At 34.1% G+C, this 143,708-nt stretch overlaps 14 protein-coding genes and 1 pseudogene across 21 annotated transcripts; 8 read left to right on the plus strand and 7 right to left on the minus strand.

The window, feature by feature from the left end:
• The first annotated feature begins 4,594 nt into the window (after nt 1–4,594).
• Nucleotides 4,595–7,758, plus strand: LOC107632508 (inositol oxygenase 4-like). The gene is made up of 11 exons (XM_088509296.1): nt 4,595–4,625; nt 4,730–4,844; nt 5,622–5,703; nt 5,809–6,013; nt 6,173–6,232; nt 6,596–6,648; nt 6,904–7,026; nt 7,122–7,191; nt 7,358–7,436; nt 7,541–7,622; nt 7,732–7,758. Exons 1-11 carry the CDS (start codon nt 4,595–4,597, stop codon nt 7,756–7,758), a joined length of 927 nt encoding a protein of 308 aa, XP_088365422.1.
• Nucleotides 7,759–30,205: 22,447 nt separating this feature from the next.
• Nucleotides 30,206–31,395, minus strand: LOC148569816 (uncharacterized; annotated as a pseudogene).
• A 6,132-nt stretch (nt 31,396–37,527) lies between these two features.
• Nucleotides 37,528–39,482, plus strand: LOC107629612 (NADH dehydrogenase [ubiquinone] 1 beta subcomplex subunit 2). 3 transcript variants are annotated; one of them, XM_088508444.1, is made up of 5 exons: nt 37,528–37,659; nt 37,858–37,974; nt 38,062–38,107; nt 38,207–38,263; nt 39,200–39,482. In XM_088508444.1, exons 2-4 carry the CDS (start codon nt 37,871–37,873, stop codon nt 38,261–38,263), a joined length of 207 nt encoding a protein of 68 aa, XP_088364570.1. In that variant the 5' UTR covers nt 37,528–37,659; nt 37,858–37,870; the 3' UTR covers nt 39,200–39,482. The 3 variants fall into 3 exon arrangements, with proteins under 3 accessions (XP_088364570.1, XP_016187920.1, XP_016187921.1); XM_016332434.3 differs by lacking the exon at nt 37,528–37,659 and having other exon boundaries at nt 37,812–37,974; XM_016332435.3 differs by lacking the exon at nt 37,528–37,659 and having other exon boundaries at nt 37,812–37,974; nt 39,203–39,482.
• An 875-nt stretch (nt 39,483–40,357) lies between these two features.
• On the plus strand, nt 40,358–41,407 carry LOC107629610 (thioredoxin-like protein YLS8). Of its 3 annotated transcripts, none has more exons than XM_021118095.2 (3): nt 40,470–40,609; nt 40,732–40,790; nt 40,858–41,407. In XM_021118095.2, the coding sequence occupies exon 3, from the start codon at nt 40,858–40,860 to the stop codon at nt 41,164–41,166; it is 309 nt and encodes a 102-aa protein (XP_020973754.1). In that variant the 5' UTR covers nt 40,470–40,609; nt 40,732–40,790; the 3' UTR covers nt 41,167–41,407. The 3 variants fall into 3 exon arrangements, with proteins under 3 accessions (XP_016187919.1, XP_020973754.1, XP_020973755.1); XM_021118096.2 differs by having other exon boundaries at nt 40,471–40,609; nt 40,776–40,790; XM_016332433.3 differs by lacking the exon at nt 40,732–40,790 and having other exon boundaries at nt 40,358–40,609.
• A 156-nt stretch (nt 41,408–41,563) lies between these two features.
• Nucleotides 41,564–44,605, minus strand: LOC107632507 (NADH dehydrogenase ubiquinone complex I, assembly factor-like protein (DUF185)). The gene is made up of 10 exons (XM_088508445.1): nt 44,219–44,605; nt 44,078–44,139; nt 43,684–43,827; nt 43,319–43,429; nt 42,979–43,183; nt 42,832–42,890; nt 42,614–42,666; nt 42,314–42,536; nt 42,121–42,229; nt 41,564–42,023 (listed from the first exon to the last, which is right to left on the minus strand). The coding sequence occupies exons 1-10, from the start codon at nt 44,451–44,453 to the stop codon at nt 41,761–41,763; spliced, it is 1,464 nt and encodes a 487-aa protein (XP_088364571.1). The 5' UTR covers nt 44,454–44,605; the 3' UTR covers nt 41,564–41,760.
• Nucleotides 44,606–50,148: 5,543 nt separating this feature from the next.
• On the plus strand, nt 50,149–52,114 carry LOC107632506 (protein ELC-like). Its single transcript, XM_088508933.1, has one exon. It carries the CDS (start codon nt 50,349–50,351, stop codon nt 51,612–51,614), a length of 1,266 nt encoding a protein of 421 aa, XP_088365059.1. The 5' UTR covers nt 50,149–50,348; the 3' UTR covers nt 51,615–52,114.
• Nucleotides 52,115–58,915: 6,801 nt separating this feature from the next.
• Nucleotides 58,916–61,432, plus strand: LOC107632505 (lysine-specific demethylase JMJ13-like). The gene is made up of 8 exons (XM_088506656.1): nt 58,916–59,111; nt 59,311–59,467; nt 59,558–59,750; nt 59,823–59,876; nt 59,962–60,041; nt 60,144–60,421; nt 60,716–61,111; nt 61,191–61,432. Exons 1-8 carry the CDS (start codon nt 58,916–58,918, stop codon nt 61,430–61,432), a joined length of 1,596 nt encoding a protein of 531 aa, XP_088362782.1.
• A 553-nt stretch (nt 61,433–61,985) lies between these two features.
• Nucleotides 61,986–65,777, plus strand: LOC107632504 (Pentatricopeptide repeat (PPR) superfamily protein). Its single transcript, XM_016336176.3, has 2 exons — nt 61,986–65,254; nt 65,356–65,777. Exon 1 carries the CDS (start codon nt 62,336–62,338, stop codon nt 65,033–65,035), a length of 2,700 nt encoding a protein of 899 aa, XP_016191662.2. The 5' UTR covers nt 61,986–62,335; the 3' UTR covers nt 65,036–65,254; nt 65,356–65,777.
• A 254-nt stretch (nt 65,778–66,031) lies between these two features.
• LOC107629609 (Peptidyl-tRNA hydrolase II (PTH2) family protein) lies at nt 66,032–69,173 on the minus strand. Its single transcript, XM_016332432.3, has 7 exons — nt 68,727–69,173; nt 68,544–68,602; nt 67,706–67,765; nt 67,561–67,630; nt 67,050–67,119; nt 66,540–66,566; nt 66,032–66,389 (listed from the first exon to the last, which is right to left on the minus strand). The coding sequence occupies exons 1-7, from the start codon at nt 68,931–68,933 to the stop codon at nt 66,340–66,342; spliced, it is 543 nt and encodes a 180-aa protein (XP_016187918.1). The 5' UTR covers nt 68,934–69,173; the 3' UTR covers nt 66,032–66,339.
• A 19,843-nt stretch (nt 69,174–89,016) lies between these two features.
• Nucleotides 89,017–89,915, minus strand: LOC107629608 (peptidyl-prolyl cis-trans isomerase 2). Its single transcript, XM_016332431.3, has one exon. It carries the CDS (start codon nt 89,829–89,831, stop codon nt 89,313–89,315), a length of 519 nt encoding a protein of 172 aa, XP_016187917.1. The 5' UTR covers nt 89,832–89,915; the 3' UTR covers nt 89,017–89,312.
• A 2,362-nt stretch (nt 89,916–92,277) lies between these two features.
• On the minus strand, nt 92,278–109,915 carry LOC107629607 (nucleoporin (DUF3414)). Of its 4 annotated transcripts, none has more exons than XM_016332428.3 (32): nt 109,692–109,915; nt 109,414–109,587; nt 109,090–109,185; nt 107,683–107,752; nt 107,324–107,454; nt 106,885–107,025; nt 106,646–106,803; nt 105,810–105,978; nt 105,613–105,711; nt 105,265–105,342; nt 105,124–105,183; nt 104,861–105,018; nt 104,545–104,746; nt 103,502–103,621; nt 102,470–102,558; nt 101,712–101,816; nt 101,340–101,438; nt 101,039–101,127; nt 100,124–100,272; nt 99,005–99,148; nt 98,804–98,911; nt 98,387–98,497; nt 97,916–98,023; nt 97,693–97,803; nt 97,237–97,412; nt 96,607–97,072; nt 96,171–96,278; nt 95,898–95,956; nt 95,190–95,568; nt 93,095–94,621; nt 92,650–92,854; nt 92,278–92,522 (listed from the first exon to the last, which is right to left on the minus strand). In XM_016332428.3, exons 1-32 carry the CDS (start codon nt 109,797–109,799, stop codon nt 92,422–92,424), a joined length of 5,898 nt encoding a protein of 1,965 aa, XP_016187914.1. In that variant the 5' UTR covers nt 109,800–109,915; the 3' UTR covers nt 92,278–92,421. The 4 variants fall into 4 exon arrangements, with proteins under 4 accessions (XP_016187914.1, XP_020973759.1, XP_088364317.1 ...); XM_021118100.2 differs by having other exon boundaries at nt 107,683–107,777; nt 109,692–109,845; XM_088508191.1 differs by having other exon boundaries at nt 107,679–107,752; nt 109,692–109,839.
• An 8,670-nt stretch (nt 109,916–118,585) lies between these two features.
• Nucleotides 118,586–120,875, minus strand: PRP4 (proline-rich protein 4). Its single transcript, XM_016332426.3, has 2 exons — nt 120,451–120,875; nt 118,586–120,205 (listed from the first exon to the last, which is right to left on the minus strand). The coding sequence occupies exons 1-2, from the start codon at nt 120,617–120,619 to the stop codon at nt 118,905–118,907; spliced, it is 1,470 nt and encodes a 489-aa protein (XP_016187912.1). The 5' UTR covers nt 120,620–120,875; the 3' UTR covers nt 118,586–118,904.
• A 4,044-nt stretch (nt 120,876–124,919) lies between these two features.
• Nucleotides 124,920–128,988, minus strand: LOC107629605 (translocon-associated protein subunit alpha). The gene is made up of 8 exons (XM_016332424.3): nt 128,726–128,988; nt 127,821–127,994; nt 127,663–127,713; nt 127,310–127,398; nt 126,386–126,463; nt 126,079–126,282; nt 125,609–125,680; nt 124,920–125,295 (listed from the first exon to the last, which is right to left on the minus strand). Exons 1-8 carry the CDS (start codon nt 128,793–128,795, stop codon nt 125,245–125,247), a joined length of 789 nt encoding a protein of 262 aa, XP_016187910.1. The 5' UTR covers nt 128,796–128,988; the 3' UTR covers nt 124,920–125,244.
• Nucleotides 128,989–135,633: 6,645 nt separating this feature from the next.
• On the plus strand, nt 135,634–137,148 carry LOC107634182 (F-box/kelch-repeat protein At3g23880-like). The gene has a single exon (XM_088509497.1). The coding sequence runs from the start codon at nt 135,833–135,835 to the stop codon at nt 136,913–136,915; it is 1,083 nt and encodes a 360-aa protein (XP_088365623.1). The 5' UTR covers nt 135,634–135,832; the 3' UTR covers nt 136,916–137,148.
• Nucleotides 137,149–138,165: 1,017 nt separating this feature from the next.
• LOC148569817 (F-box/kelch-repeat protein At3g23880-like) lies at nt 138,166–139,670 on the plus strand. Its single transcript, XM_088509419.1, has one exon. It carries the CDS (start codon nt 138,343–138,345, stop codon nt 139,474–139,476), a length of 1,134 nt encoding a protein of 377 aa, XP_088365545.1. The 5' UTR covers nt 138,166–138,342; the 3' UTR covers nt 139,477–139,670.
• The last annotated feature ends 4,038 nt before the right edge of the window (nt 139,671–143,708 follow it).

Raw genomic sequence — 143,708 nt, forward strand, 5'->3', positions numbered from 1 at the left:
ACTGATGACTCTCAATAGGTTCAAAAAATTAGATGACATTCATTTTATTATGTGCATGTTCTTATGCACTTTTACTAACTATTTTACATGTCTTCACTAATAGGTTTTGCCTTCTCCTGTGCGACCACCAAAACTCCCTCCCAAAAAGAAGTCCTCCAAACAAGAAAAGGCAACTCCAGGAAGCAACAATCAAGCAGCAACCACCCAACCAGCAACCAGTTAACCCGCAACAAATCATCCATCTCATCCTATGCAAGGTGCATCACAGGGGACCGTTACAAGGCTTGCTAACTTCATGAAGTTTGTTTCCAACCTTGGATTCAGACCACCCAAAAACAAAAGATGAAGACTAGGATTATTACGTTTAGGAGAAGATTATTTTATTTATCTATTTTGATGAAGTAGCGTGCTTTCTGAATTTCGAACACAGTGTTGGGGATTTTAGTGTTCAAAACTTGTGTTCTCAATATGTTCAGAACTTTGATATACTTGTTGAATATTGCCCTGACTCTGTAATGCCTATTTTAAATATGTTTTCTGCATTATGAATATATGAATATGGATTATGACTCCCTTGAATTGAGCTGTGACAGATTTTTTTTTCTTGGTCTCTGATATGCAATTAAGATTAATTCCATTAGATGAATCCATTAGTAGTGCAAGAACAATTATTTACATATAACCTCTTGTTTATTCAAATTCCAAATTATTCTTACACAGTCATGTCAAACAGTTTAATCTGCATTTCTTTCAACCAAAAGGACAGGTACAAGTACATGAACAGAACAACATATGCATATCCCATGTCACATTTTTTTTGCTAAATACAATAGACTCTGTTGCCTATCCAACCTTAAGACAAGAACAACAACTGTAATCAGTAGCAGCAGCATACATGTAAACAGCAAAATCCCCCCCCCCCCCATTTTGAGAACTAACTTCAGAATCTAATCTTCATCCTCCATTCTTTGTTGTCATTTGAAGAGCTTGTTCTACCATCACATATTACCGTATCTTCTTCCAGAATTTTATCCACCCACAGAAACAACTCACACCACCTCTTACCTGCAGTTTGCACCCAGGAAAGTGAATCAACCAAGTTTACATCCAGAATTACAGCAAACAACAGCATCAAACACCTACATTGTAGTTTGGGCAACCCACGAACGGTCTCCTTGGATTAGAATCCGTCACTGACCATCACAACACTGGTCTCGACCCGCACCCACACCATTCTGGCAGACGCGCATCTCTGTTTCTATTCATTCTCCTCATGATGCTTCCAAATGATCGTGGGTTGTTGGAGCTCCCAGCTGCGTTGCTCGCGCTAGCCATAACGTGTGAATTTTGAAGATGGAGAAGACACTGTAGAGGAGAGTCACCTCTGGTGCAATGGAGAAGAGAGGAGAAGAGAGTGTGCGATGGAGAAAAGAGGAGAAGAGAGTCAATTGGGGGTTAGGGTTTTTAACCTCAATTTAGGGACCAAATTGAGTCAAAACAGTTTATGTTGCCATGTCAGCTAGCTGTTGTGCTGACAGCGTGTCACCGAGTCCAAGTCAGCTTTTCGATTGCGCCAGCTGGACGAAGTTAGCCGGAAGGACGAGTCTGAGTTCCGGAGTGCAACTTCAGGGATGAATATGAGTAATTTCTAACTTCAGGGATCACTATGAGGCTCGACGGTAACTTTAGGGACCACTTTGAGACTTATCTCAATATTTGGGCCATACCAACTAACAAATATTAGCTATTCAGCTTCTGGTAATAACAATCACCATCGATATATTCAATCTTCTTGGTCTAAGAAATTTTCAAGTCGGTTAAAATATTCACCAGAAAAGATGCTGCTTATTGTTTGCCTTGCTACTTGTTTGGTAAACATTATGGTGCTCGCAATGATGGAAAAATACATTTTCAGAGTTAGGATTTAGTAATTGGAAGAAAGTAAACAATGGACTGAATTACGCATTTGTATGTCACGAGGGTTCTAGTCCTAATAATTCTCCCTATAATTTATGTGTGAAATCTTGTGATGATTTAATGGCTTAATCTAAGCATATAGACAAAGTTCTTGATAGGCATAGTGATGAAACTATTTCAAATAATCGCTTAAGATTGAAGATATCTATTGATGCTATTTGATGGATTACATTTCAAGCATGTGCATTTAGAGGCGGCAATGAAAGTCCTGGATCTTTGAATAGGAAAAATTTTATTGAGTTAATTAAACTTTTAGCTTCGTGTAATCAAAATGTTAATAATGTTATCCTTGAAAATTTTCCTAGAAATGCTCAATATATATCTCCCAGTGTTCAAAAAGATATATTGCATATCTTTGCTAGAAAAGTGCGTGGAACAATTCGAGAAGAAATTGGTAATTCTAAATTTTGTTTAATTATTGATGAAGCAAGAGATTAGTCAAAGCGAGAACAAATGTCTGTGGTTTTAAGATTTGTAGACAAGCATGATTGTGTTAAAGAAAGATTTTTTGATCTTATACATGTTTCTGATACGTGTTCTTTGACATTGAAAACATAAATTTCATCAGTTCTTTTTCATCATAATCTTGATGTTCAAAATCTTTGGGGACAAGGTATGATAGAGCTAGTAATATGCGTGGTGAATGAAATGGATTCCAAGCTCTATTTTTGAAAGATTGCCCATTTTCTTATTACATTCATTGTCTTGCTCATCGATTAGAATTTGCACTTATTTCTGCAGCCAAAGAAGTTTGCTATGTTCATCAATTCTTTTCAAAACTTACACTAATTATGAATATTGTGACTATTTCTCCTAAACGTCATGATCAGTTAAGGGTTGCTCAAGCAAATAATGTTGCAAACTTAATTGCCAATGATCAAATTGTGACAGGTAGTGGACTTAATCAAAGAGTTGAAAATACTAGATAGGAGTCTCATTTGAATTCTGTACGTAGCTTGCTATGCATGTTTGATGCTACTTGTGAAGTTCTTCAAAAAACACTGAAGAAGGCAATTTTTTCACTCGTGGTAATGTTAGTGCTGCTTATGATGCTATCACATCCTTTAAATTTGTCTTTGTTTTGCATTTGATGAGAAATATTTTGGAAGTTGTTAGTCATGATCTTTATCAAGCTTTGCAATGAAAAAATCAAGACATATTGAATGTTTTAACTCTGGTTTTCTACTACCAAGACTTTAATCCAAAGAATGAGAGAATCATGTTGAGAGGCTTTCATAAAAGAAGTTATATTATTTTGTGAGAAACATGAAGTTGAAGTTCCTGATATGAATGCATTGCATATTCCTAGAAGAGGCCAAACTCGCAAAATTGTTAACCAAATTTCAGTGGAGCATCATTACCATGTTAATTTATTTATGGCTGTAATTAATACACAATTGCAAGAGCTTAATGGAAGATTCAATGATAATATGGTAGAATTACTTACTTTAAGTTCAACTTTAGATCCCAGAGATAATTATAAGTTCTTCAGTATCAACAAAGTAGTATGTGAATTAGTAGAACGTTAATGGTTTTATCTGTGACTTCAGTGACCAAGAGAAATTTCACATTAGAATGCAACCTCAACATTATGAACTTGATGTTCCTAATCATGTTGAGTTAACTAACTTGTGCACAATTTCGGAGTTAAGTCAAGGACGATTAACGAAGATGGGAAAGTCTTTAACATATCATTTGACGGATTGTTTGATTAGCTTGGTATTAACTCTCCCTGTTTCAACTGCTATAACTAAGAGATCTTTTTCAGCTATGAATATTGTGAAGAATAGACTCAGAAACAAAATAGAAGATGAATTTCTTACTAATTGTCTTTTGATTTACATTGAGAATAAGATTGCTAAAAGATTTGACACAGATTCTATCATCGATGAATTTTATGATATGAAGAATCGACGTGTATCACTTTGTTAGTAAAAAGTACACATATTTTTCTATACTTTAAATATATATTTTCTATTGGTATATTTTTATAATACATCTTACATTATAATTTATTTGTATATTTTTTTAAATATTATATATATTATGGACCCACATGATAACATTTTTGGATCCGTTCCTGATTGTAAAAAGGTTTTGGGGAGAGTATGAATACATGGTGTATTTAGGAATAAAAATAGGTAACAGTTATTTAAATTTTTTTAAAAAATTAAGTATATTTACTAAAGTTTTATTTTAAATGTTGTCTAAAATATAATTTTAGCTACCTTGCTAATATTTTAATAGCTACATTGCCAATATTTTAATACATATTAAAAGATAAATGTTACTAAATATCTAAAATATAATAGTGGGTGAATTTGGTAAGCATACTGCTGGCATATAGTTGTTGGCATAAATTTAATTAATTGGAAAGTTACTAAGAATGGTATGGTTTTGGTTTATACAGATAATGATAAATCCTCCGAAACGTCATTTTAGTTAAGGATTCCAAGATTTCAAATTTCACGACAAGGACTTGGTGTTGTACTATATAAACTCATTTTGTCCTAAGTTATTGTCACACCCATTTTCACTGGAGTTTCATATCCCTTCTTCCAAGTTTCTAAGCTTCTTTGTCCTGTGCTTCGCTTCTTGCTTATTTGAAATAGAGAAAATGGCCATCCAGGCTGAGCACCATGCCCATGGTTTGATTATGCTTTTCTTCTTCTTTTAAAAAAAAGTATTGGAGCGTTATTTTTTCTTTCTGGGTAGAAAATCCCATATATCTCAATTTGTTTTTTTTTTCTAGGTTCCCAAGCTGAGGAAAAGAAGAATGTGCACACCGAAGAAACCAGTGAGCTTGTGTCGGCAAAGGACAGAATGTTTAAGGCCCCAAAAAGCAATGCATTTGGCCAATCTTTCAGGTTTCAGTTCCCCTTTATTTCAATATTCTCTTTTATTTGATTTTTATTTCTTTGATTTAAAATTTATGATTTTAAGCAGCTAACGCCATATATTTGACATAAATTCACTCATCTAAAAAAATTTAAATTAATATAATAAGACATATAAATAATTATATCTCTAATATAAATTTTGACATATATAAAAGTCTTATTTAAACTTAAAATGTGATTGTGCATAGATATTTTTTTTAAGATTTTTTATCTTAATTTTTTAATAATAAAAATTAAACTCTAACTTTCTTTAGTAATAGAAAAGACATATAAATTGCTACATTTCTTTATCTAATATTTTTAACAATTTAATTTTGTTTTAAATGTTAAATATGCAACTAATTACATATGTCAATATAATTTAAAAATAAAAAACCTAACTTAAACTTAGTTTGCTCTAATTTTACTACATAAAGGGCGAGAAAAATTTTGTATCTTTGTGACCCACGTTCTCTCAATAAAACTGAGATTTCTTTTTTATATTTTTGAAAGAATTTAATTTTGATCACAAAGTAAAAGACTTTTCATATATATACCAAATCATATATCAATAAATATAACAACTTTTTATATCTAATTACTATTTAAATAATAATTTAAAATATTGTGTAAAATAATTTACAAATTCATAACCCTTCATAAAAAGCTTACATATACCATACAATAATACACATACAAATTTGTAAAAATGGCTTCAGATATCGATCAAAGTGAAATCAGTCTTCTAATGAGATTATTTGGCAGGGATTATGATATTGAAAGTGAAAGACAAAAAGGTGTGGAAGAATTCTATAGATTACAACACATTAATCAGACATATGACTTTGTAAGTCAAATTCTTATTTTCTTCAAACATGTTTATATATACTAATACACAATAACATGAAAGCTCAATGCTAATTCATGAAAATTTCATTTGCTAATAATATAGGTAAAGAAAATGAGGGAGCACTATAAGAAATTGGACAAAGCAGAAATGAACATATGGGAATGTTGTGAGCTGCTTAATGAAGTAGTGGATGATAGTGATCCTGATTTGGATGAACCTCAAATTCAACATTTATTACAAACTGCAGAAGCCATTAGAAAAGATTATCCTAACGAAGATTGGTTACATTTGACTGCTCTCATCCATGGTAATTAAATTTGAAATCTTAGATTTTTTTTTTCATTTTCTATTATAAAGGTTAATTAGTTTAATTTTAGTTATTTTTTGTCCTTTTATTTTAAGAAAGTTTTTTCATTATTGATAGATAGTTAATATGAATTGACAAATGAATATTTGTTTATTTCAGATCTCGGAAAGATTCTTCACCTTCCTCAATTCGGTGAACTTCCTCAATGGGCTGTTGTTGGTAAGAACTTTCTTATTCTTTATGATATTTTTTTTTTGAAATGGAATAATCTTTTAAATATTATGTTTTAGAAATAAATTTTAATTACAATATTTAAAATTAATTATCATTTTAAAACCATAATACAAAACCAAATTTTTATTAAGTCATTATGGCTACATTAAGGTTGAGAGAGTGTAAATAATTAATTATAAAAATATTTGTGTTGTAATTATTTTGATTCAATTTACAATATTTTAAATAAGACACATCCCTATATTTTATGTATAATTATTTTATCAATCTTTAAATTCCCAATTAGCTAGTTTTGGCATGTTACTTTAAATTAAAAATTTAACCAAATGATTAAATATATATTTGCAGGAGATACCTTTCCTGTTGGTTGTGCCTTTGATGAAAAAAATGTTCACCACAAGGTAGCCTTCCTCTTCTAACAAAACTGTAAAAATGACCCCTTTTTTTGCATGTCTCTAAAACAATCATGTTAAATTTATATTAAAATTAACAATCAGTATAAAATACATATTAAAATATAAAATACATATTAAAAATAAATTAAATTATACATATATTTATAAATAATATATAATAGTTAATTTTAGTGTATAAATAATATATTTTTATTCTAAAATTATTATCAACCAATAATATAAACTTTTTCTATGCTTCAGTATTTCAAAGAAAACCCAGATAGCAAAAATTCTGCTTATAACACTAAAGATGGAGTCTATAGTAAAGGGTGTGGATTAGACAATGTACTCATGTCATGGGGACATGATGACTATATGTATATGGTGAGTAATTAAATATATAGTTATAATTTATATATAATTTATTTATTATTTTGTTCAAGATATATAATAAATTTATACTTCACTTGAATTTATAGGTAGCAAAGGAAAATGGAACCACTTTACCTTCACCTGGCTTATTCATTATTAGATATCACTCATTTTATCGTAAGTATTTTTATTTACTATGTGCTTTTCCTTTTATGTCATAAGAAGGCATTTTTTGTTGGGCAACAAAAGTTCGTTTTATTTTGTAAACAAAAAAAAAAAATCATAATTATTTTTTAGAATTTTCTTTCAATAACGATGTATTAAGCTTAAAACTCTTTTGCAGCTTTGCATAAGGAGGGAGCATATACTCATCTCATGAGTGAAGAAGATTTTGAGAACTTAAAGTGGCTTCACATTTTCAAGTTAGTCTTTTTTTAATATATATATATATATCAAATAATTTGCACACAGCATTTGGTATTATTACTAATCAATAACATCACCTGTAATTTTATGTATTATGTAGTAAATATGATCTCTATAGCAAAAGCAAAGTTTTGGTGGACGTTAAAAAAGTAAAGCCATACTATCAATCACTTATTGACAAGGTGGGGGCACAAATTTCAGATAGATTATTGCTCATTTTGTTTTATTTTGAATTCCTTTTCTTGTTTCTTAATGTGACGTTCTTACTTTTTTTTTTGAATGCTTTTATAGTATTTTCCAGCAAAGCTGAAGTGGTGAAGAATCAATATAAGTTAATTAATGGATCTACCTCAAGGGCCTGGAGGGAATTGATTAATTTTCCTTGAGAGCAAGTTAAAAAATAGAGACCGATTGGCGATTGCATATATGTGTTGTAATGTATTAATTTCTATAATTACATATATGTGTTGTAAATCACAAACAGATTACTTTATATGAGACTTTTCAGTGATATATATACTCAATAATATGATGTAAACTATTAAAATGAATGAATGATGGATGAACCTGTATATATATGAATTCTTATTCATACATATCAAAATAACAATCAATTAATATAATCAATCAATTAATACAGTAACTACTAGAAAAAATGATTTTTAGTGACTATTTATTTTGTTTTTAGTGATAATTAAAATAGTCATTAATATAATTACTAGCAATTAGAGATTAACCGTCTTATGTTTTGTCACTAAAATATTTTAGTGATAATTATATAATTGCCAATAAAGATCTTTTTAATGGCCGCTAAAAATTATCACTTTTTGTAGCAATTATACAATTGTCAATAAAAAAATTTTTTAATGGCCCCTAAAGTTATAATTTTTTGTGACCATTTTCTCAAAATTTTATATGGCTACTAAAAGTAATTCTAAGATTATAATATTATTCACTTTTAGTTGCTATTATTATTTTCGCTAAAACTTTAACACATTTTTTAATTATATTATACTCATTTTATTAAGACTAACAATATATCTTTTTTTCTAAAATCTCAAATTATTTTTTCAGATAATTATTATTATTTGTAAATAATATAAATATACTAAAATTAATTACTACAAAATAAAATATTTTATTAAACACAATATCAATAACAAGTTTACATATCTAATCTAGGAAGTAGGTTCTAAAATGTAAAAAATTAAAATAGTAACATCCAATAAAATATGTCTTGTGATTAAAAAACTACAATTAAATGTAATTAGGAAAGGATACAAAAATTCAGTAGAAGTGGGACCAAAAATTAAAATATTGTATAATCAAATATAATATTATATATTTAGTAATATATAATCATGATTAATATTTTTTAATTAAAAATACTAATAAGTGCTTGTTATATAAAAAAATTATCTTAATTCTTATAAATTTTATTTTTATTTTGGATTCGATAAAATATAAAAATGGTCTATTTTTTAATTAGTTTATTTTATTGAGTATTATTGTGACAATAAATTATATTTTTATGTTTCATATCATAAAAAAATACTATAAAATAATATAAATAAGTTGTTCTAATAATTTTGTTATATGTAATTAAAATATATTCGTGTATAAAATATAAAAAATATAATCATTTAAATGAATTTACTTAATATGTTAAAATTTTTATATCATGATAAAAATACATAAATTTTAAAATAATTTATTTTTATGTATGTACAATAATATATAAAGATTGTTTTAGTTATTATAAATACTAGAGTATTTTTATATGATAATAGGTGTAAAAATTAAGAGAAAAAATATTAAAAAACAAAAAGTTTAAATTTTAAAATATTTAAAAATTTATTTAATCCAAAATTAATTGACAATAATATTTTTTTCAATTTAAGGATTATTATTTATTTTTGAGTTTAATAATTTTATTATTTATATAAGACAATTATTTACTCTTCTATTTTTAAATAAAAAATAAAATTATATAGTATATAATAACTTTATATACTTAAAATTATTTATTTTTGTTCAAAAAAAAGACGGGGGCAAAGCCTATGCTTGCCCCTCCTTGGATCTGTCCCTGAATGTAATTGCATATAATATTTGAGTTCTAAGTATTAGCATTTACATTGAACATAATTATACATATACTTATTTTACTATTTTATAATGATAATAAAACCTATTACAAAATTTCAGATAAGAATAACCATAGAAAAGCATGTTTTTTTCACTCTTCAAGCTTTCTGTAATACCCTACCACACACAGCTTTACAATTAAATCATAAATTAAAGGTGGCGAGGCATTATGATACCTAAAAGAAAGATACATATATAATATTTGAAGAATAATAATATCATTAGGAGCCTGTGAAAAGTTTTTTAAACAATTGACAGCCGTTAATCACACTCAAATCATGTTAATGCAAGTGAACATCGTATACAAAAGCAAAACAGGTTTACATATATAGGTACGTAAGTTCTGAAATAAGATATTTAATAATTATTAGTTTCGACCCGTGAAGAAAAAGCCGGCTAGAATATTACACCAGAATATTCCTGTTTTTCCAAATAAAAACTTCTAATAGGAATATACAAAAAAGATTTCAAAAGTAGAGAAAACTCTAAATAAATAAAAGTGAACTTCAAAAGAATATCCTTCATTTCGCCAAACAGAATCTCACACACTCAACGAGGTGCGTCACACCCTATATTTGAAAAATAGAAAAACCACGATGGGTGAGAATTCGAAGGTTCCCAGTAGAGTAATAGTTCCAAATAAAGACTATATAAAGAGATATGAACCCACTAGACAATCCTAATTCTCCAACTTCACAGAAGTTCAAGTCCAGGATTTTAGCTAATCCCAACTGGGTCAATTTGCTAAAGTCTCAGCGTTATCAATTACCTCTAACCTCAATCATTTCCAATATAATCTCATCTTTACTCCTAATATCCAATTACTCGGTTCAGTATTCAGTTCGGTAATTTCAATCACAAAAAAAAATCAATACGGAGTTAATTGCTAATTTTAACATACTTTGAACTACCAACGATCTCATTCATTCACATAGTCATAATCACCATTAATTTCAAGTCTCAAGTCTCAATTGTGAAACCATACACAAAAAATAAGAAGTACAAAACAAATACAACTAAAGAGCAATCACAACAAATAGTACATTTAACAGTTAACAGAAATTCAATTGGACAAACCAAAATAGTTATGCACACTCAAACAATAGCAAACAAATGCACATGATATATGCTTGTCCTATTGGCTGTGAGCTCACTTGTCGGTTAAACTGCTTGACTCGACACATCCGGTAGTGAACTCGGACATGATCTCTCGGTTGTGCATCTTCAGAAGGAATATAAACGAATGAGAGTATCTTTTCCCCTTCTCTTGGAGGAATTATGAAGGAGTGTGTCTTTCCACATATGAAAGAATGTGCGTTTTCACCTTGCAACCAGAGAGAAATGTGCTATCAGGGATATAGTGCCCACCACACTTTTGGGATATAGTGCCCGCCACATTCTTGAGATATGGTGTCCTACACACTCTTGGGATATAATTTCCGCCACACTTTTCAATCATAATCACAATCAAAATTGAAACCACCATCCTAACCACAGTTGGAAATTGAACCGAAGAGAATCCTCAACCTTCTATCCAATCCCCGATGCAACAAGGGAGGGAATCCTCAACCTTAAACTTTTTCTTCGCAATAAGAGAGGGAATCCTTCATCCTCAACTTACCACTTTAATTACCACTTTACTTTTTGAATGTCTATCTTGTGAAACTTGCCCTCTATTGTGTTTTTCCAATTTTGGTAAAGTCTTGAAAACCATATAACCTTTTGCATCGAGCCTTCTGGTATCTTCTGCCTTACACCATGCTCTATCCTTATATCTAAATCTTATAGCTATTCAGTATTTTACATATATATATATATATATATATATATATATATGCTAAACTTTCTTACTTATTTAAAAGAATTTAGAAAGCAGAGTACTGATTCTTTGTATTACCTTATGTATTCTTTTATTTTTCGAGGACGAAAAGTTTTATAAGGTGGGTGGAATGTAAGACCCAGAACTTTTAAAAAGTTACTATGAACTAATTTTAAATTATATATATTTGTTTATAGTTTTAAGTTCAAAAATTATTTTATTGAAGATAATTAAAGGTAGTTTTGATTAATTGGATTTGAAATAAATTAAGTTTTTTATCCAAACACTATAATTTTGAATTATCTTCCTATTTACCAATGTTTTGAAAACCGGACCGGACCAGCCGGTTCAACCGGGTTAACCGAAAACCGATCACCTAGCCAGTCCGGTCCACCTACAAAACCGTGCTGCCAAAAACCGGTCAAAAAACTGGCCGAACCGGTGGTTAACTGGCAAACCGGACGAACCGGTCCAGTTTCTTTAAGTACCAGTTTTCCCCCGTCAATGAAAATGGCGTCGTTTGTTTTTTTTTTTTAAATAAAGAAAAAACGCCGAAGAGTGAAGAATGCGTTGCAGCTAAATCCCTAATCACTAATCAATTAAACTCTTCCAAGAAGGCAAGACCACTCCCACTCCCAAAGTCCCAACCCTAAGCTCTTCTAGGCTGGAGCTTCTGTATGCGAAGGAGAACCGACACCGTGAATCGAGGGTCACTGTCGCGGGTAGTCCGTCACCGTCGCTCACCATCGCGGGTCGTCGCCCACCGCTGCGGGTCGTTGCTCACCGCCGCGGGTCGTCGCCCACTGCCGCGGGTCGTCGCTCACGGTTCTATTCTCTATTTCGAGGCTCGAGCTTCTGGCCTTCTGTTCTCTACTTCATCTTGCAGTAAGTTCTGGTTTCTAGCTCTTTCTTCTGTTCTTGGCTTCTTGGTGTTTTCATTTTTTGTTCTGGGCTTTTGATCTTCTGTTCATATTCCTGTAATTTTTTTATTTTGTTTTTGGCTTCTATTCTTCTGTTCATTTTTTGTTCTGGGCTTCTGTTCTTGACTTCTTGTGTTCATATTCTGTTTTTATTCCTGGCTTCTGTTCTTCTTCAATATATCAATTATTATATGATTAATGAAATGTTAAATAAATTTGTTGCATGTTGAATTTGAGAATTAATTTGATGTATGTTGGATTTGAGAATTTTGCTCTGCTCTATTCTTCTATTTCGATCTGTTTTCAATTCTGCTCTGTTCAATTTAGATGGAACAGTCATAAAATGATCAGCAACAATAACATAATACTGTACAAGAAATTTGGATTTTTTATTTGCGTTTTACAGAAATTTTCAATTTGTTTAGTGTGCAATAGCATTGCTATACTTTGTACTAGGGTAGATAATTTTCTATGTCAATTGATAAAGTGTGTGTTCAGGCCCATTGTTGGTCCAAACCCTATAACAGAACTTTGTTATGAATGAATGATCTTGTTTTCAATGGATGCTGATTGTTGCTTGTGTGGTTTGTTTGTTACAGAAAGTACAAAAGGCTCCTTTGCAATCCGATGTTCACTCAAAATTTGCTTGAGTTTTTTATTTATTTTGAATGCTATATAGAATATTTTGGATTCTGGATTCTGGATTCTGTGGTTCTGGATTTTTTTTAATGCTATATTCAAGGTTGTGATTTGTATATTGAATTTTTTTTATAATTTCACTGTATATTTAATTAAACCGGTTTAACCACGGTTCGACCCCGGTCAGACCAATGAACCACTGAACCAATTACTTGACCGGTTCAATGACCGGTCCGGTTCTCAGAACCTTGCTATTTACAATTTAAAGTCTTGGAAATTCAAAAAAAATAATTATATTTGGCTATTTAAATTAGAATTTTATTTAATTTTACAATTATTGAACTATTTTCTATATTTAAATTACAAAATTAGTAGTTGTAAAATAATAAGATTTTTATATGATATTCTTTGTATAAATAAATACTTTAGGTTTTTGTTAATAAAGAAAATTAATTATATTGTATTATGTTTTCAATTAGAGCATTTGATTGAGATTAATTAGTACTTTGATACAACAAATAATATTTTTAACTAGTTTTAAGGATTAAATTAGATTTCAAATTAATTCTCTATAACCCCCTAATTTTTATTAAAATTACCAAGAACACCCTTATACCTAATTTTACCCAAAATAAACCCTACTCTAACCAAATTGAACCCTAACTCCCCTAATTCAAGCAGCAGCCGCAGCCCCCACTATCCTAGACACACACATGCAAAAACAAAATGAAAAGAAACAAAGAAAGAAACGAAAAAAAGGCAGAGGGAAACGGGGAAGGGAGATCCGAGGGAGGAGAGCGCCAATGGAGGAGGGAGGAGCTCGTGCCATCATCGCGGACCACCGCTGCCACTACGTCCTACTTCTTGCGCTGCCACCGTCGTCCAGGAGGCTGCCGCTACTATTCACCGTCAACGTTCGTCCTCACGGTGTTGCCATTGTCCTTGAAGTTCACGAAAAGAGAGACTGACAAAAGAGGGTGGCGCACACAGGAGAGGAAGAAGCTGCCTCTGCGCCGCCGTCGTTGACGAGCTCAGCCACCTCGCTTTTGATGCCACCAAGGGTTAGCTGCTGGTGAGAAGGCACCATCGCGTTAGGGGTTGCCGTCGAGAGGGAAGCCGTCGGGTCGCGCGCGCACGCGCACACGCACACGCACACGCACACGCACACGCACACGCACGCACGCACGCACGCACGCACGCACACACACACACACACACACACACACACACACACACACACAGAGAGAGAGAGAGAGAGAGAGAGAGAGCAGGGAGCAGAGGAGAGAGAGGGGAGACCCGTGCCCAGCCACCGCCACTTTTGCCGCTCGAGACCCGCTGCCGTTGCCGGAAAAATACTACCAGTAAGGTTTTAAGTATTGGGTTTCATTTCTTTTGAGTTTCCGAAAGCGTTACAATCATTGCATGTTAGTTTCAGTTGCTGTCGCCGGCGTCCAGTCGCCACTGCCACTTGCGGTGGTTGCCGGGGTTGCCGCCAAACCGGTTCAGAGACTGTCGCTGCTTCGTTTTGTCATTACAGTAAGTATTTTTGTTTTGGAGACCCCGCGTTAGCATTCTATTAGGTGTATTAAAGTATTTGCGATGTTAATGGTCTTAGGAATTAGAAACCGAGTTTGCATCTAACGTTTGAGGCTGTTATGCTATTGAGAAAGCAAGCGGAGTTGAGGTTTTGGTTGTCGTCGATTTGGGTCGAGACGAAAGTATTTCTGTGAGGTATTTGGGTTATGGTTTTGACTTATCGAGGTAGGGGCCTTTTTAAAAAACTACACTTTATGAATTGGAATTATTATATATGGATATTGATGTGAGAAAATGTATCTTTGAGTGATTGTATAAGTCTTATGTATTATTGGTTGTCTTAGATGAATATGAATGCTTGTTTGGCTGAATTATTGTTCGGTTTTGTGAAATGGACTGTTCTGGAAATGCTTCTTTAAAGTTATTTTGTAAAAGCTTTGAAATCGAGTTTATCCTGTTGAAAATTGATTTGAGTTTGAATTGGTGTTCTTGAAATCTGAAAATGATGCACTTTTGGAAACAACTTGATTTTGAACTGATTTGGTTTTGAACCCGTTGAAGAGGGTTGCGGAATGGTTTGGTTGGGACCCAGAAAGGGTGGCAGAGTCCAAGTTTTAGGGGAGGTCTGCCAAAATTCCTATAAAATCCGAGACTTTATTGAAATATTATTTGGAAAATTATGAGTTAAAGACTTCTAATATTTTACTTGGATTATTTAAGAAAGGGATGACTTATGCTTTTGAAATGAATTATTAAAAAAGGAAACTATGATTTAGTCTTGTTTCTTAAGAAAAGTATTATATCTCCTTTGGGAGCAAGTTATTTAGAAGAAACTTATGTTTTAAGGTTGTTTTAAATGTAAAAAGGGTTTGTCTATGAATTTGACTTGAGGGTTTCAATTAGAGGAGTTTCAATGACTTTGAAAGAACGTGAAAGTTTATTGACAAGTCTAATTTTACAATTTTTTAGGAAAAGTTTAAAGCACTCTTTGAATTCTAAGTTTTTCAAGACTAAAACAATCTTTGAGCAGTTTGAAATGCTTTATATTTAATCATGGGATTGGAGTTGGTTTTGTTTAAGTAAAATAAATAGTTTTGAAAATGTGTTCGGAGTAATTGATTACACAACTCGGTTTGACTTAGATTCTATTTTATTACTCAAATCAGGAATCCAAGGTTTTAAAGATTTTAAACGAATTTGATGAAATAAATTATGTTATTCTCCCCTAAAAACTTGAGACTCTGCTGAGGAACTTTTGTCACCAAATCCTATTTTAGGATGAATGATTTTGAATCTCTCAGAAAAAACTTTTAATTTGGTGTGGTTTTTGAAAAGTTATGGAAAGATGTTGAGAAAGGTGACTTTGTTTTAAAAAAAGAAATTTACATTTGAGGAAAAGTGGCTTGTGAGCCTATAATGATTTGAGAAATGGGGAGTTTAAAGTTAAGTCTGGAAGGAATTGATTTTTGATTTCTGGTGCACGAAATTGTGATCATCAACAATGGCGCCAAAGGACTTGGAGCTCTTAAACGTGAATCACACTTTGTCACAATTCCGCACAACTAACCAGCAAGTGCACTGGGTCGTCCAAGTAATAAACCTTACGCGAGTAAGGGTCGATCCCACGGAGATTGTCGGCTTGAAGCAAGCTATGGTCATCTTGTAAATCTCAGTCAGGCGGATTCAAATGGTTATGGAGGATTGATAATTAAAAGATAAATAAAACATAAAATAAAGATAGAGATACTTGTGTAATTCATTGGTGAGAATTTCAGATAAGCGTATGAAGATGCTTTGTTCCTCCTGAACCTCTGCTTTCCCATTGCCTTCTTCCAATCATTCATACTCCCTTCCATGGCAAGCTTATGTTGGGTTTCGCCGTTGTCAATGGCTACCTCCCATCCTCTCAGTGAAAATATTCCTGATGCTCTGTCACAACATTGGCTAATCAGCTATTGGTTCTCGATCATGTCGGAATAGGATCCATTGATCCTTTTGCGTCTGTCACACGCCCCACACTCGCGAGTTTGAAGCTCGTCACAGTCATCCCATCCCAGATCCTACTCAGAATACCACAGACAAGGTTTAGACTTTTCGGATCTCAAGAATACTGCCAATTGATTCTCGCCTATACCACGAAGACTCTGATTTCATGGAATGGAAAGCTCGGTTGTCAGGTGAGGCAACCATGCGTCATGAACCAGAAGGCTAAGAGATATGCACTCAATCGAAGGTAGAACGGAGGTGGTTGTCAGGCACGTGTTCATAGGTGAGAATGATGATGAGTGTCACGGATCATCACATTCATCAAGTTGAAGAACAAGTGATATCTTAGAGAAGAAGTAGGCGTGAATTGAATAGAAAAACAATAGTACTTGTATTAATTCATGAAGAACAGCAGAGCTCCACACCTTAATCTATGGTGTGTAGAAACTCCACCGTTGAAAATACAAAAGTGATAATGGTGTTCATTGGCTTCGGCCCCAGAGGGGGAACCAGAAGAACCAAGATGAAAATACAATAGCAAAAGGTCCTATTTATAGAAAACTAGTAGCCTAGGGTTACAGAAATAAGTAATTAATGCAGAAATCTTCTTTCGGGCCCACTTGGTGTGTGCTTGGGCTGAGCATTGAAGCTTCCATGTGTAGAGACTTTTCTTGGAGTTAAACGCCAGCTTTTGTGCCAGTTTGGGCGTTTAACTCCAGCTTTTGTGCCAGTTCCGGTGTTAAACGCCAGAATTCTTGAGCTGACTTAGAACGCCTGTTTGGGCCGTCAAATCTCAGGCAAAGTATAAACTATTATATATTACTGGAAAGCCCAGGATGTCTACTTTCCAACGCAATTGAGAGTGCACCAATTGGGCTTCTGTAGCTCCAGAAAATCTACTTCGAGTGCAGGGAGGTCAGAATCCAACAGCATCTGCAGTCCTTTTTCAGCCTTTGAATCAGATTTTTGCTCAGGTCCCTCAATTTCAGCCAGAAAATACCTAAAATCACAGAAAAACACACAAACTCATAGTAAAGTCCAGAATTGTGATTTTTAATTAAAAACTAATAAAAACATAATAAAAATTAACTAAAACTTACTAAAAACATACTAAAAACAATGCCAAAAAGCGTATAAATTATCCGCTCATCAATTTCAAAGTAAAGAGATTTGAGAAAAAGCGATTTATGACTTGAGTGATGACTTTATGAGTTTGATGATGTTGGATGGTAGAAGTGCTATTATGTTATGAGCCGGATGGCAGTACATGATAATGAATTATGGCTGGTTGTGGATTATGCTGAGCCGGCTGGCTGTATTAATATCAAATTATGAGTGAATATGAATATGGATGATTATTGATTTGATAAAGTGATTGTTACACTTCCAATTATCTGAGATACGAGTTTTTTTGGGTGAAAGCAGTGGCTAGCCACCACGTGCTCCGGGTTGAGACCCAATACTCTGCTGACCCTATGTCGTAAGTGTGGCCGGACACTGTGAAAGTTCCGGATGAGCTTGCCCCCGTGGATAAAAACCAGTGTGGGTGTTGTGTGATTATGATTATGATTGTGAATAACTCGAGTTGGGGATGCACGACAGAGGGACAGTCCAATGGTTAGCTACCAGGACTTGTCAGGTTGGCTTTATAACCGACAGATGGGACTCATCAGCCACTAGGATAGGCATTCATCATATGCATCTATGTGACATTGTTTGGGTGTGTATATTGTACTTGGTTTGCCTATGTGATTAATTGTATTTAACTGTTAATTGTTCTACTTGATCTAACTGCTTGATTGTGTTTGAATCTTCTTACTTGTGTTTGTGACTGAAAAATTGGTTGGATTGCAGTGGATTGGCTGTTGTTTGGATTGTTTGGGCCTAGGGCCATGGTTGATTATGAGATGGGCGGAAGGCCGTGTTTGGTTTGTATTTTTTTGGTTTAGGAAAGTATGAAAAACTAAACTGGTTCAGCATAGACTTAATGAACCTATGCTTGGGACAGCTTGGTCCTTCATGATGTCTAGGAGAAACTTTTAAAAAGGTTTTGGGATTTTTGAAGAGTTGACAGTTTTCTCTTTTAAAAAGGATTTCAGATATTTGAATGTATGTTTTTAGTTTTGAAAGGATACATAAGGCGGATATTAATCACTGTACTTTAAAAAGAGTTTTATTTTCACGTATCCTATTATAGTAATTCTCTAACCCTATAGTGAGAACTAGCAAGGACGACGTTCTCACTCTCCTATAGGTCTCTCTTTTCCAGGTTATGGACGACGAGGTTCGGAAGAACTTATATATTCCTCTTCTGTTTAAAAGATGTTTCGTATTTTATTAGTTACTTTTCCCCTTGCCTTTATCTTTACAAGTTTGTTTAAGAGGGATAGGATCTTGATTATGTAATTCTTGTAAAACTAATAATATGTATATATGTATGTATGTATTCTTTGTAAGTATTATAATTTGTATTGAAAGTATGGATGTATGTTTGGAAAAATACGTGTTAAGTTCAAACAGGCTCATATTTTAGTATTAAATATTTTAAGAGTCGTCGTAATATCTGAGCTATCAGAATGGCGCAGTCGAAAGCGTGACATTTTGATAGTTTGGGTGTTACAATAGTGTCGTAGGTGAAAAATGTGAGTCAAAATTATTTCAATTTTCAATAATAAATAACAGCAGAAATTTACTTACTTATTCAAAAGGACCTAAACTCCCAAATTGAAGAGAACAAAAAAGAAGAGAATGAAAATTTAGTTTACAAGATTGAAAATATGTGAGTCAAAATTGTTTCAATTAATATTACACTTTATAAAATAAACTTACACTGTAGTAGTAGACCTCGTAATAACTGCTATATATTTGAGCGAATAGGTGCTATCCCTTTTTAGCCATTATTTTCTAATGTATGCGAGAAAAAAAAGTGTGAAGCTTAACTCACATAGATCATCATAGATGCAAATTCCATAGCTTATTGACACAACCTGGTGGAAAAGAGTAGTAATAAGTTATAACAAGCTAAGAAACATAATGATAATAAATTATAATAGCTAACATAACTAAAGCTATCTTCCATAAACAAAGTTTTTCAATAAACATTTGTATTAAGAAATACCTTGCTTCTGAACTCTGAATCAATAAATCAGTTGAACAAAAACATAGCTTAAAATTATAATTTGCAACTAGCTGAATATAATTTAAATGATTTTGTAAATAAATGACAATAACAACAATAATGGGAATCAGATCAAAAGAATAAGAGGATTGAGATTTGTGCTTACAGAGATCTTCCGGCGTGGAGAACTGGTGGTGATCGGTGGGTTTGTTCTTGGAATTTCTCCTTCTCTTTGCAGTTCTGATTCAATCACTCATGCACACTACGATCAAATTAGAATAATGTTACTTTCTTATGCAGACAATACTTTGGAACAAAATTAAAACGAAATCAAAACAAGCATGAAATGAAAAAGAGACAACCAAAATTGAGAATAATAAAATCCTAGAATTAGATTAAGATTGAGAAAGGTTTGAAGGAGAATAAATCACGATCCAAAGAAAGAGAGATGAAGAGATTATACTGGAGAATAGTTTTTCATTCTTGATTTCAAAGGAAACAGCGATTGTGAGCACCGATTGGAAGAAGAGTATGAGCATGCAATGGCTCGTGAGTCATGAGCAGGGACGGATACATGGGGGAGGGGGCAAGTGGATACCTGGGCCCCTAACTTTTATAAAAAATATTAGTAGTATAATGATTTTTAAAGTTTTTTAAATCCCTAAACACTACATTCTCTTTCTTCATGTTCCTTGTTCCTTTTGACGCTCGGTAGTCTTTTGGAGGCATAGCCACGCCCTCACATCACTGTCAAGTGTCACAAGTTTTCAATCATATCATTATATCAATTAAAGCAAAGGTACTCACTACTCATTCTACTTTTTACTTCTTTTATATAATTGTATAAAATTATTAATTAACAAATCATATTTTTTGACTATAAAATAATACAATTTTATGTTTTTTATGCTCACATAGATAAATTGGCTTATCCATATTTAGGATTTATTCTCTCTCTTTTTTTCGTTTCTTTTTTTTTTAGTGAAATTGATAGTGACTTAGTGAAAAAATATTGTTATTGATGTTTAATTAATAAAAAATATTTAGACTTTGTTTATTCTTGTGAATATATAATTATTTGAATTCTTTTTTTTATCAGGTAAAAAGAAACTAGAACATTTTATGATGAGAAAGCAAAGTAAAATTGATGCAATTTTTAAGAGAAAAAGTTACTAATAATGTTGGAGTTCAAACAAGTCAACCCTCAAATCTTATTTCACAAGAAGTTCAAGTAAGTGAACTCTCTAATCATACTCAAAATACACATCAACATGAAGCCAAAGTTCCAATATTAGAAAGAGATATTGATATCTCTTTACTAGAAAGGGATCCATGAAAGCGACGTCCGATTTGATAGTATAATGTCAATGAACGTGATAATATTTGTAGAGCATATATAATAGTTGGGGAGATAAGCCTCAAAATGGTCCCTGAAGTTATCCTCGAGTCTCATAGTGATCCCTGAAGTTAAAAATTACTCATATTCATCCCTGAAGTTACACTCCGGAACTCAGACTTGTCCTTCGGGTCAATTTCGTCCAGCTGGCACAACCGGAAAGCTGACATGGACTCGTTGGTGACACGCTGTCAGCACAACGGCTAGCTGACGTGGCGACGTAAACTGTTTTGACTCAATTTGGTCTCTAAATTGAGGTTAAAAACCCTAACTCCTAATTGACTCTCTTCTCCATCGCACACTCTCTTCTCCTCTCTTCTCTATCGCACTAGAGGTGACTCTCTTCTATTGCTTCTCTTACAGTGTCTTCTACATCTTCAAAAACCACACGTTATGGCTAGCGCAAACAACGCAGCTGGGAGCTCTAACAACCCACGATCATTTGGACGCATCATGAGGAGAATGAATAGAAACAGAGATGTACGTCTGCCAGAATGGTGTGAGTGCGGGTTGAGACCAGTGTTGTGATGGTCAGCGACGGATTCTAATCCAGGGAGACCGTTCGTGGGTTTCCCAAACTACAATGTAAGTGTTTGATGCTATTGTTTGCTGTAATTCTGGATGTAAACTTGGTTGATTCACTTTCCAGGGTTCATACTGCAGGTAACAGGTGGTGTGGGTTGTTTCTGGGGGTGGATAAAATTCTGGAAGAAGATGCGGTAACATGTGATGGTAGAACAAGCTCTTCAAATGACAACGAAGAATGTGATTATAAGTAAAACAAGCTCTGTTTCATATTAGATATGTAGAGAATCATATGTATGTGATTGCATATGCAATTGTCCCTGTTGAAAATACTAAAAACTGGAGGTGGTTCTTGGAATTACTTCATGAAGACTTGGGAGATTATAAGCAAAACAAGCTCTGTTTTATATCAGATAAGTAGAAGGTACGTTTTAGAAATTTATTTGTTGTTGTATAATTAGTATTGGCTGTTGTGATAATAGAATAAGTGAGAAGATATTCATTACAGAGTAGTTGGATCACTGCTTATATAATGAACTGCTGTGTATATAATGAACTACTGCTTTACTTAGTAGATGGACTAATGCTTGATGAACTGTTGTGTATATAATGAACTGATTTGTATGTAAAGAATAGGGACCATTTTGATGTCACTTATAACACTGAAGGGACCATTCTGATGTCACTTATGTAACTCTAGAGCTGCTAATGAGGATGCTGCTGTTGCTGCAGAGGCTGCTGCTGCCCAACCCCTTGCTGCTAATGGTGGTGAAGCCACCCTTGTCCCACAACCCCCACCGAAATTCAGCTTGAACTCAGTCAACTACCCTTGTCACAAACTGATGACTCTCAATAGGTTCAAAAAATTAGATGACATTCATTTTATTATGTGCATGTTCTTATGCACTTTTACTAACTATTTTACCTGTCTTCACTAATAGGTTTTGCCTTCTCCTGTGAGGCCACCAAAACTCCCTCCCAAAAGGAAGTCCTCCAAACAAGAAAAGGCAACTCCGGGAAGCAACAATCAAGCAGCAACCACCCAACCAGCAACCAATTAACCCGCAACAAATCATCCGTCTCATCCTATGCAAGGTGCATCACAGGGGACCGTTACAAGGCTTGCTAACTTCATGAAGTTTGTTTCCAACCTTGGATTCAGACCACCCAAAAACAAAAGATGAAGACTAGGATTATTACGTTTAGGAGAAGATTATTTTATTTATCTATTTTGATGAAGCAGCGTGCTTTCTGAATTTTGAACACAGTGTTGGGGATTTTAGTGTTCAAAACTTGTGTTCTTAATATGTTGAGAACTTTGATATACTTGTTGAATATTGCCCTGACTCTGTAATGCCTATTTTAAATATGTTTTCTGCATTATGAATATATGAATATGGATTATGATTCCCTTGAATTTAGTTGTGACAGATTTTTTTTTCTTGGTCTCTGATATGCAATTAAGATTAATTCCATTAGATGAATCCATTAGTAGTGCAAGAACAATTATTTACATATAACCTCTTGTTTATTCAAATTCCAAATTATTCTTACACAGTCATGTCAAACAGTATAATCTGCATTTCTTTCAACCAAAAGGACAGGTACAAGTACATAAACAGAACAACATATGCATATCCCATGTCACATTTTTTTTGCAAAATTCAATTGACTCTGTTGCCTATCTAAGCTTAAGACAAGCACAACAACTGTAATCAGTAGCAGCAGCATACATGTAAACAGCAAAATCCCCCTCCCCATTTTGAGAACTCTAACTTCAGAATCTAATCTTCATCCTCCATTCTTTGTTGTCATTTGAAGAGCTTGTTCTACCATCACATATTACCGCATCTTCTTCCAGAATTTTATCCACCCACAGAAACAACTCACACCACCTCTTACCTGTAGTCTGCACCCAGGAAAGTGAATCAACCAACTTTACATCCAGAATTACAGCAAACAACAGTATCAAACACTTACATTGTAGTTTGGGCAACCCACAAACGGTCTCCCTGTATTAGAATCCATCACTGACCATCACAACACTGGTCTCGACCCGCACCCACACCATTCTGGCAGACGCGCATCTCTGTTTCTATTCATTCTCCTCATGATGCTTCCAAATGATCGTGGGTTGTTGGAGCTCCCAGCTGCGTTGCTCGTGCTAGCCATAACGTGTGGATTTTGAAGATGGAGAAGACACTGTAGAGGAGAGTCATCTCTGGTGCGATGGAGAAGAGAGGAGAAGAGAGTGTGCGATGGAAAAAAGAGGAGAAGAGAGTCAATTGGGGGTTAGGGTTTTTAACCTCAATTTAGGGACCAAATTGAGTCAAAACAGTTTACGTTGCCATGTCAGCTAGCTGTTGTGCTGACAGCGTGTCACGAACGAGTCCAAGTCAGCTTTCCGGTTGCGCCAGCTAGACGAAATTGGCCGGAAGGACGAGTCTGAGTTCCGGAGTGCAACTTCAGAGATGAATATGAGTAATTTTTAACTTCAGGGATCACTATGAGGCTCGACGATAACTTTAGGGACCACTTTGAGACTTATCTCGTTGAACAGATTAGAATGATGTATAGTGCATAGTGTTAAATATATATATATATATATATATATATATATATATATATATATACTAATATACTAATAGTAATATAGTAAAGTAATAGTAATAGTTATTTAGGAATAAAGTATATAGTATAGTATGTATACGTATATGTATACGCATATGTAGTATATAGAAAATAAAGAATACTATTCTCTCTCTCTATATATATATATATATATATATATAGAATAGTATATTATAAAAAAGTATATAATGATTATAAAGAATAATGAATATATATATATATATATATATATATATATATATATATATATTATGATATTATAATATAATAATAATAGAATAGTATAGAATGTAGATATGTTGATTTTTTTTTATTTATTAGCTTTGTTGTAATCTAAGTTATAAATAAATCTAAGTTATAAATTATAAATGATCATTTATCAATTATCAATATCAATATCAATTATCAATAAATATCAATCAATGTATCCTCAAGCGACGTAAGCTGAATATATGACGAAATCAGGAACGTACATTATTCACATTATTAAATATATTTCTACAATGATGTATATTAATATTCTTATCCACGCATATAAATTTATGATTATCATCATCGAGATGGTCGAGGCAAAGTTGGGGCGCATGAAACTAATACGATACTAATTTATATAGTACACTGTATGATAATTATAAATAATATAATATATATTAGATACATAAGATATATATATATATATATAAGATATATATATATATATATATATATATATATATATATATATATATATATATATATATATATATATATATAAGAAATTATAAAACACACAGCATAGTTATCCATAAGCCTGACTCGAACTCCAAAGCTTTAAAACGCACTGGACCACAAGTCCGGGGATAAATTAACAAAAGAAAAGAAACAAAACACGATCCACGACATGACAAAACACAAATGAAGAAATAGCGAAGAGTTGAATTTAAACATGAAACTTGGATTAGGCATGAGTAGGAGGATATATATATATAAGAAATTATAAAACACACAGCATAGTTATCCATAAGCCTGACTCAAACTCCAAAGCTTTAAAACGCACTGGACCACAAGTCCGGGGATAAATTAACAAAAGAAAAGAAATAAAACACGATCCACGACATGACAAAACACAAATGAAGAAACAATGAAGAGTTGAATTTAAACATGAAACTTGGATTAGGCATGAGTAGGAGGATCCTTGGTCGCAAGGCAATATCGCAAAAAAAATCTAACGACGAATCCACTCAGAGAAGCTGGCAGCATCTGCAGCTAAAAACATCATTAGAAACTTCTAATGCTTACCTACCCATTGCACCCATTAGTAAAAAAAAAAACCAACATTTGTGGGAGAGAGAAAACCACAACACCATTTGTTAATATTAAAAACTTTGGCCGTTACCTCGTGCAACGGGCGGACTAAGAGATCGCGTCTGCAAACCGAGGTCAACTTGGCCCACCAGACTCGCTTGTGAAGTAGTCGAGGCAAAATAGACAGGACAACAAAGGCTGTTGGTTGAGTTTTGTGGACTGCCGAAGGCGTTGCTAAGAACAGGAGAGGTGGGAGGAGTGTATTCTATGGAAAATGGAGGTATAACGTCGCCGGTGTGGAAGACATCACGAGAAAGGACGTCTGTACAGTGAGGATTAACACTACTAAGTGTTGGAGCAGTGAAGTTGCTTCGAGAATGTGGCCTTGGATACACAATGCGGGATCCGTCAAGGTTCCTTATAGAGATGCATAGAGTGCCATCACCTTCATAGTAGGCGCGCAACCAAGCCCCATGCCTTATGTTGTACGCGGCAACCATGGAACGAAATCCCTCGGAGAAAAAAAGCATTGTTACCAACCTTGTCTAACATGACGCGAAACTCATTCCCATGGTTGTCCTTAAACATCATGAAATCACCGAGTTCATGACGAAAAGCGCGATAAAATGAACCGGGACTGGAAATCAAATATAGACCTTGGCATAATAAGGAAATCAAAATAGCTAAGTATACGTATGTGCATGAAGACCTCTTCAGTTTCTGGCAGTATCTCCATATTTAAATATATAAATAAATATATATTTCTATTATCCAAAACTTTTTAGTTTGTGTATATGGACACAATATATATCTTGTATATAATGTGCTATATACATAGATAAATTTGAATGTAAATGTATGACATGGATTAAAAGAACCGGGAAAAATATGACATGCGGCCATTAAGCCAAAAGGAAAAAAGGATGGAGGTGTGCATGCCATAAAAGATGAGGCTTCAGATGACTATTTTCATATTAGAATTAGAATATATGAAATAGATAGAATATATGAATAAACGGGATCCAATGCAAGCAAGAGAAGCCTATAAAAATCAGGCTTGGGATCACCATTTTCGCTTGAGTCAGCAGATGGCCAAAGGCACATACTTCACAAAAAGATCAACAATATAAAAAGCTATATACGGGCAAGAACCTCCCATATTGGGTTCGTGTGTCAACAGAAAATGCTACAAAAGGAACATATAAGTATGTGTGTCTAAACATAAATAGAAAGCAAGATACATCTTGATCACTCACCCATGGTCCACCAGGCCGTAAATAAACTTTTGAAACATTCCAGATAGTGACCGCATGGCTAATAAAAAACCAAAGTCCGGGGAAACAGCAAAATGGTGGGGAATGGTGGGGGAAGGTGTGGAATGTGGTGCGTTGAGTTACTGATGTAGGGTAGACCGAGATTATATATGTGTATGTGTGTGTGTGTGTGTGTGTGTGTGTGTACGAATGACCTATTCACAGATTTAGATTTATATTTATTTATAATAAAGAGTAAGCGGTGTCTATAAAGATATTAATGTTATATTATTAATAATGATAATAATTATTGTTGTAAATGTAATTGATCAAAGAGAGAGATAAAATAAAAAATAAAAAAACAATAAATGAAGAATACAATAATAATGACAATTATATTATCTAACCACTGAAAAAACCAATTGAGGAAATGGGCTCATAATTATTGTTATTTTTATTGTTATAGCATACAGGGAACCGAGGCCGTGGTGAGGTATATTATTTGGGCCACCCTAGCCCGGATACCAAAGAAGACACTGGTTTAGATAACCTAAATTGACATATTTACAATAAAAAAGTAAGTGGTGCCTGTAAAGATATCAATGTTATATTATTAATAAAAATAATTAATGTTTTGTAATTGTTCAAAAAGTGAGAGATAAAATTAAATATTTTAAAACAATAATTGAATAATACAATAATAATGACAATTATATTATCTAACCACTGAAGAAACCAATTGAGCAGATGGTGTCATAGTTATTGTTATTGTTATAGCATATAGAAAACCGAAGCCGTGGTCAGGTATATTATCTGGGCCACCCTGGCCCGGATACCAAAGAAGAGACTGGATTAGATAGCCTAAAGGATTGACATGAATAAATATTGAACATGTAATAACAAAAATACTTCCCAAGTGACGCGACTAATAGAAATGTGAACACTCTGATTATTTGTATTATTATCAATTGTGTATTGTGTAACTTGAATTAAAAACTGAACTAATTGATAGTATGACCTATTAACCGAATAAAATGACAATGCAAAGTTATTTAGAATTTGACCTAGTGACCAAGCAAAAAAATTAAGCAGATGCTGTTCAAGGGTCCAAGGAACCAAGCGGTGGTCATTAATAAAATTTGGGCCCCGTAAAGCAGAATACACAGAATATCAGCTGATGTGATGATCAGACGGCTTAGTAGATAACCCTGTTCGAATATTTATCATGTAATACAACGATTAATAACCATGGTAATGACGAGAATGTAATATATATAATATAATATATAAATATAATATAATATAATATATAATATATAGTATAATGAAAATAATATAACCCAAAAAAGAGAGGTCAAATTTATAAGAAAAGCAAAACAGAATTCATCTAGGTGGTTCAGAATTAATTACGGAGACTATACGATGCACCTTATACGTGGTCCTGAACGAAAGTGAAAAAAATTGAATAACAAAAAGTTCCCGCCTCTCGAAGAAAGACCGATGAAAATGAATAATAGACAGGTACTCAATAAATGCAACTCATTGGATGAGATCAGTCAGCAAACAAGTATGGTGAAGTCTAATCATAGCAGTGATAATGACTTAGTTTAATTACTCCAAAGTTAAGTATAACTGAAACAAGATAGAGTACCATTAAATGAAATTGACAGTAAATATTGAAGCAAGGATAGAATTTGAAGTTCAATTACTCCAGGTAGGAAAATGTCTTGTCAGCAGAGACTCAAATGGGTTGAACAAGACGAATGAGAAAGAATGGAAAACAGGTAAAAAAATTAATTGCATTGATCCACCAACAATCATGAAATGGAGGGTAAGAAAAGCTGAATCGGCAAGTCCGGGGGATACACGGTAGCTGGAGGGATACATGAGTACCAAGCAAAAAGGAAACTGGCACATTACAGTCAAAAATAAACACGGCGGAAGATTTCAAAAGCGTATATGTATGTGCAATATAAATGCTGGTCTAACAGATAGGCATGGCACTAGATACCAGAAGAATTAATTTGGCAGACAAACATTAGGGGCGCACTATTAAAGGCGTTGCTTGATTGCATCTAATCGGTTGTTTACCAGATTAAAGATAATCACTACACTTGAATAGCAAAAGTTAGGTAGCCAAGGTTAGATTAGGGGGGATAGCAGCATATTAAAAGGCATGGCTTGATAAAATTTAAAAGCTTGTTTACCAATGTAAAGATCATCAGTAATCCTTAATAGCGAAAGTTAGTCACTCAAAATCAGATTAGCAGGGAATAGTTCGAGAATACACTAGAATGTATTCTGGATATAAATAGTATTAACAACAAATATATGGCAAGATTGAGGATGACTATTATTTGAAGGTATTATTACTATTACTATTACTATTATAACAAAAAAGAACAAATGACAAATTACCTGTGCAGGGAAGAGTCCAAAGTCAAACAAAACACTGCCATCAAACTGTATATCCTTGAAATTCCTGAAATGTACCTTGCCGCACAAAAGCTGGAGCTGCAGCGGACCACAGGTAGCTCAAAAGTCAAGGGTGTGGACACCTGAGGTCAAAGAAATTACCCTGATTCAACGAATGGGATCGTCCTGGAAAAGTTGATACAAACCAATTTTACATGCATGAAGTTGGCAGACGCAGATTATGGCACAACACAAAGCGATCATAGCATGATAACCATGTGGGGAGGTTTTATTTGTGAAATCATTGTGATAAACAACCAAAAAGTAAAAAACAAAAGCAGAGATGAATAAGGAATTACTGAGGTAATATGAAAAAGAAAGTGTGTCAGCGATGGTGAGGAGCAAGATCCACAAGAACGGCTAAAAGAAGGACCGACAGAACGATCACAGACACACCTTGATGTGCCCGTTTGAGTGAAGTGAGTGACGACTGCTTCAAGGGTTTGAAGGGGAATGCAGGAGGATAGGGTCACAACATAACAGTGGGCCAATGCTCACCCAATCCATAGTTACAAAGAGAACAGATTGGGCCCATGTCAGGAGAAAAGGCCGGCAATGTTTGAAAATAAAATGATGTATCAATTAATATCTTTGTATTGAAATGGCCAGAACAAAAGGCTAGCCCAAACCAACATTTCCCAGCTACGACTAAAATATGATAAGTTGCGAAGAGAGGAAAATGGTAACCGCAACACAAGATGCCTGGCCAAACCAGCCATTTTGCATTACCAAGAAATCCAGATCTGGCCTCACTAATATACACTACACAATACATTAACTAATAACGACGTAATATACAGCGGCATTTATAAAATATAAATAAAACATTAAACATTCATAGATCAAAAGACATGCAGTTGGAGATCAAAATCATAGCGAACTCATCGGCCCCGGGGGACAGGATGCAATCAAATCGGGGGCCACAATTAAATATTACAAATGGCAAATCACTAAGTTGTTCAGATAGTGTGTACATAAATCTTAACAAAGAAAAGCGCAAAACACAACCAGAAACAACAACACGTTATTCAGAAATCCTCAGACTTCTAGATAAAACCCCATGCACCCCTTGATCGAAACAACTCCAGGACATCTCACGCATCCAACGAACCTGACAACTCCGTCAGTCAGACCAACAGAGCGGAACTGGGCCTCCGATGCGACCGCAACAAGCGATGACTCAAGACCGTCGAAATCACGGATAGCATGGCTGATCCCGAGAAGGTCACAACCAAACTTAACACATGGTGTATCGATCAGGTTAGGATCGCCAATAAAGAGATGCCGACCCCACGCCATTCCGCCAACTTGTCCAAGGTTGATGGTCATCACATGTACTCTGAACCTTAAAGTGGACCGCTCATAGGTAACGAAATCCACATAATCATGGTGGCCAATCAACGTAGGATGATCCACACATGCGCCTGCGCCTATTTCTATCGCATCCCACGCAGACTCCATCGTTGCGTACCGAACCACAGAGACTGGTTTCTTACTAAATCTACCTTCACTATTGACCCAAAAAATACAGCTGTTGGCCACGGCATACCCACTGCTCATTCTATCAATCATTGGCAAGGTCCGCGCAGCGAAACTCTACTGACCCGCACTTGAAAGATACATATGCATGTCGTATCCAGCAGTTGCCAGGTGACGCTTCGTGAGGCTGAGAATCTTATAATCATCAGAACCCACCATGCTGAGAAAGGCATAAGCAGACCATTCATCGCGGTGGTTGAAGTGGTAACCGTCAGACCCCGGATCAGGAATAACAGACCTCCAGGAACCAAACGAGTCCCAAGCGATCAATGAACTCGAACGACCATCTATTGAGTATCTTGCACATACCTTGCCGGTGTCTGTACCCACCATGGAAAACCACGTCCAGGCAAGAGGAGCAGCAACCGGAACGGCAACACAAGTTTCAAAGACGAACATACAAAGTCGCCCACAGTCAGCCTCTTTCAGGGGGTTGTCCAGATGAAGAACCGCCGCCTTCCCCCCCCCCCCTTCGATTTGAAATGAGTCACCATATTATCCGCCCGGTTCAATCTATTGTACCAATCACGCGACATACACCTCCCTCTTCCTATGCTTTTTCCATCGGAACGAAGAAATATCTGCAAAATCAGGTCTGTTGGCAGGGCTGAGATGTTCAAGTTGATTTCATCCCAGTAATGTTTACCGCGGAAGTCATGATCAACCTCTTTGACTGTTGCTCGGGACATTCCAAATCGGTGGTGAGGTTCTATGCTAGCCACGAGGGAGGAAAAATCAATAAAGGTTAACAGCCAATGTAGATAAAAGAACGTTGGAAAATGCTTTGTAAACGAAAGAATGATTTCTTTAGTTGGTGTGATATTCCTACACCGTGAGTGTGGCTCTCCTTAAATACATAAATAAATGCATAAAAAGATAATAGATATATTAATAGACAATAGAAAATAATAGATTAATAAACAATAGAAAAAAAATAAAAATATAAAGACATATATATACAGTACGGGTAGACAGATTAATACATTAAAAGATAATAGATAAAGATATAAAATTATAAAGTTAAAAAGTTATAAACATATAAAGATATATGTAATAGATAATAATATAATATGTAATAGACATGTAATAGTATATATATATATATATATATATATATATATATATATATATATATATATATATATATATATATATATAATGCAAATACACACAGATACATTTACGTTAATAGATTAATGGATTAATTAATCGATATACATTATACGTTAGTATATTATTTTAACTGTGCTTGTTAGTTTGCTCATAAATAAATTGTATAATTTCTTCGGTGCTTACTAATGGCTACCATGAGAGCAAGAATATGGACAAAAATTAAGAAATGGAGTGACATCGTCAATAAATGTCGGCAGCAAAAATAGAAAAATTGTCAACAGTCAAAAGGATAAATTGGTTGGATGGATTAATATAAAATCAGACCGATAAAATACGAGCATTGAAAAAGAGAATTCACGTAGATAACATGAGCGGGGGTTGGAATACGTGGGCGCTCAGGAAACTGGAAATTAGGATATTAACTTAGGATAGTCCACTATTATAAAATACGGATTAGTTCTACAAGAATTTTAATTTGGAGTAAAAACTATGATCCTATGTATTTTGAGTATACATGAAGTATTTTTCAAAAATTTGAGTCTTTTTAATTTTTACTGTCAAAATTTATATGTATAACAATTTCTAATTTATTCTCTATTTTATTTTGATATACTAACTGTATAAATAATTTTGTACAATTATTCAATTAGATTTATAAATTTTGATAACTTTTAAATAATAAATTTAAAATTAAAATTTTTCATGTGAAAATAAATTAATGACTACTTATATAAAATTCTTTTATGTTACATAAATAATAAACTACTAAAATGATACTTGAAAATTTACATTAACAAAAATAATCTTAAAAGATACAAATGATAGATAAACTCATGAAACATTTTAAAAAATGAAAAAAATAACTATATATAATATATATTAAAAAATTTAGATATTATATTTTGATGTAATTTTTTAAGTAAAAATAAAATATTCTTATCTTTAAAGTTTGGTAATTTTATACTAAGTGATTTAAAAAAAATTATAGAATTTAATTTTTTTCTGTATATCTTTTAAATAGTTATTCAAACATCACCATAAAAATTTGAATAAAATACATAAATTCTTTTGCTAAATACAATTTTTTTAACTATTTATAAGAATATAATATTTATTAATTATTTTTATTATATTTTACTATTTTAAAATAATTAAAAATTTGTTTCTCTATCTTTATCTTCAAAAAATATTTTTATCAATAACATAAATTTTACTATTTTTTTAGTACTTTACCATTTTACCCTTATACAAAAATTAAATTATTTGAAAAAACATAAGAAAAAGAAGGGATTTTTTATTAAATAAAATAAAAAAATTTAATAATTTCCTAAACAAGATATTTCAGCTTTATTTTCAGGAATACGATTTTTTTTTTTTGTAATTATGGCAAGTTCGCCGTACTCTCGAACTTTATATAAATTATATAAAGTTCGCCGCACACCCCCCAACTCTATGATAGGTTTTCAAAATAAAAGCATGCATGTTGGTGTGCATATCAGAACAGCACAATTTCGTTGTTCATTTTCTCTACGATGTCAAGGAATCCATTATTATCCATTCATTACGATGGTGAAATAGTGTATGACAAAGATGGTTCAATCGTTTTTAGATCGGGACAACCGATAATTACCTATATGACACCGAAAGTCAACAGTTTAACAGCTTTGAAGAATTTGATATTGTATTCCATCGGGCAACAAGAAGCAAAAAGGGTGAAAAAATTTACTACAGTTATCCGACCGAAATTGATGGCAGTTTATTTTATAAAAGGTGTATTACAATTGTATTGTCTCTGTTGCTATAATATTTATAAGACCATGGTTGTGGAAAATATTTTTATTTTCTTTAATTATGTACCGTTTGCGCGACGACGAGGACGTATAGCTTATAAGGTCGTGGCACAACCGTTGATTAAATATTCATCTGTTAGAACTATTTGTATATCTCGTTGAAGTGGGTGGCCGAGGATCATCTGCAAATACTGTCGATGATAGTCTATTGAGTGGAGCTATTAGACGAACTATCAGAAGGATTATGGTGGATCTAAATATGCCACCTGAGGGTAGTCAGGAGGGGTCTAATGTTGAAGTTTGTAATGTTGACTTAATGGACGACGGTGTTGAAAGTCATGATGGTTCTGTTATCAGAGATCCAATGATGAATCAGTATGAAGTTAACCTCGATGACGAAAACGATGCTGACAAAGAGCCACTTGAAATTCCTGATGATGGTAATGAGGAAGAAGAGATGAACTACTACTGTGACACACAGATTGCTCTGACACAGTCTGCTATTTCTCGACCATATGACCAGTCAGATCATTTACGAGGTTGAATCTCGATACAATGATTTCGGATTGGTCGTTTATCCAGGGAGGCCCTGAAGAGGATCCAAGCAACGAGTTTGAGGTTGGACAACAATTTAAGAACAAAGAAAAAGTCATGTTGGCAGTTAAGCAGTACAGTATCAGGAAGGCTGCGGAATACAAAATAGCAGAGAGTGACCAGTTGAGGTACAATGCACAGTGTATCCAATTTGGACCTGGTTGTAATTGGAGTATACTCATATCATATCGCCGAAAGTAAAAAAAGTGGAAGGTTAGGAGATACATTGGGCCTCATTCTTGCATGCAAACTTTGATGGAACAAGACCATGGTAGGTTGGATTCGAAGGTGATTGCACAACGCATTTTTACGATGGTCAAAGCCGATCCAACAACCAGTATCACAACCACGCCAGTGCATGTAATCTGAGGTTTATTATATAAGAGGTGATTGGACTTTTAGTTTGCATCTGATGGTTGGATTTGGCATATATTCTTTGAGTGTAACTTCTGTTGTGTCCTACCAACAGGGTTTTGCCTTGTACAATGGTTGCATCTTCCAAGAGTAGTTTCTTGATTGAGAAGGATGAGAACAATCACACACTTGGAGGTCGAAAAAGGGACTCTTCAGTTACCTTCAAGATTGAGGCTTTATACTCCCAAGAAATTTTGAATAATGAATTAGAAAGGGTAACACACAAGCACAACCACCAATACTTAGGCCTATCTTGATTTACCTTATTATAATATATATATATATAAATAATCATTTAAACATCATCCAAAATTAGGCTTATTATATATTCATAATTTTTTGTATAACTAAGAGCTCACAACTCTTGCAAGAGGCCTGAACAAGTGTGTCTTTGGCTTTATGACCCACCATTCCTTTGCTTGTTCAGTTGGTCCTTTTTATGACCATAGGTCACCATTTTACAATTATATAAATTATTCCCTTAAACGTTTTGAAATAGATGGAGTCTCATTCTCTTGCTATTGGGATTAACCAGTGGTAAATTTCCTCCTACAGCAACAAGACCTGCCAATCTCTTTTCTCCAACAAGAGAAACTTTAAGATTCATTGAATTGGGTAATATATGTTTTCTTGGTACATCAATTAGATAGTATTTACATTTACATTACACCCTGCCGAGAACTGCCCATAAAATAAAATACTTCTCTCTATTTATATATATACATACTTCATATATTAGTAAATAAATATATATATATATGAATCACTTTTATTAATATATTGAGATAATTATATTGGTAAACTTTAATATTATAGTATTTTATTTATATTTCTTTATTTATTTTCTCTTTTTTATTTATTTATTTCACAATAATATGAAAGATTTTTATATATGTCAGTGTACTTTATTGATACATTAATATGTCAATAATTATCTAATGTCCAAATAATGAATGGCTGTGATATAAATAAAAATTCTTCTTGTGAGGATGGTAACATGTACCCCTGTTGCTCCGTTAACCCAAGGAAGGTTCGAAATGTTGTTTCTGACCTCTGGTGGCATGGTAGTCAGCAGTGACGGATTTAGAAAATTTTGATAGTGGGGGCAAAATATATATAATATAATAAAAATTTTTATAATAAAAATATTACGTGTACATAAAAATCAGTTATCAAATTATTCATTAATCATTATATATTTATATATAAATATATGTATTTTTAATTTGTATTTTTTATTTCAATATGTATACATTATTTTTTATGTACATATAATATGATTAGCCTTTAAAATATATAATTTACAAATTAAAACACTAAAATAGTAATTTAAATGATAACATATAATTTAAAATTTTATTATTTAGGTTTTATATTTTAAAAAAATTGATTAATCTTTTTCTTAATAATACAATGGAAATATCTCTCTTTTTATATAGAATAATGCTACATATTCAAGTTTTTTTTTTGTTAACTAATTCCAACCAAATTAGTCTAAGATAACAAAAATAAGTTATGGCTAGCATTATTCAAAGTCTTATTGTTTAACTTGATTAGACTTAGTTTATAAAAAGATTTGAATGTGTAATTACTCTTACACACACGTATACTTATTTAGAAATTTACTTCTTATACAATTAGAAGTCAAATTTTATTAAAAAATTCATAGTTGAAAAAGTTCTTTCAATTAATGCAATTGTTACAGGAAAAAATTAAAATTAATATAAAAAAAAAATAAATAATACTCTTTTCGAGTCGAATTATAAGAAAAAACACAAATTTCATTTAAATTGAAAATTGATCATTCTAACGATATCTAATATAAAAGTCTTAAATTGACTATGAAGTATCAAAAATTGAATAAAAATTTATTGTGGGGTTAAATTCAATAATTTAGTGGGAATAAATAAATTTTATTATCATATACTACTCAAAAAAATTTCAAATTATAGTGGGGCGCTTACCCCACACTTATACATGTGCATCCGTCGTCCCTGAGTGACACTACTCACCCAACAAATCTTGGCCACAATTATGCTCATTCAGGTGGAATGCACTTTCATGCTTGCTAATTATCTTCCATGGCCAAAACCAAAATCATAACAAACCTGGAATACCCAAAACCCAAAACTAAAAGCTCTCTTTGTCTATGTTTCTTTGGAAGTAGTGCTTCAACATCAATAGGGTCAACCAACAACACAGGATCTCGTCAACAAAAAAGTTGGTTCCCATGGCAGAGGATTTTTCTGATATTACCCTTAAATCAAATATATTAACTTGAGCCAAAAGGAAGGTGAATGTTGATTAACTAACCCATTCCTTTGATGATCTACAAAATCTTAGACTTGATAGTCTCCTGAATTCCCTCTTCTTCGAGGAAATTCTCAACGTTTTTTTCCTCAGACGGATCCCTATATGATAAGTGTACAAAAAAAATAAGTTACACCCCAAATTAGTAACTTTTAGTCGAACACCTTAATCATCGACAAATTTTAATCATTAAACCAGTCCGTAGCCTTTTTGTTTTGTTAGATAAAGCAATCCTCTTGTCAAATTTTAGTAAAATGTTAAACAAATCAGTCTCTATGTTATTTAATAAAAACACAACATACCCTAAAAATTTTTAAAATTCTGATATTAGACACTGATTTGGTGATTAAAATTTATTGAAGACTACAGGAATAAAAATTTCTTAGCAACTGATTTATGGTATTATCTGAAAAAAAAGGAAAATATGACAGAATTGAAGCACGGAGAAATACAGAGAAATAGTAATTGGATAAAATTAGCCTAGAAATTATGCAAAACCAGTATATGGATTATTGGGCATTGATTTCAACAATAAAAAAACAACTGAACAAAAACAAAACAGAATATTCATTCTATATAATACTTGCTAAATTAAAAAGTTCAAATTGCGATACATGTAACTCTCACCCTCTTGTCACCTGATCATCGTGTTCATCATCGCCGGCGCAACCTCCACCTCCTCGGCTCCTCCCATCGTTCCCGTCTTTGAAGCTCTTCCCTCGCCGTCCTGAGGTACGGTTTTTTTTTTTGAACAAAATCCTGAGGTACGGTTTGAATGGGCCATTTATTAAATAGAGGCCCAAATTATATGGGCCGGGTTGGATAGGGAGGGTGTTTGTGGTAGCGGGTCGGATCTGATTTGATTACTGGTCGTGTGTGACTGTGAGATACCACTCTGTACTGAATCATTCCGATTTTCCCAATTCGCAGATCGAAGTCGAAAATGGGGGGAGGCCACGGCGAGGGCACAACCTACAAAGGCATAACCATACACCAACCTAAGCGGTGGCACACCGTCGCCGGCAAGGGTCTCTGCGCTGTTATGTGGTTAGTTTCGCTCGTTCTTTTTCTCCGTTTCGATCTGCACTCGCTACTGATCCATATTCACCATGTCTCGGGTTGTGTGTTCTTCAGGTTTTGGGTGTTTTACAGAGCAAAGCAAGATGGTCCTGTAGTGTTGGTAAAATATTCAATTCTAACCTCTCTCAAGCTTTCTTTATTTCCATTTCTATCAAATTAATCAACCCAATTATTAATTTTTGTGTGCGTTTTTTTCTAGGGTTGGAGGCATCCTTGGGAGGGCCACGATGATCATGGCCATGGTGGTGGACACTAGGTATGATCTTCAATTTCCTCATCATTTTAGTGTTGGAGACTTGAGTTAATGAAATGTGTTATTATCTTCATATTGTATTTAAGTTTTGTGCACACCCTACTTGTTATAGTAGAAAAAATGACTATTGTCCACATTCAACGTGTCAATGCTCATCCAAAAACACAGATATGTTTCAATGATGGTCTGTAAGTACATCAAAGTTAAACTTATTGGTTATTGCAATAAAATCCCGGCATTCTACACCCAATGTGTCTATTCTGTTGCTGGCATGTGCTATGTGGTTGCAATATTTTTGTAGTTGATGGTTATTTTGTTGTCCGAGATCATTGTTGTTACTTATTAATCAACTTATCAATAGTTAATAGATCATTATAGACATCTATGTGTTACAAACATTAGAAATCAAAGTCCGAAAACAGAAAAAAGGGAACCATATAATCAAATCTGATGATACATTGATTTTTTTTACCACCATTATGTTTATGGAAAAAGATTGGGAAGCAACTTTTTATGCCAACATTTTTCTTTCCCTTTAAATTTATCTTCTACACTTCGTTGGCTGAAAAAAGTAGGTTTCCTAGCAAAAGTATACATTTTTTATGATTGTTATTTTTTAGTGGTGACACCATGAGATATAACTGATTCTCGTTTAGCTGTGGGAGTGCAAAGATTATGCGGTTTTCCTTCAAAAGTTTCTTTCTATTTTTTATGATATACCTGGTCAGATTGGTTGTTGGTTTGTTCCTAGTTTGTATATAAGAGATATATGGTATATACAATATACAACTTAGTGTTTGGCAAACATTTTGACAATTGATTGAGATCTAAAATTTCATCTAAATCTAGAAAGTCCATAGATACACAAACAGGGAGAAAAAAAATTTCAGAGGATAATTTACATAGTGATGTCTAACATGTATGCATTTGATTTTGCAGCAGACATCAGCTCAGAAAAGGGGAACAACAAATCTTGAAGAGTCTGTGTTTGCCGTTAGTTTCAAATGTTTACCTTATGGCATCAAATAAATTTAGCAGTAAAAGAAGAGATTTATTTTGCATAATTTCATGAACAATAATATTGTACTTTCAGAACCATACCCTGTCAACTTTGGTGATAGTTATGATTGTTTGGATAAATGTTTCATGTCTTTTGGCTTTGGGAGTAATTTATGTTATAGACTCAATATTTGTGTATCTAATTGAGAACTTTGGTGTAACGGTGTTGTTGACAATCCTTTTCTTAATCCTTGCCTATAATTTGTTCCACCAATAACGATATTAAATTACTCCCAAAGTAAAGTAAAACATTATGATATATGGTTTATGATTTTATCTGAAGTATGGATTATCTCACAAAACCATGTATACAATAGAATTGTGTTAGGTATGCTCTCTCTCTCCACACACACACACTGACACACACACACATATATATATATATATATTCTTTTTCTTCCTAGTCTTTTAAAGTTGGTGCAACTAAAAAAGAGTATACATAACATTATTGTGATAGGATATTTTGTAATGTATGTTGGTTGAACTCTGAAAAATACATGGATTTTATTGAATGAAAAGGAAAATCCTTTTCATTTGTCACCACTTTGAACTATTAAACCCATTACCTTTCTCCAAAATTTATATGTGGGAGTCAGTTAATGCATGAAATAAATCTTTCATTTTAATATGGAATATCATATTTGAATTGAATTCTGACAATTAACTTATGAAATTATATCTATTCTTATGAAAGTATAGAATTTATAAATACTTGTATAATTTTAAAACAAATTTTATGCATATTCTAAAACTTATTTTACAATGGTTTTTTAGGATAGAATTTTCTAAAATAAACATAGTTGTGAAATTCGGAATTAATAACTAATTTCTAAAACGTTTAATTGTTCAGTTTTGTGGGCGTTCTGATAATTTTATAATTGAAATAAATTTTATTTCTTTAAAGAATCCTTTTAAAAAATAGAAGATAATTTTAGAAGGAAAAAAAGAAGTGTGTTTTTGGAGAAGGTCAATACGGCTGCGTTTTGAGGACGCTGAGAATATGCAATATAACGAACTTTTGTGAAGCGCGCTTCTAGACACTTCTGTTTTCTGTTTGGTCTCTTCTTATATACGCGAGTCGCCGTTATATCTCTATAGAGATATAGAGAAGAAGAAGAAGAAGAAGAAGAAGGATTGCGATTTGGGAGAGAAGTGAAGAGAGAAGAAAGAATGTCGTACTTGCTGCCGCACTTGCACTCCGGTTGGGCGGTGGATCAGGCCATTCTCTCCGAGGAAGAACGCGTTGTGGTCATCCGCTTCGGCCATGACTGGGACGACACCTGCATGCAGGTTCGTAACCCTATCCCTACTCTCTCATTTTCATTCATGCTCGAGCGATTCATTCATTTATCTCTATAATTATATACTCCTATTTGCAATTTTATCTCTTGCCTTCTTGTATTGTTTTGAAGGATTCATCTAATCTAATCTCAAATTGTTTGTTGCTGATGGGAAGCTCTTAAATTAAGAGGTAGATCACACTGCTTACCCTTTCATTTCATCTATTACTATGCGATTAACGCCTTCTGAAAATTCAGATGGATGAAGTGCTGGCGGCGGTTGCGGAGACCATAAAGAGTTTTGCGGTGATATACCTGGTGGACATCACGGAGGTGCCGGATTTCAACACCATGTACGAGCTCTACGATCCATGCACAGTCATGTTCTTCTTCAGGAACAAGCACATCATGATCGATCTTGGCACCGGTAACAACAATAAGATCAATTGGGCACTCAAGGACAAGCAGGAGTTCATTGACATCGTTGAGACTGTGTACAGGGGTGCCAGGAAGGGACGTGGTCTTGTTATTTCTCCTAAGGATTACTCCACCAAGTACCGCTACTGATTGCTACTTGTTCTTCTCTTTGATTTCATGCGCTTGAAAAATCTTCATTCAAAGTTATTGTAAACCCTAAACTCATTAGCCTTGTAGTTTGATTAGCTGAGTAGAAAACTAGAAATTGATCCTGCGGCCTCGGCCGTTGTCTGAGCCCTATTCTAATGGTTGATTGTCAGTGAGACATGTACTTTATTCACGGATTCTGATGTTAAACATATCAAGTGAGTTCTTATGAACTCTTTCTTCACTCTTGTTAATAATAATCTTCCAAGCTTTGCCTCATGCACCCTTTATATTTTAAACTTGCTAAATAAGTAAATATACAATTTTACACCATAAACAATATACTTCTATTAATATTCATAGATGTGCTTTATTTGAAAATAAGTTCAACAGAAGACTATTTTTCCACCATTTGGTCATTTAGGGGGTTAAGATCATGCATTTTTTATAAGAATGAAGTTGTCATAGGTTAGTGGAGAGAGATTAATTGTTATTTTCCCTTATTACGATGAGAGAGTTATACAACATGAAACTCTTACAATAAAATATAAACCAAAAAAGCTCTAAAACTACTCTTACGTTGGCTTTATTTATATTTTATTGGAAAGGAACTGGAGCACCCTGTTTCTTGTTCACTATTGCCATTGCCTTGTAGCGGGTACCCATGCCAATTGGAACACAATCATCTGAACCTTCCCAAAAGGGTGCTTCACCATCACCTACAAGGCGCCAATAACCTGTCCTCAAAGATTCAGCCTGCTCCTCTGTGCAGTTCTGAAGCAGTGCTTCAACACGGAAATTTATTCCAAGGTTTCCAAGAAACTGAGATTGAGTAATTGGCCCGTGTACAGACACCTCTCCTGCATTCATATATTATTAAATTAGTTGGAAACTGAGATTTAGTTTTTGAGCAAATGTAAGCACTCCTCCTAGAATCGCGAGGAAATGCAAAAACACCTGAAGCTTCCTCCGCAGAATGTCTGATTGATGCAAAATCAACATAGGCACTAAGATCAGCAGATCCAGGATTATCTAGTATGTCGACAAACTGGTGTTTCCGAATCGCCTGCATAAATTCATAATCCATTGAACAATGGATTCACCAAACACATCAATTAAAGAGTACTTCTAATTAGGGAGAGAGATTAACCTGGAGACTGTCTGAGATGACTCCGTCCAAGCCATAGTCAATGATCAAAGCGCCACCGCCATCCGAACTTATCCTATTGACAATGGTCTCAGTTAACTCCATAGCTTTGGGGCAAACTTCAATTTGATTAAGTTTTGATATCTCCTCAGTTGTTGCCCACTTGCACCGCTTCAATAGATACAGAGCAGCAGGTGTAGGCTGTGGAGATAGAACAAAACGAAACCTGTCCATAAAATGTAAAAAGGTATCAATTTGTCTAAACCAAGCATAGACAAAATTAGATTAAACTGAAACACTCACGATGAATCTTCAGCGACGTCGACCATTTTCTCACACCAGCCACGAGATGCTCTCTGTTCATAGAAAAGAAAATCACACTATAGAAATATGATGCCGATAAAATGGAAAGCAGAAAGGTTGAAATAATGTGAAAATGACAGATAGCCAAAACACAGTGGAAGATAAATTGAAGAGGTCCTTGGTTTGAATTCATCTAAGCAACACAAGCATTCTATTACCTGAAATTGATGGATAGGTAGGGCATCAAAGAACTCGTGTGCAATGATAATTGTTGGCACTGCCAATCAAAGGAAGAACATGGTCATGACATTCTTTGAATATAGTATAACAATACAATATCTATGTTATTGCACAACATAACATACATCCTGAAGGAACCTCTTCCAGCAAGGTATGCCATGAAACAGGAGTACCAGCCAATGAGCTGATGGTTCTTTTAACAGTATCTTGGGCTTCATTTTCTTCATCAACACATTTCAACTTTTGGTGCTGAAGTTTCTGTAGTGCTGGACTACATTCCACCAGGTGTACATTCAATGACTTCGTGAAATTCTTAAATTTTGAAGCACCCTATAGAATGTTGAAACTTTGCTAATGACAATGATATCTTGTCTTTAAATGCACAATTAACAGTATAACCAAAAGATCCAGAAACTTGAATAGAGGTTCCAATGTAAAGCATATCAACAATGTGTGGTCTCATACCCGAAGAAGATCAGCCATAAGAGTTCCTCGACCTGGACCAAGTTCAATCAGATTTACTCTTTCAGGTTGCCCCATTTGCTCCCATAGACACATCACCCAGACACCAACCATCTGATTTTTACATAAACAAGATCAAAATAATCAAATTCGAGACTTCACCTAAACCCTGGAGGTTAGATAAACATTAATCATAAAACTCAACTCATAAGCTCATAAAAGTTTAGTCTCAAGATGGTAAAGTTAGCTTCTGGACCCAAATTTGCACCCTTGAACAGGACATTAGAATCCATCAACCAAGCTCCGTGAAAGATGGAAAACACAATAGAACTTGAGTTCATGGCTCATAAAAGAAAAATTGAACTTACCTCACCAAACATCTGGCTTACTTCAGGAGAGGTGATAAAATCACCTTCTGCTCCAAACACATCTCGGTTGATATAGTAGCCAGCTTTAGGATTCGTCAGAACTTCTGACATGTACTCACCTACTGAGATTGGGCCTCCACGAAACTGGAAATTCAACAATAATAAGCACCAAGCGACAAGCATTTATTAAAGCTGAATATTTCAATACTACCATAAGGGTTTAAAAGGGGGAAAATAGCTTCTTCTTCTTCTTTTTTAAATATGATATAAAATTGAATTCAAAACTATTAGTTATAGATGATCAAGTTCAATGATAGGATATAAAGTTTACAACTTTTAACATACTACAATGATAGAATCCAATTCAAGCAAGGAAGGGACGAAAAAGGTGAACCTTGATGATCCCTTTGAGGTGCTTGACGAGGTCAGGATCCGAATTGGGCGTGTGGGAATGGTCTGAGAGAAGCAATAAGAGTGAGTGGTAGAAAAAGAAGGAGCAAAAGAAGAAAGGAATGGAGTTTGAGGAGAATAATACCAGGTGGGTTGTAAAGGGAAGAGCGGTCGATGGAGATTGAAGAGGGTGCAGAATGAGAATCAGAAGAAGAGCTCTTTGTTGGGTCGTCCACGTTTTCGACGAAATGAGTGTGAGGAGAAGAAGAGGATGTGGCGGAGAAGAAGGAGAAGGGAGAAGAAAGCATGGAGCGTTTTGGCGATGGCAAGTAAGCATTGTTGGCTATGTAACTGCGATGGCGGAGAAGTTTTCTCAGCATTTTCGGTGCTCGTTTCTCTCTTCCCTTGGTCACAGTAACTTTGCTCAATGCTCAAGCCTCTTGGGTCTTTGCCTTGTTGCACAGAATTGAAGCTTTCTCGATAATCTAATAAAACCAAGGTTGCCAGAAGCGAACCAGTTAATAAATCGATTGAGTAACTGGTCATGGTTTAATGGTTTAAGTGTTTAACCATAATCAAGCTGTAATGGTTTAATTAAATATAAAATAAAATTAGAAAAAAATATAAATAGGTCTTGACTTTTTGTTCTACAGACATTTTTGTTCCTAAGCATTTGAAAATACTTTTAAATTCCCGACCTTTACAAATCTTGGACGGATGAGTTCCTCCGTCGAACTGCCTCTGCCAGACCCGCCGAAGAAGTCTGATGTGGCTCCCGTGCGGATGACTTGGTATGACTGGTTGACACTTGGACTGCTGACTGGAAAGTTACATTCCAAAATTAGACAAATAAGTCCCTGCACCACTAAACTACGTCGTTTTGCTTTCATCCCTAATTCTTAAATTGATTGCGTTTCTTTCTGGAGGCCAGTGTGAGGAGCTCAACCTGCATCAACCATGGCTGCTAATGGAGCATCAGCAACGTCGAGAAGAAGCCGCAGAGGAGTAAGAGAAGAAAATTTTGCTTCAAGCTCAGACCTTTGTGTTGTGCACGACGGAGACCTAAAGGACGATGTCGCCCCGAGATGCTTCTGTGGAGTTTATGCGATAATGTATATGTCGAGGACGATTAGCAACCTAAACAGAGTCTTCTTGGTTGCCCATTCTATAAGGTAAGATAGAAAAAACCTGAAAATTTTGTTCTGTTTGAATGGTTTGATATAGTACATTATTTTGGGAATTTTGACAGGAAAACCAACCGCATTGCAAGTTTTTTCTTTGGGTTGATGAGCATCTTGCTAGAATTGGAAGCAGTGGTTGCATCTTTGATAAAAGACCTCTGGTTGAGAAAGAGGCAGAAGTTGTTGAAGAGGAAGAGGGATTTTGTCAAGAATGGTTGTACTGGAGGAGAAGGTTACTGTGCTAGAGAAGAAAAAAAACCCATTAGCTTGTTGTGTTGTTATAATTGTATGTGCAGTTGTGACTGCTTTTTATGTATTTAGTGACTGAGAAATGAATTTTAGAAAGTAGAGTAGAAAAATGTATTGATTCAGGTTTTTGTTGTGTATTGAAACATGCTGTTTAGGCAATTTATGTATCATATTATCTATCTAAATGCAATTAAAGTTATGATATTATTAGGTTGTTGAAATTATATTGTCAATATCTAAAGAAGCATTGAATGATTGAGAAAAGTAGGCATGAAAGTTGTATACATGAACACATAACATATATGAAAAGTTATGTAAACATATTTGCGACAGTTAAATTTTTTAAAAGCTGCCCAAAAAGAACAAATATGTTCAAGTGTATAGTATTATGAATCTTAACATCACAAAAGTAAGCCTCAAACACCTAACAAGTTTGCAACAATTTATAAAATCCTAAGAGCTTCTCCAAAAAAAATAATTCTCCCAAAAAAATATTGTTGTCACAGTCAAGTTTCCTAAATGCTATTACAAGGCATAGTGGGATGTCCAAGGTGTCATATTTCTTCATGTCTTTGGATTGATGGATGGTGGATTAGGAATGAATTTGAACAGTCTTGTTGTTACTGTGCTTGCTGCTGTCAATGTCTCCTTGGAAGCTGCTGTACTCGGTCCTGACCTGACTTGAGATGGTTGTGGGCCATGTGGAGCACCTTGTGGTTGAAACTGTGGTGGTGCAGGCTGACTTGGAGGTGGGAGTGAACTGGGACAAAGTGGGGCAAGTGGCCTGAATATCTTATGTTTGGGCCTGATTTTTGAAGTTTTTGGTTGAACTGTTTGGTGAGCTGTGGATGGAACTTGAAGTGGAGGCCTAAATGGTGTACCTCTTGTTACATGACCTGGCTGGAGTTGGTCTGCCACGGGAGCTCGTGTTACAGGGTTTGGTGTTGCTGCCACAGCACTTAGAACTTGGTTGTGATACATAAGACAGTATTCATGAGACTTAGGATAAATAACAGTTTAAAGGGTTAACATTTCACAATAATATATAAAACTTACATCTGGAGCCTGGCTAGATGCAGTTGTCTTCTTTGGAGACACAATTTTCTTCTTTCCCTTCATTACTCTCTGCCTTTTACTACCTTTCTCATCAGCACTGGTATCATCATCATCACTATTACTTCAAACCCGGGAGGTGGAGGTTTGTAGGGCTCATCCTCCATACTCTCGTACCCATCATCAGATGACGAACTCTGATCATCCACCAAAACCTCTCCCTCATCAGGACTGTTACTTTGCTTTTCAGCATCCTCCACAATCTCAGGTTCATCAACAGGGTGGTCAAAGTATAGGTAAAACTCGTCCGTCTCTGTATTTTTCATTTTGTTCTCTCACATTGCATTAATCCATGCATCCCCTATCAAAATATGCAGCCCAGACTCAATATCAGGACTCCTTGGATCATACCAATAAACTATCTTGTATGATTGGTACCCCAACCCCTTGAACAGTGTGATCAAGTCTCTGAAATTAACGAAGTCCAGGTCCATTTCTAGAAACTTCTCCACCTTCCCATTTTTGTAAACCAGAGAGCCATTACTTTCTCTCACAAAATTACCTCTATGGTGGAACACAGGCACCACAAACACATCAACCATCTGAAAAAAGAAAAACAAAAAACTGTAAATAATGATCAAGAATTACTCTTTTCACATATTAACAAGCAATGACCTTCAATATACAGAAACGAAAAATCACCCCAGAAGCTTTCTTTGCCCTAACAGTAATTCAATTTCAATCGAAAAACTCCAATACTTTTTTGACAACTTCTATCAACATGCACGATCAGTTCTTTTACAATAGAGTTCATACTTGCATAAGTATTTAACCTCACAATCCACTAACTAAGCAACACAACAAACTTCTTATCTTCGGTGACGAAGATAGCAACTCAAACAACAATGGAGGCCTCTTCGACGGTCACTGCACACGGCAAACGTCTCAGCCTGGGAAGTGATCTTTTTGGAGGGAAAAACAGAGTATGATTATCGTTGGTATCCTTAGGGTTTTATGTAATTCAAAAAGGGTGGTATGGGTGTAATGGGTATTGTAAGGGACTTTGTAAGGGATGAAAGCAAAACGACGTAGTTTAGTGGTGCAGGGACTTATTTGTCCAATTTTAGAATGTAGCTTTCCAGTCAGCAGTTCAGGTGTCAACTAGTCATGCCACGTCATCCGCACGGGAGCTACATCAGACTTCTCCAGCGGGTCTGGCGGAGGCAATTCGACGGAGGGACTCATCCGTCCAAGATTTATGAAGGTTGGGGATTTAAAAGTATTTTCAAATACTCAGAGACGAAAATGTCCGCAGAGCAAAAGGTCAGCGACCTATTTGTCATTTTCTCATAAAATTATTAAAAATATAATATAAATGTTCAAACATTTAAATTTAATAATATATATAATAATAAAATTCCAAATTTCACCATTTAACATAATAAAATGTAACTGTTGGCCAATACAGATTGTGGTTGTTGATAATTGTTTTACATCCATCTTCAAAACAAAATTAAGTTTTTTAACAATTTATGACAATGATCAAAACGATTTATCATGTTTATACTAATTTTTAGAGGTAGCTAGGCAAATTATATACTTAAAAGATTAGATCAAACTCATAATCACATAATCAATTTAGAAGATTAGAACTGTCAATATCCATAATAATTATTGTACATAATTTTATTGAAGACAGGTTATTAACTTATTATCTACAAGCATTAACCTTCCACCGTAGAATTAGAAATGGCAAAACTTCTCGAGAAGCGGGGATCCCTACAGGGACTGCTTCGAATGGGGATCCGATTGTAAAAAATTTTCTCTGCAAGGATGGGGATGGAGGACAAAATTTCATCGAGACAGGCACGGAGACCCGAGCGAGGATCCCCACCCCATCTCCGCTAATTCTCAAAATTCATAAATTTACTGAATTGCCATTAATAGTTCCTAATCCTAAATTGCATAACTCTTCTTCAATTCAAAGATTCCTAACGCTGTCCATACTCCATCCAATCTCTTTGCAGCCACCCTCTCGCCACTCTCTTTTCTCACCGCATCGTCACACCTTACCATGTCATCACCCTCACCGCGTCGTGCTCTCTATTTGTGACGTTTCTTTCCGTAACTCCTCCATCGTATCCATTCTCCTCTCTATTGCCGCGTCTCCTACCTCGTCCACTGCTCTGTTCTCTGGCTCGCCGTTGCATTACTGCGTCATTTTGAAAGACGTCATCATCTTGTCGTCTAGATTTTTTTGTATAAAATTTTGCTGTTTTTGTATATGATAGATATTTGCAGTTCTATTCATATGAAAATTAATAATTAGTTAGAACTATCAGATAGATGGGGAATAGAGTTCCCGCGAAAAATGGGATCGTGTGGAGAACGAGGATGGAAAGCAATATTCCCCCACGACGGAAAGCGAAGACGGAGACGGAGAGCAAATCTAAGGATAAAGATGGGGAGCAGGGAGACATCCCCCGCCCCTGTCCTGCCCCATTAACATCTCTAAGTAAAATTAAGGGAGCGTGACTATTTTTCAAAATGACAAACTTAAACAGCTTTTTCTTTTCTCCTAAGTTGTTATTTGGTAATTAACATGCAAATAGTAAGTAATCTTAAATATACAAATCAAAACAATGATTAAGACAATGCTTATCGGCCTTTCCAGTTTTTCCAAATAATGCTCAACAATGATGTTAGTAATTTGACAAAATGACCACAGTGATAGGTTAATAATTTTGTCATTTTGTGAAACAAAACAAATATTTAAAACATTTATTTTATCAAAAACAAATATTAAACATTTATTTTGTTAAAATTAAAATTTTTAAAATGTTAAAATAATTATTTACTCCACTAAAATGTACCACACTATTTTTCATTTTAGTTTTACTAAAGCATAAATTACTATTTGATCCCATTTGACAAATGAAGATAATTTTATATTTTTCTCAACATTTTTTTTTTGAGTTTTGTTTTTTGAATATGGTTAATTTTTAGTATATATGTGACATGATTAATTCTAAATATATGATGCTTTCGTTAATTACTTCTTTCCCATTTTCTTTCAATTAATTTTTTGAAAATTATTTCAACAAGCACAAAGTGTATTTTAATTTAGAAGAATGTATTACAAATTGTATGGCTAGAGTAGCTATTTTTAGCACATACATTTATTTGAATTAGAGCCAACTATACAATGAGCTTCAATATCTAATAGGATGAGTGTTAGGGGCCAGCAGATTTTGTGAGTTGTAGCCATCAATAGTGTATTTAATGGTGTGAGATTTCATCTAATGGTGGAGAATCACTCATTTTCTTTTTGCTAGCTAAGTGCTGGCCATATTTTAATAAATCTGCTGGTCTCCTAGACTTTTTCATCTAATAAATTTAGATATGAATCTAACTAATTAATTTAATTTTATCTTTTTTTTCCCTTATCTGTTTAGTCATAAAAAAAAAGTCTATTTTAATTTCTAATTAAGGAAAAATAGCATTTAACCCTAAAAAAAGGTTAGAACAAAATAAAAAATAAAAAATTGATTTCGGTTGAAATTGAGAATTGTATGCAATTGGTGATGAATCTCACACATTAACGCGTAAAACCAAAACGTTAAGCAACACAAACAGAACCTTCCTCTAACTAAGCAAAGCAATTTCCTTTCATTCTCAATTCCCCAAAACACGTTCTCCCCACTCTTCTTCAATTTTCCTCACTCCAAATTCAACACACAAAATCTCCAAACCCTACTTTCACCACCACCACCACTCACCGCCGCAGCCACCATGGTCCCACCGGCGGTGCAATCGCCGAATCCACAACTAACCCAGCAGTTCTTAAGCTCTGTCCTCTCACAGCGTGGCCCCGCCGCCCTTCCTTACTCCGAAGACACAAAGTGGCTGATCCGGCAGCACCTCGTCGCCGTCACCACCACGTACCCCTCCCTTGAGCCTAAAACCGCCACCTTCACACACAACGACGGCCGCTCCGTCAATCTCCTCCAAGCCGACGGCACAATCCCGATGTCGTTTCAGGGCGTCACTTACAACATCCCCGTTCTCATCTGGCTCATGGAATCTTACCCTCGCCACGCGCCCTGCGTCTACGTTAACCCCACGCGCGACATGATCATCAAGCGCCCCCACCCTCACGTTAATCCCTCTGGCCTCGTCTCCGTCCCTTATTTGCAGAATTGGGTTTACCCTAGCTCCAATCTCGTCGATCTCGTTCGCGATTTGGGTGTTATCTTTGGCCGCGATCCTCCTCTTTATTCCCAGCGGAGGAACCCTCAACCTCCGCCACCTCAAAACCTAAATCCCAATTCAAATTTCGGATCTTTATCGAGTAATTCGGGGAATTCCCAATCTGGTTATGTCCAGCATCATCAGCATCACCAGCACCCTGCTCCTGCTTCTCCTGCGAGGAATAATTATCCTCCATCACCTTATGGAAGCTTTGGTGGTGGTTCTTCTAGGGTTCAGAATTTGCCCCATACTGAGGATCCAACTGAGGTTTATAAGAGGAATGCGGTTAATAAGATTGTGGAAATGGTTCATGGTGATGTTACTGCTTTGAGGAAGACCAGGGAGGCTGAGATGGAGGGTTTGTTTAGCTTGCAGGGTGTGTTGAAGCAGAGGGAGGAGGTTCTCAATAAGGGTTTGAAGGAGATGCAGGAGGAGATGGAGGGTTTGGAGCAGCAGTTGCAGATGGTTTTGATGAACACTGATGTTCTTGAAGGGTGGTTGAGGGATAACCAAGGGATGAGGTTGGGTAGTTTGGAGAATGCCGAGGATGCTTTTGATTGTGTGGATGTGTTATCTAAGCAGATGCTAGATTGCACTGCTTCGGATTTGGCTATTGAGGACACACTTTATGCATTGGATAAGGCTATTCAGGTTGGTTCCGTGCCTTTCGATCAGTACTTGAGGAGCGTGAGGGCGCTGTCGAGAGAGCAGTTCTTTCACCGGGCGACAGCTGCAAAAGTTAGAGCTGCTCAGTTGCAGGCTCAGGTTGCTAATATGGCTGCTAGGACACACCATTATGGCAGTTGATAGTTTTGGTTGGTTGTGCACAAGATGGTTCTTTTCGGATGGCGAAATCCTTCTCCATTGTGTGTTGTGCACTTGTGCTGGATATAGATTCCTATTTGTTGAAGTCAGTGATTGTAGCCTTTAGCATAAATTGGTAAGCCTTAGCCTTCAACAGCTTTGGGATTATTATTGAGCACAAAACTTGTTTGGGGAATGAGGCTGTACCGTTGATCATTATACAGGCTTAATGATATGATTTCCTTCGAAGACTTGGTTTAAGAGGTTTGTTACCTCAACTGTTTCATTGTTTAGAGCTAGAAATATACATGCTTAGTTTACTTCTTATTTATCTGTCTCACTTTTGTATTTTGGAATGGGTATATTATGATTCATATAATTTTTTGCCTTCATACACAGATATTAGGAATTGTGTTCTTATATATAAAGAAAGAAAGAAAGAAACGTGTTGAATAGAGGACCCATAATCATAATTCAATTGCTCTTTTCCATGGTTTTCCAGAGTTTTGCATAAGCCATCAGAACTAACAAGTGCCTCCATATAGTTAATTAATTCTCCTCACATCACTATATGCACTTGTGAAGTACTCTTTAAAGAAAAAGGTTATGCTACGTTGAAGTTCAATAGCACTATTCGACACCAAACACTTCTGACACATGTATAAAAACACAATTGTTATTAATTAATTGTATATTTACATTATTTTTTAATTAATAAAACAAAGAGATTCTGTGTTGATTATTAAAAAAATACTGGTGTCGAAATGATGTTTATTACAAGGGTCTATGTTTTGGGGGATTTGTTGAAGTTTATGAAGTTTTGGCAGGGAATAGGAGAAAAATTCATGTGTGGCTGGTTAGCAGTTGGCAATTGCTTTTCAAAAGTATCATATTAAACTATATTTTATTAGAGCTGGGAGACTTTGTTTAATCTAGCAATTTTGCATATGATGAAAGAAAAATAAGTTTGCATATTAAAATAGCATATAATAAGACTAGTAATTTTGGATATAATGAAAGAAAAATAATCTTTTGCAAAAGGAATTGTATAGCCTCTTCTAGAGCTCTATCTCCAAAATTTGTCCTTGGTGGCATCTGTGAGTTCTGTTTGGACTCCCCCCTCCCGAATTCAGTTAAGATTAAATGTGATGCTAGTTCTATGATGGTGATGACATTATGGGGTTTGGTTGTGTTATCAAAAAGTCTGATGGATTGTGGCAAAGGGGCTGCTGTGGAACACGATCATTGCGATCTGGAGAGGGCTCCTCCTTGCCTGGGAGGCAGGCTACTGGGAAGTTACCTGCGAAACAGACTGCCTAGAAGCTTTCCTATTGATCCGAGACAGTCAAGCTCGGTTTTGCAGCTCTGATAATGAGCCGGTGTCCAAAATTCAGGATGTTATGAAGTGGAATTGGAAGGCAGATGTTGCTCTGATTCAAACCGAGGGGCTGATGGTTTAGCAAAGCTTGCAACCCTGGGTGGATTTCCTCATGTTGAGCTTATTGAGCCCTGGCAAGACCTCAGTGCTATGATGCAAATGGGCCTAGCTGTTGTTCCTTAGTTCTGCTGTTCTTGTTTTTCTTTTCCATCCTTGGACATGAAAAAGAAAAAAGAAACAAAAGTATTTGTTTGAAAACGTTTAGAACCAGTCAAATGAAAAGAATTAGTTTACTAATTGGAGCAATGGTGTTTTTTGTTAGTTATTTTGAATATAAAGGAAACTATTTGTATATTCAAATAAATTTTATCATTTCATCTTTTTCTATATCTTTTCTGTAACTTGTCTTCTTTTATCCATTCATCATTACATTTGAATGAATTCTCCTTTAACTTTTGCTGAAAATACATGAGTAATTACTAAAATAAAAGAAAAAGGTAAGGAGAATGAATATAATATAAGGGTTTATAGAAGCACAGAATAAAAAATAAACTTGAATGGTAATGTAAAGAGAAAATAAATACTTATACAACATTGTTTAGGGGAAGTTATAGAATTGTAAGATGTTAACTACTTATTTATGTGATCTACTGAAAATTGTATGTTTTTAATTACTGTTTGTTGTCGACGCCCTTCATGTTAGTTTTATAGGATTCGAAAATAGTGGTTACTGGATCATCTAGAAGAGTGTTTGGAGTATTTTTCTAAAATTTTGATTATTGCTCAATTATTTTTCAAAAAAAAAAAAACAAAAAACAAAAGAAGAACAGACACTTTTAAAAAAATAAGTAATTGGGATGTATATTTTAAAAAAGAATCAAATATAGATATTTATTAAAATAAATATCACAGTATAGTGACACATGAATTATAAAACAATCAGTTAATTTTTTTTTCTCTTTTTCTTTTATATTTTAAATAAAAAAGATATTTATTAAAATAAACATTGCAGTATAATGACATATGAATTATAAAGTAATCAATGTTACTTTTTTTTTTTTCTTCTTCTTTTTTATTAGTAGATACAGATGGAAATATAAAAAATATGGAGTTCAATACTGACCACTTTTAATTGTGAGTACTGAGTACAAATTCAACAAAGAAAAAAAAGTTAAGGGATCAAGAATGAGTGTTATTTTTCAATAAATAATCTTGTATACATGTGTATGATTATGCAATTTTCTAAAAAAAAACTAATAATTTAATAAGCTAATCTCTAAAAAATTTCTTTTATTAACAAATGAATCTCTAAATTATCTTTATTAATACTAGCGGCTTAACGTGCCTGTTCAGCCGCTTTTCTATTATTTTTAAGAAATTAATTTTATTTTTTTTGTTAATATATGATTCACTCTTTAAATTTATTAGATAAGTAATTTTTTATTTTAATGTTGTCGTAACTTTATTTATATCATATTTTATTAAAATTAAAATTACTATAAACTAAAATATATTCAAAAAATAATAATAATATCATTATTCTGATTCAAAAAGAGTATATATAAACCAAAATGCATGTTAGTTATTTATAAAAGATAATTTTTACTTAAATGTCATGGATATTCATATTTGTCTTCATCTTTTTTAAGTGATAGGCCAAAATATGAATCTAAATACGAAAAGGTCTTCATTTTTTTATAAATAATAAAAAAATAGAATAAATGAGAATGCTTATTTTTTTCGTTTTTAAATATCAAAATATAAGAATAATTAATAAATAAAATAGGACAATTGAAATGTTAAGAATAACTTTAACACTTAATCCAACGTTGAAGACAAAAACGATACTTCCCCAATAATAATCCCAATAGTTGTTTGCATTGCATGAAGTCTGTGGACTGTCGAGTCTTAAGAAAGGCTATGACTAAATTGAAGTAGCTATATATAATAGTTTGTTCAAACATTACACTTGCCAACTCACTGAGTGCCTAGTGGCTAGAATTATATATTCTATCCAAAATGGCCTCTCGGTTCGAAGCAAGGCAGAAGGAGGAGAAGAGAGAAGAAGAGGAAAATGAGGTATTCTAAAATACCTCTTTTTTCTTTTTCTAGCGAAGAGCATAGCTACTTAATTATTATTAAAAATATCATTTATATATTAAACTCTACCTAATTATTATTAAAAATATTATTTATATATTAAACTTTATTGTTAAAATTAATTATTATATATTTTATATTTTTATAATTTTAATAGTTGATTTTAGTGTATATTTAATATAATTAAATTATTATTTTACTTTTTTTTGTGTAATTAATTATTATTTACTTTTTATTAATAAGATATAGATATAGAACAATTTATTTTGTTGATTTAAATATTAAAAGATGTTATTTAATATTTTTCCAGCTATGCATATATCGAAAGGGTTATAAAGGCTCAATTTGGTTTTAGATTTTTCATCCAATAATCAATTTTAAAATTTTTACCTAATAATTAATTTGAGTCATTTCCTGAAATAAAAGTCAATTTAGTAAGCAAAATGCTTTTATATATTTCCTGAAATAAAAGTCATTTTCTGTTCAGCCCTATTATTTTTAAGAAATTAATTTTTATGTTTTTATTTTAAAATTATAAATTTAATAAATAAAATATTAAAAAATTTCATTATGTTGTTATTATGTGAAAATAAAAATCAAAATAAAGATTTAAAAATATTATTTATAAAATAAATATTTATAAATGTTATTATGTTTATTTATTTATTTTTAATAGTATTTAATTTGAATTAGAGACAAAAAAATTATATTTAAAGTATTCTTTATTTTTATGCATAATTATAATTGATAAAAAATATTTTTTAAAATTTATTATTCATTTTTTAAAATTATCTTTAATTTTATTTTTTTAAATTATTAATTTATATTTTTATTATTATCTCAACGCCACTATGATATTGCATTGTTCTCCTTTTTCGTCTTCTTCTCTTTTCACCTTCTCTTCACTCGATGGTTATTAATTATCACCAAATATCATTATCACAACTTTTAATTTTGTCTATCACTTTTATTTATAACCAACTATTTTGTTAAATTTTATAAGTTATTTAAGTTTTGCTAAAAGAATTTTTTGTGTCTTTTGAATATCTAAATGTATAAAAATTATAATTTTTTTTATGTGCATGTTAGTTGTCTTATTTTATTTGATTAAGAAGAAATTTAAGACAAAAAACATTCAAAATTTTTGCTATATTAGTAAAATTTGATGTCAATAATTCTAAAAAATAATATCAAAATATATTATTTTTAACTAAATAATAAAAAAATAAAAATACATCATTGTAAGTTTTTTAATTAATAATTATAAATTAAAGTCGCAGTTTAATATAGTACCTTAGACAAAAAATAATCATTGTTATCGTATTTGACTACTACTATATAAATTTTATGTTTATTTTATTATGCACATTAATTAAACTGTACTTTATTATTTCATTTTGCATATTTTGAAATAATGTCATCGTATTATAAAGGTGAGATTAATTTATCATTTGAATATTATCGCTAAAAAATAGTTACTTAAAGTGAAACGCTATAGAAAGATAAATAAAAAAAAATTGTAATTAGTTAAAAAATTTTATATCTCTCCCCAAACTCAATTTTGTTATGAAATTTTTTTTAGGTAAAAATATTTTTAACTTCCTATATAATAAGTATCATTTAAATTATCTAATGCATAAAATGTCACATTTTTTTATTTATCTTCAAAATTAAAGTTAATTTTTGATATTTTTTACTTTCTTTTGGTTTTCTAAATTAGTCTATATATTATCAACTTATTTCTGTTATTTATGCAGTAATTTTTTTTCTTATTCATTAATAAATGTTAAATTACCCAAATTCAAATCTATTCTCTTAAACCACTTTTTAATCATCTGGTTTGAATCGTTTTTTAATCATCTGGTTTGAATCCTTTGAATAGGAGTTCTTTAGACTCTAAAATTTTTAAAATAAAAAATACAATAAAATAAATTAAAATGCCTAATAAAATAAAATAATCCAAAAAATAAAAGATATATAAAAAACTAATAAATTAAAAAATCAAAATTAATTAACAAAGTTCTTATCTTATCCATTTTAATGTTATATGGAGTTTGTTCACTTTATCATTGATATGTGCATATTTTTTGTGTCTTCTGTATGACAAATACAATACTTTATATAATTAAATATCAAATTCAGTACTCTAAATAATTAATTATTTAAAAAATTAGTATACGAATATTTTTTTAAAAAATACTTGATAGGTGTGATTTTCTTGCATGCATTATATACCAATTAAATAACTAAACCAATATGCTAAACAAATAATATTGTAAAAGGCAAAATTAATAAATTTTTTTGTAATATAATTTATTTATTTTAGTTTAATTTAAAAATATTTATATACTCAAATTTTAAATACAATATTCTAAGTAATCAAGTATTTTAGAAAATAAAAAAAAATTATCCCATTAAAAGCAATTTAAAAAGAAAAATATTAAAAAATATTTATAAAATTTGTTCATCCTATCATTGACAAATAGTTAAATACAGACATGTCAAAAAAATAAATAAAATGTACATATAAAATGTAAAGAAACCGTTTTTTTTTGTCAAATCAAATTAATGAAAGAAAAAGACATAACGCTATTTGTCTACGTGAAAAATGGATTAAAAATATAGATTGAGTAAGTAAATAAAAAAAAAATTATAACAGCAATGGAGGAAGGCAAATGAGTATGATGGAGGCAATTCAACTGAGAATGTTAAAAAGAAGGAGAAGAAAAACATCAAAAGAAATATAAAAATGCTAAATTTTTTTAAGAAACTATAACAAAAACTCTAATAAAATAATTAGAGTGAAGCTGCAGAGTACATTGTACTCAAACAAAACTGTACAAACTAAAACTAAATAAAATATAATTTAAATGAATATCACAAAATATAATAAAATTTACCAAAAATTACTTATCACTACTATTGATGATAATTGAACACTTCCTCCATCATAAATGATTCTTTTGTTTTTTTCGTACATGCTTCTAAAACCAACATTTATTATAGTCATAGTCTATTTTAAGAAGTTGTCTAAAAAATTATTCAAAAGGTGAAAATGTTAGGGTTGAGTAAGAGAAGTAAAGAAAATTAAAGAAATGATAAAAAAAAATTATTTAAATGGAGGATTGAGAAAAAAGTTACGTGTAATTTTTTTTGTAACTGGTAGTGAAATGCATAACTGTAAAGTTAGTTTTGGATTATGTTGGCATTTATGTTTTCGAAGATGTGGCCATTACGGCTCGCCTTTATGTGTCCTTCTCGGGATAGCGTCATTTAAAGAACGAACGTCAGCACAACGTAAAAAAAAAAACCAGAGAAAAAAACCGGTAAAAAAACCGGAGGAGCCTGCCTAAGATGAGGCCATTACGACTCGTCTTTATGTGTCCTTCTCGGATAGCGTCATTTAAAGAAAATTGGACACCAAACTTGAGGTTTTCGCATTATATATTGTTATAGATTAGAGATATATTAAATAAATGATTAAAAATAATTGATAAAAATTTCATCATTAATTATTTAACTAATAAAGATAGCAAAATAGTAGTTGAATCCATAGGTAACTAAGTTAACTAACTCATATGAAATTGACACGTGTCTTTTGGCAGGTTACTCAACAAATCAGTGGCAGTTTTAGGCCAAAAGAACAGTTAATATTCTGTCTGATATTAACCTATTTCATTACAAATTTCCTTCTTAACAAACCAAGAGAGAACAAAACTGAAGTAACAGTTAATAAGGAAAATTAACAACACTGAAGAGCACTTTCACTTGGGCTCATACATTATTCTTTCTGTAACTGGATAAAGCATCATATAGAAGAAGATTCATGGGTTTTTGTAGATTTGGAAGAACCAAAACAAAAATTGCCAGACACAGACAGTGTGAAGAGAGTATATTTGTTTTGAATGATTTGGAATGGATCTCTAAAATTCCAGAATGTCCAGTGTATCATCCATCAGAGAAGGAGTTCAAGAACCCTCTGATATATCTACAAAAGATTGCTCCCGAGGCTTCAAAATTTGGTATATATATATATATATATATATATATATATATATATATATATATATATATATATATATATATATATATATATGAATCATCATAACACATTATCATGTGCATGGTGACTTAGGACAAGTAGTTTCTGCATTTCTAGGCCCCTTCTTTTTCCTACTTCATCAAATCTTTTTGTTTTCTTATTACATACTTATGCTGCAGGAATATGCAAAATTGTTTCTCCTGTAATTGCTTCTATTCCTGCTGATGTTGTCTTAACGAAAGAGAATAAGAACTTCAGGTTTGAAACAAATGTGCAGCCTCTTCGGCTTTCTAAATGGAATGAGAAAAATATAATGAACTTTTCAATGAGTGGAAGGTAAGAGAACATTCCCATCATTCTTTAAAACTTTTATGGTTCATAAAAGTTGCAAATATTTTATTACTTCTTAATTTATATATATGTCAGAAAATACACATATCATGAATTTGAGGCTCTAGCAAATCAGGCTTTTATCGGTTCGGCCGATGTGGAAAAAGAATTCTGGCATGAGATGGTGAACGGAGAGAAGGGAACCGTTGAGTACGGAGTCAATGTTGAGGGCAGTGCCTTTTCATGCCATCCTAATGACAAGCTTGGAAGAAGCAAATGGAATTTGAAGGTTGGATTTTCATTTTTTGCTGAATCTATATTACAATTTGTTTCTGCATCTAACTTGCTGAATTGATATCAGAATTTTTCAAGACTGCCGCAATCTACATTGAGATTAGTTGGCAAAGAAATTCCAGTAAGAAAAAGTTTCCAAAGATTTTTTTTTAAGTTGAAGTTAGAACCTCTCTTTTCTACTAATTTCCATGTGAATTTGCTTCTAGGGAATAACTGATCCTATGCTTTATATTGGGATGCTGTTCAGCATGTTTGCATGGCATGTAGAAGATCATTACTTGTATAGGTATTTTTTCATGATTCAGTTTGCTACTCCATTAATTATCTTCATCACCATTATTGCTAAAACTAATTTTCTTTTGTTATTTCTGTTTCACTTTATTTGCAGCATAAATTATCACCATTCAGGTGCTAACAAAACTTGGTATGGAGTGCCTGCTCATGCAGCCTCTCAGTTTGAAAATGTTGTATTGCATCGTGTGTATAACCATAAAATCATGTCTAAACATGGCGAAGACGAGGCTTTCCAGCTTCTTGCGCATAAAACTACAATGTTCCCTCCAAATATATTGCTACAACATGGTGTCGCTGTTTACAAGGCTGTGCAGAAGCCAGGGGAGTTTGTCATCTCCTTTCCTAGAGCATATCATGCTGGATTTAGTCATGGTAATGTATCTATTTTAGATCCATGCCATTTTTTTCTCTGTGCACTTCGTGTTGTATTTTGTAAGTATCTTAAGACAGAAAGTATGAGATATTGCCACAGTGACAAGATAGAAAAGTTGTGTCTCTATTCTTATTCCATTGTCCCTAGTTTTTGAGTGGATAGAAGATTGCACAAATTTTTTTCTAAGAATGTAATCTTTTGTGTACTTTTTATCTTGAGATAGTTATCAAATGGAGCATTATGCAAATATATGAGTTCTGAAGGTAGAGTAATTTGATCCTTTGTTTATGCAGGTTTTAACTGTGGAGAAGCAGTGAACTTTGCTATTGGAGACTGGATTCCAATGGGGGCTATAGCTAGCACTCGTTATGCATATCTCACAATGCTTCCTATAATTCCATTTGAGGAACTTCTTTGTAAAGAGGCAATGCAGTTTTATAAGTCCTCAAAAGTAAGAGGTTCAATGAGCAAAAATATTGATTTCCAATCTTATCTTGCAACTGTTGCATCTTTCGTGCAGCTTATGCAATTTTATGAGAAGGCCCTTTCGCGACTTAAAGCTTCCAGAGAATGTTCAATTTCTTCGAATACTGTAGGTACCTTGATTTGTAGCAACTGCCATAGAGATTGTTATGTAGCTTACTTGATGTGCAAGCACTGCTATTCTCTTCCCATTTGTCTTTACCATGGTAAGAGTATTATTATATCTTTGTTTTGAGAAATCTTACCATGAAAATTTGAATCACACTCTTTATTTTGTTGTTTTAGACATTGCATTGCAGAGGTGTTCATGTGGGAGAAAATATACTGTTTATAAAAGGGACGATTATCTAGAATTCGAGGATGCTGCTAAGAGTTTTGAACAAGAATATGTAAAGTTAAACCTTGAAGGGAAGGTGAATTTTGAAGTAGACATGTTATCCCCTAGAAATGATTATGATTGCATCCAAGATTCCCATGTAAGAATATACAAATTAAATCATGAGAATGACTATAGTTTTGATGGTTAGGAATGCTTTTTTGGCATTGTCTAAGTAATGTTTTCTTTTGAAACATGAATACAACAGAACCATCCTTGGCATGAAGAAAAAGGTAGCATCAAAGCAGTTCCTTCCATGGGCTTAGTTTCTGAACTGAAAACAAGAGAAATGACCTGCTTAAAGATCAAGTTAGAAAAGATGAAGGAGGAAAAAACTAAGCATGGTAGAAAAAGATGCTCTCCAACAATGGAAACCAGAAAACAAGTACACTAAAAATTGTGAGAAAAGCAAAGGATAAAAAATGATGAGCTTGCTCATGCATGAACTTGGTCACTAACTTTTATACAAGTCCATGCATCTGTAACTATTCTTATTCATTAATGATGTGCATATTAGTTTAGAGCTTAGAATTTGGTTTGTTGTAATTAGTTTATTTTTGCTATTGGTTTAAGCAGTATAGGATTTATTAAGGAATGTACATTGACTTTTATTAGCCTCAATACTTTGCAGTCTGCATAGTTCCCTTAAGTAAGCTATTTTTTTTTCCTTTTAAGTAAATGTTCATTACATGAAATAAATCTCTGTGCTAATAAACAAAACACCAGAATAATATTTCTAAGTAACTAACACAGAAAAAAAAAAAGAGTATGAGTAAGTTGGTTAGATATCTAATTTTTTATTTTACTCAAGCAATTTTCAAGTAAAAAAATAATCTTTATGAGCAAAAAAATGTTTTTCAAAGTGTTTGTTTTTAGAAAGATTCATATCTTATCAAAATAAGTTACGGATCTGGGTAGGGTTTTGTGGGCACAGCCCAAGACCAAAAGAATATTGAAGAGGTGAAGAAGAACGTTAGCAGCGGGGTTCGTTCGAGTGTTGCAGCATTCTGATGAGAGAGTGAGAGTGAGAAAGTAGCTGTCTTTGAACACCGCAATGAATATCACGCTTCCACGGAGGGTTCTCCTCAACAACCACTCTTTCCTGCGAACATTCTCATCGTCCCCATTATCCAAACTCGAAGACCAAAACGACACTCGTTTTGTCTCACTCCTCTCCGACATCGTCCGAGGAAACCAGAGCTGGAAACTTGCCTTCAACGACCCTTCTATTTCCTCCACATTGAGGCCCCACCATGTTGAACAGCTCTTGATCCGAACCCTCGACGATTCCAAGTTAGCTTTGAGGTTCTTCAACTTCCTCGGTTTGCACAAGAGCTTCAACCATTCCACAACATCCTTTGCCATCTTGGTTCATGCTCTTGTTCATCAGAAGCTCTTCTGGCCCGCCAATTCGCTCTTGCACACTCTTCTCTTACGTGGGTCGGAACCAAAATTCGTTTTTTCATGCTTCTTGGATTCTCATCGCAAATGTAAGTTTTTGTCAAATTTGGGTTTTGATTTGTTGGTTCAGAGTTACTTGCAAAATAGAAGGGTTTTAGATGCTGTGGTGGTTGCAAAGCTCATGCTTGAAAACAAGTTGTTGCCTGAAGTTAGAACACTGAGTGCGCTTTTGAATGGTTTATTGAGAATTAGAAGGTTTATAATGGTTTTGGAATTGTTTGATGAGTCGGTGAATGTGGGTGTTCGACCGGATTCTTATACTTGTTCGGCTGTCATTCGGAGCTTGTGTGATTTGAAGGATTTTTCCAAGGCTAAGGAGAAGGTTTGGTGGATGGAAGTGAATAAGTTTGATCTGAGTATCGTAACTTATAATGTCTTAATTCATGGGCTATGCAAGGGTGATCGCGTTTCGGAAGCTGTTGAGGTTAAAAGATCATTGAGTGAAAAGGGTCTAAAAGCAGATTTGGTTACATACTGCACCCTAGTTCTTGGTTTTTGTAGGGTACAACAATTTGAAGCTGGATTGCAGCTTTTTAATGAAATGATTGAATTGGGGTTTGTTCCGAGTGAAGCTGTTGTATCAGGGCTAGTGGATGGGTTAAGAAAGCAAGGAAAGGTTGATGATGCTTATAATTTGGTTGTTCAGGTAAGCAGATTTGGTTTTCTGCCAAATTTGTTTGTTTGTAATGCATTAATCAACGCTTTGTGCAAACGAGGAGATTTGGATAAATCAGAGTTGCTTTATAATAATATGTGTTTGGTGAACTTGCATCCCAACGATATTACTTATTCTATTCTGATTGATTCCTTTTGCAGAAGGGGGAGGTTGGATGTCGCGATATCTTATTTTGATAGAATGATAGAGGCTGGCGTAGCAGAAACTGTATATGCATACAACTCTATGATAAATGGCCAATGCATGTTTGGACATTTGAGTGCCGCCGAGTCTTTGTTCGCTCGGATGATCAATAATGGTTTGGAGCCTACTGCGACAACCTTTACGCCGTTGATTAGTAGATATTGCAAAGATCTACAACTACGAAAAGCATTCCAACTGTATGATATGATGATTGAAAAAGGAATTGCCCCAAATGTGTATACCTTCACTGCGCTTATTTCTGGGTTTTGCAGTGCAAATAATATGACTGAAGCATTCAAACTTTTTGTTGAAATGGTGGAAAAAAAAATCACCCCAAATGAGGTAACATATAATGTTATGATTGAAGGGTATTGTAGGAATGGTAAAATTGACAAGGCCTTTGAATTACTTGATGAGATGCTTCAGAAAGGCCTTGTTCCGGACACATATACCTACAGACCTCTTATCAGTGGCCTTTGTTCTGCTGGCAGGGTTTCAGATGCTAAAAATTTTGTTGATGTTCTACACAAACAGGACCGTAAATTAAACGAGATGTGCTATAGTGCACTTCTACATGGTTATTGCAAAGAAGGAAGATTGGTGGAGGCATTGAGCGCTGCTTCTGAGATGATTCAAAGAGGAATCAATGTAGATTTGGTTTGCCATGCTGTTCTCATCGACGGTTCACTGAAGCAACTAGATAGGAAAACACTATTTGGTCTCTTAAAACAGATGCAGGATCAAGGATTGAAACCTGATAATGTAATATATACAAGTATGATCGATGCATTCAGCAAAGAAGGATCTTTCGAGAAGGCTTTCCAGTGTTGGGATTTGATGCTTACGGAGGAATGCTTTCCCAATGTTGTAACGTATACTGCTTTGATGAATGGTCTATGCAAGGCGGGTGAAATGGACAGAGCAGGTCTTCTCTTTAAAAAAATGATGGCTGCAAATGTCCCTCCAAATTCAATCACATATGGCTGTTTTCTTGATCGTCTTACCAGCGAAGGGCATATGGAGGAAGCTATGGGTCTCCACCATGCAATGCTTAAAGGGCTTTTGGCGAACACTGTAACATACAACATCCTTATTCGTGGCTTCTGCAAGTTAGGTAGATTTAACGAAGCCAGCAAGGTGCTTTCTGAAATGACCGAAAATGGCATTTTCCCCGACTGTATTACCTATTCAACTTTAATTTATGAGTACTGCAGAAGTGGCAACGTAGGAGAAGCAGTCAGATTGTGGGATACCATGCTAAACAAAGGTCTTGAGCCGGACTTGGTTGCATATAACTTGTTACTATATGGTTGTTGTATTAATGGAGAGCTCAACAAAGCATTTGAGTTGCGCGATGACTTGCTGAGGAGAGGGGTGAAGCCAAGGCAAAATTTTCGAGTACTGCACAAGGGACAATGTAGGAGCAGTGGTTAAACTGGCATACCATACTAGACAAACTAGAATCTGATTTGATAACAAGTAACTTCTGCAGATGCGTTTTTTGTGCAACTAGAGTTCAACATGGCAATGGAGTTACACAATTGAAGATTGCTATGCCATATCAAAATAGATAGCATTGCTCTCTTGGGGTTGAATTATCAGAAAAAGTTTCAGCATTGCGATATGGCGTCATATTCAAATCGGAAGGACCTGGTAAAATTCTTGTTAGCTTTGGTTTCAATTTGCTTAATATTATGTATCACTTACATTTAGCTCTTTCATCTCTTACATTTACTTTGCAATTTTTGGTGCAGACTAAACGCGCCAGACATGAATCCTGAGGAAGCTACCTATCCATACAAAAAGGGAGACAAAAGATTGTGTCTTCCTTTGGTTCCACACACATGCACTAACTGCTTGTTTATACTCGCTGTCAATAAGTGCCTTTTATGACTGGTTCATGATGGATTCTTTTTTGAATTGCTTATACGAATACTTTCCCCTTGTACATACACAAACCTGAAGATAATTTTGCAGACTTGTGAAAGCTTATAGCAAGAATCGTGTATATTATAATTCTTCCTCAATGTATTCCAGAGGCCTTTGCTTCAAATTTTAGGGCCAATGTTTCTGACTTAGTTTATTTGTTTTCCATCCCTTGTAACTGTTACTTATATCTATGAAGAAAAGAAAGAAGGAGAATGGATGGCATGTTTTCAAGTTATGCTGATTATCAGTGAATTATAATACATGTCCTACATTTTTTTGTTTGATATTAATTAATCTTATATTATGCAGTAAGATTAATGATTTAATTTCTATGTGCTATCTTTGTAAAGATGGTTTACTCAATTTATGAATTTTCACAATCATCTAATGAAACTTTAAAATGAAATAAATTTCTAAACATGTTTTGTAATTTTAATATTTTATATCATAACAATAAACCCGTTTTAATTTAATTTTGTATTAGTGATGGTGAAATAGAACAAAATGGAAACCGTCCAGACACTTCCCAATGTCTTATTCTTCCACCTGGCATATATCCCACTTATCAAAACATTTCACATAAACTTAATTGCAGCATTCTGTATTTTCAGTACAGATGATTCCTATTTTCAAATTAAAGTTTTCATCATCATCATTAGTATCAACTAAATGACTAACTGCAAATTCTTTGTGGGCATGCAAATCTAAGAAGGGATGTAATCTTGTAATCTCCAAGAAGTTTGATCTGTTATCCTTCATGAAAAGTTGAGAACTCAGGTAAAGCCTAATCATCTTGATTGGGGAGAAAACTATAGCAGTTTCAGTCCACCTGTTACATCATCTACCACTTCAACAGGTCCTGCATATTAATATATATCAAAATCAGATTAAATCAAACTATACTTGAGCTGTTTATATAATTTGGGGGGGCAAAGGGATGAGAAACTGCTACTGGGGCATGACAAGAGAGGGGGATAAAAAAAGAATGATAATTAGAGGAGACCATTACCAAGAATTGCCATCACAGTTCTTGAATCTGGAAGAAGAAAAATGGGAACAGTAAATTAACGCAGATATCATAAAAAGTAGAAAATGGAACAAATGAATAAAGAAAATCCAGATAAATTTAGCTATGCATTCTATCTAATATTGAGCATGAAGATAGAGTTACAGATAGTCCAAAGGATTGGATTGAACATCTCTTCTGCTAGAATGTACGCATGATCGTGCAATTTCAAGCATGAATTAAACTCCAAGATAATAGGTAAGCGAAAAAGGGGGCAATAAGAAAACTATTTCATTTTAAACTGATTGCAGGAAACTATCTCTACTTTCAATTTTAGCAATGGATTGCCCCATACAAATATACCGGACATCAAATGCAGGACAACATTTTTTATTTCATATGACGCTGCTATGAAGTACTAAATTTAACACAACACAGTGGTGAAATTTCCAACTATGTCGTGGATACTAGAAATCAATTAGCTACAAACTAAAGGAAGTTCCCACTACTCACTTGGTGCAATCTGTGTTCTCCCAGCATCAATTGTGATATGGGTGGGTAACTTCAGTGATTTAGCCCTTTCCTGACACATTAAGCAATTTTACTAGAGCAAACCCAACTTCAGAGAGAAGAAATATGCATTAAAGCATTCATGGCAAAAGGGAAAGAAAACAAAGGTAATATTGGTGCTTGAGGACAAAGTGAATCAAATTTATGGAGATGCAAAATTGAAGAATAAGAAGGCAAATGAGTGAAATGACTAATTGATTTGAAACAAAGATAATATATATATATATATATATATATATATATATATATATATATATATATATATATATAAATAAAATAAGTGGTAAAGAACGGTTTAAACAACTCAACAATTTAACATATTTTACCCTTACAATTCTTTTCTGTTAAAGTATAAGAACTGTTATATACAGGCAAGTATTCAATGTCAAGATCTTAAACAGCTTAAACGATAACATAACTAGTGCAGTGTTAAATTGCCGTGAGCAATACTTACTTGCAAAGCTAGCATATCTTCTTCACTTTCGATTTTCACAACCACCTTAGGCTGTGCACACATCTCCCACCTGCACATTGACAACATCAGACTGATGTTAGCAATTCATGATGACCTACAAATGCTGCCAAGGTTGCTATAGTACCTATTCAAAGCCTTTGGTGCTCGATGAAGGACCTTTTTATATAGGCCTAAAGTTGCATGACTGCACCAAATGAAAAGGTAAAAAAGGATAGTTAGGTTTGAACCATTAATAAATTAAAAAATGTTCACGAAAATGAGACAATATAATAAAAAATATTTTCTTGTTTGGGGAGGGATGAACAACAAATAAGTAATAAACAAAGTAGAAGCAATACATTAGTTCATCGTGATCTTTATACTAGTGTCCTTCTACAAAATACAACAGCTTGTCATGTCAGAAGCTCAGAATATTAATCAATTTGAACGTTACTAAAGCTTCAAATTTGCAAACAAAGCAAGTAATATCATCAACTTCAAGCATTTTCCAAAGTTCAAATTGAAGGTTCACTTAGTAACATCTGTCCTCGAATGAAATATTCTATAAAAGGCAGAGCTAGCTATCCACTGTCATTTTCAGAAGACATATACAAACAATCTAACAGTGGCATAGAGCCATAGAATAAGACGCCAATACTTGATGAGCATAATTACACATTCTAAATAGTAAAACTCAAAATTCAGTTACAAATATTAGACATTCAATTTTATGAAGATTTAGAATCATTCCATCCTGGTCTCACCCAAAAAAAAAAAAATCTTTCATTAGTCTTTACATTTACATTTCATGCTTTTCATGAACAAGCACATAAAATAAAAAATAAATAGAAGCAAAACATATACAAGACACACTAAGCAGCTGATAATAAGTCAGTAACCACATTAGTAATTTGAATAACGAAAAGTAATGTCAAAATATAATAATAAAGCACATATGAATTCAAAATAACACCAAGCATTACCTGCATTGAGCAGCAATCTTCCCTTTGCCCATTTTAAGATCATTCCTTACCACCAATACCTGCATATATATAAAAAAGAGGACAAATCAACAAATGAAAGCAAAAAGGAGCAATTTTTAAGCTACCCATTATGAATCACCAAGTGGGTCAGTGGAGAAAAAAAATGAGGAATTTCACGAATACCATTTTGAAATCATCGAGAATGTTAGCGAGCTGTTCAATCTCAAGGGACTCTTTGGGTTTAGATTTCGTGTTGCTGTTCCGGTTGGTGTTGTCAATGGAAAGTTTAGATGAGAAGAGGAAGCGAGGTGGGTATTTGGAACCAATGAAGTAACCCAAAGCAAGGTATCCAGCACCAACAATAATGGCACTCAACCATGTTAGTTCCATTTTTTCAAGCACGCCTCAGATTGAAGAACCCTTTGATTTGATGGAACTGCTACTGAGAAATGCTTTGAAAAGATTACAGGGAACAAAAGAGTGCAGGTTCAGAGAATCAAGATTAAAGGAATCAGTGAATTAGACGTTAAACTATCCTACGGTTATGGTTTATGGAGTTTATAGGGTTTTCGGAGTTAAAAGGAGTGCAGCTCTGTCAACAAAGAACCATAATTATGAATTTTGTTTTATTTCGATTAAATATGTGTGTAATACTTTGTTATAGGAAGTTTTGGTGTTTTTCTTTGATATGACTATTTTTTTCTAAATTGATATTGATTAAAACGGATCATCCAATTTATTTAAAAAGGAAAAAATAAACTACACATTATAAGGTTCAATTTATACTTTTATTTTTTTATTTTTGAAAACAAAAATCGAAGAAGTCTGATTTTAATATAATTTTTTTATTTTCAAAATACTTAAATCGGACAACTTGATTAGTAATTTTTAAAAAAAAAATTAAACAATGTAAATTGAAAAGAAAAAGGAAATGGATGCTTCTGATTTTTACGAAGTTATAGTAGTAAAAATTACATTCTACGATTTATTTTTTTTGTAATAGATCCTCTCAATTGTTAAAAAAAATTGACATCGTAAAGTATGATATCTAATTTTTTATTATTTTTTATATTTATTTTTTGTTCCATTTATAAAATTAATAATAAAAAATCATACTTTACTCTCTTAATTGTTAAAAAAAATTGAAAATATCTATTCCTATTTTTTTCTAATAGATACTCAGATGAGCACATTAAAAATAATAAGTGTGATCACTCATTCTCACTTATGTCACGATTTTTTTTTAATTTATTTAGAGTAATTAATTTTTTTTTTACTAAAGATATAGAGATTCGAACTAACAATTCTTTAAGTAAATATTGAAAGATTATACTATTTGAATTATAGCTCATTAACATTTAGAACGATTAACTTGCATTGTAATAGTTTTGTAAGAGTATAGCTAACAAAAATTATTTACACATGTTCATGCAAAATACATATTTTTTATATAAAAAATAGTATTAAAATTTTTTAATTATAATACAAAATTTTTTTAATTTTAATACTAAAATTTTTTAATTGTGACATAAGAAATTTTTAACCAAAATTTCTCAAGATTGTAAACTGGATGCTCTTTTCTTTCTTCGAATAGAATTTTTCTCCTTTTTTCTTTTGGGTAAAGTTACATGTTTTTTCTTCAAAAAAGATAAATAAAAAAGAAATCAAAATTACATAATTTATTTTTTTTGTTTATTTTTTATTTGTTTTTTATTCTTCTTAAAAGATGAAATAAAATAATTATGAGAATGTGAAATAAAAAAAATTATAAAAAAAAAAGAAAAGAAAAGTTATTGTTTGAAAAAATATAAAAATAGAAAAATAATATCAACATTTTTTAACCATAATATAGAAATTTCTTAATTTTGATATTAAAAATTTTTAATTGTGACATAAAATTTTTTTAATAAAAATCTTCTCAAGGTTCTGGGCTTGACTTTGACATTGAAAATTTTTAATTGTGACAAAATTTCTTAACCAAAATCTTCTCAAGGTTCAAAACCAAAAGAAAAAGACAAGAATTTTTTAATTTTACAGAAATTTTTTAATTTTGACACTAAAATTTTTTAACTATAATATAAAAATTTCTAAATTTAAAGAAGAAGAAAAAAAATTTTCTAGTTGAAGAAGAAAAAAAAGGTTATGGACTTAAAGACTTTGATACTGAAATTTTTTAACGATGACATAAGAATTTTTTAATTAAAATTTTTTCAAGATTTTTGGACTTGAAGAAGAAGGTGGTATGGACTTGAAGAAAAAGATGACGACTAAGACATATATGTAAAATTTAGTTATATATAATTTTGTTTTAATCGAAATAAAAGTAGCATGTGAATCTCAGATGTATTATTTTAATTTTGTTGAACTTAATTAACAAAAAAGTTTGAATGCATAGTTTTTTTGAGTATTTTAGGTATAGAAAATTAAAAAGGTTTAGATTTTTAATTTTGAATATATTGTTTTACTCACTCAAATTAATAAAATCATTAATCATCTTATTCTTTATTAGATGTTTTAATTATAAAAATAAATTATTATTTAAGATCCTTATTTAAATTTTAAATTTATTTTTTTTATTTCTCACTATATTTCTAAGTTGGACACTTATTTAAATGGACAGTGAACAAACCATTCAAATAATTTAATTTGGTTAAATTCTAGACTTCTTAATTAAGAAATCAAGTGATGAGCTCCCACTTTTTTTTTTTTTTTTTGGTATAATGAGCTCCCACTTTATAAAGTAATTTCTTTGTTCTTTTTGGGTACTGAAATAATTTATTGTTATATTCTTGCTACCTACAAAAAATTGAACGGGCCCATAAATAACAAAATCAAGACTTAGATGGGTCTACTGCCCCATCCCATTGGAAGAATTGGGACACCATTACAAAAAGCAAAAGCGATAGAGGGCTTGGAATTAAGGATTTTGAAACATAAAATATTGCGTATCTTGCCAAACAAGTGTGAAGGGCAATGAAAAATTCAAATTTAATTTGAGTGCAAATATTAAAATCACTATATTTTTTGGATGACAATTTTTAGATAGCAACATGTAAAAAAGACTCTTGATGGGTTTGGAGAAGTAATTTGCATGGAAGGAACTATTAGAGTAGGGATGGCAAAATTCCCCGAGACGCGGGGATCCCTGCGGGGACTGCCCCGAATGGGGATCCGATTGTGGGGAATTTTCCCCATGGGGATGGGGATGGGGGACAAAATTCCCCCGAAGCAGGTGCGGGGACCCGAGCGGGGATCCCCGCCCCGTCCCCGCTATTCCCCGAAATTTATGAATTCCTTGAGTTATCCTTAATAGTTTATTTCTCATATATGTTTTTTAGACATTTCTCACACACACATATATATAGAAACCCAAAACTCCTAATCTTTATTTGCATAACCCTTCTTCAATTTAGAGATTCCTAAGGCAGTCCATACTTCATCCAACCTCTCTGCAGCCACCCCCTCGTCACCCTTCTCACCGCATCGTCACACCTCACCGTGCCATCACCCTTACCGCGTCGTAATTTCTTTTTGCGGCGTTCCTTTTCGTAACTCTGCTGTCGTGTCCATTCTCCTCTCTGTTGCCGCGTCTCCCACCTCGTCTACTACTTTATCCTTTGGCTCGTCATTGCATCCCCATTGCGTTATTTCGAAAGAAATCACCATCGTGTCATTTAGACTTTTTGTATAAAATCTTGCAGTTTTTGTATAAGATAGATACTTGCAACTCTATTCATATGAAAATTAATAATTAGTTAGAACTATTATGTACATGGGGAATGGGGTCCCCGCGGGGAATGGGGCCCCATGGGGAATGGGGATGGGGAGCAATATTCCCCCACGGCGGGGAATGGGGCGGGGATGGGGAGCAAATCTGAGGGCGGGGATGGGGAGCAAGGAGGCATCCCCCGCCCCCGCCCTGCCCCATTGACATCCCTATATTAGAGTAATACCCCAAATCAGTTTTTAAGGAATTTTAGACTGGACACTTTAGTCTCCAAGAATTAAAAATACCCAGATCGATCCTCAACGTTAAACGCCGTTAGTCGTTGCAGTCCTTGTCCGTCAAAAGATAACGTCCGCTGCTGAGGTGCAGCGTTAAGTTTTCCACGTGGCCGTTAAGTGCCAAGTGGAGTGAAGAGGACAGTTCAGTCTCTGTAGACACAGCCCTAGCAACGTCAATTTGGAGGAGACCATGATGCTATTTTTGTATATGAAGGTGTAGAGGTCTTTGTTCATTTTCTTCTTTCAATCCTGCATAAATTTGAAACCCTAAGAAGTTAATTCCTCTGAAAAATACATCACAGCTATAATGTCACACAGTGTAGGAAGCACTTTGGCATCAAGTGGTCGTCGACGGAGAGCGACCCACACCGGAGCTGATAACCCAGGCATGGAAACATGTGAAATTCCCAAACGATAGGACCCAAAATGTGGATGTAGATTGTATGCAATCGTATCAAAGTCAAGGACTCCTGATAATTCGAAGAGACTGTTCTTTGGTTGCCCAAAATACAAGGTTAGATTTTAATTAGATAGTGGTTTGGAAAATCATTGTTGATGCATTTGTTTGTGAACTGGTTCTGAGCAAAAAGATGATTTTTTTTAAGCAGAAAAAACAAATCCACTGCAATTTCTTCGTATGGTTTGAATCAATTTTTGATATTGATTACAAGAAAGTTGGTGTAGAAAAGATGACTCATCTTCATGGCATAAGGGCACTAGAGAAACCTCATAATTCAGTGTCAAAAATTGATTGAAAAAACAAAACGTTTAATGTTGTTGTATTTTTTATAGGTTTATGGATTATAAGTTGGCTTTGTTTAATCAAGCATTCTGAAAAATGTTAGTAGTTTAGGCTTGGATGTGAATTGACTAAGTTGTATATTTCCTTGCTAAATTCCTTATGAATGAAAAAAGCAATAATTTGTTTATGGTAAATGCAAATCTATTTGTACGATGAATTTATCCTACTTCAATAATCGATGATGAGTGACTTACCATGTATTAAGATATCTAAGTAAGAAATGAAAAACCAAACAGCAACCATCATAGATTAAAGTATCTAAGTAATACATGTAAAACCTTGTGCTAATAAGTGTAATTGTCTCAAGAAGCCTATTCTTAGCAATAATAATTCCATCAAAATGTGTTCCAGATACATGCATGCACTAGCATATGCCCTCACCAAAACAAAAGAACAAGTTTATCCTGATTCAACCAAAATACTCATGCATGAACCAAAACAAAGGATCAAGTTTATCCTAATTCAACCAAAATACTACTTAAAAGGTATTTCAGACCACATGATTACATTTTAAAATTCTCTAAACAACACTTAAGAGTAGGTCATGATATATGTTGGTTCATTTCTTCCTCAGAGCCTTGAAACCACGATTGGATATGAACTGGAACATCCTTGAAGTAGTTTCCTCACTTGCAGCAGACATTGTTTCATGTGAGATGCCCTGAAGAGTTTGATGTGGTTGAATTGGTGGTGGGGTGCTTGACGGAATTGGTGGATTCACTATGTGAGGTGGCCTCATAATAAGCTGCTTTGTTCGTGTAGAGGCTTGAGCATTAAGGCCATTCCAAATGGTTTGTGGCATTATTCTAGTGTTTTGCAGATTGCCAAACAAGAAATGAATGATAGGTTGAAACTCACTAACTAAATGCAAACAATTGTAAAGATTTTGTTAGAAATCACTAACCATGTTTGTTGCTGATGGTCCATGAAAGGTTGAAGGTACTTGGGGTTGAGCAATTCCAGAAGCACCATCCTGAAACCAATGATTATCCAGAGTTAGTCCCTACTCAGAATGAGATAGTTTAGTCCCTAACTGTTTTTAAAATAATCAAAGCAATCCCTAAAGAATTTGGTTAGTTACCAATAAGATCCTCTCGAATAGCAGCCTGATGAATATAAAATAGTCATGTTACCTATTCTTTTGGAGCTAATTGAGACACATGAATCTCTTCTGCCGCTTGGTTAGTTGTTGCAGCATTGGCTCTTGGATTGTTCCTTGTAGAAGATCTTCTGTTTGGATCAGGTGGACCTTTACATGTCTTGTGGTTATGACCGGACTCTCCACATTTGCTACATGTGACTCTAAAAGTCCTTCTCGCTTTGGTTTCACTTGACTGCTGCTTTTCAGATTGGTCTTTCTTCCTCTTTTGCATAGGGCGGCCAATTGACCTTTTAATCCGAGGTGGAATTGGAGCCACATAGGTTGTCTTGGTCCAATACTCCTCGCTATTAACTGACTGGAGACAATGTTGGTAGGTGGCTCTAGGCCTCTAGCTGCTCCAAGCTTAAGCAATGGATGCACATAGCTCTCAGCTCTATCTCCTCTTCTAGCAATTGTAGCTAGTGCATGAACACACAGTAAACCTACAATTACAACAACATCAGCACCAGAAAGAGTAGTTAAATGTAGGTAGTTATTATTATACTATGATCACTTAACCTATCAACCGCCATGCATTGCATGTGCATTTGTTATGGCCTAGGTCCACAGAGAGCTTCTTGTTTCCTCGCTAAACTTCAAAGACCTTGCGTTCATCATCACCGGCCCAAACTGGAAACCAGTACCTTACATCCTTTATGATGTCATCAAGCCACTTTTGCTTGTAGGTGCCAACTCAGTTCCCATATAAGTTTCCAGAAACATCTTGTATTTCGTCATCCTCCTCATGATGTAACACCTCAGCTCCTTGCACATGGTGAGTATAGGTTTGGTCCTATAGTTGACTATCATTGAATTCCACACCTCGCACATATTATTTGTCAGATTATCTGCCTTTGGACCATGGCTAAAATGAGCCTTTGTCTAGCATTGGGGTTCAAACTTCGACATATAAGACCATGCGTCTTCATTGACTCTTCTTAATTTTCACATGTGTGATTAGGAACTTATGTCTTTATTCGATAGCTTCTCAATTGAGAGATCCAAGTACAATAAATGAGCTAGGGACAAGGTGCACACTTCGGACCTTTGTTACTGTTATCTTCACCAGGCAAAACAGTATCTTGGTTATTCTCATTAGTCACAACATCTGCTTGGTTACTCTCATTAGTCAAAACATCTGCTTGGTTATTATCACCAGCAGCATCATCTTCCTCACTACCATCATTATTTTCCTCTCATTCGTCTACTTCATTTTTAACTTGATCAGTTTTTTCCTTGTTAGGCTCTTTCGTAGTGGTTTCTTTTTTGGATTTTCTTTTCCTAGGCTTCTTTACCCTTTCCACCCCATGTTCACAATCACACCTCACCCTTCTCTGATCATTCTTAATGTATCTGATCCTCCTTCCTTCATAAATCACATGATCCTTCAATGCATTCTTGAAGGACTCAAAGGTTGTAAACTCCATTCCTAATTGAAACCAAACTTGACCAAACTCGGCACCTTCATTAAATTGTGGCCATTCATATCTGTCTCGCCCATCCTCTGAGTTCTCTGGTGTCAACAACGTTTTAGACTCATAATCAAACACAGGGTCCTCCTTTTCTACCTCCTCTTCATCTTCATTCTCCCCCTCATGATGTGTGTCACCAAAAATAGGCGTAGCAGAATTTGATGTACCTCCCTTGGGCCTAGCAGATTTTTGTCCTCCGGAATTGGGCTGATCAGTATTTATTGTTGTAGGTTTGGGCCTTGCATCAATAGGTGTGGGCCCAATAGTGTTTGGTTCTCCAGAATTGGATTGATAAATCCTATTTGCTGTAGATTTTGACTTACCACCCCTGTTGGTCATATCAGTTTTTGCTCCACCAACATTGTTGGGTCCACTAGAACTTCCTCCAGCACTTCATAAACATAAGCTTTTTTTGTTTGCCTTGGAGAAATTGGGTTTGTTATCGTGCTTCTCTTCCTCACCTTCTTCTTGGAGACTAACTTACTCTTTATTTTCTTCTGTCTGCTTCCTCACAACTACACAATCTTTTTCATTGTCATCCTCCATTCCTAGTGGAGGTGGTCTGTATGGCTCGTCCTCCGTGCTCTCATACCCGTCATCGCTAGAGTCATAATCACTTTCAGCTGTATCAAGCTCAAACTCTAAATCATCCAACGGAGTGTCCATTATTGGGTGATCAAAGTAAAGGTGAAACTCATTAGTTTTTCTGTTCTTCTGTTTATTCTCTCGCAACTCATTTATCTCCTTATCTCCATTAATTGGGTGTAATCCAGACTCAAAGTCTGAAGCAGCAGGATCAAACCAGTACATTGTCTTGTAATCACTGTATCCTAGTCCTTTAAACAGAGTTTGAAGATCAAAGAAGCAAATGAGATCAATATCCATCTTAGGAAATCTCTCAACCTTTCCATCAATGTATAGTATAACACCTTTATTATCCTTTACAATATTGTCTCCATGGTGGAACACAGGAACCACCATATCCTCCATCTGCAATATATGGTGGAAAAAATATTAACTTCATAAATTACATATACCACAAACCCAGAAATGAAAAAGAAGATTAATTTTTAATTTCATAAATTACTCAATTTAACTATTCTAAATAAGCATCATACATAATCAGGTATAATCACGGGCTACAAAGATACAATGCAATGAAACATAAGAACCATATAATCATATAATAAGAGCACACTATGCTACGAAGATGCTCTGCTATTATCAACGAAAACATATTAATACCTACTCAAAATTTGATTAACAATATAGTATAATAAACATCTTCAATATTTGCAGTGAGCACTACATTCTTGGTTTCATGGGGTTACCTTGGTCAACGCGACTAAGGCTTGATCAACAATCGAGTCTTCCCACTATGTTGCTCCTATGCTTTGGCGGTTACGGTGCAACAAACGGACGTTATGTTCATAGATGAAAGAGTAACGACGAAGAATAAATGGATTAGAGAGCATGTTGAGTGTGATGTAGGATATGAGGTGGGAGATGACGGTAGAGAGGGTTTGGGGTCTCAGGTCTTTTTGTGTCAAGCCTTGTGAAGGAGTGGGGGGTAACGAAAAGACAAACCATAATTCCATTCAAACACAGCGTTCCATGCCTCTAAAATGGCGTCGTTTTGTTTGTGTCTACAAGGACTGAACTGTCATCTTCGCTCCACCTGACACTTAACGGTCACGTGAAAAACTTAACGCTACACCTCAGCAGTGGACATGATTTTTTGACGAACAAAGACTGCAACGACTAACGACGTTTAACGTTGAGGATCGATCTGGGTATTTTTAATCTTTAGGGACTAAAGTGTTCGATCTAAAATTTTTTAGAGATTAATTTGGAGTATTACTCAAACTATTAAGAAAAAGATTCCCCAAGATTAATAAAGAAATTCTTAGCACCTCCATTAGTATTGTGAACAAAGAAGACTACTCATATTAACTATAGAAAAAAGATGAAAGCTATACAATCAAAATAGAATATTATATTGCCAAAGGAGATAGGCAGGATAATAAACATGAAAATCCTTCAACAAGTGAAGACAGGAAGGAGTTATAAAAGAAAATATAGAAAATAGAAAGGAGTTATGAAAAAAAATATAAAAAATGAAAGTTACACCAAAAATTAAAATGTTTTTTTTTTTTTATAAAAGCATGATATTTTACTAGTAAACTTTAATTTGCATAAAAAAAAGTATCGGATCTAATTTATTAAATACGCTAAAAAATTTGAAGACAATAAAAAATGATTCACGTAATTAATATACACGTAATATATATATATATATATATATATATATATATATATATATATATATATTGACTAATTTGTAATATATACACAATATTTTTAAATTCTCAATGTATATTCTAAATTTCTAGGGATCTAGCCTCTAGGCTTTCTCTAGAGCTCCCATTTCCATTTATTTTTTCATGCATCTTCTCGCCCTCGCATCTCAAAAAGATTATCTCGAATTTACAATCGTCTCAAAGAATAAAAAAAAAAAAAAAAGTTCAGTGAAGCAATTCTCAACGGATAAAATTTTTCCTACTCGATGTAATCGTAGTATGTGGGAACAAATGAAAGATTAAAGTATTAAAATTTAAAAATAGCATAATTTCAGCTCTTCAAACCCAAAATGCAATTTTTTTATAAAAAAAAAAAGAAATAAAATAATAATCAGTGCGACATCCCAGCAAAATCTACATGATACGAAATTATCTTATTATTATTATTATGTAATTATATACGATGTTATATATGGTACCCTTCCGATATTTCCTTAAATAATTGACATCAACAGTACCCACTAGCCAGACACAAGCACGTGTTATCTCCCATCAACACAAACAACCCATTTCCTTCTCACTAGGTTACACAAATAGACAAGTATTATTTCAGGAACAACTCACTTCACTTTACAAAATAGTACTTTGCAATTTGTATATAACGCATTATAATAAATTACATAAGTACAACCCAACATATAGTTGTTCATGTATAAAAACCGATTTAACTAAATACAATTTAATATATGATAAAATTTATTCTAAAAATTTATTAATTATTATGACAATATTATTATAGAAAATTATTTTTATTAAAATTTAATTATTATTTTTATTGTTGGTATTATATTTATTCTTAGAACCAAAATAATATGACTAACATTATTTGGGATGATTTATTTCAAGTTACAGTGTATCTCATTAATAGAATGCCTACAATTATTTTACATAATATATCATCTTTTGAACAAATGCTTAAGCATAAACCTGATTATCAATTCTTAAAGATATTTGAGTGTGTTTGTTATCCTCTGACCTTACAACAAGCACAAATTTAATTACAAATCTGATATGTGCTTATTCTTGGGATATGATAATAATCATAAAAGCTATAAATATCTAGCACAAAATGGTAAACTTTATATTTCTAGAAATGTGGTTTTTGATGAGTTGAAATTCCCATATGCTTTTCATTTCTCTACTAATCAGTGTTCTCAAGTTGCTACACCAACAAATCAGATTATCATTGGATCAGCACCAATTCTATCTAAGCCTCCAACATCTCATAATGCTTGTCCTACAAATCCAACAAACCCACCTCCATCTAACACTCGTTCCATGACAACCAGGTCTAAAACTGGTATTTCAAAGTCTCAGGCACCAACAACCTTTATACTCTCAAATCAACCTGACCCAAATCTTCTCTTCCATACTCCGAAAATTGTACAACAAGCCTTAAAACACCCTCATTGGTTAAAGACTATGCAAACTGAGATGGATGCTCTCTCTAAAGGCAACACTCTCATTGGTAGTAAATGGGTGTTTGCTTTGAAAAAGAATCCTCAAGGTCAAGTCATTCGATACAAAACTAGACTTGTTGCAAAAGGTTTTCATCAATGAGAGGGATTAGACTTTGAACAAACCTTCAGTCTAGTCATAAAGCCTCAAACTATTCAAATTGTAATTTCCATTGCCTTAAGTAGAGGTTGGCATTTGGACAATTCGATTTTGACAATGCATTTCTCAATGGAGAATTACATGAAACAGTGTTTATGACACAACCACAAGGTTTTAATGATACTAATCCTCCTCTTGTGTGTAGACTAAAGAAAGCAATTTATGGTCTCAAACAAGTCTCAAGAGCATGGTTCTTAACCCTATATGCTACTTTAAACAGATTTGGTTTTACAAGCACAAAATCAGATCCTTCACTTTTCGTGAGAATAACATTTACTTTTGTTACCCTTCTTTGTGCTTGTGCTGATGACATTTTATTAACTGGCAATAATGATATTGAACTTCAATTACTGATTGAACAGTTACATTCCACTTTTTCTTTAAAAGATCTCGGCAAATTTAATTTCTTTATTGGTTTAGAAGCAAGCTATATTAATGACACAACTTATTCTTCATCAAAGCAAATATATTACTGATCTTTTAGAACGAACTAACATGACACAGGCCAATTCAGCTCCTATAAATTAAGCTCTCAAGACTCACCTCATTTTGAAGATCCCAAACTATTTAGATCCATTGCAGGTGCACTTCAGTACTTGACTCTGACAAGACCAGATTTGACATATGCAATGAGCAAAATATGTCGATACTTGTATAACCCTATACAGATGATCGAAAATCTATTACAGGATTCTGTGTACACTTAGGAACCAATCTGATTGCTCGGAAGAGCAATAAACAACATGCTGTTAGTAGATCAAGTACTGAAGCAGAGTTTCGAGCACTAGCAGCAGCTCAATCTGAATTGATTTGGACACAGAATCTCCTCCATGAATTACATTATACTCTCACTGCACCTCCAACCATATATTGTGATAATCAAAGTGCGTGCTTGCTTGCAGCTAATTCTATTTTGTACAGCAAGTCCAAGCACTTTGAATTGGACCTTCACTTTGTTTGAGATCAAGTAACTCAAAGGAAGTTGTAAGTCAGCAACATTCCTTCACAAGATCAAATAGCTGATATTTTTACTAAACCAATCTATCTCACTCTCTTTACAAAATTTGCAGCAAACTCAGAGTGAGCTCAAATCTCACTCTCAGTTTGAGGGGGGATGTTAAAGATCAAGGAACATATCAAACAATAAGACTTGAATTAGAGTTACATTCTATTTCTGTACTGTTAGAGTTAGTGAACTTCCTATATATATATATATATATAGCAGGTAGCTTCTGTTCTAATATACGGAACAATACTTTGTACACTAAAATACTAAATTCCAATACAGTTCTGTTTTCTCTCATCCCTGCTCTCTTCTACTTTACACTCATTCCTGTTCTCTATTGATTCAATTCAATATTTCCTTCACTGCATAATACAAATCTTAACACATCTAAATGTATTTAAAATCACATATCCTCCATAATTTAAAAGAAGAAATATGAGTTGAAAATAAAACATACATTCTATATCATGAATCTTTGTCAATCAAAACGTATAAAGTAAGAAGAGTAAGAAAATAAGATCTATGAACAATGAGCAAGAGAAAAAAAAATCTAATCAAAATGGTGAGAAGAAAAAGAGAATCTATAAAAAAAATTAAAAAAATAAAATCAATGAAAATAGGACAAAAAAGAATGGAGAAAAAGAGTAAGAATGAGATTAAAGAAAAAATTGGGAGAAAAGAACTCCAACAATTAAAAAAACAACGGAAAAAAGAAGAAACATTTTGAGTTTCAATCCAGGTGTAGTGCTTCTGTTTTAGGCCTTTTAGGGTCCTTCTTAATAAGAAAAAAGACAACAAACTAGTGTAGTTATTACATTCAATTATAATAGCAACAAATTATATTAATTCATTTGATCCACATTATTTATATATAATTTAAAAAAACATAAATCAACCTAATATAGTAATACATAAAAACAGTAGCCAAAGTAATTCAACATAAGATATGAATATAATTAGGTTTTCTTTTATTTTAACTATAAATATAACATATATCAAATTAAATAACAAATTTAAATAACATAAATAAGTGTGACAGTTCGATTAACCTAAATTATAGAATAAATAAAACAATTTTAAATAAGGTTAATATAAACAATTAAAAATAAGATTAAAAATTACTTTAAGTAAATATTTGAACAAATTAAATTATTATTAAAATTTAAAATAATAGCAATATTTTAATTTAATTTAATTTAAAATAATATAATTATATAATAATAAAATTAAATAAAATTAAATAAAATTTATTATTTTACAATTAATATCATTATAAATGCATTGTTTTATATGAAAGACTGAGCTTGAAGTGAACCGAGTTGAGCTCAAGCTCGACTCATGAAAATTGAGCTCGACTCATTAATAATCGAATTTATTTTTTAAGCTCAAACTCGACTCACCGAAAGCTCACGAGCTGACTCGAGCTCATGAGCTGGCTCAAATAACAGGAACATAACCTATAATTTTATATCAATAAATTATAATTTATATATTTTAATAAATATTAAAACAAATCAATTTTATATATTATCTATCTATCAATTATAAATTTTTTTATGTCCTACGTTAAAATTATATATAAAAATAAAATATTAAATAATTAAATATATATAATCAAGCTAACTCACGAGCTAATGAGTTGAGCGTATTCAAGTTCAAATTCGACTCATTTAATTTATAAGCTCAATTCCAAGCTTAAACTCAGCTCACTAGCTCACGAGTTCAGCTTATCGGGCTATTAACGAGTCAAGTTTGAGCTGGCTTGACTCACTTCCAACCCGATAAAAAATAATATTTTTTAATTAAATTAATCTGTATTTATTATATTTAATTCGAATAAATAATAATTTATTTATTTTATTATGCACTTTATAAGTTAATTTTTTTTGGGGTCTAAACAACAAAGAAAAACACAAAGCAAGACACCTATCCTAAATCAGACATAATGATTTGCTTGAGAGCTTTACAAGGCTCAGACCAAATAACATGATTGGGATTACTTTTAGTTTTATATCTAACAATTCAATCCGCAGCTTTATTTGCTTCCCTACATATCCAATTAAATTGCACGTACCAGGGTCTTGATAACAGCTCCTGAATCTTGTTAACTAAATCAACAACTTCAGATTTACACTCACGAGGTGAGTCATGCAAAATATGAAGAATGTCCAAACAATCTGTTTCACACACTATGTCTCTCAATATGCAATTCCAAGCTAAAACAAGGCCCCTCTAAACTGCAAAAAACTCACATTGGGTGATGGACCAGGGAGAAGAGCTACCAGAACAACCCGCAATCCAACCCCATTAGAATTTCTAATAAGACAACCAAATCAAGCCAAACTCAAATCAGTAAACAAACTAGCATCACAATTAACTTTAAAGCTATTATCTACAGGAGGTTCCTAGAGCAAACGGTTCCTGAAGATACTAAAAGAAGTACACCTGTCTATATATAACCTTAGATCCATGACCGTGCTTCTGATGAGAGCAACCACCTTGTGATCTGTCCAATGATTTTCAGTATTGAAAATGTCATTGCACCTATACCTCCACAACCATCACACTCCAGCCCCTAAAAGAACCTTCTTACCAGACATGATCTTCCAAAACCAGGCTTTCATAGAGAAGCCTTCAACCGAATCAATAACTCGAGGAACTAGCATCTGTTAAATAACTTTGGAATATACACAATCTTTAAGACAATATTCTACTGTCTCCTGAGCCGCATTGTATTTATGGCACATAACCGAACTAGCTAGATGCCGCCTGAAGCAGAAGACCTTTGTCAGGAGAGCGTTATGAACTCCAAACCACACAATTAATTTGATCTTTTTCGAAATATTCAAGTGCTAAAGCCAGTTCCAGTTACTATTTTCATTCCAATTCAATTTATTCTTTAATAAACAACGATAACCCTCTCTTAAACTATACCCTTTTGTCCCTACAGAGCACCAACTCCACCCCAGTTCCATGTCAGCCAAAGTCAGATAGTGTAGGCAGTGAACAAAATGCTTGACCTCAAGAGAAATTGTCGATACAAGTCTTGCCACCTCCCAAGATTCATCATGCCACAAATTCGCCACTACGAAATCAGACTCAGAGATATATAAACATAAGGAACAAGATCACAAAGCCTTCCAAAAGGAGTCCGCTCATCATACCACACAGATTGCTGCACATTCCAACGTTCCATCTGAATCCATCATTGAGAGCAACATATGCTTTGAAAATGTTCTTCCAAATGGCTGAAGTATTCTGATTGTTGTTGCTGCCAAGAAAAGTTGAATTCTGAAAATATTTATGCATCATAACCAGAACCCACAACTTGTCTCTATTATTGAAGCAATCCCAAACCAATTTGTCAAGAAGCGCCATGTTAGTTGAGTAGGTATCCCTAACACTCAAACCACCCGCCATTTTAGGAGTTATAGCACATCTCACTTAACCAACGATAATTCTCTCCCATTAGTTTGGCCTCTCCATAAAAATTATCTCATCAAATAATCTATCTTTTCACAAGTATACTTCGGAAGAAGAGTAATATGCATGTTGTAAACTAGAATAAAAGTCACTACCGATTTGACCAAACAAAGTCTTTCTGTCTTATTCAGCAAACACCCCTTCCAACTAGCAAGCTTCTTCTAAATCTTTTCAATAACATCCCGAGCCATTCTCCTAGAAGACCTTTCATGCCTAATATTCACCCCTAGATATCTTCCCAAGTCCTGACAAAAGTGGATAGTAGAAACTCACGAGAGCACATCCTTCCTTCTCTCAGAAATATTCTTTGAACACTAAGTCTTAGATTTACTAAGATTCACCTTCAATCCTGATGCTTTGGAAAATAATTCCATAATCTGCATAACCTCTCCTACCTTAACTTTTATAGCTTTACAAAAAAGTAGGAGATCGTCAACAAACATCAAATAGGAGATTTTAGGGTCATGCCTAGAGACCGACACAGGTATCCACAACCCTTGAAAAATCCGATGAGTAATAAAACAAGTAAGAGCCTCCATAGAAAGCACAAAAAGATATGGAGATATGGGATCACCTTGCCTCAAACCCCTCTTTGAGTTGAAATTCCGAAGTCTCTAACCATTCCACAAGATAGCCAAGGAAGATGACATCACACAGGCCATAATAAGATTAATAGTAGTTCTCGGGAAACCAAATCTGACCAACGAAGATTCAAGGAATCTCCAATCTACCATGTCATAAGCTTTCTCTAAATCAATCTTAAAAGTCATAGTTCCCTTTCTAGACTTAGCGTTCCTCATGAAATGCATAACTTTCTGTACAACAATGATGTTCTCCGTAGTTCCTCTTTCCGGGATAAAACCACCCTGGAGCGGGGTGATAATATCCTAGAGAAATGGTCCGACCCTGCTCACTAGCACTTTCGTAATAATTTTGCAAAGAACATTACATAAACTAATGGGACAAATATCTCTTAATGAAGAAGGAGCTTCCACTTTAGGAATTAGAACAATGAAGTTCTCAAAAATAGCGAGATTTAAAATCTCGCTTTCAAAGGCTCTCTTGACTAACCCCCACACATCATAACTAAGAAAATCACAAAATTCTTTATAAAACAGAGCTTAAAAGTCATCTGGTTTCAAAGCTTTGAAAGAATTCATCATCATTACAACTCTTTTCACCTCATCTAATGCCACCGGTTCAACAAATCTTTGACAGACCTCATTGCTAAGAGAGGGGCAGAAAAAAATTTTCATAGCATTAAGGTCAATATTCTCCCCTTGTAGACACAGTTTTTGAAAGAAAAAAATGGTTTCCTACTCAAACACCTACATCTCAGTGGCCTAGGTTCTATCATCTAACAACAACCCATGGATCTTATTCCCTTTTTTCCTAATAACCGTTTGCAGGTGAAAAAATTTAGTAGTCCTGTCACCACTTCAAACCCAGTGCTCTCTAGATTTTTTGTACCATAGAAGCTCTTTCTGAAGAAGGATAGAATTTAACTCCTCCTGAATTTCTCAATCTTTCATCCTCAACTCCGAATCTTTTTCATTCTCAAGAGAAATCTGAACACCATTCAACTGCTTCTCCAACTCCCTCTTTTTAACAAAAATATTTCCAAAAGTTTATTTATTAAAAATAAGCGTATCCCTCTAATCCTCTAGCAAACTTCTGACAACATAGGGGCTCCTTTATTCCAAGCAGTATGAATAACATTTTGAAAAAACATATGAGCCATCCAGGAAGGTTGAAATCTAAAGGAACGGAGACCCTTCTTAGTTATCCCAACCTTTGTACATATGATTACCAAGGGATAGTGATTAGAGTGAAGAAGCGCTGAAACCTCATTATAAGCCTCAGAAAACAGCAAACACCACTCCTGATTAATGACAGATCTATCCAATTTTTTTGCAACCTGTAACCCACTGACCTTTCTGTACTAAGTGAAACTCCTCCCAATAGCTCCCATATCAAAAAGTCGACAATTTGCCAAAGTATCTGCAAAAAGATTAGCTCTAACATGACTGAACATTCCTCTTCTAATTGTATTTTGCAATAGAATCTCATTAAAATTTCCTAACACAACCCACAGATCTCGTATTATATTGGATATCCTGATTAAATCATTTCACATACCTATTTGTCGATGGACATGGAGATTAGCATACCCTGTACTACAAAAACTAGAAAGATTGCTCGTAGAGATTTCAAAACTGATACATTAATTAGCCACATCAATCATTCGCACAGTCATCATAGAATTAGAACAAAAAACCCAAATACCCCCATTGTGTCCTTTAGCCTCAACAATCCCAACATCCTGATAACAAAGTTTACTTCAAAATGATCTCATTCTCTCGAAAAGAACATGAGTTTTAATATGAATAAAAGTCGTTGAATAAAATTTACTAACTACTTCTTTACAATGCACCCGAGTCATTTGTTAGAAGTCCCTCTAATATTCCAAGATAAAAAACTTATATCTACACGATCCTTAAAAATAAAATGAACATAAATAAAAATTAACCTCAGCAAAGGTCCCTTAATGAAGCAATGACGGACCTACAACATTTCCACCACTTCCTTGCCTCTCCCCAACTCGTGGTTGCATAGAAATGCTTCCCACTGCAATAGTAGCCACCACCGACGGGTTCTGGTTCTACTGGTTCGACGCACCATCATTGGCTTGGAACACCGTGAGTTTTGCAATGAGGTAGGCGCAGCCACTTGTGGCCATTTTTAAAAGTAGGGGTACTCGATGGCGCGACTGCAGTGGCACCCTTGATCTTTACCCCATCCTTCTTTGGCTCTTAGCAAACTTGAGAGGAGTAAAATTCGCTATCTGACCTAGCATGTCTCGAAGGCCCCTTAACTTTCTTCTTCGGGCCATTCCCAGTCCAGCTCATTTGGTTCTAAAAAATGAGAGGTTTCTTACTTTTAGTAGCAGATTGGGCCTTCCCTGTTTGGTTCACTTTCCCTCTTTCCTTGCCACAAACCTAAGTCCAGCCGTCTTCTTCTCCCAATGTAACCATCCCTTCCTTCCTCCTATGCAGCGTGCTTGCCTTCATCTTCTTTGCAGAATCCGCAACTGGCATGGATTAATGGGTATATACCCAAATTCAAAAACTTGCTGAACCTGATGGACGTTTCTCATGATCCACCGCTGTGTCAACTGCCCCTACCTGGTCATCCACAGATGCCGAGGTAACCACAGTCACGCTACATTTAGGAGTTGCAATTGTTAGGGTAGGGTAGGGTTTGGAGTCAACCCTAACCCTACCTGCAAGGTGAGAATATCCCAATGCTAACCCTATCCATTCTTAACCGCAGGTACTCAACTCTATCTACAGGTTACAAAAAAGATGTTACGTTGTTATATAACTTGATGATAATTTAAAATAGAACTGACTTTTATATAAAAAGAAGTATTAAATTATCAATTAATGATCTTCTTTTAGTAGCTAAGAACTTTTTACATTTAATTAGAAGTCTTTAGTTTAGCATCCACTTCAAGCATATTTTTATACAAGTATATAACATATACATATATAAGTTGCGGGTTGGTCGGATAAGGTTGAGACTCAACCCGCACAAGAACCTTACCCGTTGCGCTCTACCCGATCGGGTGGAGTCGGATTGGGTACTCGCGGACAAGATGTATGTTGCTACCTCTAACTACATTCACCTGCAACATGCCCAAAGCAATTGTACCTCTCACGTATCAATTGTAAACAATCATATTCCACGCTAACTATAAATTCACTTAAACATAAAAATTCGAGTAAATTTGTCTTTTCCACGCTAACTCTAAATTCACTTTGAACATAAAAATTCGAGTAAATTTGTCTTTTTCTCCTGACTTAGTTGCAAGGTCTACTTTAACTGATTTACCTACAATAGAGGTAATATGCATCATAACTTTCTCATAATAATACTATATAATCAATCTCACAATTCTTATCCATACTATGGTACCTCCAAAAAACACCTCACAGGTTTAAAATTCAAAAATCATAACTTAATCTCAAAAGATCATAACTTAATCTCAATGTAATGACCTAATATTATTTATAAATCTCCTGATAAAACCTTTTTCCTATCTTTCCTGATATTAAATTTGGCGAAAAAATAATCGAACCCAACATTCAAAATTTTATAATCACCTTTCTCCCTACTTTTTTCAGTTTATGCACTTCTTCAGGGAAGCTAACCTTGGAGGTGTTACTTGGGCGCCCGTGTTACTTTACCAATTCAAAGAGATTACAGAAAAGAGTGCGGGGAGAGTTGCTGAAGTCACGGAAAACAATGTACTCTTCCCAAACCTATACGAAGGGAGTGTGCTCCTAAAACCTAAATACTAAATATCCTTTATAAATTAATAAATCAAAATAATTAAATACTTGATATAATAAATTATAATTACTTAATTGAGATCAATTATAATAAATGGTGTGATATTTATTTAATTAAATTAATATAAAATTAATTCATCATAATAAATTGAGAAGCACGCCAAATCATTCCATTATTAAGTGTAAAAATCCGTAGAAATTCAATAGAATATATTAAGATAAAAAGATTTAGGGAATAATTATGACGTAAATCCTAATTTTATTGAAGGTAGCTCAATCAGTTTTATGTTTATCATCATCACAAAGACACTAAGAAAGAGTTAAATGACGAATGGGAAACGGGTTCAACTCTACGCAGAGAGTAACATCACCACGAAACCCTTACACGACTCAGAAAAGAGATTATCATTTGAAAACACCAAAACGACACCGCTTAGTACCATACATCAACTTTTCAGAGAGAATCAGAGAGAAAGGGGGAGACACCACCACGGGAAAGAGACTGAGCTTCCGGTCAACGCAATAGTTCTAAGAGAGTTGACCGCAATCGGCGATCACAACAGGCTTGGAGGTCTTGCCGGAGCTAGATCCGACCTTCTCGACCGCCTTAACGACGTCCAATCCTTCAACAACTTGGCCGAACACCACGTGCTTTCCGTCGAGCCACTCCGTCTTTGAGGTGCAGATGAAGAACTGAGATCCGTTCGTTCCAGGTCCTGCATTCGCCATTGAAAGGATCCCAGGACCGGTGTGCTTCTTGATAAAGTTCTCATCGGCAAACTTGGAGCCGTAGATCGACTCACCTCCGGTGCCATTTCCGGCGGTGAAGTCACCTCCCTGACACATGAAGTTAGGGATCACACGGTGGAAGGATGATCCCTTGTAGTGGAGAGGCTTGCCGCTGCGACCGACGCCTTTCTCACCGGTGCAGAGGGCGCGGAAATTCTCGGCGGTGCGGGGAACCGTGTCGGCGAAGAGCTCGAAGACGACTCTTCCTGCCGGTTGTCCTCCGATGGACATGTCGAAGTAAACCTTAGGGTTAGCCATTTTTGCTGTAGAGAAAAGAAATTGATCGATCCGTATTGCAACGAAGAAGAAGGATGAGAATTTTAGGGTTTTTGACTATGAGAGCACAGAGGGGAGTGTAACTGATATTTATAGTAGCTCGTGGTTCTGAAAATCTTCGGAAGTCGCCGTTGGATTGAGACACGTGGCACGTTTTGAGTGAGGTGAAGTAACTGTGGTTGGGTTTGGGATTGACCAGGGTTAGTGGAGCGGATCCGAGGACACGGATATGCTTTTGTCTTTTAACTCTTTATGCCCCAACTTGCCCTTTTTCCCTTTGACACCCAGAAAACGACGCCGCTTCGAGGCATAGTTTAATTTGTTTTCTTTTTTAATGTTATTTAGAAAATAATTTATTTTTTTAGCTAGAGATATATAATATATGCTTTTGGATTAAAAATATGAAAGGAAAATTTTTCTTCTACATTTAAATAATCCAGGAAAATTGATCATGATATATCCGTTGCGCGAGAGTTACTTGATGTATCAGAAAGATTGTACGGGAGCTCATGTGGTGCCAGAATGTGAACAGTGGTTGATTTATTTTGAAGAGGGACCAACAGGGAGAGCTTAATCTAACGGTGGTGATTCGTTAGAAACTCTGGTATATGTCAGGGGATTTGTTATTTTTTTTTTATGGCAAAAATCGTCGGAAAAACGGGCATAGTACCGAAAAATAAATAGCAAAAGTATTGATTTATGGTGAAATAGTATAAGATTATAGATGGTAAAGACTACTGTAGTGATATTTTTTTTTTCTTTTGAAACAAACTAGTGATATTTTTAGGTGTGTGGGGTACAGAATGACAAATTAGAGGTGAGAAACAAAAGACTTGACTTTCATGATTGGACCTACGACAACTAGTATATAGATAAATAAATAAACATATTAATAAAAATAAAAATATAGTTAATTGGAGAAGACCATTAACAATTTAAAATTATTGATGCTATTGTCACAACTTTTTGCCAATAATGGGATATATCAGTAATTTTTAACCGTTGATCTTAATTATATATATTATATATGCTTTTTATAATTAAGATCAACGATTAAAAATAACTGAAAATTCGGTATAACGGTACACTTAAAAATTTTTCTATCTGTTTATCATGTCAATAATGAAGCACAACTTATATTTACAGCCAGTTTTTGCTTGGGTTAAAGTTGCTTAGCATTCATACACGGTCTACGAGCTAAAATTGCACTTCCTCTTACCTATCCATTTTTTGCTTTTATAATAATAATAATAATAATAAATTTTCAAAGATAAATAACTTTCTAAAACGGAAGCGTAAAAATTAAAGAAACTTTATAGCCTTGAATAATTATTCCTCAAATTAACAAATTGAAACAGGAATAAATCTTTATTACCATATGCCAGTTTTTACTTATTAGTTAACGAAAAGATCCCCGCTTAAGATAATATTCCAGTATTCCCCCAGCCACAAATGCAGACTATTTTCACAAATTCTACATACAAGCACATATTTACTTATACAAAACAAACCCCCTCCCCTCTAGCTTTGGAACTTTATTTCTGTGAAACTAGTTAACCATTATATTGATATTTTCTCTCTATATTAACAAAATAAATCTAAATAACATATTAAACTGTTAATTTATCCGTTAAAAATTAACTTAGATTAACATCTTTTTTTTTTAAATTTCATTGTCTTTTAAAAGATAATTGTTAATTTTTTTTATATTTTTTTGGTTATCTTTTTCAGATACATTAACTAAATTTATTTTATAAAATTAAATAAAAAATATATTAATAATTATCAAATCACAAACATATTCTGCAAAGAGATCATTAACAAAAAAACTAACCAGTCACACTAAGTTAATTAAATGAGTTTTATTTTCCTAAAAGCCTCGTAGTCTTTCCAAAAAAATTATGAGGGACTGAAATAGGTATTCACTTTTTTTTTCCCTTTCTTTTCTCCAAAGATCATTCCTAATACTCGTAACTACACGTTAGGATAATAAACTTGGTAAAAAGAAGAAAAAAATCAAAAGCTAAAAGCGAGAACTTATTCCTATTATTTGTATAATGTTAACTAAAGGCCTATAGCTCCAGTATTGCTTGAAAAATCATTCACCTACTAATTCTAAACCATAGGCAAAACCAGAAATTTGGCATCCATTGCAAAACACTCATACTGCTATGCCCTTTACAAGGTCCTGATCATGGAGATCCAAAAGAGGATGGGCCGATGGAGTCATCACCATCACCATCACCATCACCGACTAAACATGGCATGACACAGGGACCTCCTGAAGGAAACCAATTTTCCAATGACAATGATGTAGCGCACTACATATCAATAATCACTCCCACTGATGAAGGATGACATCTTTTTTTCCTTTTTCTTTTTTTTTTTTTCTCCCCACAAGAAAGGGATAAACACAAACATATGCTACAAATATGAAGAATAATAATCCACATTTATATATCATGATGGGGAATATCTAGCTACAAGAAAGTAGAAGAAAAAAGAGTTGTGACTAATTGGCACTACGAAAAATTCTGTACAATCAATAATGTTCTCTTATCCAGGGGATGACTCACATGAAATTCTCCGCCTGCAGCAATCCAGGATAGACACACGATATCATCTGTTTTAAAGACTTGCTAGATGCTTTTAGAAAAGCATGGCCCTCCATTGCTGCCAAAGGCATCAAGAAATAAATATTAGACACACTTTTCCAGTAGGCATAAAAAATCTAAAGTGAGAATATTAAAAAGGGCAAACGAATCAAGTGCGGGTACAGACAGAAATATGAATATATTACCACTGAATAAGGATTTGACTTCTTTTGAAAAATCATCCACACGACCTAATACAGGTCTTATGCCGCAAATTTGTAGAACACAAAGTTCTAAGTGCAAGGCCATTTCAAAAATTTGCAGCATTAAGTTGCAAACGTTCTGTGTGTCTCGAGAGGCCCTCAGTTTGTTGGATTCACAAAGCTCAGTAACAATAGCAATTGCTTGATCCTGCACCACAAAGCGAATAAGCTCAAATGAACTTCAAAATATGCACATTTTTTATTCAGATGTGCCATAATGAAGTTGCGCCTTGAAAACAAAATATAAGGAATGAATGAACTGCAAATTAATGTAATTCTAAGTTAATGTGTAAGCACCCTTGCATAATAATAAATCATTCAGAATTCTTCTATATCCTGGCAAATTATAACAAATGAAAGCAGCGCATGCTTCTGAAATTCATTGTACCTGCAGTCCATGCAAAATTTCTGGCATAGGAAGCTCAGGAAAATGTGCAAGATCAACAAAGCCAACCTCCTCAGCCCTTTTAGCAGCACCCTCGGCTTGTAAGCAGAGAAATTTTAATAGAAGAAATGTGATTCTATAAACCTGCACAGCTACAGCGTCAGAAAAGTGTGTTTTTGGAGAAGGATCAGTACTCTCAGATGCTTCACCAGAGATAGATATTGCAGTTGACAAGGAAGAGATCTTCTGTTTTGACACACATCCAAGTGGTGAGAGACCAAACCATCCTTTTCTACTACTGATGTATGAAGGGTTCAAGAAAATTTCAAAATCCTCTTTTGTAGTAGGTGGACACAAAAGAGGGGCATTCTGGCTTGAAAAATCACCAAGACGTTGAGTTCCCCTGCTAATAAAGGCTAAAAGATGGATACATTTCTCTCTGAGCTGTCTATCTACATCTTTTATTGCCTTAATCCATAAACTCCAATGTTTTGCAAGCTCACACATGAGCATCAAAGTATGTTGTGTTTCTTTAAGAGTGGCAAAAGAAATCCCTGATCTCTGTGCCCGAGGTCTTTTCTTGTCATGATCATCGGAAGGAAGGGCTGGGGCATTTAGAGAAGAAAAAATAAGATGAGCCTTCTCTGAGAAAAAGTAAGGTATCATGCTGTTCACAATAGCAGTTCCGGAAGAACTGTCTCCTAAGGATTGAAGAGTAGATGTAATCACAGCTAATCCAAGTCCCCAAATGTCTTGGGGGGTTTCAGACTTCTCGTATGAGCTGACTGGATTCTGGCTTCCACTTCTTGAGAAAATCTCACAAGATTCGGCAAACAACACTCTCAGTGACGACAAGAAACCAGAACTATAAAGCATCTCAGCACCCCCTCTAACTCGTGCAAGGGTTAAAAAGAATTTCAATATCATTGGAATCGAGGGAGAAGTTTTATCTTGGAGTTTTAGCATAACAAGCTGCAGCTGAAGATGACTCTGCAGGATAGGTAGCCAAGTCCTGGGCATCAAGAAGCTTCTCAATATCAAGTCTATAACAGACAGTGACAGCATACCATGCTCTGAAGTTGTTATGCAATTGCAAAGAACGGGTAGCAGGCCTAGGGTTGCATTTGAAACCTTTGAGAAGTTCTCGTCAGAACTCTCATCTGCCACCCCATCTGAATGTGATTTGAGGGAGTTGAACTGTAGTACCAAAAGCAGCAATGTCAGCAATAGCACCATGATATCATCAGCCCCAGAAGGCAACCTCTTAATTTCACTCAACAGCTTGAGACCTGAACTTGCACATTTCAAAACAAGTAGGGATGCAGATAAGGGGATACTCTTTCTGACAGTTCTCATCAAGTGGAAAAGCAATTCTACTTGAGAAGCAAGAAAATTGAATACATCTTCGGAGGCATCAAGAACAGGTGATAACGTTTCAATTGTTGCAAGCAAAGACTTGCAAATACTATCTATGCAAGAGATTACAAGTTCATCTGGGATCCCCTCTTCTTTAGTAGCCTTCCCTAACGACTGCATGAATACGTGAAAAAATAAATAAATAAATTCAATATTGAACAGAGACAATCCACACCAAAGGGCAGAAAGATGAAAAATCTTGAATGATTATACCAATTAAAAAGAATTTATCATGTTAGGGTATATATACCCTGTAACAAACTACAAAGATTGGATAAAAGTTTTATGCTGCCATTCAGGAAAAAAATAAAGGAACTCTATCATGAACAGATCATTTCACTCCTATTGGGCATTTATACTCAGCACGATAAAACCACTCGAACCATAGCAGTATACTATTAGCAAAAGAAAATGTTATAATCACACCTTCACATGACAATAGTTAAAAAATGAGGAAAATAGTTCTGGATATTTTATTACAGCTTGTTAAAACATCCTATTTTCCATATATCAGAATCATGAATAGGCACTAAGCAGATTTGCTGAAATTCGTAAGGAGATAACTAAGCAACAGCACTATGGAGCAATCATGTGAGTATTCCAACATTCGAAAGTTATATAACTCTAGCTCTATCACTCAGTTGGAATATGAAATAAAAGGTGTTCAAATTTAAAGTCTCACATTATCATGGCAAACAGCCAAAACAGCTATTAATCCTTTTGATGCAGAAAGCCTTGAACTTGACAGCAACATAATTGAGTTTGCATCCTGCAGAAAACTCAACATAGTTTCTGCAATATCCCTAGATGCTCTCCAATGAGAACAATCCCACACATCTAGTTTAATATCTGCTCGCAAACGTTTCAGGTCAAACAAGTATACATTCTTCACAAGAGAGTCTTCATTGAACTGGTGTTGGTAGGTTCCCAAAAAATTTGATTCAATGAGATACTGAGATAGTTCTTTGAATGGTCCAATACCAATTTTTCTCCCTTCAAGCTCTCCTTGTAAATGATAAAAGAGGTCACTGAGTATCAACTTCTTCAGTTCTTTTCCCTCACTATACAAATTAAGAAATAGAACCTAATTATGATAAAGGTGAAGTCAAGATATAAATTGTACAATGCGGGAAAAAAGATTACTTGTGACTATAGTTAAATTGTTGAGAATCTCATTAATAAATTTGGTCCTCAATTTGTTATTTCAGCTTAATATTTGAGATAGAATGATGGGTAAAGAGAGAAAATAAGTGATCTAAATGTTAATTGGAGAAATGTATGATAATATGGAGAGCAAAAAGAAAAACAATTCATCAATACTGCAAGTTTGTGATACTCAAACACAATGTAAATGATATAGAAATCCTTTTAATTAAGAACTAGAAATCACCTGTAACCGCGCTGTGAATATTGAGACAACAATTCAGAGAAAGCAGGATGCATGCTCAACTGCAAACAGGAAACATTTATACATGTAAATTAGAAAACACAAAATAGTCAATGAGGTGAAAACTGATTTCATATATATATATAACCAAAAGCTCTGGCTAGTAGCTTTTTCTTTTGAAGCCCGACATCTTAATAAAACTTCACGATTAAACACGTGCACCATAGCAAACAGGAATATTACAGTATCCCAAAGCAAAGAAGTTAGATGTTGAACCTTTATGAGGTTTCCATGAATCTTCTGAAGCAATGACACAGATAAACTTCCTGAGTCACCAACAGCTAATTTTTCCATCACATGAACAGAGAATGAATTGGTGGCCACCTGAAAATTTACATCCAGTTGCATATAAAATTATACACCTTCATACTGTACTTGAATTAGAAAAGGAATACTAATTTCTAATTTAATAATATTATTGTATTGCATATAAACCTTTATATAGGATAAAAGTTGCATTTAAGTAGAATATTGAACAGGTATTGAATGGTGACATAACAACGAGAAGAATCACTATTTATCTTAGTATGGATCACAACACCAAACAACGACAACTAAATAACGAGAAGGCGGCCTATAAAATTAACTGAATCACAACAAAGACAAACCACACCTATTAAACCAATAGGAAATTGGAAAAAAAAAGGCTAACCTTTGCACCATAATATATATCATTCTTATATCCACAACAAGTATATGACTTTATTAGTTTTTGTAAGACAGAATCTTTGAACCATGAAGACCAGATTCCCTTAAGTTCATGAAAATCTGTGGAATTAGATTTGTCAGATTTTGTGGCATTTTTCTCCTTGTCCTTAGATTCATCTTTCCCAAGTAACTCTGCATGCAACAACTTTTTCTGCAAAAACAATTCATATGCCATGATTCTGAGAATGGCAGATTGACAATGGAAACTGTATGCTAGATTGCAAGCATCTTCTTCTTTAACACTTTCAAGTAAAGGGATCTCAGTGTTGGAAACATTTGAGATTGCGTCGGCCAAGTGTCGCCAAAACTTTCCATAGCTTCTCAAAATTTCTAAGAGATTTGCATATTGAGGAGACCCTTGCCACAGGGAGACCATGAAGTTAAGTACACTAAGCAGTATCCGAGGCTTGCTGAAGATAAATAGTAAAGTACAATGAGTAACTTATTAATTAAAATTAGCAAAGAAATTAAGCAGTGAAAATGGAGATTAAAGTTTCCTTAAAAAGAGAAAGAGAAAGAAAAAACATGCAGATGCAAAAGGAACATTTTTCCCCATCCCGCCCATAGGTTCTACCTTTTGATCAGATCACGTGCCCTCTCAATGTAGAGCATAAGCGCATCTAGTAAACTTGATTTTTTGGATACTAGTGGTACCAGAGAAGTTTCACTACTTTGCGACTTTGGATCCCCAGTATTATGTTGGTCTTCATTGCCGGCATCTGGAGCAAAGATAGCAACAACAAAAGCAGCCTGCAACAAGAACATCAATTCAGAATATGATGCTTGAACAAGGGATTTTCACCACCCCCTGACCCAATAATGATGGAACAGAGCCCTGAGAAAAACTAGAAAATTAGCTGTTGGCCTGTCATGATGCAATATCCTCATGAAAACTCAACAAACAGTAGACACATCTACTCATGAAAGAAGTGATGCAAAAAGTTGTAGCATTCATTTTGAAATGCGTTTAAGAGGGGGTGGGGGGGATGACAGTGTCAACAGCAGAAAATTTACAACATATGATATAGACCTGGTAACGTGCTGCAGAAGTGAATAAATTAAGTGTTGCAACAAAAAGCTCTTCATTTGATACCAGTTGCTCCTGCAGTATGTAGCTTGCAGAACGCCTCAAATCCATAATCTAAAACCATTAGAAGATTATCACTTAGGTCAAAATAACACAAGTAAAGTTGCAGAAAGTTTCAGAAGAAAAAAAGAAAATAAAGTTGTAAGATGAAACTACAATGCCAAACCTCCTTATTATCAGGAGCAAAAAACGTGGTTCCATACGAAAATGGTTGACAACAATCTGCCGTGACAAATAACATTGAAATGAACTTGACAGCACCCAACTGGATGGCCTAGAAAGATATCAGTCTTTAATAAAATGAAATGATGAACTATACTAGAAGCAAATGGATGAGCAGGCATGCAAAACAATATAGGACATTAGGAATGTAATCAATATCAGTTCATTGTTCAGCAAATGTAATCAATACATAACAGTAACAGAGTAAGAAAACACAAGTTTCTAAAAGACCTCTAATTGATGGAACAAAAAGAGAGCAGAAATAAGCAGATTAGTTATTGTTCAATAAAAAGTAAAACTCATAAGTCACATTCCTAGTGATTAGTTCAGCAAAAGCACAAGGCATTTACATAAAAATAAAAATAAAAAAATCAATGTAATAGCACTAAATTTCCAGCATGGCTAGTATTCTTACAGGATCCCGGAAGTATGAAATCAAAGAAGTAACAGAAGTGATAAGAGGAACTGATTTGGTTGTGCATGAGAACACTGCTTGGAGAAAAACGGGAAAGCTGGAAGAGTTATCCTGACATCACACAATAACTTTCAGTGTGTCCATTATGCAAATATATTAGGAATATAGAGAATATCAAACAAAGAATTAATGGATAGCCGAAGGCAGAAAATATGATCTGCAGCATAAAGACAATTATGCTTAAAACTTCTTAAACAAACAACAAAAGAAAAGCATGATATACATCCATGATCCATCACATCAACATAGCAATATCACATGGATTCCTTTAATCATAACCATGAGTAACTATTAAACTATTCCATTTATACTCATTTAAGATAAAAAAAAAGAAAACTCTCTAGCTTTCCTCTATACCTTTGACAGTCTAGTCAGCATAACCACAAGAATGTCCAAGACAGATCCCATAGCAAGCTGTATCCCCTCAATTTCCATTGGATCAAAGAGGCGGCTTACATGCAGTTTCTGGTAAAAGAGATATTTTTGTCAATATGATGTAGGAAAAAGCAAAGTAGATTAACATAAGGATGAAAAGAAATAAGTTTCAATATTTGTAACCTCCAAGGCTTGGGCAGTAGTGCAAGCAATTTGGAAGAGTGTGTTGTGGATGGAAGAATCAGAGAATAACACATTGTGTATGATCTCTCCCAACTTTCCATAACAGGGCATCGACTCAAGGCATTTTTTCATCAATTCAAGAACCTGCAAAAGTATCCCAAAGTTAGCCATGGGCATAATCTATCTTAATTTTTATATATAAAACCTATAATTAGTTTTAATAATCACTCTCAACTGTTATTGCAACAAATTAGAAGCAACCAAGATAGACTGCTATTAATGGTGGATGCCAAAGACAGCAACCCGAAAAGCAGCCAACAATAACAGATCATAATAGCTTGTGTTTCATTTTCATATTAATTAAATAAAATTATCCATGTACCTTTACGCAATAAGTTAAACTTGTAGGAGAAATAGTTTCATGTCATCGTGTCAAAGCATGCATAACTAAGAGGTCGAGTTTAATCTTGGCTTCCCCTCCTCCAAAAGTATCCCAAAGTTAGCCACGGGCATAATCTACCTTAATTCTTATATATAAAACCTATAATTAGTTTTAATAATCACTCTCCACTGTTATTTAAACAAATTAGAAGCAACCGAGATAGACTGCTACTAATGGTGGATGCCAAAGATAGCAACCCAAAAAGCAGTCAACAATAACAGATCATAATAGCTTGTGTTTTATTTTCATATTAATTAAATAAAATTATCCATGTACCTTTACCCAATAAGTTAAACTTTTGGAAGAAATAGTTTCATGTCATCGTATCAAAGCATCCATAACTAAGAGGTCGAGTTTAATCTTGGCTTCCCCTCCCCTTTTTTATCCTTCCAAATAAAAGTTAAATTTCAGCACAAAGTAGGGTGGGTGGGCCATTATCAACACTTCATAGCCAAATGAGGATCTTAAATGAGCAGACATCTTAGATATAACATAATTCGTACCCAATAACTTAATCTTTTGAAAGAGATGGCTTCACGATAATACTAAACCAAGTTAACAACTAACACGAAAAACTATAAGCACTTTAGTCATCCAGAGTATCAGAATTATTCTAATAAAGATTAACTAAAAAAGACAACACAATCTTCATGGCTTCAAACAGATTAAGGAGTTACCTTCAACATTATTTTCCATCTGGTTTGCTTTATCTTGTATTTCCAATACTGGTGATTGACTAGGACAAATTGTACAGAGAAAATGATCAGTGCCAGGAGAGCATCATTCTCCACCCCTGTCTCTACAAGCTGTATGGTGAAGTCCAGCACTGCAAGATTTTTTTTTTTAAAAGAAGAATTTCATTAAGAAGAGAAAGATGATACAAATTAAAGCATAAGGAATCCTCTATACAAAAGCAAAAGACAAAAGATTTATCTATAAAGTATAGCTTTCCAATCTCTCAACATATCCAAGAGGGATGTTCCTTATAAAGATCATTAAGATTACGACTAAGACATAAGAGTATTTAGAAAAAACAAAACGAAACATATACAACACAAAACAAAACAACAAACAAAAAGAAATGCGCACAGAATTTTCACAAAACCAAGCCAAATCAACAACTCGTGAATAGTTCTTTATTACAAACAAAAATTAGCTTGTCTCTGCATCAGTAGATTGTAATAAAAGTTAATAGACAACTCATATTTGTGCCGACATTATAGCCCTTGTTTCCTATCGGATCATAATTATTAATTAATTTCCTACTTTACAGTGAAAGGTGCTCCTAGATAAGCATAACACCATGAAAGAATTCTAATTCTGATGTAACACTGGAACTAGATAAATTTTTCAAAATAACCATACTGTAGATTAAGACCCAGTTAGAAATGATGTTGTTTTGAACATCTGAAAGAAAGAAGAAAAATAGATAACATGCCATAACCATTGTAAAATATTTCGGAGATATAGACCTATTTTCATGTAGTCAAACCAAAGCAAGCCATAAGCACAACACAAGAGACACAAACAATAGGAGTAACAGACCACACCAAATTACTAATAAAATGAATTAGAAATTGTATCAGACGTACCTGATATTGCCAAGGGGCAGTCACTACTGTTCATCTCACAATCAGTCAAAATCATCCTTGCCAGTTTGCTAGAAAGCAACCATGACCCACTGGGAAAGACAGAAATATTGGTAGATATAACTTCATCTAGATCAAAATATATCAAAAATTGATAGCAATAAAATCTACTGACACCAAAAGGCCACCAGAATGTAAAAGAAATAGTTGGAAGTCATACAAATGAGGACAATTTCAAATCAATTTATTGAATACAGTTAAGTTTTTATTTTTATATGCATACTGTTCTAAAAATAGGGTTTACCTTGAGAAGCCATTGTTGCCTACACTGAACACGGCAGTCTGCAAATTGATATCAAATAGATTTGCATTTAAAGCAACTGTTGTAACATTAGCTGGAGAACTGCACAGGAAAGGGGGAAAGATTTATTCAGACTTGCGAGTCTCAAATAACATCATTAATTCAGGGAAGAAAAAATGAAGATCCAATACCAAAAAGCATTGAAGTCAACAGGAAAAGGATTTGAAAAAATCCACAAAAATAGTATGATTTGCTTATTCTCAAGATACAAAATCAAATCAATTCATTGATTTGGGAAATTTTATTTCTGTTAACCTTGAGATGTAGAAATGAAACGAAATTGCTCAACTTCCACGTAGCATAAGTTAAATTTACCAAATCAACATAGTCACCAAGATCTTGATGGCCATTGACATAAGTGCAGCACTACAGGAATTCAGAGGCAGGTTTTTAACCAGATTACAGATTATCTCAACCACCCTGAAAAAACAAGGAAAATTAATCAATCAAGACACTCAGTACCACATGCAAAACCCCCTGCCAGGGGGTTAAAACAAATTAGAAAATTAAACAAACATGTAAAAGAGCAATAATAAATAAAAAGGTAAAGTACTGTTTTGGTCCCCAACGTTTGAGGTGAATCCTATTTTGGTCCCTATTGTTTTACTTGTCCTATTTTTATCCCAAAACGTTTAAAATGGCATTAATATTATCCCACCGTCAAATTCCTCACTAACAATTAACGAAATTAATGTAGTATTAATAAAGCTTTTGTTAAAGCTATGTTTACTCAATCCCTTCTCCCATCTTCACCCTCTCAACAAGCCCAAACCTCATTCTCTTGCTCCCTTTTACACTAGGAGGAAGAAGGGAGTAGGAGAATGGGGTTTGAGCTTGTTGAGAAAGTGAAGGTAGGAGAGAGGGGTTGAGCAAACTAATTTTAGCAAAAGCATTATTAATAGTACATCAATTTCGTTAATTGTTAGTGAGGAATTTGACGGTAGGATGACATTGATGACATTTTAAACGTTTTGGGATAAAAATAGGACGATTAAAACGTTAGGGACCAAAATAGAATTCACCCCAAACGTTGGGGACCAAAACAGTGCTTTACCCTAAATAAAACAATTTACCAGACATTCTTTTCAATCTGCTCGTTCATCAGGCCAATAGCATGGAACTGTAGAGAGTTGCTAATGTCTAACACAGCAAAACAGACAGCCTGCATATAGTAAGTGAATATGTGATTTTGAGAAGAGGGGATAACCTTATGAGACACAAAGAATTCACGTAAGTTGGTACAAGCTGGGACGCCATTTTAGGGTAAAATTGGACTTCAGACAACCTAAAATTCCAAAATAGTCTACATTTAGCTCACTCCGGCTTGGGATGTCCAACAACCCAAATCACAGGCTCCTAGATCAGGGCTCAGCAATACAGAATATCCTACAGGCTAAAGGGCGAATGCAGAACCATGGCAGGGAAGGTATGTTGTGACAAATGTAAGGAACATCTTGTAACTCACAAAGTTTGCAATGGCAGGGCAGCTGTTCCATCACTGCCCCAATAGCACGTAGGTTAAACTAATGTTTCATTTTATAACTAATTACACTGGAAGCCTTCATGGTAAATTAGGTATATCCAACAAATACAAGAAACAATATTATGAGGTGAGCAGATCATAGCAAGTCAAAATCAACAATCGACCAGAGTTGATCAGGCATACAAAGATCATTGCTAGAAGTGATGCACTGATCTTAGTGTTAAAAGTGCTACTTAAAAGTCTAATCACATGATGCCATCCACGACGTATATAACATAATAGTAAACAGTGTATTACATTTTCATAAATAAAGCCATGAAGGCAGTTACAATCTTTATCAAGCAGTGGCCAATTTTTTTATACATTTTCATAAATAAAGCCATGAAGGCAGTTACAATCTTTATCAAGCAGTGGCCAATTTTTTTAAGAGCAGCCCGCTGCACAGGCATCCCCGTGTTAACGCAGACTCGCAAAGTCTGGGGAAAGGCTACAGCCAAAGGGTGTAATGTATACAGCTAATTACATCAGTGGTTGTTTCCACATCTTGAGACAACTCAATCGTTGCACCAAGGCTCTCCTTCTGACTAATTTTTTAACAAAATAAATAAATAAATAAACTTACAGTATTAAAGGACACCAATCTGCTGAGCAGGTCAAGCGTGCAAAGAACTTCCTCCTTGTTATTCAAGTACACATCTTGGGCCAAACGTAGGAGCAAAAGAAACACCCCAGATGGAGCATACTAGAAGAAGATTTTGTCAGCATAAAAATGAGGAAGTTTTATGTTGAGATATGAAGCCCACCCCAAAAAATAATATAATCTTCAACTACACTTTTAACTGTTGCAAAAATTTCATAGTCATTATTATCCACTATAATAATAACCATCATAGAATTCTCCTTACTGTACACATGATTTTAATTTTTTCTGAACAAAAAGGTTATCATCCAATTTCATCTAATCTAATTGAACATCCTAATTTTGACAAGTAAAAGAGGAGGGAGGAAGGAGGAGGAGGGGGGGGGGGGGGGGGAAGCACAGACTCTGAATTTTATAAGATATATAACAACAAAAGGGCCATTTATGATTTTCAACACAAGAATACTTGACGAATAAAAATAAAATTTAAAAAAAAAAACACTAAGCAATTATATTTAAAGAATAACACTTGAGACTGAAAAGATATGTCATGGTCACCAAATAATTTATAGAGAATTTTACACATTTTGCTAGTTTGGGACAGGCGAGCAAGTACAATCATCAAATTAAGTATAAATAAAATAAATACCTAAAATCAGCAGTGGTGACATTCAAGCAAATGACTTTTAACATTATTACAACACAGTATGTAAAAAATAAATAAAATCTTTCTTTCAGGAAGTCAGACCAGCCTCACTAATGTGATCAATTGGCAGTGTTTTCAGGTTACTGGATATTCCAGACCTATCCTTTCCTAAGGCAAACAACAACAATAATGACAACAACAAAGCCTTATCCCACAATGGGGTCGGCTACATGGATCAAACGATGTCATTGAACCCTATTATGTAGCATGTCTATAGTAAGACTGTTTAGAGGTAAATCTCCTTTACTAAGGCAAAGAGGAGACAAAATAGCAATATTACATAAGCAACATATAAGAAATAAAATGTATAAATCATCACCTCCCATCGCACGAGGGCAGTATCCTCTCCAACAAATTTCAAGACACGCCCACGAGTACCAGGAGGAATAAAAAAACCCTCAACTCCAGGAACTTGCACTGCCTGTCGTGCCTCAACCATATGAGAGGCATCATCTACCTGTGAATCACTGCTAATCTCGAACAAGGATGATACACCAACAGACTTATCTAGAAAGTTATACCTGTTGTAAAAATGTACTAAGAATCATTTCCAACAACTGTGGAGAAACTAGGTACTGTTGTCTTTGAGAGGCCAACGGCAGTGTCATTCCAATACATGAATTATATATACTTACACACATTCTGCAGGCCAAGTGCCTTCACAGAGGGATGACAAGAGCCGTACAAGTTCAAGTGTCCTGACAGGGAACTCGCTCTCCAGGTTGTAAAGAAGACACCGAACTGGACCATCAATAAAACTTTCCTTATCCCAAAACTGAGTACATAGTGACTCCTGAAATTTAACGAGCAAGGTTCTTAAATCAATAATTGTTCACTAACAGATATCATGCTATTGAAGCAGCGAATGACCTGAAGAACAATGATTATACATCCAAACCTCTCCATGGTAGATCTTGCAAAGAATATCCAGTATCAAAGCAGGGTTACCGTCCTCTAGCTGTACCAATTTTAGAGCAGATCAAATGAGAAAGTGATACATAATCTCCTTAAAACAAACTACAGATTTTACAATCCATACCTGAAGGTTGACCTCATAAGATGCAATAAATGCAGATATGAATGTCCTCAAGACACTGCGATAACCAGATGCTGGGCCCTAAATGGAAGTGAAAAATTATTAGCTGTACAATAATTCAGATGGCAGACCACAAAACAAAATTATGAATAAATAAAGTACAGGTACAATATCGATATTATGTGTATCGATATTAAAACATATCATGCCTATTTTGCTAACAATAAGCATAATTCAGCCAAATAAATGGTTGAATGCTTCAATATAAAATATTTTTAAGTGTAGAAAATCAATGTTTGACAAAATTTATCCACTACATCACATTATGCTACCGAACAAAGAATGACGTACATCATACTCCTTGAAGATGTCACACTCAAGAATTTCAAGACAGTAACTTAAGAATCCAGCCTCAAAGGCTTGACGAACATAACCAATGTGATCAATCTCCTGAGTGAAGAGCAAGAAAAGAGGTTATCTTTGTAATACAAAAGCTCATGCTTAAGTCATCAATAAACAACAATCTCACATATAACTCAACCACATACCATTAGCTCATTGGTCCCATTTTTACCCGGAAGTGTCAAGAGCAGATAAAGAAATACTGCCCAAGCTAGAACAAGAGGACCAGCTTCATTCATTTCAAAACCACTGAAAGTAGAAACTAGTGCATCGATCTCTTGGACATTATTCAAGGAAAAAGAACACACACCCTTCCTGTAAAAGCAAAAAGAGATTTTTACCGCACTTAACAAAAAAAATATATTTAGTTCCTAAAAGAAAAATAAAGAAAAAAATCATAAAATAAAAGCAGTCTAGTATAATATTAAGAATACCACATCCATTTCACCAAGAATGTAGAATTTGACTGAAACCCACCATCAAACCAAAACAATAAATAGCACTACACCATACCAACTCATAAGCAAACATTCCTATCCAAGGCATACATCATAGCAGCAATAGGCAAGACCAAAGAACCCTCTCAAAAGAGTCACAGAAATAAAGGCTTTGACGATCATAGCACAATAGACTTCGCTGAAAAACAGAACAGAAGTATATGAAATTTCTTGATGATTTGAGAGAAATCTGGTTATCGAACGAAATATCTAGGTATGGCAACAAGGCAAGTCCAAAAGAATGAATATCTGCCTCATGGTTGCCTAAGACCCCAACACATTATTGTCAACAACGATTTTATTTTAGGTTCCAGATAGAGAATGAGACCAAAAATTCAGCCAGTCATTGCACCAAAAATAAGGTTTTTCAAATTATGGACAAGCAAATAGTGTTTCATTGGTTGACCTATAAGAGTAAAAAGAACATACCATCCCACAATGTGTTGCTTCATAAGTAAAAAAGCAAAATAATCAAGTAGGCTGACCTATAAGGTCTTTCATCATGAACCATTTGAAGCATATTCTCCAAGTTCAGTGTTTCTATTAAAATAAGAAGCAGCTGAACTTTAGTATGGTAAGACAACTGTTGTGCTTCTGTAGTTATTGCCAGCTTCCCCAAGTTATAGTCACCAAGTAAGATCCCCTGGATCCATGAAGATTTCAGGATTAGATTATGAAGATATCACATAGCAAACTAATCAAAAGCATAAGTGTAGTAATATACCTTGTAAAGAGAACAAAACCTCTTCCATATTTCAGCACTACATGTACAAAATGAGTCATAGTATCCAAGAAAAAGGATATCTAAAATCAAGTTGTCTTCAATTAGAATCTCCTCAGACCACAGAGTAAAAAGATCAACATCCTTCAAGCATTCGACAATTTGCACATGTTGAGTCATTAAGAAATTAATATTTAGGTCATTAGAGCATTTACGTCATGAAGAAAGCAAACACGGGCAGAGAAAAATTCACATTAGAAGATATTGTTCAAACATGGAGTGTCTCACTTGCTCTATAGTGTATACTTTTATAGCATTCCAAGTCTCATAGACATGCACCAAACTAATCAACAACGCGCACAACGATAGCAAGAACACAATGCAGGAAAAAAAAAAAAAAAAAGATTCAGCTAGCAGCCTAGCCCATGGAGAAGAAACATACCATTTGTTCGGGGAAGCTGCAAGACAAATGGTCCTCGAAGAATGATACTAACTTACTTTCTAGCTGATTATCAAACAGCTTTTTTGCCTCCTCCCTAACAATATTGTCTTCAGATATAGAACCAATATAAACTACATGAAGAGTCAAAAGCCAAAATAACATCAACTAGAAAGTTCAACTAATAGAAGCCAGAAAAATGAAAATATTCAATAAAACGATAATTCGATACAATATAAATGTGTGCATGCCTGCACACATGCACACGTGAAGCATTTGCAGTATGTCTGCACTTTCCAGAACACAAAAAACAGACAGAGCAAGTATTGTATGGTCATAAAAACATCATGATATATACTTACTAGCATGCATGAGAATCCACCTTATGCACTTCAGCAAGCATTGTCGCTCCATGTAATATTGAATCAACATCTCCACAACATAAAGGAAATGAAATCTGAATCAGTAACTTAAAAGCATCAGAAATTATAAGTATAGTTGACAATAGCTATCCCAATATTTTACTAAAAAAATCCCCAAGAATCATCCAACTCGAACCAGACCTTATAATGTTTGGAAGAACCTAAAATGCCTAATTTGGACCAAATCAAGTATGTAACGAAGGCAATACAAAGAGACAAAATATGATTAATAATTAAAAATAAATTGTTTGTAAACAACAATTACAAGAATTGGAATAAAAATGGTTGTAGATAGATGGACCATAGAGACAGGGTGCAACAATTGACCAAGCCTTGTCCCAATAGGAAGATTAAATTCTAAATTGTCTAAATTAAGCACCCAAGTGATTCAACTAGTGAAACAAGACTACGTGTCGTTGTTAACTAATTCTTCTACCTGGAGTTTTCTTTGTCTACTTATACCTATTGGACTATGTTCAACTTGATCTACTCTCCTTATAGCACATCCTTAGGTCATCTACACATATGACCAAACCATCTAAAATGATCTTCTACCATATCTTTTACACTACCACTAGGTGAAACCACAAATTTCTCCCTAACCCATCAATTTATAATCCTAACTCGGCTAGTCACTATGCATCATCCATCCAATGCAACATTCTCATATCTGCAACACAGTTTATTTTCTTGTTGGTTTCTTGCCATCCAACATTCAATTGAATACTACCTCACAAGTGTTAAAGCTGTTCGGTAAAAGCTTTACTTAAACTTGAGTGGTACTTTTCCATCAGAAATAACACCCAAAGCTCTTTTCATTTATTTTCATCCACCTATTCACCTAACTAGATTCCTACAACCACACATCCCGCTACATTGATGGCAAATAATGTATAAGTACATATTCAAGCATTTTAATCAAGCTCATCGTGTTATCCGCAAGACCTAAAGAAGAACATTAAATTTAAACATCTAGCAAAGTACAAATAAGTAACTTGAAAAAATGTGTACATGGTTGTAAATCTTTACGAATTATGTCAAATCTTCCAGCTTTCAAGTTCCAATTGCTAGTGTCAGTCTCAAACAATAAACGTCAACACAAAATTTGAAAAAAAAAATTATAAACGAAAAATTCATAATATTGATGGTAAAAAATACAAGTGGAAGAAGGATAAGAGGTCCTCCATACAATAGCCAAACAAAACGGTAACTTTAGAGAATCCTTCCGCTTATGACTTCACACAATTTAATAAAGTTAATTGCGCAACAATTGGCCACTGTCAAAGTCAGCATCTAACTACATCTATGTTATAAAGGATAGTAGGTAGGGGACTGAATGACACTAACCATGTGAAGAAACTCTGGAAACATCAAACTAGGAGCCACACTGTTATTTTTAATGGACCTTTCCACAAGTATGTATGATTGAACCTCATCTAGTAGCTGAAACAAAAAACAGAGGCGCGTTAAAAAACACCAAAAACTTGTCCATCCAGCAGCACCGCAATCTCAGAAGTCAGAACAACATTACTTGCCATGAACTTTCAAAGTTACAATTCCAAAACATAATTAAACTTGCCTATAAGCAATTCAGATACTCCATATCATAACTAATAATCCAAACCAAAACTATAACGCGATGATGATAACATAAGCAAGCAAGCAACTCACCAAGTAGGAGCTAATCTGGAGAGCTTTATCTTTGAGCTCAGGTTGAACTGTGAGCTCGTGAGATCCAATTTTCAGCTTCTTCGAGTTCAAAGCTTCCTTTGACTTCTGACTCGGGGGCTTGAAGCGCAAGAGCAAGTCAGCGAACCACGAATGGTTTTCCTTCAACTTCTTCGCCTAAATTATACCAAAAAAACAAAAAAGGCAGAATGAATAATTGAGGTAAAAGCACAATTTTATACACGCAAACTGGAAAGAGAGAGAGAGAGATGAGGTTGTACCAAATTTGGTGGAAGATCTGAGGAGGGGGATAAGTTTTCGAGCTGAGTGAAGAAGAGAGTGAATGAGTCCCACCAGAGGGAAGCGTCGACGGAGCAGGTTTCCGCCATTGTTGAAAGAAAAAGAAGAAATGTAAAACCCTAACACTATAAAGTATAAAACCCCTGAGAAATGGAAACAATATAGATTTGATTTTTCTCTTTTCGCGCTTACTATACTCTGTGACTTTGAGACACTGCTACGAGGTCACACTGTTATACACTTGTACGGGTAAACTAAAAAGGGTCCATCTAGTGTACAGATGTATTTTGGTACAGATTTACAGATTTTTGTTTTTATTTAATTGTTTATTGATTTAAAAACGTATCACTAAAAGTGTTGCTTAAAGAAAAAATGTTACCCTTAATCGTTAACTTGGCTCTAATACCAATTTTTTAAAGTCAACTTTTCTTTTAATTTTTTTTTCGAAATTTCTATTAACTCTAAATTTTTTAAAGTCAACTTTTCTTTTAATTTCTTTTTCGAAATTTCTATTAACTCTAAATATTAACTTTTCATATTTTACTTTGAATAAGTTTATAGTTTGTATGGATTCGATTGGTGGTACTTTATTTAAATAATTTACAAATTCATAATCAAAAGTGTTGACCATTTCTACTATTACTAGGTATTTATAATTCTGATTTCAATTTTATATTTTTTTTTCAATCTTGTTTTAGTTTATAATATTCTTTTTTGCATGGATTATTGTATATAAAATCTTTTATCTATTTGTCTTTTTCTTTAATATAATTTCTCAAATCTTCAAAAACTTCTTTTATTTCTACACTTTCTGTTGTTTCTAAATATCTTTTTAATTTTTCAACTTCATTCTCCATTTTTTCTTTTAACAGCTTTAATTCTTTTAAGTCATAATATGGTTTTCCAGGCATTTATAAATTTTTTAAGTTTAACTCCAACTTGTTTATATTTATTTTTATTTCTATTCTTTTTATTATAAGGTCATCAATTTCGATCTGAAGATTATTTAATTCCCTTTTATACTCCTTTATTTTACTTTTTAATTTTTTCGCCCTTTTTCTTTTTATTTTATTTTCTGGTCTTTTAATCTTTGTATGCTTCATTATTTATTTTAGAATTTCTGCAAATTCTATCATCGATTCATCACTATTTTCTAGAGATTCTATTAATTTTTCTAGCTCTTTAACTTCTCTTTTCAACTTGTCATAGATTATTTTTAGAGCTTCAAATGCTCTTTGATTTATTTCAGAAAACTGTAAATAATTCAACCGATTTTCTCTTTCAAAGAGCTCTTGTTTCTTGTCTTGATAAGTTACATATATTTTTTCTTTATTTATTGTCATAATTTAGTGTTTAGGGTTTCATTTAATTTTTCGACCTTTTTTGTTAATTCTTTTATTTCAGAATTTTCTTCTTTAATCTTTAACTTAGATAAACTTAAAAGGCTATTAATTTTAGATTCTCTTATTTGAAAATTTGATGAAACTAATTTTCCTGATGGTTCTTTTAATAATAGAACTGGGTTTTCAATAGCTTTATATTTTGGTATTTCTGTTTTTACAATTTTCTGAAATAATTCATCGACATAAATTCTTTCTCTGTTTTTAAATATTATAATATGATGGCTATTTGTTAAAGCATAATTTATTGCCTATGTAATTGAAAATGGTTCATCGTCTTGTTCCATTAGATTCTTTCTGTGGAATTTATAAGCCAAACTTATAGATCTTCCAAGATTTTCAGTTGATAAAGGTATAGCATATCCAAGATGGGCATTAAATTTAACATTTACGTTTGCCAAGTTTCCATGAACAATTCCAATTATTTGATCTATTGGGTCATCAGAAATTCTTTTGTCACAGATTGCTAAGCTTATTGGTGAATTAATTCCTTTCATATATGTAGATTTGATTAAGACTTGTATAGTACTAATATGAATCCATCCAATTTTAGATCTTTTTTGTTGATCCTTAATTTTCTCAATCTGTTTACTCAATTCTTCATCATTTATCAAAGCAATTTCAAGTTCTCCATTGGCGGATTTTATCTTTATAGGGGCTTCTAGTTGAATTTTTTCATAGTATATTATATTTTTTCTATTAAAAACTTCTTTTAAAAGATTTTGTTTATTAAAATTTTCATTTGATTTGAGATTTAATTCTGTTTTTAGAACAGCCTGTTTTTCATTATCTAATAAAGCAGTTAATCTATAATAATCAGATTCTTCTGTTAATTCTAAACTTTCTAAATAATTCATAATTGAAAGACTAGAATGAAGATGTACCTTTCTGGAGAAAAACTTCCTTTATTTAGTATATTTTACATAAGGTGTTTTTATCTCCAGAGGGGAGATTGTAGATACTAACTCCAGAGGGGAGTTTAGAATTATTTTTCCCTAAGGGAATTCTTTCTCAGACTATAGAATCGCCTCGGCAGCTTCCTCCTCGCTCTCCTAGCATATGAGTACTCTTAGCCTCCTGCTTCCTATTGTCTGATACTTCTACAATTGCCTAAGCAACCTATTTATAATTGTTGGGTTTGATGGACAATTCCCATCCTTACCTTTCTTATGACGTCATTGTTTACGTCATTGTTTGTTCTCTTGCACCAGTTACATTGTTGGTGCTCTATGACCTAAGTGCTTACGTCACTATGCAATAGTGTTGAGAGATGCTTCAGATGCACTATCCTCCTCTTTTATCATGTGACTCTCAGATGCATTGTCTTCTTCCTTCATCATGTGAGTTGATTCCGTTTCATTATTGCTTTTTTCAGATATCTCTAAGGCACATAGCTGGCACTTGTGGTCTTCTCTGTCTTTTATCAAATAGCAGAGATTTCTCTTTATCCCTTCAGGGAGCTTTTCCAAAAGTCCAGATAAGTTGTAGAATGCTGATTCAAATTCCACCAAGAGTCTCATCTCTCTTTCTTCAATTTCATTTCTTTTACTGGACACAAGTAGAGTATTTCTACTTTTATAATTAATCCTTGTGTGAGATTCCTTCGTTATTTTTTGAGTTCTTTCAAAGACCCTTGCTAATGTGCTGGCTAGCCTTCCTTGATGACTGTAAATTGTTAAATCTTGAATCTGATCAATTGGTTGAAAATTTCCTGGGAAGACGGACATGAATATTACTTGGTGTGCTGGAACCAAGCATTCTTCTTCTTCATTAAAAATAGGTTGACTGTTTGTAAATTTTAGAGATATATCCCTTGGATTTACATTGTCAATCATATTTTTAAATCTCTTTACTGCATCAACGAATCCTGCAGGAAACTCACTAATAATTTTTAGATCATTAAAAATTAAAATTGTATCAATTAATCCATACTGGAAAAACTGATAGGTGTCAGATGGGAAAGCATCTGGAAATATAACCAGCTTTGTTAGCTGTTCTTTGGCAATAGGATAATATCCCAAAATTGTCCTTTTTTCTTCAGTCCAATTCAGGACTATGTTAAGGGTTTCTCTGAGATTAGATCTACAGACCCTTTTCTTTTCCTTGATTTCAGCCCTTGTAGGAATGTTTCTTATTATCCCTGTTCTTTGGGTTTGAATTGGAGCTTTATCTGCCCTTTTTAGGGTTTGCTCTGGATGGAGAGCTTCATATTTCCTGAAGGATTCCTTTGCCTCTTCCAGTGTTAAAAACCCTCCTTTATGAATTATCCTTGATTGATGTGTGAATGGTGCTGCTTTTTCCCAGGCATCATATACTCCTTTCATGGGGCCATTATAAATTACATAATATTTTTTATCTTGGGTGGATTTTTTAATGATTTCAGCAATTGTTTTATTTTCTGAAATTTTTTCTTCACCTGATTTGTCCACCATGCTTAGCTGGCTGAACTCTGATGGTTTTGCTTGTTGTGTTGATTTCATTGCTTCAATGGCCTTCTTGAGGGATTGGATTTGTATCCTTATTTGCTGACAATGCTTGCATTTTTCGAGTTCTTGCTTATATTTTTGAATTTCTTGATCTAATGCGTTGTAGACGAACTCCATTCTCTTGTTAATGTATCTGCAATAACATTTTTTTCACCCTTAATATATTCAATTTTTATTGGATATTGTAACAAAAATAATTGCCATCTTACCAATCGTCCATGATTATAATCAACTTTTAAATTATATCGTATGAAACCTGTTAGGTAACTTGAATCTGTCCTTAATGTAAATTCTCTGGGTAGTAAATCAATTTTTCATTTCTTAAGAGATTTAATTGCTGCTAGAGTTTTCTTTTCATGAGTGGTATATCTCTATTCTGTTGGAGTAAAAGTCCCTGAAATATACCTGCAAAGTAATTCCTTTAGGGAATATTTAGAATCTAGTGATTCTTTTTCTTGTTCCAAACTTTTTATAGCTTTCTTAGCTTTTAGACATCCTGATCAGGTTATGTCTGAAGCATCTGTTTCTACTATTAAGTAGTCGTTTTCTTCTGGAATATAAAGTTCTGGAAGTTTTTCACATAATTCTTTAATTCTTTGAATTTGCATACTATCTTTTTCATCCCATTTCCACTCTTTTTTAGTACTTATTTTTGGAAATAAGCTTTTAGTGTATTCTGTTATATTCTTTAAAAATCCTTGATCAGAAATATAATTTATACACCCTAAAAATCTTTGTAATTGTTTTCTATCTTCTATTTTATTAGGAAATAAATTTACCTTTTCTAAAACATTTGGTTGAAGTTTTAGCTTTCCTTAAGTAGATAGAATTAATTCAAGAAACTCTATTTCTTGTTTTGCTATTCTTGCTTTCTTTTTGCTAAGAACTAATTATTTTTCTTTACATCTTTCTAAAACTATTAATAATTTTTGAAGATGATATTCTTTATCTTGTTTTGTAAAAATTAGTATATCATCAATGTACACTAAAACAAATTCATTTAACTTTTAGATTTTCTTCCATAAATCTTTGATAAATACCTGGGGCTTGTTTTAATCCAAATGGTAATACATTTCATTCATAGAGCAACACACTTGTTGATTCTTTTGTTGGACAAGTAAAAGCAGTTAATTTCTTTGTTTCTTCGTCTAAACGAAATTGCCAATATCCTGATTTTGCATCAAGAGATGAAACCAAGTTGCTCCTTTGATTTTTTCTAAAATAGAATCTTTTCTTGGAAGTTTATGAGCATCACCAATAGTTGCTTCATTCATCTTATAGTTAATAACCATTCTTCGTTTTTCCCTTTTAATTTCATTATTGTTTTCGACGTAAAAAGCTGGAGCCGCATGAGGACTTTTACTTAATCTTATAATTCCTTTTTCCAAAAGATCTTTACATTCTAATGAGAACTCTTCTCTATCTCTTGCGGAATAAGAAATTTTATTTGGAACATTTATCTCTTTTGTAGAATCTTTTAATTTAATGCTTACTAATTCGTTATTTGTATTTTTAATATCTAAAGGATTTTCAGCACAAATTTCATCCAAAAGTTCTCCTATCTTTATCTCAAGATTATTTTTTGGAATATTTATCTGAAAGTATAAATTTAAATAACATGTTTCTAATATAGAAAATATTTTAAATTTTAAGATCTTATCTATAGTAGTAGTTAGTATTTTTATACGTTTTGATTTTTGATTTATTGAAGAATTGTGTGGAGCTTTTAAAACTATATATGTTAATTCTTGAATGAATGGATGATATAGCTTTAAAAAGTTATTGCCTATGATAAAATCCATTCCAGAATCTAACATATATATAGATGGAACAATGAACCTATAATTTTGAATAAAAACTTCAGCCATCTCTGCTTTTTGGTCAATTTTATGTATTGATTTGTCAGCTATTCTAACTCTTAATAGTTTCTTTAATTTTTTCCAATCAAGCTTTATATTTGTACTAGCAAAGCATTGTGTTGCTCCAGTATCTATGAAAGCATTTATGAACTTTTCTGATATTTTTATGGTAATAAATGTGGCATTATTACTCAGTCTCTGAGTCTGTTTCTGAGACATATTCAAAAATATAGTCTAAGTTATCATCAGATTCTTTTAATGGTTCCATGAAACAAGACTTAGCAATTTCTATTTGTTTGGTAAGATCATTTTTATCCTTCTTTTTTGGACATTCATTTGCATAGTGTCCTTCTTCTTGGCAATACCAACACTTACAATTTTCTTTTTTATTTGGGCAATAGTCATTTTTTTGTCTTTTGTTTTTATTGTTATTTCTCTTTCTAAAATACCTATTTTTTCTCCAGTTTGGATAGTATTTTCTTTTTCTAAATTGATATTTTCTTTTTCTTTGAAAATTTTTATTAAGACCATATTTTTGAGGTATCTCTTCATTATCCTGACAACAAATTCTAATTATATTTGCAAATCTTTTTTGAGTTGCTTCTTGCATACAACGTTCTTTTATTTCCTCTCTTATTGCAGAGGTTGCTCCACCAAAATTATTTTCAATTGTCCCTCTATTTATTTCTCTTATAAATCTTCCCATTATAAATTCATTAGCAGGATATGGAAGTTTTGTTATATACATACTAAGATAATTATTTTTATCTTCTTCTTTTAATTTGTAATAATGTATTCTATATTCATATATATAAGACTCCACATTACATAAATCATATATCTGAATGTTAGCTAAATGATTTTTTGCTTCTTGATATTCTTTATTATAGACTTCTTGTCTATGATCTATAATATTTTTTCCAAAAAATTCTTTATATAGAATCATCATTATATATAATATCTTATCATAAGCTGTTGTTTTTGTTGCTAATTCTTCTATTATTTGGTTTTCTATTGATGTCATATAATCTCTTATAGCTCCTTTAGTATGAAATCCTATGTAATTCCAAATGTCTCTTCCAGACAATTCACTAAGTTTTGGATTAGTAAAGGCTTCTAATAAGAAGGAATTCAACCAGTTTTCGAAAATTTCTTTTTCATCCTTTTTACAGTCTAAATCGAGTATTCTTTCTCCTTCCATTTCCTGGATTTTAGGAACGTATTTTGATGGTATTTTTGTATATTTTGAATCTTTATTTATAAACCTTTTTTTAAAAGCATAATTATCAAAACCTATTTCCCATTTAAATTGAGATTGATTATCCTTAGATGTTCCAGCTTCATTTTTTACTTGTATTGGAATTGCTGGTTCTTCGTCACTTGAATAATCTAGGATGTGTTCTTCATTTTCTATATTTTCAGAATTTACTAATTCTTCTTCTATTTGAAATTCCTGTTCCATAATATTATTTTCTCGAGCCATTTTTAATTGTTTAAAAAGCATTGTAACTTCTTCTAATTTTTCTTCAATATTCATAATTTTAGTGGTGGTTTTACTTTTAAATCTGTTATGTTGATTATATTTTGAAATTTTTCTTCTTTGGGATTCTCTTTTTTCTTATTTCTTTGAAATTTTATGGATACTAATATTTCTTCAAACATATCTACTATAGAATTTAATTGTGGGTTAAAAGTATGATAAAGATGTGGGGAATCATTTCCATGGTAACATTTCTTAGAAATTCCGTGTGAAAAATAAGTTTTTTCAAGTTTTTGAAGTCCTTCAATAAAACTTATAGTAAAATAAAGATTTTGAGAAAAATCATTTTGTATTGATTTTAAGAATTCGGTGTCATTACAGTTAACATTGGTTAAAATCATTAATTTTTGATCTATTAATTTTGATAACTTAATTATTTCTTCTCTTAAATCTTCTAATTTACTTTTTTCCATTAGGTGACGCTTTTCTTTGTGAAGAGTTACGGTTTAAAGTGAAAAGTGTGGCTTTAAAAAGTGTGGTGTAAGCATATCTTTAAATCTGTATGACTTTTTGCTCTGTATACTAAAATTCACTAACTAAAAAATGTTCACGACTTTTTAATAATAAAAGAACTCACACATTATTTTAACTTTTTAAGACGTGATAAAAATATCTGATTATTAAAAATAAAATTTTAATAAAATCTTGTTAATTATCAAAGTTGAAAAGTTTATAAATCAAATGTTTATTCTTTTTTAATATATCTTTAAATGAAATATATAAATATTATACGAGACACAAAATTAAGTTGTTAGTCAATTATTAAAAAAATATTTTAAATTATTTTTGTGACGTTTTAAAATATTATTAAGATATTTTATTGGTATAAAATTTAAAAAATATTTTTGCCGATAATTTTGATAATTCTAAAACATTTTTAATATTTTCTCTGATTTTTTATATTAAAGTATTCTTTTCTCTCTTTGGTTTTTAAAACTTTTAAAAATACTAATTTACTTTAATTCCTAATATTTTAAATAAACTGTAATTCTATTTTTACTCTTTCCATTATCTCTTATCTCAGTTTTAAACCATTAATGCAATCCTCTCTTCTTTTTCCTCTCTTTTCAAACACAACCATAACTGCATTCTCACCATAAAGAAAATTCGGGTATAAAGTGCCCTTAACAACAGTGGTTAAGAGAGTAAATTAAGAAAAGTTTGGCTTTCTCAACATATTTGATACAATGAAACTTAAAAATAAATATTATTTTGTATTTTTTATTAAAAAAAATATTTTGTAGTATTTTTAATTAATATCCTTAGAAGGTGTATAGTTTGTAAAAAAATTTTAAATTTCAAAAAAAAATTATATTGTAAAATAATTTTGATGTAAGTTTTAGTATAAAATTCTCAATAATGTATTAATTATATATTTGGTCGAAAATTGTTATCCTGGGTATGTAGTAACCTATTGTCCAACAATAAATTCTTAAATAAAATTTAAATATATGGTAAATTAGTTCTTATATTATATTTTGGTACATACATGTTGTGAATTTCGGTATTTGTGGAACATTTTATTTTAAAAAATTGCAATATTTTTTTTCTCCGAGGATAGTTACTCTGAAATGGGAGTAGCACAGCAAATTAATCATACTGCTCAAGTTGTTCATCAATTAATACACTTGATTGCAAGCTTGTACAAATAATTAATCGAACATATATCCATCAATTTCTGTTTCCACTTTCTCACCCTTCATTCATGATGATGCTCTTCGAATTCTACATCCCTTGGAGGCTTACAATTTATTATTTGCATTTAAATACATCATAAAAATCCTTGATGATACACAAAGAAAGAAAAGAAACAAAGACATGAAGAATTAAACCATGCATGCATGCAAATTAAGTTGCCAAGCCAACAACAACAACAACCTAGTTCTGCACAATGGCTAATAAAATGGAACTATGGATTAGAAGGAGAGAAAGGTGGGAGTGGAGGCCATTTTCCAAACTTGGGGTGATGGTGGAAGAAGGACTTTGGAGGGAGCTTAGGAAGGGGTGGACATGGAGGCTTCTTGAAAGGTGGCAACTTTGGAAGAGGAGGAAGAGGCTTCCATGGTGGAAGCTTTGGTAGTGGAGGAAGAGGCTTCCATGGTGGAAGCTTTGGTAGTGGAGGAAGAGGTTTCACAAATGGTGGACATGGTGGTTTACCAATAACTACTGGTGGTGGCTTGTAAATTGGAACAGGAGGTGGAAGAATCTTGGGGGGAAGAGGTGGAAGAATCTTGGGAGGAAGAGGAGGACATGATGGCTTTGGAACAGGTGGAGGAAGAGGTTTAACATATGGTGGTGATGGTGATGGTGATGGTGGAGGCTTAGTCTTTGGTGGAGATGGTTTTGGTGATGGTGGAGGCTTGGTCTTTGGTGGAGATGGTTTTGGTGATGGTGGAGGCTTTGTCTTTGGTGGAGATGGTTTTGGTGATGGTGGAGGCTTTGTCTTTGGTGGACATGGCTTCTTGGGAGGTATAACTATTGGTGCCGGTGGCGATGGAGGCGGCTTCGGCTTCTCGACCTTTGGTGGTGGACATGGCTTCTTGACAACTGGCACAGGTGGAGGAAGAGGCTTCACAATTGGAACTGGTGGTGGAAGAGGCTTCACAATTGGAACTGGTGGAGGAAGTGGTGGTTTCTCAATTGGAACTGGTGGAGGAAGAGGTGGTTTCTCAATTGGAACTGGTGGTGGAAGAGGTTTTTTATAGATAGGTGGAAAGAAAGGGTGAGGGTGTTTATGGAAAATCTTTGGTTTTGGTGGTAATGGTGGAAATTTCTTATGAGGAATTGGAAAATGTGGAACTGGTGGAAATTTCTTGTGAGGAATTGGAATATGTGGAAGCTTAGGCAAGTGAGGGTGTTTGAAAAGAGGGTGGTGTTTGAATAGAGGGTGGTTAAAGAGAGGGTGTTTGAACAAAGGCCAGAAGAATTTTGAAGGGCATGTAACTGATGAAAACTTCAGTTTTCCAACAGTGCTAAGTTTTGATTTGGTGAGAACTATTTTAGAGTGGTGAAGGCCATCATCATCATGTGCAGGGCATGGTGCAGCTTTTGCACTATGCAATTGAGCATAGCACTCTTCTTTGACTTCACCATCTTTTACTATGTCCTCTGGAATTGTTACTTTGAAGTTCCCATTCTTGTCAAACTCACCTTCACCTCTTCTTTTGAAGTCTCCATTTGATACTTTGCAATCTATACTCACCTTTAATCCTGAAAGATATAAAGTTCATAAGATTCTGCATATATGTTATGGTTCTCTTATAGTAAATATGAACATGCCACAAGATTGTACACATGACAGGTTCTCTACATATTCCAAAGTACTAAAACACTTAAATTGGTATGAATATATTATATGGTAACTTATTTTTTCATTATTTACAAAATAGTATAAGAAATAAATCATTCAGATATTTTGTATGTATTATATAAGATAGTATAATAACTGTGTATACCAGAAAATGCTTGTTCTATGTTAATATTATTCTCCTTGCAATCTGTGCATTCTCCAATTCCAACTACCTCCAATGTACTTTGGTCTCCATGGCAAAATCCAAGACCCAAAAAAAGCACTGACAACAAGAAGCACACAAGTGCTCCTTGATGCCAAGTGAAAATCTGCATTATATTGATGGAACTGCAATAATGTCACAGTTCCCAGTAACACTAATAAGAAGCTATTAAGGTGAGTAAGTGTGTGATAAGATTGAGATTCACATAAGCTAAGCTTATTATATATATACATATAAATGTTGGGTATTGTATATCTTCTAAGTTAGGCTCACCGACAATGAAATTAAGATCATCACATGGTTCAAGGGACCCTGTTTCTGACTACATTACACAGAAAGAAAAAGACATTATTAAGGGCATGTGTAGCAGTTTCCTTGCAAAGCAAATGGCATTATCTTTCATTGAATGTGTTATGAACTCTCAACCATACAGCTAAGTGTATCTTAATGTCAAACATCTGTTTCAACCTACTTTAAAGGTCTCTAATAAATGCATTTCGTCACTTGTTAAGTTTACTTCATAGTGTTTAATGTGTTGACAAGGAGAAAGAACGGTTTATGCTTTCTGGTACTCTTCACAAGTGAAAAAGGTTGATTTGTTTTACTCTCAACTTTTAACAGAAAACAGAAAGTATAACATAACAGGAAATTAACTAAACCAGTTAACATTAATCTCTTAACTAAGACTATGTTTGACAAATGTTGGTAATTCAATTAAGAAAAAAGATAAATGGCAACCGAAGGTCAAATAAAACTTTGAGGTGTTTCAACTTTGAAGTTCCAAAAGATGAGGTGGCGTGAACCACATGCTTCAACTAATTCCTTAGTTTTCATCAACTGTATCACATGAAGTTTTATGAGAATAACAGAAAGGATTATGAACAAAGTGATGCTTCTGCATTCGAGCATAATAAAGACAACATGATCACACATGCACCTGTATAAATTTTTTCATGTAAAGTAGTTGATTATGCTGACCAACTATAATATGATTGAACCACTTAAAAGAAAAGAGAGAATAGGAAGATGCATAATTCCTTGTGAAGAATAGCCCTTAGTCTTGTGACTATTGATAGGGAAAAAAAAGGCTACTGTTACAAAAGTTGTATTCCACAATAGCTTGATGCTTGAAATGTTTTTTTTTTTTTTTTGAAATATCACCTATGAGTCAATATAGCCTTTAAAAGATACCACATTGAGTAAAGTTGATCCTCTCTTTAATTTTAGGTTAATGTATCCTGATAATTACGAATATGCAAGATAAATTTTTCTCAAAAATAAAAAAACAATGAGTCAAGTTGTCTTTTTTGTTAAATTTTTACTAAATGTGTTATTGATAGTTGTCCACTTATGAACTAAAATTTGTCACATTACGATTTTAAGGTGCTATATGACATTTAACAAGTGGGGATGATCCCATAAAGACGTAAAACGTCTTTTTTGTAAAGACGTTTATGTGTCGCATTATTATTGAACGTATTAATAAATCGATTATTTTTTAATTTCTTAACAAATTAGAATAAAACCGATTTTTTTTAATAACAATAACAAAATCTATTTTTTTTAGAAATTTAATTGTATTTTTAAATTTTTAGGGATTTAAATGTCCGCAAAACAAAAAATTAGAGATATATTTGTTTTTTTATAAAAAAATTTAAAGATATTCGATTTAAATTGTGTAATTCGATCGGATCAAATCGGGTCTAATAATCATAATACAGACAATTGAGTTTATTATTGTTGCTATAATAAATCGATTTTGTTCTAGTTTATTAAAAAATAAATTATTAACCGGTTTAATAAAAATGTCCAATAATAACATGACACAAAAAGACATTTTTAGTATCTATTAAAGTGGTCTCCTAACAAGTGACGTGCATGTAAAAATTAAAAAATTATTAGAATAATCAATTTAACACACATTGGTATTGTTTAGAGACCAAATTCAAAGCCTGATTTTTTTTATGAACCAAATAGACTTAAACCTTTGTAACTTCCATCATAAGTTTATTTAACCTGAGCCATATTAGTTTAGGTTTAACAATTTATTTTATTTTATATTTTAAAAAGTAAAGTGTTATACAATTTATTCAAATTTAAAGTTCAGTCTTACTATAAGAAATCAGAACAAGCTAAGAATATTTACTTCCGTGACAAATATGTAATAGTGGGAAAATAGTAACTTTTTTTTTTTAATGTGAATTGTCATCAAATATGTCATATGTTGGTTCTCTATTATATGTCAACGGTTACTAATAACATCATCGGATTTTAAATCATTGAAAACAATTAGATTGTTCGTTAATTACTCTTGAAAAACTAAATTCTAAAAGTAGTTAGGTAGAATAGGCAGATTATGTTATAATAATTAATTTATGCATATATACATGGTTTGTATAGTTATCTATTTCGCAGGTAGCTATGTAAGGAATAATGTACAAATTATATATTTTGAAGAGTGAAGTTAAATATAAAGTTGACAATTTTAACTAAATTTTTAAAAAGGGTATGCATTGCATATGATGTATTTTTTTTTTCTATTATAAAAAAGACAATTTTTATTCTTGAAAAATATTTTTTATCATAATCAATAAGACTTATAATTTAATATCCTAGTCTTTTATAAGGGTTCAAATGCCTTTTAGGCTTTTACTCTCCAAGATAAAAAGGCTAAAATCTATAAGATATTTTTTCTTGTTATAATTAATAATTGCCACTATTTTAGTTTCTAGGTACACCTATTTAGATATTTCATAGACATTCGTTGTTGCCATGATTATGAATTATGATCCATCTTTTCATTATGATTTTTTTGGATATATGATATAGTTATAGGATTGCAAAACTCTATCAATTATAGAAATAAAATTATGACGTTTTGCTAATTTCTAGTGAATTATTCTATAGAATTGGCTATCACTTTCCAAAGAATCTAAACTTGCTTATGCTATTTATAGTCTTAAATTAATTTTGCTAAGTAGCTAAAGCCTCCTACTATGAACGGCATTTATTAAATATAAGCTCAAGTATAGCACATGATAATAGTTAGATGTAATTTTCATTTCAGGTTCTAAAACTGGAGGATAAGTCAATTTGATTTAAAAATAATCCATTAAGATCTCAACTTTAAAATAATGTGACCCATGTTAACATTTAGGCAAATTTTTGTCTCACAACTTTTAGTATAGTGATAGTTAAATACCACCATAACATTATAATGGCCAGTAGACATGGTCAATATAGTTTTCGAATTGAATCTTGTGATTTAGTTAGTGTCTACTAATTTTAATTTGATTAAGTAATATGAACCAAATTAAGATATTATACCATAAATAAAATTAAAAAATATTATGTATATATTAAAAATTAGTTACTAAATCAGTTATTATATATTTTGTGTATAAATATATGTATTATTTAACTTATTTTTAATATGTATTTTATATTTCAACTTGTATTTTAGTAATTAATTTTTAATGTACACGTAACAAGATTGAATAAAATATATCCACATTAAGTGAAGAGAGATGTTGGTTGAAAATTAGGCATTGGTCAATAGAAGTGGTTTCTTTAAAATGAGTAAAGTGACAATTAGGTTTTTGAGAATTTTGATATCAGACTAATTAGTTCATAAATAAAATAAAAATATTAATTAAATCCTCTATGATAATAAACAGTGGATATGTTATATTCTTCTGTTTACGGATACCGTTATCTACTAATGTGTCTCATTGCTGTCACAAAAACATGAGAATGATGATATTGTAGATTGTGAAACATTCATTGTCTTATGAATTTCCATGTAGATTGTGAAACATTCATTGTCTTATGAATTTCCATATAACTGTCGTTAATTACTCTTTATTTTATCATAAATCCTAACAAAACATGTAAAATTTTACTTCAAAAGTTATTATTCCATGACAATTCTCCATAAACATACATGTTAATGATAAATTGATAGAAAAAGATAACATATCCACTGTTTGCTTTTCTAGAAGACTTAATTAATACTCTTTTTTTCAAAGACTAATTAGTTTGAGATCAATATCCTTAAAGAACTAATTACCACTTTACTCGTTCAAATTGAAGACTGTCATTTTAAAAAATTAAGATCTGACTAATTTAAGAGACCAAAATACACTTTAGCATTATTAAAAAAATAGAAACATCAAATTTATCAAAATTTGCTATAATTAAGAGGCAAGTTCACTTTTAGTAGAGCCCTTTTTTTTTTTTAATTTAGTGTCAACTACGAGCTTTTTCAAAGTACCCAACCACCAGTATTCATATTCAGAAGAAACTATTACATGCCATGTCAGTTGCCTATAATAATTATTAATGAATGTAAAACAGAGGAAGACAGGGACCCGAAACCAGAAACCAAAATTCAAAGTTCACCACCCATAGTAAACGCGAAAAATATAGTGAAATCGAACATTATCTAACAAAAATTCTAACAGTAACAAAAGTTGTGCTATCCTTCCTAACTCGGATATGCCTGTTAGTTTTTCTTAGAAAAAAAAAAAAAAACTCAACTTCATTGGGATAAGTAAAAAAAAATGTAGAAACTTCTTTTAAACTACAACAGAGAAGGGCAGGACTTTCAGCCTAAATTTTAAAACTATTTCCTCATGCTCTCTTTAAAGTTTAAACTCTCCAATCTAATCTGAGTTACATGATTCTTCACTCCATGGTAGACTTTTGTGTGGCTGAAACTTGAAAGTATTTGTTCATCTACTTCTTCTTCTTTGATTTGTTTGCATTGGACTGAGCATATGCAGTTCCCTGGTGTCAAAAAACAGGAAATGGACAGATTTCAGAAGCCTAGCAATGTTTTATAGTATTAAGAAAAGTGAAGGAGGATAACAAAAACACAACTTTAAAACAGAACTGCAAGAGAGAGAGAGATGCTTGCATGCTCTTGAAGCACATTTTATTTGTTCTACAGGAACATTCACAGCCACTGATTTCTGATTTTTTATGTAACTTCTAGAAAATGTTATAAATGAAAAAAAAAGTGGCTATAAATTTTCCTAGAGCATGCATTAAAAATGCTGCAGGAGACATGGAATCCGATATATACGGCATTCATACAAACCTCGAGCCATTCATCCATTGAAGCATCTGTTGATCTAGTCCCAACTTCAACCTTTGGAGCCCTCTTTGTTTTCTGAGAAAATATTCATAACATTATCAGAAAGAGTATAAAAGTGGCTTGAGAGATAGACAAAAAGTTTAGAGATTTATTTTATAATTTAAATCATAATCAGCTTCGTTTCTCAATATTATATATGCTTGAACCAAAAAAAAAAAAAAAAACGTAAACAAGCCAATCTATATGACATCTGACACCATCCATATCAGTTAAAACAACACATTCACTAACATGATCTCTCCAAATAATGAATTAACTTGTGACCTCATGACATATGGTAGTTAGCAATGAACAAACAAATAAAAGTCCAACGATAAATCAGGACCAACGGAAACTCTGAAGCTACTGCGACTGGGATTAGCAATCCATTTAATATTGGATTACTTTTGAAAAAGTAGAGAGATTGTTAATACCTTAGATAGGTGTTGTATTTGACCATGAATCCATAGCCCCAGGAGGACGAGGAGGGCAATTCCAAGAGTAACAAGGAAGACAGATTCCATGCTAAGAAAGCCACCGGCCTCGGCAACTTCAATAGTGCCGTTAAAGAAGGTATTCTGGTAAGGATGCTGGTCTATCTCATACAAAATAGTGCCAACAAGGTCAAAAGTTCCAGGCTGCACAGAAGAAAAATAATCAGGTATAATGCGTATGTAACTGCTTTGTGATGTTCCGAGCAAGAAGCAAAAGTATCATTGACCTTCAAAACAATGGAAATACCTGCAAGAACTTGCTTACAGCAAATTCATATGGGAATGTAGCCTGTGCAGAAGCTGGCACGGTACCATTGTTGAAAACCTGAAATTACAACAAAAGTTTATACTTAAATCATATATGCTGGCTACCATTTCCAGAATCAGTATAGTCTTAATGACATGGTACAAGCCCTTTCGAGGGTCAGCTATGTAGTCATGGTACAAAGTTTCAACAACATATTAGCTACTAGATGAAAAAAGGAATTGCAGAAAATTGGAAAAGCTGTCAAAGCAGAGATATGTTTGGGTATTCTGAATCTCTAGCTTCAAAATGATAGGCTACCATATGGGATAAAAGGGACTCTGGAGAAAATAAAAAGGGAATGGGAGATATCATAACTAGTTAACTACACCCCCATCATCAACCCCCCCCCCCCCTCTCTCTCTCTCTCTCTCTTTCTCTTTTCTTCTGCAGAGGTGTCATATCCATAGATTTTATATGCAAACCTGCTAAAAGGCCATTGGATAGAGATACCAAATAACACAATTTAAATTCTAATGTATGAAAATCAAACAATAGATGTATCAAAATCCAGTCTTTTAAGAAAACAAAACTTTGTTCTATCTTCCACCTTCTGTCAGTTATGTGCACCCACCCAAACAATACAGATCACAGTATGTGTTAAAAATTGCAACTACCCAACATTATATAAGTTTGCTTGTATTGCTACCCAGAACTAATTTTTGGAGTATTTGAAATTCTCAGTTTCAAAATAAAAACCTTATTCCCAATATTGACCTAAATTCTTGAGGGTCTCCACCATTTACATCATTTGGAAGCATAAGTTCATAACACCTAATGACCTAAACAAGCATGAAACTGAGAGTAATTTCGGAAGCATAGTCCTTGAATGCAAGCAAATAACCAAATTCAATGACAAATTATTACCTGAGCAGTAAGATTTTGGACAAGCAGACGATGATCAAACGGCAGGTGAACACTAGCCCTAATTGCAATGACATTCATGCTCGAATCACCTGTTTTCAGTCCATATAACAAATGAAATCAACTAATGGATGAGAACTTTATTTATTTATTTATTTATTTTTATTGCTTAAATGCTGGCCTCTAACAACAGGGAACTCAGAAACTATTAAGAAAAATGATGTAACATAAACTGAAGAAATGTTTATTTTTAAACGCGTGTTATAAGACAAAAATGAAAGGCACAATAGTAGGACAGAAATCTATAAGCAGGATACTGCATTGCTAAAATCACATGTATCAAAGTTTATTGTTACCATCATTTTTCAAACCAACAAGCAGTTCTGTCTCTTCTCCAGCTGTTATCACTGCATCATATGAAAAATAAAATAAAATCAATCCACAGTTGAAAAAATACAAATAAAAGAATACATTGAAAATCACATTTTTGTGGGATAAGCATAATGACTATTACGTCTTGCACTATTTTTCGGAAAAACACATATGGTATCAACTCCAGGAGCAGCAGGGAAGGTCGTTGCATCACCAAAATCTTGGACATCATCACCAACGATGCCAATATCATTTGATTCTTCAGTGGTAGTGTCCACAGCTTCATCTGAATCTGAATCAGACTGGCACCTAGCAACTAGCAAAGAAGAAAAGAACTAACTTCAATCATGGTCATGCACAGAATGCATAAAAACAAACATGCATACAAGTTATTTGTCAGTAGGGAATGAGAGCAAATAAACCAAAATATCACAGAGAGAGTAAAATACTAAAATACAAGCTCTATCAAGCTTATAATCAAAACCATGCTAACAGAACAACCATGCATATGAACAAAACCAGATAAATGTAGCATTCATTTAGTGGCATAAACGCTTCACGAGATTCATGATTCGAATTGAGAATTCGCTTTGAAAAATTCACTAACAAATCAACATCAAATTTATTTAAACGCTGCTGAATGTTTCCATAATTGGTCCTAAAATATAATGCCAGTAGTCAAGTGCCAAAAAAAAATTTATGATAAAAAAATTATATTTTTCACTATCCATAGCTCAATTCCTCAGAAGGGTAATGCGGTGCACTCGTATTAACAAAACAAAGCTGATAAAAAAAAAAAACAAAACAAAATCACGATTTCCAACAATGGTCATAATCCCAAAAAGTCAAAATTCAACGGAGCTAAAAGCAGATCAAAGCTCAAAACCGGAGCTGAAAAGAGAACCACTCGGGTAGCAATTAAAGAAAGAAAAAGTTGAAAGGAATCTTCATTTCCATGACAAATCCAATAACAGATCATGGCAACAGAAACATGCATGGATCGTAGTTCAAAAGCAGATCTAGATCTACAATTTGGGGGTAGCTGACCTTGAACGAAAGGAGAAGCGAGGAGGAGAAGAACGAGAGAGAAAATCCAGAAGGTTTTGACGGAAGCCATGAGTGAAAGGAGGGTCCTTTTCTTCTCCCTAGGGTTGGTGTTGGTGATGGTGGTGTTGTGATAAATGTGGAATTTTCAACACTCCGAAAGAAGCTTAGAGATTTGTAATGTTTGTGTTCGTGAGATTCATGTTTTTCCCAAATCACAATACGACATCAGAACAGTGTCGTTTCACTTGCGCCTGGTTTGTCACTCTCTTATTGGTCCATTTACGTGGCAATTAATGACTCTATTATCCTACTCATCGAAGAAGCAAAAATAGCAAATAAAGTATATAAAATAAAATAAATAAATGTATAACAGTATAAGATTCAATATTATGAGGTTTCAATTCAATCTCAATCCACCCTCCAATTAAAAAGCACTAAATTAGTTCGATCAAAATTAGAAAAATTTGGAGTTAAACTCCAAAGTGGTCCTGAGATTCCCGATTTGCACCAATTTAGTTTCTAACTTACCAATTGTACCATTTATGTTCCCGACTTTGTTAAAATTGCACCAGGGTCGTCCCTCCCCACATCTCCGACCAAATTGACTGCCGCCGGCAGAGACATGGCGCTGAGATGCCACGCTGGCGTAGATAACGGCTAGCTGAGGTGGCAATTGAAACTGTTTGACCCAATTTGGTCCCTATACCTAGTTTTAACCCTAATTTGTAGCATGACGTCGTTATCCCACTTCATCTTCTTGTCTCTGTCCAGCAACGTTTTTCTTGTCTCTGCCCAGCAACGTTCTTCTCATGCTTCCTTTTTGTTACTCGTGAAACTGAAACGAAAACCATGATTGGGTGTCCGAGCCAGGGTCAGGGAAGCTCTACACGATCGACGACGAGAACGCGGAGTCGGACCAGACCGTCGCGGGTGCCTGACCGCTGTGGATGCGGCTGCCGGCCCATGCTTCGTTGGTCCGGAACAAATACCAACCCAGATAAGCCCTTCTTCGATTGTCCAAATTACAATGTGAGTTTTTTGTGAGAAAAATTGTTTAGTGATTTTCTGTTCTTTACTTCTTATCATATCTCATATTCAGATTAGGGGAAAAACATGATGTGGATTTTTTCTCTGGGCTGATGATCTAGAAGAAGAAGAGGAACATGAAGGAAGAGTGGATGCAACTGTAGTTGACAATGAGCAAGTGAGAGTCAATTTAGCCTGGAGGATTGGAAAATTGGAAGCTGAAGTGAGGACCCAAAAATGTATGATACAATTCTTAGGCATGATGGTGTTGTTCGTTGTAGTTGTTGTATTGGTTATGACTTTGAAGTTCTGACAATGTTATGTTGTATGCAATGTGTTCATGGATGAATGAAAGTAAGAGTTGGTTTTTTATCTTCAGTTATATTATGCCCTGTTTTTGATAGACTAGTTATCATAAAGAGAAATAATTATAGATCATCTGAGTAGCAAAGATAATCATATCTGAGTAGCAAAGATAAACATATCTGAGTAGCAAACATTTACATATCTGAGTTGCAAACATTAAAGAAACAAAAGAAGTGCCACAACTAATATATCAAGGCTGGCAATACAAAAGTTTTGACAAGCAACCTACACAAAGCTACTGTCTATTAATTGCCTTTAACAAAACAATCAAGTACTGTCCTAAACATCTTGATGTCAAAGTCATGAATTGTTCTTTTTCCTTGGTGCTCTGAAACCGGGAGTTGGAACAAACTTCATAAAATTGGCCAATCTAAAAGATGTTGCCTCACTGGCTCCTTGCATTGGATCTACACGAATTGATTGAGGTGGTGGTGAGCTCCTCCTTTTGGTGGGCAACTTCTCCGGCCTTGATGGTGCAGGTGCAGTAGTTCCTGCTATGTCCTACAGCAGGAAAATAGCTCAAACACATGAGCCCAGAAAACAATAAAAATATATTTTGCTCTATTGTTTCGTCAAGAATTGTATTACCTGTGATCCTTCGTAGTTTGGTTGTGATATCTCAATCTCCACAACAGGAGGTTTATCAACTGGTGCAGCAGCAATATGAGCTTGAGGGCCAAGATTTAAAGCAGAAGTAGCAGTTTGAGGTTGAGGGCCAGCCTGAGTAGCAGAAGCAGCAGTATGAGGTTTAGGGCCAGCCTCTGAAGCAGCCTTTGATTTGGCTTTATCTGCAGCAGCCTTTGCAGCTGCAACAGCAGCAGCTACTTCATCCAGTCTCTTCTTTGAGCACCCTCTCTTAATATGCCCTTTTACCCCACAATACCTACATGTGAATGGCTTCAAAACCCTTTTCAAACTTCCACTTGGTTTGGCTTTCTTGCTACCACTGTTCCCCTCATCAACATCTTTTCTCCTTTTCTTTGTCAGAGCTTCAGGCCTCCTCCTAATGGTAGGGGCCTATGGATGAGTGTACATGGATTTCTCCCACAATGATTGGCCTTGAAGAGGGTTAATGTGATGGGCATAAGTCTTGTTGTATGCCTCTATAGTACACAGTTGATGACAAAAGTCTTCCGGCCTCTTGTTTACCCTTGCAAGGGCAGCACATGCATGAACACAAGGAATGCCTACAGTTAGTCACACAAATGCAGAGTAAGACAATCACAGTCATCAAAGTACACAAATATTAATAATTAAGTTAAAGAGGTTGATAAAGGTCAGCGGTCAGCATCCAGAATTAGCAAGTGCATAGTCTTTTTCCAAGATCCACTACCATGTTTGTTGGATGCCATGAACCTCAAATTTTTCATAGTCTTCATCACCGGTCCAGATAGGCATCCAGTTCTTTGATTCTTTTCTGATTTTATCTAGGCGACTTTGAATTACAGGGGGGAGTATGCCAACATGATTTGCCAATTTTACCTTATTCTTCGCAATAGTTCTCATCACAAACATTCTCACCTCCTCAAGTAATGTGATGATGGGTTTGCTTCTGGCCTCTTTGATTCTTGCGTTGAAAATCTCACAGGCGTTGTTGCAAATGTTGTCCAGTTTTGGCCTATGGCTGAACTGGGACTTTGTCCATGACTCTCTAGGCCATTTGTTGAGATATGCCCAAGCCTCCTCGTTCACCCTCTTAATCTTGTTCAGATTATCAATGAAATCCTGGAACGTTGTTGATTTGGCACATTCCCAAAGCAGTCCCCTCAACTCAAGGTCCTTCCATTGTTTGTTGAAGTTCCTCCAGAGGTGCCAAACGCAGAAACGGTGGTGAACTCTTGGCATCACCTCCTGCACAGCATGAATTAAACCCTGCAAAACATTGTTGGTACACTATGTGTCAAAACCAAAAAGTGATGTACACACTTTTATCGTGCCACAGAACAGTCCCTGAGTTTACATTAATGACCCTAATATAGTCCCTGACTTTCGCATTTTAATATAATTTAGTCCCTTCATTTAGGTGTAAAATGCACGATTCGTCCCTACTGCTATAGCTACATAATTAACTGTGCATATTATCCACAAGCAACCTCATGCATACAAAATACAACCATATGTAACAACCAATATTCCAAGACAGTTCATTATAAATTCAGAGACTCATAGATTGTTAAAGGCATATGAAAGGTAACATTACCTTCTGCATATCAGAAATAAAGCACCATCCGTTAGTCTTGTAGTCTCCAAGATCAGCATGAAGCAGTTCCAAGAACCATTTCCAAGTGTCCGTATTCTCTATTTCAACTATAGCCCAGGCAATCACGTAAATGTGATGATTGGCATCCTGTGCCACAGCAGCCAAGATTTGACCTTCGAATTGTGTTTTTAGAAATGCCCCATCAAGCCCGATCAAGGGGCGACAACCTGCTTTGAATCCCATATTGTAACCATGCAAACAGACGTACATCTTATCAAATATGACCTCTCCGTTTGGTTGAGGTTCGACACAGATCTGAACCGTAGATCCAGGATTCGTCTTCAGTAAAGTTTCAGCATAGTCCTTTAACTTTGCATATTGTGCCCTCTCATCCCCATATACTACATTCCTTGCATCTGCCAGTGCCCTTGCAATGGAATTTCTATTCAGCATAAGGTCACACTTTGTCCTGAAGTACACAGCAGCCTCACATTACTTGAAACTGGGGTATTTTCTTACCTTTTTCACTAATTTACTAGCAACCCAAGCCCTATTAGCAGCCCTATTGGTGTTCTCCCTTGCACAAGTATGATCGTCGTTGAAAGTTTTGATCTGCCAACATGAGTCATCACAGTCTCTTGAGGCATACACAACCCATGCACACTCTTTCACCTTGCACACAGCCCTGCATCTAATATTGTCATTTTTCTTGAATTTAATTATCCTCCCCTATTGGATAGTATACTCTCTTACATCCTCTCTGAACTCATACTTGGTATTGAATTTCATCCCCACTTGTAGTTGTAGCTCACCGAATCTTGCACCATTTCTAAAGATTGGGAATTCGTCTGAGTCCTCATCAGATTGCAGCTCATCCTCTGAATTAGGAGGAGTCTTCATCTTCTCTGAGTGCCAAGAATTAGCACCATCAGACTCTGCACCTGGGTCAAGTGCTTCATACACATCAACAATCCCTGGAGTTCCCACAAACCCCAATTCCACCTCTCCATCTGACACATCCTCAACCAATGCATCATTTGGTTGCATTATGTTCTCTTTTGTCTTAGCAGCAACATATGCATGTCTCTTGACTTCTTTTAGTTTCCTATTTCTTAGTTTGGACATACTTGCATTGTCTTCACTGCTAGAACTGTCTTCTTGGATTGGCTTAAAGGAACTATCTTCTGAACTATCATCCTCACTAGAGTCATCATTTACAGTTAAGTCAACATGAAGAGCTTTCTTGCCCTTATTAGCAGACCTTCTATATGTTCCAGCAGCTTGAGATCTTGTAATTCTCTTAGGTAAGAACTGAGGTTTGGACTTCATTTTTTATTTGTCTTTTTCTTTTGCTATGGAGCATGCCTTGGTAGTCTCTCTCAATTTGGTTTTCAGGCCTGGGTTGGGTTTTTGAATGGGCTTTTCAGTCAGTTTGGGTTTGGAGATGGATGTTGGGTTGGGCTTTGACTTTGGCATGGGCTTTGATTTATAATTGGGCTTTAGAATGGGTTTGTCATGAGCCCTAGCAGGATTTGGATTGGAGGTTGTGTTATCATCAATGGGGTTTGAAATAGTGACAGGGTTGGTTTCGGGGGGTGAAATAGGATTGTTTTTGGGACTTGGGTTTGCTTTTGGGATGGGATTCGGTTCTGTATTTGGGTTTGACGTGTTGCCATCAGCTTTGGGACCCTCACTAGTGTTCTTCTTGCTCACCAAATCTCCCTCACAAGTATCATCAAGCCATACTACAACTTCATTCCCTGCAATCACCTCTGGTGTGGACACCCCATGCTCAAAATACACATCAACAACTCCATCATTCTTCTGTGCAGCAAAACACATATCTCTTAACTCACCATCACATGTAAGAGCCCTCAGTCCACCATCTAAGCTCCTCCCCGGAGGCAGCCACCAACACTGAATTATGTTGTCATACCCAAGCTCCTTGTAATAGTTCCTTACAAGAACACATCCAACGTGTCCTCATCTAAATCTCCTAAGCAAGTTCTGTTATCTGGTGAGTACACTAATATTCCATCATCATTTTTTTTAAGTGTTCCCCCATGATGGAACATGATATCCATCAAAGTCTCCATCTGCATTATGCAAAAAACCAAATTCAGGAATCAAACAATCAGATTTCATACATGCAAAAACAAAAATTGACATTCAATCACATACAAAACACCAGAAACACCCATCAACTAACCCAACTAAAATTGCATTAAAAACAGAGCATGGAAAAAAATTTCTCCCCCACCCACATAAACCCTAACAGATAATGAAAAAATTTTAAACTTTCATCAACCCAAAATCAAGTTTTCAACAAATACAGACATTGATGCATATTTTTTTTGTTGAAAAGTATTGTTTTTTCCGAGTTCAAACGTACCTTCGTGTGCTCCCGATGAACTCCTTCTGCTTCCGTCAACGACAACGATCGCACAAAACTATAACAATCGCAGCGAACTCCACGGAACAAAACGTTTTCAACCTTCAAACCCTTATACAGTGCCCAGAACTCAAGACTTCATGGTGCGTTGTTTTGGTTTTCAGAAGACGAAGAGGAAGATGAAGTGATTATGGGTTATTTGGGTTTTGTTCTAAACGTATATCAAACGACGTCGTTCCATCTTTTAGCGCCAAAAGTGATCCAGCGTGGCATCTCAGCGCCATGTCACTGACGGCGGCAGTCAATTTGGCCGGAGATGTGGGGAGGGACGACCCTGGTGCAATTTTAACAAAATCGGGGACATAAATGGTGCAATTGGTAAGTTAGGGATTAAATTGGTGCAAATCGGGAATCTCAGGGACCACTTTGGAGTTTAACTCGAAAAATTTGACTTACAATTATTATTATTATTATTATTATTATTATTATTTACATAGTATGAATTAGAGTGACTTTTGAACCTAAAGTCATTTTCAAAATCAATTAAATTTTATTAAATTATGTAATGTTTCATAATAAATCGTTTTATTGTTAAAATGTTAATTATATAGTTTCAATTTTTTATTTAAAAATGGGACAAAAACACAGACACACACACACATAATTATAGTAGTTTTAGATTATTCCCATGAAAATTCTTCACATTTTGTATAGTTTTTTTTTTTTTTTCTCAGGAACATTATGTATCGTATTATATTTTTTAACTTGGAACATTATGTATAGTTGCATTTCTTCTTTTATTAAATTTGGGGCCAAAGCCCAAATAAACAATCACGCTGAGCCCATTTTGGAGTCTATTTTTTTTTTATATAATAACGACTGGAAAATAAGTACCAAAAAATTGGTAGATGAAAAAAAAAATTAACCAACTAATCTAATGCAAAACCAATAAACATCTATCATATTCACTATTCAGCACTCCGCACTCGGCACCGCCACCACTCCTTCTACCGCCGTCGCACCACACTTTCTGGTCTCTCTGCGTTGCTGTGCTTGGTCTCTGCCTCTGCGAACTACTCAGTCAGAGTCGGTCCCTCTCCACTCTCCTCCGAGATTTGAGAAGATGAAGCACGAGGCTGAGGCTGAAGCTATGGTTCTCCCTCTCGAATTGGTGGAGAAAATCCTAGTATGGTTGCCGGTAAAATCCCTAATTCGGTTCAGGTGCGTCTCTAAACAATGGGTTTCTTTGATTTCCGATTCACGTTTTGCAATATTGCATTACGATACTGCTGATGCCGCACCCACCAATAAGAACACTAGGCTTTTGTACTTGTCGAGTGAGGTTCCCGAGGCTCGTTGTGTAGATCTGGAAGCTTCGATTCACGGCGATTACGCCCTTCAGCTTCCTATTAGTTGTCGTCATTTCTGCCTTAGTATTCTAGGTTCATGTAGGGGCTTCATACTGTTGCGCATTCATGTTCACGGCGCTCCACTCATTCTGTGGAACCCTGTAACGGGTTCTCACAGATCAGTGCCGTACCCTGTTGCTGACCCTGATTTTCCTTGTTGGGGTGGTCTTGGCTATGATGAATCTTGTGATGATTATTTAGTAGTAGTAGGATGGGGTGGTGTCGGACATGAATGGAAACCTCAGTGGGAATATTTTTCTGTTAGAACCAATTCCTGGAAAGAAATTGAGTGTGGTCATCTTCCTCCCCATTTGGTTGCCGTTGATTGTGCAGTGTTTTGTAACGGGGTTCTTTATTGGTTGGCCGTTAAAGATATGGAAGTGAATTTTGTGATTGTTGCCTTCGACTTAGCCGGAAAGCATCTATCAATGGTGTCATTTCCAACGTCGGGCGGTTCCCGTCGGCTGTTAAAGCTGTTTGCTGGATGCCTTGGGATATCTTACTTGAACTTCACGGAAGACCAGAAGATTGAGATCTGGGTATTGAAGGAGTTATCTTGGACTAGGCTCAATGTTGTGCTTCCTTATGCTCATGCAATCCACCCTTTGTGTTTCACTAAAGGTGAACTTGTTGGCACCAAAAACAATGAGTTGGTCAAAGTCAGCGATAAAGGTGTATCGGTGGAGTCTCTAAGAATTAGTTGTCGTGATAATGACTCGAAGATGGTTATGTTTACTGAGAGTTTACTGTCACTTCCGGACGAGTTTGGCGGCACTGGGGAAGAACAAGGAAAGTAGGGTGTTCACACATGAGATATCAAAAGTTGTTTGCAGGCTCTGGTGTGCATGTTTCAGCAAGTTACTGAAGTTTGGAGCAAAAGGTTTTTATATGTATCTTCTATCCGGATTCAACATATGTCTTCTAAATTTTGTATTGAATGTTTTGTTTTAGGATTAATGGACTTGTTGTCTTCCTTTGTTCAAAAAAAAAAAAAAAAACTATTCCAATACAAATAACTTTTTTGAGTTCGTATACCTGTAAATTTTCTGGGTAGTACTATGCCTGTCATTTTTGGTTCCTTCAAACTATATTCCATGGCAACTTTATTGGAAAACTTTGCATGGGAGTGTTTTCACTTGTCTGCAATGAAATGGGGCTTGATCCATTTGACCTTTTTTTTTTCTTTTTTTAAATCTGAAATAAAGAATGAAAAATAGCTTTTAATCTTTTAGAGTTTTAATTGCTTGAAAGACTATGTTTGGATTTATGAAATAAGGTAAGGTACATCGTACATGGAGTAAAGAATTTAGTGAACTTCTTTGTTGGATTTATAATTTTATGATGTAATAAATTTCAATTTATGTAATCAGAATACTTTTATCTATTCTATGTAATTTAGGGTGTGTAAAACGGAATTTAACATTTGGATACTCCCATAAAGTTACGGCAAAACACTTTTTTTTTAATGATGCTTAGGTGTCAAACTATGATTGGATGCATTTAATAATTAATAAACTGGTTTAATAATTGAAAGATTAAAGAAAGAAAAGGTCTTTATAATAACATGAATAAATCTAATTGTCCAGAGACTATAACCATTAGATCCGGTTCAATTCAATCCATTTACATAATTGGATTGGGTCATGTTTTTTTTTTTTTTTCTTTTAACTTGTAAGACCGATATTGTTCAGCAATCCTAAGTCACTTCCCTCAACTTTATATAGTTTCATAATACTCTTTTATATAGTTTCAATTTTTTATTTAAAAATGGGACTAAACACACAGAGACATAATTATAGTAGTTTTAGTTTTAGATTTTTTTTTTTTTGTAATAGTTTTAGTTTTAGATTATTCCCATTAAAATACTTCACATTTTGTATAGTTTTGTTTTTCTCTGGAACATTATGCATCGGTTTTTTTTATTGACTTCGGGGCCAAAGCCCAAAGAAACAATCACGCTGAGCCCATTTTGGAGTCTATTTTTTATATAACAGCGACTGGAAAATAAATACCAAAAACATTGAGGACCGAAAAAAAAATTGACCAACTAATCTAATGCAAAACCAATAAACATTTATCATATTCAGCACTCAGCACCGCCACCACTCCAACCGCCGCCGCACCACACTTTCCGGTCTCTCTGCGTTGCTGTGCTTCGTCTCTGCCCCTGCGAACTACTCAGTCAGACTCGGTCCTTCTCCACTCTCCTCCGAGACTTGAGAAGATGAAGCACGAGGCTGATGCTGAAGCTAAGGTTCTCCCTCTCGAATTGGTGGAGAAAATCCTAGTATGGTTGCCGGTAAAATCCCTAATTCGGTTCAGGTGCGTCTCAAAACAATGGCTTTCTCTGATTTCTGATTCACGTTTTGCAAAATTGCATTACGATACTGCTGATGCTGCACCCACCAATAAGAACACTAGGCTTTTGTACTTGTCGAGTGAGGTTCCCGAGGCTCGTTGTGTAGATCTGGAAGCTTCGATTCGCGGCGATTACGCGCTTCAGCTTCCTCTAAGTTGTCGCCATTTCAGCCTTAGTATTCTAGGTTCATGTAGGGGCTTCATACTGTTGCGCATTCATGTACATGGCGCTCCACTCCTTCTGTGGAACCCTGTAACGGGTTCTCACAGATCAGTGCCGTACCCTGTTGCTGACCCTGATGTTCCTTGTTGGATGGGTTTTGGCTCGTCAAACAATTTATGGGGTGGTCTTGGCTATGATGAATCTTGTGATGATTATTTAGTAGTAGTAGGATGGGGTGACGGACATGAATGGAGACCTCATTGGGAATATTTTTCTGTTAGAACCAATTCCTGGAAAGAAATTGAGTGTGGCCATCTTCCTCCTCATTTGGTTACCATTGATTGTGCAGTGTTTTGTAACGGGGTTCTTTATTGGTTGGCCGTTAAAGATATGGAAGTGAATTTTGTGATTGTTGCCTTCGACTTAGCCGGAAAGCATCTATCAATGGTGTCATTTCCAACTTCAGGCGGATCCCGTCGGCTGTTAAAGCTGTTTGCTGGATGCCTTGGGATATCTTACTTGAACTTCACGGAAGACCAGAAGATTGAGATCTGGGTAATGAAGGAGTTATCTTGGACTAAGCTCAATGTTGTGCTTCCTTATGCTCATGGAATCTACCCATTGTGTGCTCCTGGAATCCACCCTTTGTGTTTCAATAAAGGTGAACTTGTTGGCACCAAAAACAATGAGTTGGTCAAAGTCAGCGATAAAGGTGTATCGGTGGAGTCTCTAAGAATTAGTTGTCGTGATAATGACTCGAAGATGGTTATGTTTACTGAGAGTTTACTGTCACTTCCGGACAAGTTTGGCGGCACTGGGGAAGAACAAGGAAAGTAGGGTGTTCACACATGAGATACCAAAAGTTGTTTGCAGGCTCTGGTGTGCATGTTTCAGCAAGTTACTGAAGTTAGGAGCATCTTTGATAAGGTGTTTTATATGTATCTTCTATCCAGATTTAACATATGTCTTCTAAATTTTGTATTGAATGTTTTGTTTTAGGATTAATGGACTTGTGCTCATCCTTTGTTCAAAAAAAATATATATATATATATTCCAATACAAATAACTTTTGAGTTCGTATACCTGTAAATTTTCTGGGTAGTAGTACTATGCCTGTCATTTTTGGTTCCTTCAAACTATATTCGATTGCAACTTTATTGGAAAATAACCCCATACTCAATTAAGAGGTTGCGGGTTCGAGTCTCCTATCTTTCCAAATTTTTGCCAATGAATAATAGCTCAAATGGCATAATCTTCCCATACTCAATTAAGAGGTTGCGGGTTCGAGTCTCGTATCTTTTGGTAAAAAAAAAAAAAATAAGAAATTGAGAAAACTTTGCATGGGAGTGTTTTCACTTGTCTGCAATGAAATGGGGCTTGTTCCATTTGACCCTTTTTTTTTCTTTTTTTCTTTAAATCTGAAATAAAGAATAAAAAATAGTTTTTAATCTTTTAGATTTTTAATTGCTTGAAAGACTATGTTTGGATTTATGAAATAAGGTAAGGTAGATGGAGTAAAGAATTTAGTGAACTTCTTCGTTGGATTTCTAATTTTATGATGTAATAAATTTCAATTTATTTAATCAGAATACTTTTATTTATTCTATGTAATTTAGGGTGTGTAAACGGAATTTAACATTTGGATACTCCCATAAAGTTACCGCAAAAGACTTTTTTTTTTAAGGATGCTTAGGTATCAAACTATGATTGGATGCATTTAATAAATTGGTTTAATAATTAAAAGATTAAAAAAAAACCAATATCAATAAACCTAATTGTCCAGACCATAATCATTAGATTTGGTTCAATTCGGTCCATTTACATAATTGGACCGGGTCATGCTTTTTTTTTTTTCTTTTAACTTGCAAGAACGACATCGTTTAGTAATCCTAAGTCTCTTCCCTCAACTTTAAGCTCGAACTCTGTGGCTCACTACGTGCTCTTCCGCCCAAGCTCTTTCTCTCACTCGGTTCTGGTCTCTCTCACTGTCTCTAGTGTCGCACTCAAGCTCATCGTTGTTCTCTTGGCTCCAATATCTCTCACTATCTCCGGTCTAGCACTCAGTCGTGCCATTCTTGCCCTCGTCGTGGCTGGCGGCAGACGCAGCAGGTTTCGGGATTTGTCTTCGTCGCTCCCTGTCTCATCACCATCTTGCAGTAAGTCCCACGCCTTCATTCCGCTCGCAGTTGTCTTGGACCCCTTTCGCCACAATTCTTCTTGGTATGTTGCAGTTCCTCCATAACTTGATTTTAATTTATCAATTTCTGCTTTAAGGTTTGTGTTAGTGTTGCAAGTGTGAGGAGTGTTGAAGTTAGTCCCACATCAAAGAAAGCATGGAAGAATGAGGAGTTTATAAGATGAGAGACCCCATTAACTTAACACCTTAAGGTTTTGAGTTGGATGTGGTGTCTTCTCATCTTATGTTCTCTCACTTGATTCCTCCCCGAAATCTCCCCGGTGGTTGAGAGCTCTCCACGGTTGGCCCAACAAGTGGTATCAGAGCCGATAGTTTAATCGGTCTGGTTTTAAAGGGTATTCAAGGTGAAGCATCGAAAGTCTTCCCAGCAAAGGTGGTCCGGGCGGCGTGTCCCGCGGTGTTTTGCGGCGGTGTGATGGACGAATACTCGTGGTGGTGGTTTTGACACCTTAAGGTTTTGAGTTGGATGTGGTGTCTTCTCATCTTATGTTCTCTCACTTGATTCATCCCCGAAATCTCCCCGGTGGTTGAGAGCTCTCCACACTTCTAGAGACCCTTCAGTTGGGGCTTATCATTTTATTTTGGGAGTTAGGAATATCTTCTGTCTCATATAACAACAACATATAAATATCACCTGTACATTCTGCTAGTAATTTTAATCATCCATTGAATTTTTTAAGTAATATGTGAATTTAGAGGTTTTATAATCGGATTTTTGAGGGATGATGGATATAAAAGTTAAAGTAGAATTAGTTGATGTAGTTTGTGTAAGTAATTAGAAATATACCAAAAAGCATTCTTATATGTTAGTAGCAGAATAATTATGAGACTTTATATCTATACTCTGCAAATATAATTAAAAGTGCCATCCAATTATATTTTTTTCGATTAGTATAAATTCATTCACCCGAAAAAAAGGGAGGAAAATGACGAAGCTTAGTTTCAACTTAATAATGTAAGTGTAAGGAAGGTGAAAGAGAGAGGAAGAGAGAGATATTTGAAAATTGAAAGAAAAAATGTTAAGAGAAACTTATTATTGATGTGTGTCAAAGATTTAGAATTAGTAGTTATTTATATAGTAATATAAAGGGATAAGTATGATTTTGGTCCCAAAGTAGAGGCTAAAAATTTATTTCGTCCCCCAACTTTTTTTCGCTCTAAAATGGTCCCCAAAGTTTCAGTTTATTTTAAAATCGTCCTTTGGACGAAAATACCCTCCCCTCCCCTCCCATCTTCTTCCTCAACACCCCTCTTCTTCCTCAACATTAACGGAAGCAGAAGCAGATGCACAAACGCAGAAAAAAAAAAAAAAACCAACAATGGATAACAACAACAACAATGACAAATTGAAAATCAGAAGAACAGCAAGCAGAAGCGGAAGAACAGCAGCAAGCAAAGCTGAACCCAGAACTCAAACAAACAACAATAAAACTCAGAATCATCTGAACTCAGAACTCGGAAAAATAATCATCATCAAAACTCAGAAAATCATAATCTGAACTCAAACAAACAACAATAAAACTCAGAATCATCTGAACTCAAACAAACACCAATATAAGAACAACAACCCAGAACTCAAAATCATCGTCATCGTCAAAACTCAGAACCCAAAATCAGAAAAATGAAAACCCATAACTTAGAACTCAATCGATAATGGAATAAAAAGAACAATCAAGCAGAACCACCACCACCACCAGTATCATCATAGTCATCATCATCATCATTTTCAGAAAAATCAAGCAACATGCACTTTAAACAATAATCAACAACCAGAAATTTCACAAAAAATTCAGTTCAGAAGAAGAAGAAGAAATGGTGGTGCTGCTGGTGCAGGGCGGCAGGGAGGCAGGGCGGCGTGGCGGCGAGAAAGAAGAAGAAGAAGAGGAAGAAGAAGAAGAAGAAGAAGAAGAAATTGTGGTGGTGCGGTGGTGCAGGGCGGCGAGGCGGCGGGGCGGCGGGGAAGAAGAAGAAGAAATGGAAATGGTGGTGGTGCGGTGGTGCAGGGCGGCAGGGCGGCGGGGCGGTGGTGCGACGGCGGTAGTGCAGCGGCGGTCCCCCTTCTCTCCCCCCTCCTCCCCCTCCTCCCCTCCCCCTTTTCTGCGCCCCCCTTTTCTGCGCCCCCCTTTCTTTCTCTCCCCACTTCTCTGTATCCCTTTCTTTCTTCTGGTGGTGGTGCGGTGGTGCAGGTCGGCAGGACGGCGGGACGGTGGTGTGACGGCGGTGGTGCAGTGGCGGTCCCCCTTCTCTCTCCCCTCCTCCTCCCCCCTTCCTCCCCCTCCTTTTCTGCGCCCCCTCTTCTGCACGCCCCCTTCCTTCTCGTATCCCTTTCTTTCTTCTTTTTATTTTTTTATTTTATATTTATTTTATTTTATAATTTTTTTAATAAAGGGTAATTTGGTAATAAAAAAAATAAAATTGGTAAAAAAGACGATTTTAAAACAAACTGAAACTTTGGGGACCATTTTAGAGTGAAAAAAAGTTGGGGGACGAAATAAATTTTCAGCCTCTACCTTAGGGACCAAAATCATACTTATCCCTAATATAAACTAACTTAGAACTAAAGAAACAAAGCACTAATAACTACCTAATAGATTTGGCAGTTATAACTAATTTTTGCTAAATCAAAAAATTTTCATAATACTCTTTTATATATGCTAATATTTTTCCTCTCTCCCAATTTAGGATTATTTTAAAGCCAATCTGAATTTGCATTTTAGTTTATCAATGCTAGTTGAAGACAATAATTTTGTAAGCACATGTGTCACTTATTCAGACAAGAAGATGTAAGATACAGTAATAGTACCTTTGATTACCCGATTTTTTATAAAATAAAGATTTAACTCAAAATATTTTGTTTTATTGTATAAGATCA

The sequence above is a fragment of the Arachis ipaensis genome, chromosome B3, assembly GCF_059453495.1.
Source record: "Arachis ipaensis isolate K30076 ecotype BB chromosome B3, ASM5945349v1, whole genome shotgun sequence".
Taxonomy (NCBI): Eukaryota; Viridiplantae; Streptophyta; class Magnoliopsida; order Fabales; family Fabaceae; genus Arachis; species Arachis ipaensis.

Bases quoted from the DNA above. Each gene is read 5' to 3' on its own strand.
- LOC107632508 (XM_088509296.1), top strand. From the start codon at position 4,595: ATGGCCATCCAGGCTGAGCACCATGCCCATG. The intron at 5,704-5,808 runs GTAAGTCAAATT...CTAATAATATAG, and splicing joins TTAATCAGACATATGACTTT to GTAAAGAAAATGAGGGAGCA. The intron at 7,027-7,121 runs GTGAGTAATTAA...TTGAATTTATAG, and splicing joins ATGATGACTATATGTATATG to GTAGCAAAGGAAAATGGAAC.
- LOC107629612 (XM_088508444.1), top strand. From the start codon at position 37,871: ATGGGGGGAGGCCACGGCGAGGGCACAACCTACAAAGGCATAACCATA. The intron at 37,975-38,061 runs GTTAGTTTCGCT...TGTGTTCTTCAG, and splicing joins GGTCTCTGCGCTGTTATGTG to GTTTTGGGTGTTTTACAGAG. The intron at 38,108-38,206 runs GTAAAATATTCA...GTTTTTTTCTAG, and splicing joins AAGATGGTCCTGTAGTGTTG to GGTTGGAGGCATCCTTGGGA.
- LOC107629610 (XM_016332433.3), top strand. From the start codon at position 40,490: ATGTCGTACTTGCTGCCGCACTTGCACTCCGGTTGGGCGGTGGATCAG. The intron at 40,610-40,857 runs GTTCGTAACCCT...CTGAAAATTCAG, and splicing joins GGGACGACACCTGCATGCAG to ATGGATGAAGTGCTGGCGGC.
- LOC107632507 (XM_088508445.1), bottom strand. From the start codon at position 44,453: ATGCTGAGAAAACTTCTCCGCCATCGCAGTTACATAGCCAACAATGCT. The intron at 44,140-44,218 runs GTATTATTCTCC...TGCTTCTCTCAG, and splicing joins TTCCCTTTACAACCCACCTG to ACCATTCCCACACGCCCAAT. The intron at 42,024-42,120 runs GTGTTTTTGCAT...ATATGAATGCAG, and splicing joins TTCTGCGGAGGAAGCTTCAG to GAGAGGTGTCTGTACACGGG.
- LOC107632506 (XM_088508933.1), top strand. From the start codon at position 50,349: ATGGTCCCACCGGCGGTGCAATCGCCGAATCCACAACTAACCCAGCAG.
- LOC107632505 (XM_088506656.1), top strand. From the start codon at position 58,916: ATGGGTTTTTGTAGATTTGGAAGAACCAAAACAAAAATTGCCAGACAC. The intron at 59,877-59,961 runs GTAAGAAAAAGT...ATTTGCTTCTAG, and splicing joins TAGTTGGCAAAGAAATTCCA to GGAATAACTGATCCTATGCT. The intron at 61,112-61,190 runs GTAAGAGTATTA...TTGTTGTTTTAG, and splicing joins TCCCATTTGTCTTTACCATG to ACATTGCATTGCAGAGGTGT.
- LOC107632504 (XM_016336176.3), top strand. From the start codon at position 62,336: ATGAATATCACGCTTCCACGGAGGGTTCTCCTCAACAACCACTCTTTC.
- LOC107629609 (XM_016332432.3), bottom strand. From the start codon at position 68,933: ATGGAACTAACATGGTTGAGTGCCATTATTGTTGGTGCTGGATACCTT. The intron at 68,603-68,726 runs GTATTCGTGAAA...ATATATATGCAG, and splicing joins TTCTCGATGATTTCAAAATG to GTATTGGTGGTAAGGAATGA. The intron at 67,120-67,560 runs GTAAGTATTGCT...TTAATGTGTCAG, and splicing joins AAGATATGCTAGCTTTGCAA to GAAAGGGCTAAATCACTGAA.
- LOC107629608 (XM_016332431.3), bottom strand. From the start codon at position 89,831: ATGGCTAACCCTAAGGTTTACTTCGACATGTCCATCGGAGGACAACCG.
- LOC107629607 (XM_016332428.3), bottom strand. From the start codon at position 109,799: ATGGCGGAAACCTGCTCCGTCGACGCTTCCCTCTGGTGGGACTCATTC. The intron at 107,026-107,323 runs GTATGTTTCTTC...GAATGCTTGAAG, and splicing joins GCAGCTTCCCCGAACAAATG to GATGTTGATCTTTTTACTCT. The intron at 104,747-104,860 runs GTAAGTATATAT...TTTTTACAACAG, and splicing joins ACTTGGCCTGCAGAATGTGT to GTATAACTTTCTAGATAAGT.
- PRP4 (XM_016332426.3), bottom strand. From the start codon at position 120,619: ATGCAGATTTTCACTTGGCATCAAGGAGCACTTGTGTGCTTCTTGTTG. The intron at 120,206-120,450 runs GTATACACAGTT...TATATCTTTCAG, and splicing joins CATAGAACAAGCATTTTCTG to GATTAAAGGTGAGTATAGAT.
- LOC107629605 (XM_016332424.3), bottom strand. From the start codon at position 128,795: ATGGCTTCCGTCAAAACCTTCTGGATTTTCTCTCTCGTTCTTCTCCTC. The intron at 126,283-126,385 runs GTATTTCCATTG...TCTTCTGTGCAG, and splicing joins CTGTAAGCAAGTTCTTGCAG to CCTGGAACTTTTGACCTTGT. The intron at 125,296-125,608 runs GTTTGTATGAAT...TTTTGACACCAG, and splicing joins CAATGGATGAATGGCTCGAG to GGAACTGCATATGCTCAGTC.
- LOC107634182 (XM_088509497.1), top strand. From the start codon at position 135,833: ATGAAGCACGAGGCTGAGGCTGAAGCTATGGTTCTCCCTCTCGAATTG.
- LOC148569817 (XM_088509419.1), top strand. From the start codon at position 138,343: ATGAAGCACGAGGCTGATGCTGAAGCTAAGGTTCTCCCTCTCGAATTG.